Below are 110,013 nucleotides of genomic sequence, written 5' to 3' on the forward strand. Positions count from 1 at the left end.
TGACAGGACAGGGGGTGGTGCCTTTACAAAACCAAGATGCCACTCAGCTAGTGAAGGAGACCTTGTAAATAGTTTTGTGTAGCAGAGTTGCTAAGTTGTTTGAGAGAACCAACAAGTATTAAGAAGAAAAAAAAAAAGAAGTTCGACCAAGGCTGCCATGGAGACAGCCGGGCATGGGATGTATGGTTGGCTGGATGAGCCAGGAAGGCTGTAACCCCCAAGTACTTCAGCCACTTGGGAAAGAGGGGAGGTGTTATGCAGCCAGGTGTTTGGGAATAGAAGGGGTTGCATCTGCTAGAGTTTTAGAGTAGTTAGGCAGGAATTTATGTCCATTGGCCCTTCCTCTATTTAAATAAAGTTACTTTTTCAGAACTCCTCTGTTTTCTCCATGACCGTGAACCTCTGGCAAACAAGATTTTTCACACAGTGGCATTGGAATAGAAAGGCAAACTTGGAAAAGAATCTCTTAGATTGATTTCCTTGTGGGAGCAGCTGTATAGTGGGATTCCATACCTACCTTCTACTTAAGAACCTGGGAAGCCTTATAGGTCATCTTTATACCCACTTAAACAATTGTTTTTCACAGATGAGGGCAGGAAATGCAGTTAGTCTTGGGTTTGGGGTTTGTTTGATGGTTTTTTTTCCATTTCTTGGACCACTGATCTTACTGTGGCGTGTTGTTCTGTTGTTGTGAGTTCTGAGCTTCACCTTGTCTCATGACTAGACCATTTTGTCCATATATTCTCCCTCTCTAAATAAACAGATTTGGACTTAAAGTTTGGGCATAGGATGCACATGCAACTCTTGGGGTTACCAGTCTTTCAGAGTGACTTTTATTTGAAGCTAATAAGCAACTAAAAGGTACTAAAAGCATCAAAAAGAGAAACCCTTAAAGCTCCTTCAGGTTTGGAACAAGTGAACCCTCTGACCACCTGTAGTTAGGGAAAAAACAGCAGTGCCCTGCTTAACCCAGGGGAAAGTCCCCATACACACGTATCACCACCACCACCACCACCTCGGTGTATCTGAGTCCACACTCCTCACCCTTCCATCTCCAGGCTATGTGCCTCAGCTCAATGGTCATGATCCCCTGCAGTTTCCCAGCCCTGTGCTGGAGTTTCCTGATGGAGGAAGACTAGGTAGCTCTCTGTTCTGAGTCTTAAAATGTGCCTACATGCAATGTCAGAGAAAACCACAAGTGCTGGCTGTTAGTAAAGTCTGGAGAAACATGAATAGATAGTGTTTTATTCTTGTGATGGTGATCAGTTTGTCTGGCTTCCTCATTCCTGCAGAGAGCCCCATACCGTACAGCTGAGCAAGAGGATGCCATCAACCATTTTCCACATCAACAGTCTGCAGGTGGAGAAGAGGGCACCAGAAGAGTTATTCCTATATCAGAGCCTTGCTGTAAATAAACATGTATCTCATTTCCAGACAGATTTTGCTTTTAATTTTGAACCTCTGGTTGTCTTTACTCTCATCTATCAGAATAAAGAGCCTGCCTGTTTTTCACATGTTCTCCTCATGGGGGAGAAATAAGAAAGATAGATTGCAGATTTAAGAGCATGAGAATGGTTGTATCTGATCGGCCTAGTGCTCTGCTACACCCACGAGCAATATACAGTCCTGAAGGAGAGGCAAAGAGAGAAAAGGCATATATAGGGATCTCCTATAGGCTAGGGCTAAGGACATCCTGAGCTGGCAGTCATACTCAGGCCACCATATTCAAAAGCCAGTGAGAAATTGATCCCTCACAATTTACTTAAGTCCCTGTTTGAACTCATTCATACTCCTGGCCTCCACATTATTCTCTGATACAAATTTTATCATCTTTACAATATGTAAGATAAGTTTCTTTTGTTTGCACTTAACTTGCCTGAGCTCACTGGAACTTCTTTTGGACTGGGTAAAGTAGATCAAACTCCTCAAGTCCTCTACATCTGAAAGCAAGATCTCTAGTCCTCAAGACAGGTTTTATATTGTAACAAGACTCTTGGTCCTCAAGTCAGGTTTTATTTTGTATTAATTTTCTAAATCCCTCTCCATTTTCATCGTGAACGTATTCCAGTAACTCACGCTGTAGAAAGGTAAACCAATCTGTTTGCTCTTTGAGATCCCCTATCATGTGCTTCCCTTCCTGGAGCTTTGCTTCCCAGAGTTCTTCTTCCCAGTATCTTCATCTGTAAATGTGATCCACATACTTTGTTCCAGACATACAATTTTTGTTTTAATGATAAGTCTGATTTTACCAAGAGTCCAAGGATGTAGTTGCTTCTCATTAACCTCACCAAATATGCTTCTCATTAACCATGCCAGGAGAGACAGTCACACCTGCAGAGCTGTGAAGCTCTCCTACCACATTTTGGCACCACAAGACAGTCGTGGACATCAGAAAACAGATGGATTTGAACAAATAACATAGCAGCCTGGAAGGTTAGTCTAGATTCTTAACACTTTCATTTCATCAACAAAGGATATGAAGAATTTACAGACAACACAAAAGCATTAGCTGCTTTCTCTTATGCTCTCACACAGGCTGTACAGCTAGATTAGCTTCTTCGGTCTTTTGTGTCCTTCTGAGAAAAAACAGGCAGAGAATGTGTGAGTGATGCTCAGCTTGGACCATTCACGTCCTAGAGAACTGGAGCTGACATCTACAAAGAAAAACTTCCTAGAACGTGTAAAAATGGTAACAACACAATCCCCCACAAACTAAGCTTAAATCCATGTGTTCCTTGTGGACCTTCTTTGCATGTCAGTGACTGACTCCTGGCAGAACTTCCTAACAGTTACTTTGTGAAACTACATCTTGAGAACCTGGATTTCTCCCAGACCTCATTGTAACATGAGAAATTTTTGTGGATTTTAAAGCTTATTTACATAGATACTTAGCTTCAGTCTCTCTGGTCCCAGACTCCTTTGAGAACAAAAGAGAGCAAGCTCTAACATCAACAGAAGCTGTTGTACAAGCCATAATGATTGCCAGTCATCTTCCTGCACTATGAGACTGGTACCTCTGTGTCTTTGCAGTAAAGAAGGCTAGCCATGTACTAGAGCTTATCAGCAAGAATACAGTGAGCACCGATGAATCTCATCTTCATGACATATGAAAAGCCACAAACACAGCTCTGTGAGATGCTGACACCCTGGAGAAAGTTCAGCAAAGGGCCCTAAGGTTGTGGTGGGATAGAAGATATAACAGGGGGTGTTTGTTTAGCCTGGGGAAGAGAAGGCCATTTTTGTTAACTGTTGCCTGCTACTACCCAAAGGGGGTTAGTGAGAAGACACTGCCTGAGCCTTCTCACATGGGCACAGAGGAATGCACAGGAGACAGCAAGCACAGTTTGCAACAGACACACTTCTCTCACATTTCAGCAGTGGAACAGGCTCTCAGAGATGCTGGAGAATCCTTGTGCTTGGAAATGTTCAGGTTTTTCCTGGCAAGGCCGTGTGCAACCTGATTTAATTTTGGAATTACCTTCTGGGAGCAGAGGGATGGAGTGGAGACACCCAGAGAGGTCCCTTCCCATGTGAATCCTTCGATGATTTTGTGACTAACAAATGGATTTGCTTGATTTTGCCTTTTTATTTTTTTTCTGACTGAGCTAGTAGAAGTAATCTTACAAGACAATGCAGGTGGTTAATTGTCATCAGATGCCAAATAGAGAATAAATGGAAAAACCAGCTCAGCTGCCACCACACTCTTAATTTCAGTGAATCACACTATCATGTTAATCCAGCATGTATGTGGTGTTACAGAAACAGGTGATGCTATCTTTCCTTTCATCTTTCAGTTTAAAAATGCACCATCTCTCTCCCTAGCACTGTTCAAAGCAAAATGATTGGAGGCCACCAAACCAAAGACTTTATTCTTTTTATCAGTATTCTGAGGCACTGCTCTCCTCCTGTTTGATGTACTATCATCCACATGAAACTTTCCAGGAATTGCATTCCGCCCCAAATTATTTTTCATAAATTCACATGTTCTTTTAGTTCCCCATCTTCTTTTATTTCATAGCTAGCTTTCCTCCTAAGAAAACAAACAAACAAAAGTATGTTCTTTATGAATAAGTGGAATTTGCTTGTAGCTTCCAGAGTTCCATTGTACCATAAGCTTCAGGATCATGTTCTCCTCCTATAATGTTCTGTGGAAGCAAAGCACAAGGACTAAATCTACTTTTTCACAGTTGCTCAGCACACATGTGACTAATCCTAGAGCCAGACATCCCCTCTGCCCTGTGCAGTGCTCATCACAAAGGATGTGAGATATGTTCAAGCTGCCTCTTCCGTGTCAGAGACTCGTACTGCTGCCAAGAGTGAGATAGAAAGAGGATTTGAGCCCCATAAGCAGCAGGCACATCCTTCTGTAGATGATCTTCTTTGAGGGTGGATACTTACTGTATTGCCAGTTGAAAGAAATAGCAACAATGAGGATCTGTGCCTGGCATGTCTGGACCAACCTCTTTCCTTGGCACCCGAGGGACCATCACCACTCTTCTATCACCCAGCTCTTGCTGTCAACACTGGGCTTTTCAGCCCAAGGACCACACAGGTGGCTGCAGGAAGCTTTGTCCTCATATTTCCCATTCCTTGCACTCACTGGGATACATTTTTGTACTAAGAAAACTCACTGCAGCCTTGGGATGTTTGGGAGGCTAGCATTTTCTTCTGCTGGACTAAAAGCAAAGTATGAACTTCACAATAAAAAATGAGTCAAAATGTAACCTAGATTGCTGGAGGGAGTTTTGTAGATGACCCCATCACCCCCTGTTTTGCAAAACCACATCCTGTGGCATCAAAAAATATCCCTTAACTAGACATTGGCCAAGATACTGGTACTCATTATCATCTCTACATGTAGCTGTGGATCTCCAAAAATGATACAGCAGCATCCCATCTTTCCTCCAGAAGGGATCTGGAGGTCTTTAGAAAGAGAACAGGTTTATATACTTCACAGTTAATGCTGGCCAGATACTACTACTGGAGAAAGGAAGCTATGTTTAGTATCCAACATTGCACACAGGGAAGCTAAGCAGTTTCGTGTCCAGGATGGAGCTGAGGGTTGGCACCTTGGTAGAAATCATCATAGCCTTTTAAGGAAAGGTATGCTGCTTTGCATGCCTCTACCTTAGGGCCAGAAGTCTCCCAGTCTTAATCCCAGCCTGTCCAGGTGACTGCCTGGCTGTTTAGGTTGTTCACCAACCTACCTGACAGTCTTCGCTCACATCATGAGCTCTGCCTGATCTGCCCTTCTTCACACAAAGGTGTTGGTTATCTCTTATTATTGAGGGTCCTCATCCTGATCAATGTGTTTGCTTCAGCTGTGGGCAGACAGTAATCAGGATGAGCTCCTTTGATGAACACTCAGACTGTCTGATCTCCAGTCGTGCTACTGATGACCCAGTCATCAAGTCACAACACGATGTCTTAGGTCAATTAAATATTGTAGATAAACTACAGTTCACCTCAGAAAGCCAGCACAAAGCAGAAAATTGTGACTAGCATCAGACTTGGTGCTATGGGGACCAAAATGTGAAAGTGGAATCGCTCAGAGAAAAACATGCTGTCACAGAAATCTGGAAATGCAACGGAAAATTCCTTCAGCAAGACTAAGTCAATGATACTGCAGAATAGTGTTTTCTATTCTTATTTTACTTGGTACAGGCAGTTTGCATCCATGCAATATAGCAAGTGAGACAAAGAAAAGCAATGTATTAAGGCTGTGTGTAAGGTGTCTGTGGGTAAGCCCAGAAGCCAGTTAATGCCTAAGGCAGACAAAGGACTATTTAGTGAGTTGTACTTCTGTGCCCCATATTTTGGGCTGCCCCAGTCACAACTCTCATTCCTGCGGGCTTCCCACACCCTCCTCCATCGGCTCCTTTGCTGGTCAGGTCGTAGGGCATCAATGCAGGCAGTCCTCAGAAGGTGCTCCTGTGCTGACCTGGCTCCAGTCATTGTCATTTCTGCTGTGAGGTCTTGTTCTGGGAGATGACGAAAATGCCACTCAAGGGAGTCAAGTCAGCATTTAAAATGTGTTGCTAGGGAGAAACGTCACCCATGTCTTTGTTGAAGATAGTCTGATGATGAGTAAAACAGTGCCTCCAAAACCTTCATTTCACAACATGCCTGCTCAGCATAATAATGCCCCCCTCCAGTGCCAGACAGTTGCTGCCATTTCCAGGGCTTTCCATCAGCTCTCGTGGCTGCCCATAGGGAAGCAGCAGCAGCACCAGCATGCTTTGCTGGTTCCTGCCAGAAAGAAGCACTTATTGGAGCACAGGCATGGCTTCAGCTGAGGGTATTTTGTGGGATTGGTGGGAACAGTATCAGGAAGCAGCATTTAGGAGTGAAAAGTAGGGTGGTCAAAGGGTGAGCAGGGAGCTCAACACTCCCAGGGGCATTCAGGCAAGGGCATCAGGAGGCACTGGGCTGCGGAGCTGCACGTGTGGCCCCATCATAGTTCTATCTCCCCACATGCTCTCATCCTCACCCACACATTCACACCATCCTCACACTGCTGACTTGGGGGAAAGAGATGTTGTTGCTTTCTGCTTGGACACCACAAACTGTTTTTCTCAAGCAGGAGGAAAACACACTTCCCCCCAACCTTCACAGATTATCTCCCAGCTTCTCTCCTCCCCTCCTCTCCCATGCAATCCCGTGTGCTGTGTAACATGGAGGGCATGAAGGACTGCAAATTCTTCCCCAAGGATCACAAGGTTGCGCTTAGTTCCCATACTCTGATTGCATTCCTCAGAGGACAGAAGAGCTGTGTGAGATAGCAGAGTTGGGAGCTGTCACCACAACACATCACTGCTTCAGTGATCCACACTGCTTGGTCTCTTCTATCCTTCACCTGCACCACCTGGCTGAGAAAATCTAGAGAGGAAGCAAGGATCCCTTGGCAGTGAGGCAGCCACCCCACATCACCTCCCTTTCTCTAGCTCCAGGAAAAGCCCCAGCCCACCCAGCTGAGGGACTCAGGTGTCTGTCACCTCACACAGAAGGGTGATTAAGCCTGAAAGAGTCAGAGCCAGTGGGCTGCTGGAAAGTGTGAGCCATGACAGTGGGGATTCTCTGAGGTAAAAGGGGGCCAGGGGTGAGGTACTTGAGTGGAAATATGCTCACCCAGCATGGGAGCTAGAAGGGAGCCAGACCAGGTCCCCTCAGTGCATCAACTCAGGTGGATTTTCCCCAGCTGTTCTGGAAAAGGATGTCTTCTCCACACAGTGCCACAGTGCGCAGCCCCCTTCTTCTCAGTGCTGGTCACTTCTCCAGGCACCTCCACTACTGTCACTTCCACATGCATGACCTTGTCTTATCTCGGACCACCTCAGCTTGCTCACAGACTGCCCCTGAGGACATGTAACTCACCACAGACCCTTTTCTCATGCTGCCTTCAAACTGACCAATGGAAAAAAAAAAAAAAGCCTGGAAATCAATACACTGAGGGATAAAAGAGGATAGGGAAGGGGGAAACCAGCAGAAAAAAAAAAAAGGAAAAAAAATTACACATTCTGAAAAGTCCTGAAACAATTAGAAATAAGCTGTGAGAGGTGGAAAGAACAAACCAAAAAAGGCAAGAGATGAAAGAAAAACACAAAGAGCACTTGCTGGGAAGTGTCTTCTATACTTTTTCCACTGTCTGTGTAGAAGCAAAACTTGTAAGAAAAACAACAGCTACCCAAAGAATTTCCACTAAAAGATGCTTAGAGCAGTGCATCTGGTCCCTCCCTCCTCTCTCTCATTGGCTTCTGCTCTGCCCTCACGTGCCTCAGCCCTACACTGGTTTCTTGGTCATGACGCATCTTCTTAGTGATATTAGGGGAAATTAGCTGTCCACCTACAATATAAGGGTGTAGAGAGAGATGCTTTGATCAAAAAGAGAGAGTGAGCACGAATGCAAGCCAGTACAGCTGGCCTTCACTTGGCTCACCCACCTACTCCAACACCTGCTTGCCTGTGCCTTATTTTTGCTGATCTCTGAAAGCTTTGGACCCCAGTGAGTGCAGACCCAGTCTCACCTCTCCTGAAGGCCGCCATGAAACTGGCGTCCCCGATGCTATTCTTCACTCTGCTGGCTTTCAACGGTAAGAGGGACTGAGCACAGGGAGGGCAGAGAAGAGATGGGTGAGCTGGGTGAGCTGGGTCTGGCTGTCTGTCCCCTCCGCATTATTTAAGCTCTTCATCCTCAATGTAGGTGGCTAGATTTCACCCTCTACTTTGTGATCTCCACCCTTGGCTCAGCCCTCCATTTTATTATGGCAGGCAACATCCTACAGGGAGCAGCAGAGGTGGAAAACAGAGGGCAGAAGGTGTGGGCCAGAGAGGGGAGTTCAGCTCTGCTGCCCTGCTATTTGAGCCCCAGGAAGTATGGGAAGAGTGGGAAACAGCTGTTGGACAGGACATCTGTGCTCTGGAAGCGGCACGGGGCAAGGTAGGCCAAGGAAAAACCACTTCTGTCTTCTAGTGGAGAGTGGGAGGAGTGGGAGGAGAGTGGGCTTTCTGAGCCCCTTTCTGCTTCCCCACATCCTCTCTCCTGCTTCAGCCCTTGACCTGACCTTTGCTCCCGGCAAACTAATGCTCCTTGTCCCTGTCCCAGTGCCCCCCACGAGCTGCATGTGGTGCTGGAGGTGGAGTACACAGGCCTACGGAAGATGGCTCTGCCCATGAGGCCACGGGTGTCGGTCCTGGACTCTGCCTTACGCAATGGCAATTTCTCCCTGCGTATCAACCCCGTCAGGAGCGATGATGCGGGTCTGTACAAGGCACAGGTGACCTACAACACAGAGATCCGGAGCTGCCAGGTGGAGCTCAGGGTAGTTACAGGTAGGAGAAGATGGAAATCCTGGTGAACCTTTATTTTAGGAAGCTGTTCGGCACAGAGTGTTGAGTACCAGCAGCAGCCCCCTGAAAGCCCTCAGCTTCCTGACTTCTGCTCTCAGCTCTGGAGAGAGGGCTGCCTGTGACAGAAGGGGAACAAAGGGATGGCTTTGTGGTCCTCTTCTGATTAGCCTTCACCTTTCTCCTTTCTTTTTGGTTACAGTAACCCTCAGTCCGCCCAGACCTGTGATAGAAAATGAGCCGCTTCTGCTGAGCTGTAACTCTAGCCACCAGGCCAGTCTGGTGGAGACATGCTGGTTCCACAATGCACACCCAGTCCTCACCTCTGGGGACTTCTGCTCCTTGCATGGGACTCTCTGCATCCTCCGGCCCACTGTGAGTGACTCAGGATCCTGGCGCTGCCAGCTCAGATATGCTGATAATGAGGTTGTTTCTGTCAAGCACAACCTGCAAATTCTAGGTGAGCTCAGTTGCTACTCCAGCATCCCTAAGTTGACCAACCCCAGCAACTAAAGTTTTGCAGCTCTCATCCTGTCCTCGTTTCCCAGATGGTGCTCTGTCCAGCCACCACTCCAAACTGCTCTCTCTCTCACTCAGGTTTTGACGGCCCAACCAACCCTGTGACCTACGCTGCAGCTGGCTCTGCAGCTGACCTGCCATGCACCCTGAACCACCTGCCCAGCACCTTTGGGATCCACGTGGTGAAAACCCACTGGAGTCACTTTGCAGGGGGACGCTTGCAGAACTGGAGCGTCCTGCAGAACCAGAGCAGCAGACACTTTCCCCTTCATCTCGCTACAGTGGGGCTGGGTGATGCAGGGCGGTACTCCTGTGCTATTACTGTTGGCAACAAGATGCTCAGCAGGGACATGACCTTGGCAGTGATAACAGGTGAGAAGAAAGACATGGAGGTTCATCATCCCTGGGGGGTCCTACTCTGATAAAGATCCCTTTGCAACAATGCAGTGAGTGGAGGTTGCTCTTGCTTGTAGGTTTCACATTAGGGTGAAAAATAAGGTTTCTATTTGAGGCATTGCTCTGCACTGGATTCTTCTTAAAGCAAAGATTTTCCTGGGCAACTTAGTTATGTTTTTTTGAATGACCAAGAAACAAAAGAAAATATATCAGAGGAGGTAATGGAGAAGAGGTGTAATAGAAAAAGGAAGGTTTAGGAGAAGATGTGGATTTGCCTGTGGACTCTCCTGAGAGTAGCTTTTTCCTTTGCTGTAGTCACCCCAAGCATCCAAGGACCAGTTTCAGAGGGATCTCATTTGCTGCTCATCTGCAGTCTTACACATTCCCAGGGACATGAATATTTCCAGTGGAAGCACCTCAGTTCTGCCTCTGCTGACAAAAAGTTGACTGTGGCCACCTCCCACAAGCTGAAAGACCACAGAGTTCAGACTGGCCCTAACTTGGAAATACCCCAAGTGTCACAAAAGGATGTGGGCATCTGGGAATGCAGTGTATATGGCCCAGAAGGCAGACTAGGAGCAGTGGAATATGGACTGCAGATCACAGGTACTTTCTCCTGTATGCCTGAAATCTGCCCCTTCTTACCATCAGTTCTCTTGGTCACTTCTCTAGGTCTCACCCCATCTTTGACTGGATCCCATCTTGCTGTCATCTTGTCTTAGCTCTCATCAGTTCTCCCTGTTGCTCCTTCCAGTTACCTTCATACTTTTCCACTTTGCCTCTCTTTGTGCAGTTCAGCCTTGCTCCAGTGCAAAATAAACCTTCCTCTCCTTCCTAACTGTGCTTTTCCTCATAGGTGCCCAGGTCTCCAGTTCTCCCACCATCTTCAGTGGCCAGGTTACATTTGGACTCATGCTTACCCTCTTCATCCTGCTTATGGTCTGCATTCTGGCTCTGGGGCTGCAGAAAAGGGTAAGTGTCCATCATGCCATTTCTATTAGTTTTCCTGTACATCACCCCTTATTTGACCTTCCCCTGAGTACCCTAGAGCCATCAATGAAGTGTCTCCAGGACAGAGAAGCTGAAGGATGAAAGTCATACCCTGTATATCAGAAGGTCTGACCAGCCCCAGGGTTTGTTTGGTGACTGGGTACAGGTCAGGAACCTTCAAGGAGGAGTAGGAACTCCCGGGGGACAACTGCAGCCCAGGACTGAAAAGCTCCTTGTTTACTCGAACAGAGATCAAGCCACACTGCAATAGAGGCAGGTGAACCTCCAGGCTTCTGCAGGTCTCCTCTCGTTTTCCTGGATGCTTTGATATAACAGTCTCTCATTCCATACAAATGCCTATTGGTTCCCAGATGCTGATCTTAACTCAGTCTGTTGCTGCTGGCTCAGCCCTCCCACCTCTGCTGTTCTCTTCCGGCAAGTTACTGCCCTTGGTTTGCTCAGCTTCTTCCAGTATCTCAGCTTGCCACTGAAAACAAACTGTGCAGACAAATCACACTGTTTCTCTGCACCATTCTTACAGTTTCTTTTCAAAATAATTCCATGGCAAATTCTTCCACTAGTATTTCTCTTTGATGACAAGGGGCAACCCTCATGGATATACAACACTGTGTGAGATGTAACTGCTTACTGGAGAGGACCCATAGTAAAAATATCGTTCCAGTGCTGAGGTGGGCCAGGGCTCAGAGTGATCTCAGGAGGGGTCACTTAGCCCAGTGAGGGGGCTAGGGGGCTTGAGCCTGCCCTGAGCTGGAGAAGGAATGTGACAGTAGTGACACAAATTCACAGCAAACCCCAGTGACTGGAAGCTGACGACAGGCAGCATCAGAACAGAAGCAAGATGGGCTTTAAAAAAATACTGTGAGCACTGCCAGAGTCACTTGCGACTTGTTCTTTATCCTCTGTTCTTAATTAGCACTAATAGAAATTCAAGGGAGTAATCTGCAGTTTCTGTAGATTTCTGGGTTACTTTACAGACTGTGCAAGCCCAGGTGTAGGATGACGTGATCAAACCCACACCCACATCAGATATAGAAATCCAGTTTTGTTAGCTTAAACAGCTCTAATCCAGCCGGAACATTAGCACCTCACAGCATTTGTATATGCTCTCATGGCTTTGCTTTGTGAATTAAACAAATGACTTCTGATGCAGCAGAGATCCACTGATGGTCCTCAGGCCTTACTCTGCACAGACTCCCTGTTGGGCTCATCTCTTGTGAAAATGCAGACAAGGAGGAACAAATAAACCTTCTCTTTTTCTTCCTCTCCTTTCTGGCATCCTCTAGTACTACATTTGTTCTTCTTGCACTGGTCAAACACTGTAGGCTCACAGATATTGCTTCCTTAGCTTTTGCCAACACAGTAGGCATCCCTGTTCTGATCTGAACCTGCCAATGTACAGTTGGTACTGTTTTGTTTTACTCACCATCTTTCATCTCCTTATTCCATTCTACCAAAATATCTGGGTCTTAGGTGACGTTTTCTTCTTCCAAACATGGCTCATCAGCTTTGCATTATCTACTGCACTCATCTGCACTTCACACACTCTGTGCCATTAATGACTGGTGCCACAGCTGATCTTTGAAGACTAATGCTTACTATTTCTAGACAGCCTGGTAGAAACCTGATGGCAAAATTCCCTTTAGATGAGATCACACAATGTCATTCTACTGACCTCATTTCCCAGTTGTATTTATGGTCCAGTGGCACAATACACTTCATAACCTCCAGGAATCATGACATCTGCCTCTTTTCTAATGTCTAGAAAGTCACTTGTTAAAGCAAGACATGGAAGGGGTTCTGTCTTTAATTGGATCTAATTTCATATCGCACAAACCTTCATGCCTTTAATTACTTTCTCTGAAAAGTTATTGTAAAATCTGGCATATAATTGAGCCTGACAGTGACCTGACAATTGCCCAGGTCATTCTTTGCTTTCACTCTTAATTACGTCCTGTCTTTGCTATCCCTTCTGTCCATGGCATCACACAGAGGGCAGCATTGAGCATGTGTCAGACGGGCATGTCTATCCCGGTCCTAGGAGGGAATGGGAACCTTGTAGTGGAAAGCAGTAGGTAGGACTTGTCTTCCACGGCAGGGGGAAGCAACAGATTGTGCCAATCTGCTATCCTCCAACACCTAATGCTTCCCTTTCAGGTGCGCCTTCCAGCTTCCTTCCCAGCACTGGAACAGATGGTTGCAGTCACTGTGCCAAAGGAGATGGAAAAGAACCAGAAAGAGACAACCCAGCAGACCAAGTGCTGACAAGAGCAGGGGCACCAGGCCTGGTCTGCGTGGGAGGATTAACCTCTGTGTGCTGTGCTGAAGAGAAATGGGCACATGCAGACCTCTGAGGAGGGTCTGAGCATTTCAGAAGGCCGTGGGAGCTCTGCATCTGCAAAAGGGCTGGGAATTACATACCAAGACAAGATGAAAGCCACCACTGCAATAAGGGACAGGTAGCACAGATGCTTTGGAGCTGCTGAAAGTATTTGAGCCAGCAGCCATTGCCCGCTTCAGTTTCACTTCTCCCTCCCGGTCCTTGCCCCTCCTTTGTGCCCTCTCCACCAGCCTTTCTCTGCTGGGCACTCAAATGCAGGAGGCAGCCAGAGCCCAGCTCCCTGGCAGCCAGTTGGTGTTCCCTCTCCCTGCGCAGTTTCTCCTTCCACTCCCTGTACTGCCCTGCTCCTGTGCTTATTTAGTGGCACAGGGGCTCCTACAGAGTACTGCACATATTATACATTTTGAGCATTTTATTTTATTAGAAAATCATTCGAGAATGTTAAATAAAAGTCCATCAAAAAACCTCTGGTCCCTTTGTGTGTTTGTAGAGGGTGTCTCCTGATGATGCTGGGTGTATCTCAGTCTGCTTGAAGCAGCTTCTAAGGATTTTGCAGCCCGTTCTTTCTCTTTCCGTTTGGCTTTGCTGAAGTTGACTGTTGATTTCTGACATTTTATTGGTGGGAAAGGGAAAATTAAATGACACTAGAGAAGAAAGAATTGCAGATTCAGCTTCTCATTTTTGCTGCAATTCAGTGTCTTTTGGTATTGGTTTTGTGTTTTTTGTTTGTTTGTTTTTCCCTGTCTGGCTCTTCTTATTTGTTGATTTATTTATTCCTTCGGATTTTCCTGATTGATCTCTCATTGATGCTAGGACTTTCTGACACTCTCCTCAGGCTCAGGATGTACTTATTGAATGTAGAAATGAGTCCACCATGTCCCATTTCCCACAGTCCTTAATACATCCAGTGTTCACCTAACTAGAGATTTTTTCTCACCTCCTCTCCAAATGGCCATGGAAGAGAACTGTGGTACTGCTTGAGTAATCATTGTATGCCACTCCAGAGGAAAGGTTTGCTATTAAAGAGTTTCACATAAGGCTTCTCCCATATATGGGATATGGCTGCTCCAGCAAGGAGGCACTGGCACAAAACTGAAGCTCTGAGCATCTATGAAGGAAGATTTTCTTGGTTTAGAGGACTTCATTACCAGGCCAGTTTTTCATTATTTCTGCAGGCATCTGAGGAAGGCTTCTCACTGTGTGGCCCTCAGCTGCCCCCAGGAGCTTCACACACACAGGCTGTGATAGGCCCAGTTAACTCACACTGAGGAGCACATACAGGCTCCAGAGCTCTTTAACTAAACTAGCCACATATTTTACTGAAAATGATACCCATTCATCTACAAGTATGAGAGAAAAAAGCAGAGATGTTAGTTAGACTTGCATGTTTCAAGTACTCCACACAATTTGTTCTCTCTTATACGTAGCAGGATGCTTTCTCCTCCCATAGCTGACACTGCCTCTTGCTAGCCTGGATGTTCTCATCACTCAGATGTGTGCCTGAACCCTCTTTAAATTTCACTGTTTTCCTGAACTCTCAGAGTTCCTCTGGCAGTGAGTGGCAATAAGCCCTAGCTCACAAGCAGTGAAAATTTAAGTTCCTCGTTATCAGTTTTGAATTCAAAGTTTTGCACTTGCATCATCTGTTTTCTCCTTCCACAAAGACTGGAAGTAGAGGGACTCTCAGTCTACTGTCTCTTGGCTAGTCATTCATTATTGTATCACCTTTTTTGTCTATTTTCCCATTCCCTGCTGTCAAGGAGTCATCAAAGGATACATATGTGGAACTTGCATGGTCTTGTCTCAGAAACACTTAAGCAACTCTGGCTCTGCAGTAAGGAAGGGGCTGTGGTTAGCAAGCCTTGTTGGAGGCTGGAGCTAGCTTACATAACTCCGAGCCTCCAAAAGAGCATGCATAAGGACAAGGTCAAAAATAGGTCCTGCACCTTACTGGGATTCTCCACCCAGTCAACCTCCTGAGAACCCCCTGGGAATGCTCCCTATTCGTTTTGGGAGAGCTCTTGGAGCTAAGTAGCACGTGTGTAAACAATGGCACCATGCCCTAAGAATCCAGAGCTACTGGCTCTATAAAAGCACCCGCTGAGAGAGGACCTGGTCAACCTTCCATCCTCAGACAAAAGGACTGAATACTCCATCACTGGATCCTCCAGTGGTGAATATACATATATATCTACCTACCTTCTTCTCGTTTTCCTTTTGTTTTCCTATCTATCTTCTTTCTCTCCTTTATATGAGGATAGTTAGTCCCATTTGGATGCACCAAGCCTTGTCATTATGTGTTGCTTTTGCTGCTACTGAATTTGTCTGGTTTTGGTATTTCACTTGGTTTTATTGCTGTTCACATGGTTTTATTGTTTTCAGATTTGCATAACTAGTGGTTTTGCATAGCTCTCGTTGCAGAATATTGAGGATAGAATACTGAATAAATCGGTTGATTGTTTAATCTTATATGTTCCCTGGATTGTTACAGTGGCTGAGCCACATAATTTGATCACCACACAGATGTACCCACTGGGGAAATCCTTTGCTCAGGGCAAATAAGAAGACTCACCTCCCTTACATACCAGTCTCTGCACCATTTCCACCCTGTTCTTTGTAACATTTTATGTGTCCCTCTGAGTGTACACTGAACAGACCCAAGATTTTACTGAGCTATTCACTGTGTCCTCAGAGAAACCTCTGCCATGATGCCCAGGCTCTTCCCTGACCTGGTATGGTTACAGGAAGCCAAAGCCAAGATGTGTTTGTGCACAGTTTGTATTTTCCCTTAAGTTACATGACTTTGTCAACAGTGGTGCTGAATTTCATTGGCCTTCCTGTTACTGATGAGAAGTTTTCTTAGATGTCTCCAAAGCCCTTGTCATTCTCAAGTTTCCTGATACATTTAAATAGTTTGGTGTTATGTGTACACTGGGCCTTTTTCTGCTTACATCCTTGAACACTAGTAACTCATGCTTTAATTTTGATAGTGAGCTCCCTGTCCTTTAACCTCTAGCAGATTGGTTCTACTTGTTTATCACCCCTGAGCTGGCTCTGGTTACACAGCAAGGCTTTTTGTTCGCTTCTCTGTAGGGTAAGCTCATTGTCCTGGGTAACTGCAGCTCCATGGAGGAAAGGAGAAGTTGAGAACTCTTGGAAGATGCAAAACTTAAGCCAAGCAGTGGATTTTCTACAGTAACCCAGTTACTTTTGCTTCACGAATCCTCACCAAGAACTGATTGCATAAGCCAGTGGTGACCAGATGTACAATTATGTACAGTTATCTGTACATACATACAATCATATGCAGTTACACTCTGAGTATGAGATACCCCCACAGTCAATGTATTACTTGTAGCATGTCTTGCAAATATACTCTTTGTAGAGATGGCAAATGCTAGCTGAGGTGTTTGATTAGCACTTATTAAAGTTACACCATTTACAAAGGCTACAAGGCCACAGACATGGTTGTATTTATGCCAAATAAAATTCTCCCAGCACTAGGGTGCAAAGAATGGTATCAGGAACTTAACAGATGTTGTTGTCTTGCATTTGCAACAAGCCGAGCAGATGAGCACAAAATACAAGGCACAAGCAAAGGTGACAGATGTGGACACTGAACTGTTTTGGTTGACCTTAAGGAAAAATGCCCAAAGGCCAAATGCCCAAAAGCCAAATAACTGTCCATGGCAGAGGGTAACTTTACAACTCAAGAATGGATTGGTGCAACATTAGGAAGTAGAAAAATATGTGTGAGAACTGAGGGAATCATGCTGGTACATGGAAAATCAGTACAGTTGAAGTAGAAGTATGAAGTCTATAAAAGAAAGCAAACACATCTAGAAATCTGTCTCAAGTGAACTTGATGCAGTAGCAGAATGTTAAGCGAACATCATGCTAAGGAAGAGACATGATGGTTTTCTAAGAGGATACAGCTACTGGTGTTGGAAAAATATTTTTGATGTACCAGAAGTAGAAAGCTTCAGAAAAACACAGGAAGTCTAGTGGATTCCCTTATGGCAGAAGGGTGCAGCAAAAGAACACAAAGAAAGTACTATGCATGCAAATGCTTTATTTGCATCTGAGTCCTCCAAAAGGAATGATATTTTCAGAAAGAACAGTGCTATCAGAGTAGCAAAAAGTAATCAGTAGTAGCAAAAAGGAAACACTGACAACAAAAATCCCAGGCCCAGTTGTTCTATATCCAATATTTCTAAGAGATTTCAAGTGAGAGACTAAACAATTGCTAGCAAATAGTATATTATGGCCAAAAAAAAAAAACAAAAAAAACAGAAAACCATGAATCTGTACCAAGTTACGTGGATATATTTTGCCCAGCTTTTCATAATACGAAGTTAGTGTCCATGACACTGAAGTACAGTGAGTTTTGTATCTGCTTGGCAAATGGATAGGAACAATATCAGCAACAATACTGCAAAAGAAATCCATGTCTTACTACTCTGCTTGGATTCCTCCAACAGTTCTGCGCAGCAATGGAAAAAGTCAGAACATCTGGGGTCATTCATTTTGTCTTTCAAGGTTCCCTCAAACCAAGCTGCCAACAGAAACACCATCGTTGTAAGCGCTATAGCTTGTGCCATGCACTGAGACCCAAGGCATTCGGGACAACCATTATGTTTGCTGTTAACAAAATCACATTCTAGAGCTTCCATTCATAGATTTGTCTTACTGAGATGCTGATTTGATATAAACCACTCTTTATCTCTCAATATCTGTCATATGATGCAGACTGAAATGGCCATCCCTACCACCTGAAGGGATGGGTTCCCAAGGATCTTACAGTAAGAGGAGCTAGCACACTGTGCCTATAAAAAATGATGTGATACACAAGAGTAGCTCTTAGAAGGACTTGTTATTTGTCATTATTGAGATTTTTCATGTTCCTCTTCTTTTATGAACCTTACCCTTGCATCTTACCTTCTTACCACCAGAGCAGCAACTCTTTTTTCTTTTTTTTCTGTGGAAGGCAGTCTGGGTTTCCTGACCAATGCGGAGGTCCCTAGCAGAACCCCCCTCTTGCTCTGCTGACCACCAACCAGCTCACCAGGATTCTCCAGCCTGGCACTCTGAAGCTCTTGCAAAGTTCACACCGAAGTGAGAGGAAGCTTGCTGCTTCCCCGAGAAATCTCCAAGGGAAGGCGGCCCCAGAGCCCCACCACTCCGCCCCATGCTGCCTTCAAATGCGTGTGTGTGGCCATCTAGCTCCAAAGACGCAGAGCCAGTCGGCCCCGACAGCCTGTATCTCCATCATTTGCGCTCCAGCACCGACCGGGACCGTGGGATGGGGGCAGCTGCTCCCCTGGCCCGGGTTTATGCTGCCATCTAGTGCCCAAGCACGGTGGAGATCCACCCTCCATGCACCGGGCTTCTCCTGCTTTAAGCTTCCTCAGTGATACTCCAAGTGCCCGCTGACAGAGATCTCTCTCCAGCAACCATCCAGGAGCCTTGCTTCTTCCTGAGGCACAGAGCTTTACTGGGGCAAAACACCAGGCCTCCTCTCCAGGGGGCTGCTTGTTGTTCTTATCTCTCCGTGTCTGGAGGCAGAAAAGCCCCTCAAGGAGCTCAACAGGTGGAAGCTACTCTATTGCAAAGAGGAAGCTCTCTGTCTTTGAAGCCACTGACATCCAATACAGTTTTCACACTGTGTTCAACTCTTGCCCTTCCCTTGCTCCAGTGACTGAGCACTCATCAATTCTGCAGTACATCTGAGTATCCCTTACCCACCAGAGTTCACAGGCACACTCTCAGCCCTCACTAATGTGCAGGGAACTTGGCTTGTATGGAGACTCTCTGGAGGTCTCTCAACTTTCCACTGGCATCAGTAAATGGTCCTTCTCAACATCTGATATCTGAAATCCCTTTTCCCCATTTTCACTCATTCTTGGAGAGATTTTAATATGCCTGCAGACTGGGACCTCCATTCTGTAATTTGGAAGATGCCACTCTCCAATGAAGTTGGCAAGAATCTGCTACACACCAACCCTAACTTGGAAAAATATTGCTGGTGATGGGATTAGAGCACAGAGTGCATGGGGATTGTTTCTGAAAATGAGAAAATAGGAAAAATGAGAGCGACAGATCTGGTTAGGGGGTAAGCAGTGTGTAGTACTAAGGCTTTATTTCCCACTCTGCCACCACATCAATGTGTGTGATACTGTTTCCCACAGATGCAGTGCGGCAACTGTCCCAGCAAGGTGAGAATCAGGCTTGCATAGAATTTAAAAACTAGTTAAATATTTATGAGAAATATTACGGTTAGAAGAAAGACTGCCTGACTAATACTATTCATCCCTCCTGGATTCTGATGTTTAATTAATGCTTGCAAAGTGCTTTGAGATGCTTGGATGAAAGTGATACAAACGCACCACTGCATGCTGTGACCCCTAATCCCAGAGGTACCTGCAATATAGACAAGGCTGTTCACTGTGCCACTGTAGCAGCTCTGAGCAATCCCTGCACTGAGAACGGGTCCATGAGGGTCCAGCTTTGTCACTTCAGGCCCAACAGCCCTGTTTCTCCTTGCAAATTTGGAGCAAATCCTAATGTGCTTTGGAAGCCGTGCTCCTTCAGGGAATGTTATTGCTGGTTGCATTTTCAGTGACAGAAACCAACTGTTTAAAAACAAGCCAGGGTTTCTGCATTGCAGCATGCTGGGGAAACAAAATGCAAGCCAGAGTCCGTGTGAACTGCAGCATCAACTCAGTGCCTCAGAGCACCTCTTCCTAACCCCTCATGCCAGAGCCTTACAGTCACAGCCTGACTTTTCTCAGTTGTTTTCTCCAGGACAGCCCTTCTCTGACAGATAGGCCAGAAGAGGCATATGTGCTCTCAGGCATGCAAGAGCTTTTGGGATGCAAAGCAGCAGGGTCTTGAAGGAAAGCCCTGTCTCAGAATGGGTCTCCCAGAGGTTCTGGGCACTGTGATTTCTCCAGAGACATCAAAAGGACCAGTTGTTGCACTTGAGGCCTGATCAGTACTGTTCCTTTCACATCTAGTGTCACTTTATGAACCCCAGAGTTGTGTTTTTCTGAACCTACTCCTTGAAAGCCTGGTTCTGTGTCTCTCAGCCTATCCTGCAGACAAAGGGGCAAACGACTGCTTGTAGGAGAAGAGTGGGTGGCACAGAGATGAAATCTCAGCTGTGTCTGGGGCTCAGTGGGTTTCCGTCACCTTGGCTGAGGCTGGGATTCAGAGAGAAAGATGCCGAATGTGGGTGAAAAACCACAAAAGCCCCCTCCTCCACTCTAGAGAGAAGGGAAACAGCTGAGATGTGGTAGTGGTAGAGGTTACCTGAGAGAATAAAGATGAAGGAAATATTCTCATCTCACCCCAAATCTCAGCCGTACTCTGCACAGATGACCCTCACTGCTTCAGGGGTTCCCCCTTAACTGTGCCCTAATTGTGGTCATTCCTAAACTGCCAAGCCTGGTGGTCAAGGCCCATCTCGACTGGAGGCACAGCCTTGTTGCCACCCCAAGCAGCTCTGGGGGCAGGGCTACAGTCCCTTCCTCAGAGGTGGCTCCAATTATTAGCAAGACAGGATGGAAAATGGAGGTCGGCTTTTTCTTAGAGCTCATTAGAGGCTTAGGAGTGGTCTGGATCTGATCAGCTAACGTTAATTTGCAAGCTTTCTTTGACAGAAGATCGTAACAGGTTTCCAATCACTTGTTTTTAAGTTTCAATCCTCTTGCAGCCTCCCAGCAGCTGCTGAATGGCCAATAGGCTCGCTCTCACACTCATTCTTCCCAGGTGTCGCAATATATAGCCTTCTGATATGGTCATCATTTCTGTTCGCTTCCAGCATTGAAATCACATGCATTTGGAAGATCACCACCTACTGAGAGAAGCTCACAGATTGCAGCAGAGCCTGGACCAGCAGCAAGATCTTGCTGACGTTCCGGCTGGAGAGGAGGAGACACAAAGGCCGACTGACATCTGTTGAGCAGCTTTCTAACATCAGCTTCATTCTTCTCTTCCTTCAGTTATAGCTGCGTTAGATCGCTTACAGCAGGTGACAAGCACGAGGAGACAGAAGCACAGAGGGAGGAAAAGAGGTAAGGAAACTTTCTGTCTTTCTCTGAAAAAAGAGGTCAATCTGGTTTTGTTTTTCTTCTTTTAATGTTGTAACAAACTTCACGATTTCACATGAGTTGCCATTTTGGTCAGGATGAGGGACAGATTGGTTTTGACCCACTTAAGGTTCTGATGTAAATTTTTCTTGAAATGTTTTTCTTGAGTATACTTCTGGCTGTGCAATTTTTCAACGCTTTTTTTTTTTTTTTAAGCTCAGAAGTGTTCTTCTGTCTGGACTTTTTCCTTCGAATGGGGAAAAAGGGAGCTACTATAAGATCCCGGGGATCTCACAGATCTCTTAAACACATATATAGGTCAGGGAAATATCCTACAGGACTTGACACCAACAACTATATGTCCCCAGGGGTTGGAAATGTGGCAAGAGTAGCCGTCCACCACCAGCCACTGCTTGCTATCACCTTCTCCATATGCCCTCCAGGAAGGGGAACTTTATTCTAAAAAAAGCCTGAAAAATAAGAAGACACCAATTTCTAGCTATATATTATATAAGTGGAGCTTGTTTAAATATGTGCGTACCAAGACCAGTGAGTGTGCTCTAACTATGTCGGCTGACTGACTCACTGCGTAACACGGGTTGCAAATGCAGCCTAATCCACCAGCTCAGGGCTGGGTAAGCAGAATTTCACGCAGCAAGAGGAATCATTTCAGTTTAAGGACACCTGTAAAGCCTTAGCCTTTTCGCAGAGTGCTGCACTGTTAAAATCTGCCGTTTCATTTCTGGGTGAATTTTTCATTTTTCAGATGATGAAATTCTGTTCAACCTTTGTCTGTCACCCCACATGTTCCCCTACATGGTACATTAAGGTTGAGCTCAGGTTATTTCTTAATGTTCTTCACTAGAAAATAAGCACTCCTGTTAAGTTCCTTGTGTGCATTATTCTCAATTCAGTTCAAAAACGTTATCTTTATTCTCCCCAGTGTTTCACAAAGATGGCTGCCCAAGCTGCCTGTGATATAGAAGGATTTGACTCATCTAAACGAAGTGAAACCACTACCCCATTCCTACTCAGTGTTCTTGGACAATGCCCATCCTTTCTGCCACAGTCTTGCACAGGGACTGTGTATTCACGGAGGGGAAAAAAAAATATGGAGTGACTCCTACCATTCCAGCCATAAAGGGTACATTTTTGTTCTGAATGGACTGGAATGTACAGTTTTTCTGCACTATGTTATCAGTACTTATATAGTTCCTTTTTCAGCATGAACTGCAAATCAAGTGCATCTCACGTAAGATCTCAGTGTTCCTATTTCGGCAGATGCATTAATAATATCTGAAGCACACCCCATGTGCACACGGCTTGAGAGGGAAATGGAGGGCCTATCTTCAGAGGACATCTTGGTACTGTTTGCTAGTCACGGCCTTCTAGATAGGCACCCGTGGGCTTTAACTGTGAATTGCTGGATGAAAGATTGTTCACAGAGACAAAAATAGGAGACCTAGAAAGAAAGAAGAGGGGCTAGTTAGAAGGGAAAATCTCAGAAAGCGTATGCTGAAATGCCTGTCATGCACAGAAAGTCCTTGGCTTCCTCTTAAGTGGTTGAAATGGTTCAGAAGACATCAGGGAACTGAGTGGGCTACAGAGATAAGGTCATTTCTAGTTGTCTTCATGAGGGTTCAGACACACAGTCGGATCTCAAGGATTTCATGGCAGAAGGAAACTCAGATTTTACCTGCATAGCACTCTGCTCCATCCTGGAGGTCAGACCTCTATCTGAGAGTCTGGTGGCTGACTGTGCTCCATCATCTCCCTCTGGGAACAGCTGTGGAGGGTAACAACCTGTTTCAGAGACTGGTGAACAGCCAGAGTTCTCAAGGGGAAATCAAGGCATGCACTGTGCTGCATGCCAGCTGAGCTTGTTCATGTAGCAGGGTGACCATGAAGCCCATAAAATGACCCCCACTTCTATCACCTCTTTACTTTCAATGTCAGTTTTTGTTGTATTTGGTCTCTTACCCTGTCTACTGTTCACACACACTTGCTTGTTCATTTTCAAAGGAACCGCTGCATAGTACAGCAGATCAGCTTTGCTTTAGAAATTTCAACTGAAGAGTGATATGATCCCTAACAAACAGCTGCACTCTAGAGCCTAAAATACACACCAAACCAGTATGTGGCATGAGGCACAGCTGCATCCCTTGGCCCTTGCCCAGAAGCAACCTCAGGGGAAATGGGGGACAGCAGTCAAGGCTGAGGTGTGGGAGCCCTGATGGGAGCGGCCCAGGCCTCCCTGCCTAGATCTTCCTGCCTAGATCTCCTTGCCCACCGAGCACACTGCTGCTGCTGTGAGATCAAAAGCACAGCCACAAGCAAGAGCGAGAGGAGAAAACAAGGAAACCACACAGCATGAAAGCAGTGTGCGATCACACTGAGATGGGAGATAGCCTACTCTGCAGGAGGAGTGGTTTCTGGGCTTTTTTTTTTTTTAATTTCAGTTTCCTCCTGTGTCACACTGCTGTCAGGCTGGAGGAGAGCTGCCTGCAGCCAACCACCCTGTGAGGCCCTCAGGAGCAGGTGCTCTTTGGGCCAGGCATGGTCCTGCAGGTCTTGTCCTCCTTGTCCTTGGTCATTCCTCAGTAAGACCACTTATTGCCCCAGCTCTCTTGTGCCCACACTCCCAGGGAGAGAACAATCATTAGAAGTAGTTAAGAAGGAAATTAAAGCAGTTTAGTAAGAGGGGGAAGTTAAAATGAAATGGAAATCAATGTTCACTTGGATGGCAGCCCTGTTCCTCTTGTGAAGACTTGGAGTGCTAATAAATCAAGTGTGTCCAGATTGTTTCTGGCATGGAGGCTGACTGGCATGAGATAGTGTGGGCTATTAGACTCACTTAACCTCCAAAATGAACTGGCTACGTGCCAGCTGCCTAATGGGAGTGGTCCCTGCCCCATCCTAACACTTAAATGGATCCTGGGAGTTGCTTGGCAGAAGAGTTGTTCTGGGCCAAAGAAATGTCAGGAAATGTTCTATCGGTTTAACATGGCTGATGAGTGTGTTCCAGTGCCCAGGGACATTCCCTGACACCACTTAATTTATGAGTACCACCACAAGATACAGCTGTAGGCCTGTAAAGAGGCTGTGGGTCTGCTATAGGTGTCAGCTAACAAGAACCACTTACTAAGTTGACATAGCAGTCTTACGCAATGAGATCTGTAAACTCCCAAATACCACTGCCTGCATTCTGACCCAGAGGGTCACAGGAGGCTGACAGAGGAAAAATAAGAAGAGGTATGAATGAAAAGCAGAAAGGAGACGGAAAGTGTATGAAAAAAAACTGTAGCTGCAGGCAACCTGTTTTCCCCAATGACTCGTAACATGTAGGTGATCATCGTCATGCTACAGAGATCTGCCACAGACATATGAAGATCAGTATGAATGAAAAAGGAGTGGAGGTATATATGTGTGAAACCACAAGACGAAACAGCAGAACAGTGCATGAAAGGTGCATCAACCTGCAAACCTACCGAACTGTGCAAGGTCAGCAGTTCACTGCTACCATGGCATTTCAGTTGTGCGGTTTTGTTCTCCAGCCAGATAGCAAGAAGGTGGAGAACAAACTGAAGCCAACAGGAAACAGGAAAACAGAGATTAACAGACAGTAAAAAAATGATGGTGTGCGTGATGGCAATTTTGCTGTTTTTTATCTATTTTATCACCTCCAGGATTAGTATAAAGTTTAGTGATACAAACTATTTGAAGCCTGGAACTGAGCCTGCTAAGTTGTAGATATCACTGCAGAATGGTGGCTGACTTTTCCTGCTGGTCTCCCTTGGACAGGTGATGTGACTATTCAGGGCAGAGCCTACCATTATCTCAGGGTGATATTGATCTTTCCAAGGGCTCTGTGCCAGATCTCAGTTGTAGATGTTTCTTCTGAGTGAGATGCATGCAGATGCCTTGTTGTTGCCCCTTTCCTTATTCTGTAGCATAGCTCAACAAACTGCTTGATCACTGCCACTGCATCTAGTGGGAAATTATGTCCAATTGCAGGCTCTGGCTCCTTCATTTTGCTTCTATTTTTCCACACAAATTGTCTCATGCAAATATTTTCTGTGGCCAGCATGACTTTTTTTGTTTGTTTTGTACAAAGCAATCTGCAGATCATCTTTGACTATGCCTTTGCCATGTATTTCTCTTCTGATGATGCACATGTCTTGCTCTTGCACCTGCACTTTTCATATGTGTTCATCTGTTCGGCTGTCAGATTGTCAGCTGTGCTGACCTGATCTGCATGTATACATAACACTGATGTTTTAATCTGCAATCTGATTGTCTCACATGCTCTGTTCATTTACATTATTTTCAATATTAAAATATCCTAATTTGAATATATTATATATAATATTGCATATACTACATATAAATGTTATATTAAATTGTTATTGTACTGCTTTTGATTTCAGTCTTATTATGATTCCAGCCTTCACTCTACCATACTAACTGTGAGAGGATGTTTCTGCTATTACCTAGAGCTGAGTGACTGTCTCATCAGTTATTCTACTTACTTCTCTGAACTCTGCTGTGATTTATTTATTTTTTGGGGTTATGGGTCCAGATCTCTCCTGCACATCCTCCCCGTTAACATATCATCCCTGCTTCTGATATCTGATCTTCTCCTTTGGTAGCACCCAAAGTATTTTCCCATACTTCATTAAAACAGGATTTGGTTTGTTCAGATTGCTCTCCATTGTTTGTCCCTTGAGCTTTGTCAGCTTCTGTCTGACCCTTCACTTGAGGACACAGAGTTCTTATGTTTCAGATGCTGCAGCCCACATAACGTACTCATCTATATTGACTGGATTTTCCCCAGTCTTTGTTTAAGAACATTCTTTCTTTAAGTGTCAGCAGACAAGTTCTGTTTTAGTTTAACTGAAGCCACTCCCACTTTAAATGAAGCCTGTACTTTCTTTACAGCCCCTGGTACACCCAGAGATTCCCAGCTCCTGATGACCCCATGCTACCCTTCTTTACACCGCTTTCTCTGTCAGACTGTGCAACTCTAGCACTCTTCCTGGCTCTACACTCACATCTAGAAGCATTTTCAGCTTTGCCCTTCCCACATTACAAGCTAAGTTTGCCTGTCAATTTTTTTTCTGACCTATCTCCACACTGTCAGCTTTCACACAGTACGCTGCAGCTATCCTGTGTAGATTTGACATTCCTCCGGAAGTGCTTTGGAGGTCTCTGTGGATCCATGGATGCCATGGATAAGTTATCCTAGGACTTCCCATTTCAGGTTTTTTAATCATCAGTGCAACTCCTTTCTGACCTCAATCCTCCCTTCACCCCAGACTTTCTGTAGAACAGCCGTAAGAATTGAAGCAAGCCTTTCAAAAAACATCAGAGGCAGTGGTTATCAAGATTTTAAGATGAGAAATACGTAGACAGTAACAACAACAAAAACACTAAAGAAAAATGCTACTAAGAGCCTAAAGATAGTCTTCATCATGCAATCATAAAATCACGCAGAAAGACGTAGATGGGAGGGGACCTCTGGATTTCTCCATTCCAATCTCCTGGTTACAGTTTGTCATGATTCTAAAACTACATCAACCTTTACTAACAGAGCATTTGTGTCTTCTAGGTTAGCAGCCCTTGGTACTGACAGCATACCCAGCCCTTCAGTTTGCAACAGGGAAGAGTGTTCCCTTGGAGATGGAGATGTGTAGAGCAGTGGTGAGCAGTGTGTTTGCTGTCGTCTTGGTTCTGCAGCTGGGTGAGTCCTCAGCTGCTCTGGAAAAACAGCAGTGATTCCTACTAATGCTTACAACCTTCCCAAAACCCTCACAACATTTCAGGTGTTTCTAGGCTCTTAACAATTCATCATCTGAAATATTCTTTTTTATTATTACTATTATCTTTTAATAATGGTTGCCACTTCCTATTGCTAAGGGTGATTCTGTAGGCTGACGTGATGGAAGGGCACAGTTCACCTCCCCTTAGACCTCAGAGATGTCTCTGTGGAAGTCTGTCTGCTCAGAGAGCAGTCTCACATGGTTTTAGAGCAGTCTTGCTCGAATAGTTCTCCCCGGATCAATACAGATATAGTATTCACCTTCTTACCTCTTGTCTGGCCTACTCTACAGTTGTCCAGCAGCGGTGGCATGGCTGACAGCATTGCCATAATAGACCACCAGCTGAGGAAGATATTGTGCCATATAGCATCAAGGTTCAGAAAAGTTGGATGTAGGTGAATAAATGCCTCAGAAGGAACTTGTGCTTTGCACAGAGCCATTTCCTGAGCCCAGACTGCATATGCTGAGCACAGGGTGGAAAAAACTACCTCTCACACTGCCTGCTGCTCCCTGGGTTAAAACTCATGAAGTTCTGATCATAGGTTTGCCATAGCAAATTTGATGACAGCAGCTTGTTCAGTTTGACTGCTAATGTTACAACAATTGGGGAACTTTTTAGTGATCTTTTTACAAGAATGGAAGATGAATGAATAATGCCAAATCTGCATTTCTCAAACATTCAGCTTTGATTATTCCAGTTGCAGGGAAAAAGAAAAAAAAAAGTGAAAATCTTGTTTCCAAGCTATAAATAAAAGCGTTGCAAAAGATACCAAGATATTCTTATGAATGGCATTCATAATTTCCCCATTCTAGACAAATTCATCATTTTCAGTGATCACATTCAGTGTAGTTATTGGAAAACCTTTATTAGCAATTCTGCAGACTACCAATGCTCTTGAAGAAACACATAACAAGTGGAAACCTCTCCCATAAACCCATATAAGCTTTTCATTTTACACTTCTAGGATGCTCCTAAAGTAGGACAAATGAGGGCTTTTTCCCTTCCCTTCCCTTCCCTTCTTCCCTTCCCTTCCCTTCCCTTCCCTTCTTCCCTTCCCTTCCCTTCCCTTCCCTTCCCTTCCCTTCCCTTCCCTTCCCTTCCCTTCCCTTCCCTTCCCTTCCCTTCCCTTCCCTTCCCTTCCCTTCCCTTCCCTTCCCTTCCCTTCCCTTCCCTTCCCTTCCCTCCCCTCCCCTCCCCTCCCCTCCCCTCCCCTCCCCTCCCCTCCCCTCCCCTCCCCTCCCCTCCCCTCCCCTCCCCTCCCCTCCCCTCCCCTCCCCTCCCCTCCCCTCCCCTCCCCTCCCCTCCCCTCCCCTCCCCTCCCCTCCCCTCCCCTCCCCTCCCCTCCCCTCCCCTCCCCTCCCCTCCCCTCCCCTCCCCTCCCCTCCCCTCCTCTCCCCTCCCCTCCCCTCCCTTTTCATATCCATATTTTTTCATTCTCCTTTTCATATCCTTTATCCTTTTGTTTTCCTGGGCTTTCAGTCTTGCTTAGCATAAAATTTGAAGGAAGAGGTGACCAAATTTGACAGTGCTGTCTCAAGTCTTGACCAAGGAGTGAATGAGGAATGACACATGCAGTCCTGCCTTTGTTACCGACAGGACAACAGAGTCATGAGTATTTTCCCTGTGTCTAACATATGTAAAACATACTCGCAGTTACCCAGATAGAAACTTAAAGTGAAAAGGAGAGAAATTATGGAGCTGAAAAGGAGAGGGATAGCTTAATGAGATCAAGGAGGGGAAAATTCACAAACTGAGGATAATCTTCCCAAAATCTGAAAAAAAGAAGGAGAGAAATCTGCATCTTCCTAGAGCAATGGAAAGTATTCACTGAGCCACCCTTCAGAAATTTAATATATTCCTATCTGGGGGGTATATTGACTTCTAGGTCTGACCCCCATTATGGCTCAGCGAGAAGAACAGCAGACTGGGGTTGCAGGAAAGGAGGTGATCCTGAGCTGTAAAGGCATAAATCATCAAAAAGATGTGACCTGTACTTGGAAGTACAAATATAAAGAAGTTTCTTCTACTATTTTACGGTTTTCTAGAACACAGGTTCTTAAAGGTAAGGCTTCCAATTTGACACCCCTTCTCCTCAGTGTATAGCTGAGAAATTTCTTCCCTCCTAAACAAGCTTATTTTTTCAAAAGGCAAAGCTCCAATGATTCATCGATCTGAACTGAACTTGAGCAGCAAACAGCTGAAGGTGTCAGACCTGAACCTGGACGACGCTGGCATCTACATCTGTGAATGTCACCCTCATGCAGTCAGCATCTCACTGCAAGTCTTTAAATGTGAGTGCCTGCAGGGATGTAACTACAAGGAGGTGAAAGGAGAGGAGAAAAGGCCCAAGAAACATCTCTGATAGAGTTCCTTATCCAGATGCTTTTGCTTCCAGTCTGGTCTATCTCAGCTCATTTCCCTTCTATCACCAGGGTCAGGGTCTCCATACTATCTTTGCTGTGACACTTTTCTCTCACTTGCAGAAAGAGGAGTTGATTTACTGGCTAGGCTTTTTCTCTTTACAGTGTCGATCTCTTCAAATGGGCACTTTCTCTCAAATGAAGACCTCGAGCTTACTTTAATGCAAAATTCATCCTATCCACAACCCCACCTCAGCATCAGTTTGTTTAATGTTACCAATAACATAGTGAAACCAGAAATTTTGCAAAAGGATGCCCCTCAGAAATACATACTGAAGATAAAGCATCTGAACACTACAGACAGTGGAACCTGGATGTGTCACGTCCATTCAGACTCTCCATCAATTAATCAGAACATCTCCTTTGATGTGAAGGTACTAGGTATGTGACTACAGAAATGCAACTTGCACACAGACTCTGGAACCAGTGTGTCCTCCAGCTCATGAGCCATGCTTTCATTTTCTATTATTCCTGCAATGGTGTTCCAGGGCCAGTTTCCCTGGGCCTCCAACCATGAAGCTCTGTGACCTGAGTTCTGTCCCACACTTCTTCCCATTTTCTTCTCTGGGCTGGCCCTAAAAGATCACCCTCTTCTTGGGGTCTCTTCAGCTCTGGCGAGCTTGGGAGTGTTGGCTCTTTAAACCAACTCTCAGACTGTAATTGCTTATCCTCCCTGGGACATCTTACAGCTTTTCTCTGAGGGCTCTCAGCTGAACACAAGACTGAAGGTACACTCAGAGATGCTACATGTTTCCCTGCAAATGCATTCTTGTCTTTTCTGAATTCAGGTTTTGGGAAGGAACACATGGAAACAATGTACACAACTGCTGGCAACACTGTGATCTTGTCATGGCATCTGAACTTCAGGAAGATGGTGTGGAAAGAAGGTTTCACGGGAAAAGTGAACTGGGAACCAAATGGAAATACAGGCATTCATGAGCTGCTTGATTTTAATGTCACAACACATCGAGAGCTGCATGAAACTAAAAAAAGCAACCACATTTGGTTTGAGATACCTGAAAAGAAAACTAGCAGTACTATAGAAGTGAAAATCCCCAAAGTCCAGTTAAATCACTCTGGGCAGTACCACTGCCAGCTGGAGATCAACAGTAGAAGAATGAAGACCATGAGAGCACTAGTGGTAATGCAAGGTGAGAGAAAGGGATCAGCAGATGAGGAGCTGCGGATATCTGGAAGCCACGGGACTATGAATGGACCTATCATCCTGTCCTCTCACTCATGTGACATTTTCTTATCTTTCCAGTCTCTGCTAACCCTGCTGGGCCACTCTCCAGAGGGGGCAAGATGTCCTTGCTCTGCCAGGTGTCCGGTCCCCTGCCATCCAATGCTCACTTGCTCTGGGAACGTGTGAATGGGACTCAGATGGAAGCCAAGAAGTCAAAACAGCATGAAGCAAAAGTGGAGGTGAGCGTCAGTGCTCCAGGACTGTGGAACTGTCACCTCATGGAAGACAATAACATAAAGATCAGCCTTAATTATACCGTAGGTATGGAAATTAACATCACATCCCTACCTCCTCACAAAAGCCTTGAAATTCTGTACCTGCCTTTGAATACTTTTCTCTTTCCACAGAGGAAGCTCATGTTTGGAATAGCTATGCAGTAATTGGAGCAATTATTGGAGCCAGTGTGTTGCTGATTGGCCTTGTATGCCTGTGCATAATCATGGGTATGAGCTGGCAGCGGAGAAGGGTTAGTGTCCTGGTTGCTGTGGAAGGTGAAGAGGTGACAGTCTCCCCAGACCATATGTGGAGCCTGCTTTTCTCTCTGTGAATGGGGCAGAATAGATAGTACATCAGTCCTTACACTCAAAGCAAATGGTTAGACATGGACAGACTGCAGACAGCAGATACATCAGAAAGTACTTCGCTACCACATCATAGGAAAGCACTGTAAGTGTAAAAAAAATAATGGTTATTTATCCCTGATCTCTTCTCTTTCTCTTGGTAGAAACGAGCAAAAAGGATGGCACAAGCAAAACAGTACTTGCTGGAAAAGAAGACATGTCAGTGTCAACAGTAAGTGGTAATGAGGGCACCTGGAAAGGGCAAGTAGTTTGGTTTCAAGATAGGAAAACTGGATGGTTGGGTAGGAAGAAATGGAGCATGAGCCCACTTGGTGCCTATGCTAAAGCTGCATTTCAGCATTTTCAGCTCTTGTTATGTTTATGAGTTATGATCTGTATTTAATGAATTTCCTGTTATGCTCCAAACCCGTGGTAGTTCTGTGCTTCCGAATTTCTAAGCAGAGTTTTCACTTGAATTACCTTGATGTATAGACATGTTGGCCAAACTCAAGCAGGAACTCCAGAGTCACTTGATAGGATTCAGAGTCAATGTGAGACACGGATAGAGAGGTTGTGGATACTGAGCCAACTTCAAGAATAAAAAAAACACGTTTTAAAAATCCACTATTTTGTAGTGTGACTCCAGCTCTACTATCACAGTGCTGAACTGCAGTCTGTGAAAATCACCAACAACCTCTTGGGAGCCAGGAAAGGGAACAGTGAACCATCTTCTCTCCCAAATGCACAGGGCGATACACCATCATGTTCTGGCTCATTCTGGGGGAGCAAGGACTTCTCAGTAGAGAAGCTTTCCCTTTTTGAGGTCCTTAATCTTATATGACATCAGGCCACAGAAATAGTAGAATAGGAACACTGGCAGTTATACTGTCATAGGAAGTGGAAAGCCCACAACAGTATAAATAATTACATGAAGTAGTTCAACACAAATGCTGAGGCAGTTGTTTTTTTAACTCTTCTTCACAAGCAAGCATTTCAGTGTAACTAAAATGTAAACCACAGCCATGTGGATGCATGAGTAACCATTTGCCCTCAAACCACAGAAGGGAGTGCAGTCATCCTCTACACTGGGCGAAGTTCTTTGAGCTGCCTGGCTTCGAGGCATCATCTCTGTAACACTGGTGCTAACATAATGTTTTTCTCTTGCAGCCGGATGTATAAGTAGCTTTGCAGACTGAGGAAGTCTCTGCCTAAACACCTGCCAGCCTATAGTGCTCTGTGAATCCACCTCCCTTTCTCCTATTTTGATATCATTCTTTATGCCTTCATTGTGCTATGGAAGGATGTTGTCTGGAGAGGAGCCAATGGACAAGACAAGAAACCCTTACAGGTTATTATTGAGCCCCAGCTCTATAATGAGAGACTCTGAATAGAAGAGATATATATATATAATGCTTTTATTTTGCTCATGCACTTAATTTGACCTTCTTGTGGAACTAATTTTATATGCTTCTTTTATCCACCTGAGCTATAATAAATTTCTTCAGGATTTTTTTTGCAACCTGGACTGATTATTTTTTTTTCCTGAGGCACTGTTTTCTGACTCAAATCTGCAATTCTGCCTTTCCTCCTAGGATGAAGAATCTTTGTTCTCAGTCTCCTGCTTCCCTTAATCTTCCTTAATTCACCAGCCCCTTGATCCCCCTGAAACTCATTTGCCTTTCTTCAGCAACCCCACAGAACCCTCAGGCCCCATACCACAGCTTGTAGTCTTCATCTCACCTGCAATGTACCAATACACAAAGAAAACGTCACAAGAAATGGGATAATTCAGGACTAATTTTCTTGGTAAAGCAGATCAGGATACCCATAAATTCTGGAAAATAGAACTTTAAAAAGATGTGAATGTTGATGTAGGAGGTAGGTATGGGAAAGGGGAGAAAAGGAGTTTCCTAAGAGAACAAAGGAGCCTTGGGCTGTGTAAGCCAGAAAAGATCTTTTTGGGAAAGCTCTCCCTGAAATGTCTCTTTGTTAGCTCAAGGAAATGAGAAGAAGGAGTGGAAACTTCAGGAAATTTAGGATGAAGTAGAAGTGTGTTGCATATTTTTCCAAATGTCCTGAAGAAAAAATACTGTTAAAGTAAGTGCACAAAAATCTTGTGTTTATGTAAGTGTTTATGTAAGACATTCTCCTTTCTGCTAGAGATGGGACATAGAGGCCTTAAGGTCCCACAGCTGTCACTGACCATATTCCAGGATTGCTAATTGCTCCAGGCTTGCAGAGGAGAGGCAGAAACAGATGCAATGCTGTGGAAATGGCTTTTGGTGGCAGAGACTTGCTACAGGACAACCAGTCCTAGGGAAGAGGGTTTCTTTGTCACAGCCATGTCAGCGTGGTGCAGTTATTGGCAGTGAAAGAAACAGGTGGCGACAACGGCCAAGACACCACCTGTGAGCTGGGAGGAAGGCGATCCATCCCCCTTGCTCTTTGAAACACACCACAACCACTGGTTGCCCCTGGGCTGGGACACAGCTGTAGCAGCCACTGCTCTGCCCAGACAGTTCCTCCACCAGCGTCTTCACACAACCTAAAGCAACAAAGGCACACACTGCTGTCATTTTCCTTCCTATCATTTGTGTTTGTGAATACAAAACTACGTGAACTGTAGAAGAGAATAGTTTAGTTGGCAGGAACTTACAAAAATCATCAAGGCCAAGATCCTTGAAGGGCTAACTGAAAGTTAGTTATGGCCCTTCCCACCCCTACCTGAAATTCCCCTGCAAGGTGTCATGGTACACCATGGTAATACCAGTACCAAAAATCATAAAACCATGACACAAGGACAGGCCACTCTCAGCTCAGATCTCAGATATACCTTCTTTTGTCAGCTCTCCATTCTGTACCTTTTCACATGACAGCCTCTGTTGTTCTAGATGCACATACCGCCCTAAGAGAAAAGTCACTCACAGACCAAGTCCTGAAGGAGCTTTGCTTTCTGTCTGAGGGCAACATTGAAAGCTTCACAGTGGTCTTCAAGGCAGAGTGCAGGTGGAGTTTCAGAGCAGATTAGAATGAATCACAGAATTATAGAATCACAGAATGTCAGGGATTGGAAGGGCCCTCAAAAGATCATCTAGTACAATCTCCCTGCCAGAGCAGGAACACCTAGATCAGGTCACACAGGAATGCTTCCAGGTGGGTTTTGAATGTCTCCAGAGGAGAACCTACAGCCTCTCTGGGAAGCCTGTTCCAGTGCTCTGTTATCCTTACTGTGAAGTTTTTTTCTCACATTTATGGAAAACCTCCTATGTCCCAGCTTGTTCCCCCTTGTCCTATCATTGTATGTCACTGAGAAGAGCCTGGCTCCATCCTTCTGACACTCACCTTTTACATATTTACAAACATTAATGAGGTCACCTCTCAGTTTCCACTTCTCCAAGCTAAAAACCCCCAGCTCCCTCAGCCTTTCCTCGTAAGGGAGATGCTCCACTCCCTTCATCCTTTTTGTGGTTCTGCAATGGACTCTCACAAGCAGTTCCCTGTCCTTCTTGAACTGAGGGGCCCAGAACTGGGCACAACATTCCAGATGTGGTCTCACCAGGGCAGAGCAGAGGGCAAGGAGAACCTCTCTCTACCGACTAACCACACCCCTTCTAATACACCCAGGTTGTCATTGGCCTTCTTGGCCACAAGGACACAGTACTGGCTCAAGGTCATCCTACTGTCTACCAAGACTCCTAGATCCCTTTCCCATCTGCTGCTCTCCAGCACATCAGTTCCCAACCTATACTGGCACCCAGGGTTGTTCTTGTCCAGATGCAAAACGCTACACTTGCCCTTGTTATATTTCATTAAATTTTTCCCCGCCCAACTCTCCAACCTGTCTAGGTCTTGCTGGATGGCAGCACAGCCTTCTGGCATGTCAGTCGCTCCTCCCAGTCATCAGCAAACTTGCTGACAGTGTACTCTGTGCCCTCATCCAAGTTGTTGATGAATATACTGAGCAGTACAGGTCCCAGTACCCACCCTTGAGGGTCTCCACTAGATACAGGCCTCCAACTAGACTCTGTCCCTTTGACCACAACTCTCTGGCTGCCTTCCTTTGGCTAGTTTACAGTCTACCTCACTACCTGATCATCCAAACCACACTTCCATAGAATCATAGAATCATAGTGGTTGGAAGGGACCTCAAGAGATCATCGAGTCCAGCCCCCCTGCCAAAGCAGGTTCCCTACACCAGGTCGCACAGGTAGACGTCCAGAAAGTCTTGAATATCTCCAGAGAAGGAGACTCCACAACCCTCCTGGGCAGCCTGTGCCAGTGCTCCATCACCCTCATTGTAAAGAAGTTCTTGCACACACTTTCTCAGTTTAGCTGTGAGGATGCTGTGGGAGATGATGTCAAATGCTTTATTAAAATCAAGATAGGCCACATCCACTGCTTTACTATTATCTATCACCTGGTTATGTCATCATAAAAGGCTATCAGGTTGATTAAGTATGACTTCCCTTTGGCAAAGTCATGTTGACTGCCCCTAATGACCTTCTTATCCTTGATATGCCTGGAGACAGCACCAAGGAAAAGTTGTTCCATCACCTTTCCAGGGATGGAGGTGAAGCTGACAAGTCTGTAGTTACCTTAGGTCCTCCTTCTTTCCCTCTCTGGAGACTGGGGTGACATTTGCCTTCCTCCAGTCTTCTGGCACCCCTCCTATTCCCCATGACTTACAAAAGTTAATGGAGAGTGACCTAGGAATGATTTCCACCAGCTCCCACAGCACCTGTAGGTGCATCCCATCAGGACCCATGGATTTATGGATGTCTGGATTGCTTAATTGGTCCCTAACCCAGTCCTCATCAACCGAGGCATACTCCTCCTTGATCCTGACTTCCTTTGGGGCCTCAGGGGTATAGGGCTCCTCAGGACAGCCTCCAGCAGTAGAGAGAGACAAAGAAGGCATTTAGTAACTCTGTCTTCTCTGTATCATCTGTCACCAGGACATCCACCTCATTCATTAATGGCCCTACATTGCCTCTAGCGTTAGTTTTATGTGCAGTGCACTTGAAGAAGTGAAGTTTGAATGAAATTGCACAAAACACTGTTATCAGCGCAGATATATCTGACGCTCCCGTGTGGTATGGAAGCTAGGCTGTTTCAGAGATGAGAAGCCAAGAGGCCCTATCCCACCCTTCCTATGTGGCCCTCTTTTTTGTGCACTCAGCCTCCTTAGGGGGTGCAGAAGACTTCTCATTTCAATAGGTGTGACAAGGGAATATCTACCTTATGCAGTGGAGTAGTGCCTCTGCACAATACTAGCTATAGTGATTCACAACCCTTCAAAGTGACAAACACAAGGACATGTGGTGACAGCTCAGCAGAGGAGCCCTGAGATGATGAGAGGACTCAGAAAGTCACATAAGGCGACACAAAATGACAATGGGCCCCAGAGCTCTTTGCAGTGGTGTGGGAACATCACAGAAAACCAAAGCTTAGAAAAAATGGAGAAGTGTTGGCTTTCCCCAGTGCAGTGGTGTTTCCGGCACTGCTGCTTCCCATGTTTCCGGGGTGCAAAAGCGGTAAAAGTTCCAGTCCTTTGGACAACAGTTCCAACCTCAGATCCCGATCAGGATCCACAGATCTGTGCTAACAAAGAGACTTTGACACACCTGAGGATATCCCGCATTCCCACCTCAGCTGGACTAGAAACACACAAGCTGGAACAACACCAGCACAGGCCCCAACCTCCCCAAGTCCTCCCACACAACCTCTTGCCAGCTTGTTTCTGCCCTTGACCATGGTGTGAGGCTGCTGCTCGGAGGAGGCTGTCAGCCCCGATCTGCTGAGGCAGCCCCTGTGACTCATGCTTCCCACAGGCTCTGCAGCAAAGCACTCACATCGCTTCAGAATTCAGAGCCAAACGACCCTGCATGTTTCTGTCCATGTTCCCAAGCTCTAGAAGGGAGGAAGCTGTGCACTTGAGACTCTTCGCTTTGTTGCCAGCTTGGCTGAGCCTGAGAGATGTGGAAGTCTTCCAGGTCTGAAGAATCAGAGAACAGCAGACGAAGGGCCGGTAGCAGAGGCCAGCAGCTGGCAGGGTATCAGAAGGGATGAGGGGTCTTCCTGCCTGGCTCAGGATCCAGAAGTCAGGCATGCTTGGTCAAGCTGGGAAAATGGGTATTAAAATGCATGCTGCAATTCTGTGCTACAAATCCAAAGCAAAGAAATCATTTCAGCTCCCTACTGACATTGCACGTTCCCAGATTAGTGGTTCCAGAGCTCCTAGTTATCCTCTCTGTGTGGTGTTCAGTAATTCTAAAAAGTAGCACAATTACATTCTGAAATGACATCTTTACATCCCTTACTGAGAGGAAGTCACTGCCCCAGGGTTTCACTGGGGCCAGGAGGGATGAAAATAGGGCCAGTAAGAAAGAGAGAACAAGAACTAGAGGAAGCAGGGCAGGGGGAGGTGGGGGGAAGCAGGAGGGTGGATACACCTCTGTAAAACAGCATGCAGTTTCAGAACAACCGTGCATCTCAGCAGCCTGCCCTGGAACCTCCTTTCCTCAAGGACAATATCACATACAAATATTTACATCTGTGACAAAGGGAAACATCTTTCAGAACGCGCCCAGCTGCCTGAGGAAAAGCATCCATCTGTGAACAAGCATCCGCAAGTCTGAGACCTGGTTTCTATACCTGCAAGCCCTTAGTATTTCTGCACAGCTCATGACCAGTGTTAGACAAGGTCTTCTGTCTCCTGGGATGAGTTATTAGCACTTGCCCATTTTGCAGATGAATTAACTGAGAAATCTCACTACATCTTTTCATACAGTGCTAGAAATAGAACCTAAGGTTTGGCTATGATAAATTGACACTGCAGTTGCTGTCCTTTCAGGAGCAGTATGCTCATGGATCTACTTGGCTGAGTTGCCACTAGCCATTAACCACACCCTGCTAGCAGAGTCCAAAGGGGTGCCAGGAAAGCTGCCAGCATGCCACCAGCATCACTCTGCAAACCTTGGGCAGACCTAATGCCAAGGCTCTGAACATGGGCTTTGCTGAACCCATGGCCTGTGAGAAACATGAGAGACCACTGTGGTCACTAGCAGAACCCCAAGAGCTGCAGACCATCAAACTCTTGTTGTCAGAAGTGAATTTGGCTATTTTGTTAATGCTTTTGCTTTCACGATTTTGTTTTTTGTTACTGAGATCTTTTCCTTTGAGCATTTGGGGCACCTCTTCATAGAGTGTATCCCTGCAGAGCTACTGGACAGAAAGAATACTGATCCCTATGCTGTGAACTTCTCCAGAAAGGAGTTTCTACACAGGCATTGTAAAGGAAGTATTCCTTTGTGCCGTATGCCCTAGGACATGCAGGCAGGCTGCTGAGTCTTCCGACAGCAGATCACTGGCCAGAGTCCCACCCAGCTCTGTGAGGAGTAAAATTGCCACAGTGTGTGTGCTCATCTGTGTCTCCCAAAAGGAGATGGGTCCAGAGGGGTTCACTTCTGGTATCTGTACCTCTATTTCAGAGGTGATAAAATCTATTTTCATCACAACTTGTCTATTTGCCATAGAGATTGTATGATTTGACAGAGCTTTGAGATCTGCTTGGTTTCCTGCTTCTTTGCTGCTCAGTGCCTTGTCAGCTCACCTTGAGCCAGGATGCCACCAGACACTGTCAGATGCCCTGTGGCAGGTGACACCAGGCCTTCCAGAGACTCAAAGTCTGGGACATCCCCACCTAGACCTTTAAGAGCCCTGCTGGGCTGTGGGATGTTGTCACCAGAGGAGAGCAAGGCACAAAGGCAGGGCAGTGTGCCGGAAGATGGAGCTGCTGTTTCCCTGTAATACAGGAGAATCTGCTCACCCACACAGGTAGGCAAAAACTTGCTGGGGAGTCTCAACTTCTGAATCAGAAGTGGATGGAAATGTGGAAGTTAGCGCATTAAATAATTCATAGAAATGACATAATTGGAGCTGCATATGTATATGCGTTTATGGATACAGACCTTCTCAATTCGAGGCACAAACCTCCCGCAAATAATCGTGGCGGAGAAGAAATGATGGAGGAGGCCAGAACTGCCGCCTGAAGGTAGGTCCTGCGCGCCAAAGGCCAGCACTGGGGCCACACATCTTTCTCAGCAATCTCAACAATTCCTCTGCAAGCCAACCTGGCCGGCCCATTTCACCTGAATCGTTCACGTGCTCTTGATCCAAGAGGAGGCTCTAACGCAGCTGCCTCGAAGTGTCCAGAAACACGGGCTCCAACCGACCCAACGCTGATGGAGGTACGAGATTCTGGGAGCCCTGCAGGAGGAGGAGGTGCTGGCGCCGTCCCTTCAGCAGCAAGGCACTAAATGGAGAAGAACGGGTGCCCGTTGCGTTGCGAGGACTCCCGACCCAACTGCTTTTCCGAGAGGACGCGGCAGGAGCGAGCCGTGCCCCCTCGACACCACTGAACCACTCCTCCCAGCGCCGCTCCCCGCTCCCCCGCTCGCGGGACGCTCCGCAGCCTGGTGGCGTGGGGGCCGTCCCCGCAGCCGCAGCTCAGCCTAGGCGGCGGGTGCCCGCGGTTCCTCCCGGAGCCCTCTTCCTCCGGGGACCGCCGGCCCTGGCCCACCCGCCCGGCTCCCGCTCCTCGGGGCGACCGCACACCCCACGCGCGAGGGGTACAGCCGCCCGCGGCTCCCACGCCCTGCGGCCGCCGGGAGGGGCCGAGGCTCAGGCTGGGGCGGCGGCCGCCGCGCCGACCGTCCCGGCCCGCCCCCTGGCTGCTCGGCCCGGCGGAGCTCCCGCTGCCGGCTCCCCGCCCCTCGCCCCTCGCCGTCGCCCCGCCTGGCGGATGGCCGGAGAGCGGGGCCGCGCCGCCTGCCTGCGGCGTCCGCAGCGGCCGGGGCCGGGGGCGGCACAGGCGGGCAGCGGCGCGTACAGCCGCGCGGGGCGCCCGTCGCCATGGCAGCGTTTGCTCCGGCGAGAGGTAAGATGAGTCCCGGCGGTCCGCCGCCGCCCCCGCGTCGCCGCCGCCGCCTTCGGCCCCCGCGTGGGGCGGCGGCGGCGGGCACGGCTGCGCCCCGGGACGCCCCGCGCCTGGCACGGCACGGCACGGCTCGGCTCGGCTCGGCTCGGGGCCGCCCGACCTGGCCCTCCGCCCCTCCAGCCGCCGCAGTAGCCGAGCTGCCGGGCGGGAGCCGAACGGGAAGGCGTCGGGGGCACGCTTGCACCCGTCGCTCCCATTTTCGCCGCGCTTCCCATCGATTCTTCCGTCTCATCTGCCCTCCCCCCCCCCCGACCCCCTGCCTCGCCCTCCCCGAATCACAGTCCCACGAGTTTCCCTCTCCCCGCAGTCCGGGTCCCCCTACCCAGCTGCTTGGGTGAAGGGCGGTGGGGAGCGAGCGGCTCCGGCCGGGGCAGGGTGGGCTTACGGGGCCGGCCGTTCTGCAGCGGATCAGAGGCTCTCCGGATGCTGGAGGACCGCAGCTCGGAGCAGTGTTGGGCCCCGGAGCAGGCGCGGGAGGTCTTATGCCTCATCCAGGAACAGCGTGGGCCACCAGAGCAAGCCGGTTGGGAAGGGCAGCAGACAGAGAGACTGCAGAAAGATTCGTTCCCCGGGGATTAGTAGGGCTGGCCGGCCTCTGAACTGCCTGCAAAGGGCACAGGCCTCACTGCCACTCCAGTAGTTTTCAGGGGGAAAAGATGGGGTGCGGTAGAATAGGAGCATCTCTGAGCAAGCCACGACAACCTGCTCTGAGCAGGGAGAAAAGGAGTAAAAGCCTCAGTTAGTCCAAGGGGCTGATAAAATGCGGTGACCCAGAAGGCACTGATCCACCCACAGACAGACTGGGTTTGCACTGTCTAGGACAAGGTCCAGAGCAGGCCTTTGTCTTTCTGGAGCATACTGCAGGGGCATACCGTGTAGGTAAAGGCAGGAGAGAGACTGAGCTGGCAGCACTGGAGTCACAGGCATAGGTGAGCAGCCTCAGGGCCACTTACAGCTGGGCTATGTCTGGAGAGCTCCTTCAACAGAAACTTCAAGTGTGCTGGCCAAGAAACTCGTGCATCAGGGCCATGGGGCTGCAGGGAGTTGTTGGAGCCGTGGATTGCAACCCTGGGTGGATGGGGCAAGTGCTACCAGAAAAAGCAGAGGTCCAAAGACTGGCGTGGATGTGGGAGCTGTACATCAGGAGTGAGGGATGTGTGAGGAGAGCAGAAATGGAACGGCAGGGAGCGGTGCAGATGGGGCCGTCGGTTATAAGAATGGCATTATTAATGATTTGGGTGGGGAGCCTAGGACTGGAATAGCAGGGAGCACAGAGTGTCTGGCAGCCAGAATCTGAGCTGAGGGACTGGCACAAATCTGGGTCTTCTGTTCTCTGAAAGACAAGGGGAGAGCTCTGCAAAGCCTAAATTGTGACAATGTGTTTGTGTGAGCAAGGAGAGAGGGAGATCGGAGGAGATAGTATGATCTTAAATTACTTTTTTCTCTTTTCTCTCTTCTACAGTGAACCTCACGCCCTGAATCTCCAAGGGAGCTTTTGTAAGAGATTGCCCCCCTCCCCACCATCTCCTCATTGTTTGTCAGCTCTGCCCTGTGCTGCACAGGGAAACTTGAAAAAGCAGGCTGAGCCCTGGAGGGCAGCAAAATAGACAGTGCAGTGAAAGTGCAGCAGGGTCTTGCTTAGGGAGCTCTCTGAATCCTCCTCACCCTTCACTCCCTGTTGACTCTGACTGATTTAGCAGGCATCTGGCCACGGGAGTACCATTTGCTGAGTGGGAGATTACACACTGTACATGCAGTATTCTCACCATATCTGTGGGATCTTTGTCCTGCTTCCTGTCTTCTCTGAAGCTCTCTGCTAGCCCCTTGCTTGGTGGGACGCTGGGCAACAGGTGCCTGTTGCTGTCAGACTCTTCAGAGTCCCAGCAGCCCGTTTGTTTGGAGCCTTCACTAGTAGAAGGTGGTCCCTCAGACAGAAGGTGTCTGGGAAGCACACGAAGTAAGGAGAGCTTTTTCTTCGAGGGAAGAGTGGAGGAAAGGAATGAAATAGATGGGGAGGGACAAAAAGAGTGAGCATGAGAGACTGAGGGAAGAAGCACTGGCAAGATTTCATGAGAAAGAAAGAAGGTGGAAGAAAGAACGGGAAAGAGGACAACAGAAAAAAACAGGAGAAAGAGATCAAGTGAAAGTAATATAAACGAACAAAAGGAAAAGGGAGGACTGAGAGTGAGACAGAGATGCAGGCTGTCCTGCCTCGTGCCTGGTGACAATGCCTTGAGGAACGCCTGCATCTGCCTTGCCTCAGCGCAGCAGCAGATGAGGAGGGACGTGGTTCCCCCAGTGCGAAGTCTCGTTCACCCTCTTACGGTAACCCAGAGGCAGGGACAGGGTGCGCCCTAGCAGGAGGACAGCATGGGGGACTCTGAATCAGAGTCCACCTTGCACAACAATTCACTGTGGTGGCTGGCATGTGGGATGTTAGCCCTGCTGGCCAACTCTTGGATTATCCTCAGCATTACGGCCAAGCAACAGAAACACAAGCCCCTGGAGCTGCTGCTGTGCTTTCTCGCTGGGACTCACATCCTCATGGCAGCGGTGCCCCTCACTACCTACGCTGTGGTGCAGCTGCGGCGTGAGTCCTCCAACTACGACTGGAATGAGAGCATCTGTAAGGTCTTCGTGTCCACGTACTACACCCTGGCACTGGCCACCTGCTTCACGGTGGCCTCCCTTTCCTACCACCGAATGTGGATGGTGAGGTGGCCAGTCAACTACCGGCTGAGCAATGCCAAGAAGCAGGCTCTGCACGCGGTCATGGGGATCTGGATGGTATCATTCATCCTCTCCACCCTGCCCTCCATCGGCTGGCACAACAACGGTGAGCGGTACTACGCTCGTGGCTGCCAGTTCATTGTCAGCAAGATAGGTCTGGGCTTTGGTGTCTGCTTCAGCCTCCTGCTCCTTGGAGGAATCGTCATGGGCTTGGTGTGTGTGGGAATCACCTTCTACCAGACCCTGTGGGCACACAGAAAGCGACGGCAGTGCTGCCATCAGAGGCCAGAGGAAGCATCGTCCTGCTCATCAGCACACAACACTTTCAACGTGCCAGCCATCGTGGTGGAGGATGTACGAGGCAAAAGGAGGTCCTCACTGGATGGCTCCGAGTCAGCCAAGACCTCCTTGCAGATGACCAACCTCATCAGTGCTATTGTCTTCCTGTACGACACACTCACGGGGGTGCCCATCTTGGTGAGCAGTGGGTTCTTCCTTTCCCTTCACAATCTGTAGTTAGACTGGATTTCCATTTCTCTCAGATTTTAATGAAGAAACTCCATCTTCCATCCACCAGCCAGAGAGTTGCCACATCTGAATCTTATTCTGAGGGACAATTTTAAAAAGGTTGCAGTAGTTCCCTCACCCTTCCGCAGGAACATTTTTTTTTTAGACAAGTCTAAGCCTGGGGAATATGCACCACACCACAGCTAAAACCACTGTGAGAGTTTTAAGTGGCTAAGAGGAGACTGGAGAGGAAATTATTCTGCAAATGTACAGGGGAATCTACCTTGGTAAAAGGATGAGATTGCTTTTATTGCAATTTGTTTCTGGAAAGCTGATGCACCAGCTTTAGAAGCTGTTGCAAAGAGGTTTATTTTTCCTTCTGCTAGTATGTTTGTAGTCAGCACTCAGGTTTTTGCTGGCTGGTTGATTCTATGCAAAACTGGAGAGCGGAGGAAGTTCTCAAAAGGAACTATTAAGAGAACAGAGGCTTAGTCACAGTTTTTTTTTCCTGTGGCTGTGTCTTTTGTGCCTATTTAGTTCAAGCTCTTAATGAGCATAGGGAAGAAGGGATGCTAACACCAGGTCTCACATTAGAGAGGTCGCAGCTCAGAGTATGCTCCAGCAAACCTGGGGAAACATCCCAGGAACGCTTTTTTTCAAAGGCATTTGCATATTAACTTGAGAAACCCTTTAATGACAGATTATGTTCTACTACCGAGGTGGCTCCTGTTTTCCTTCTCCTTTTATCTGCATGTCTGTCTTCTTTCACAATCTTGATTCTCTCTCCTCTCTTGAAGGTTGTGAGCTTTTTTAGCCTGCGCTATGACACGGCACCCACTTGGATGGTCCTGGCTGTGCTCTGGTGCTCCATGGTACAGACTCTGCTGCTCCCCTCCTTCATCTGGTCCTGCGAGCGCTACCGAGCAGATCTCCGCACCATTTGGGAGCAGTGTGTGGCTATCATGTCTGAGGAAGACGGGGATGATGGTAAGCTCCTCACCACCTGTCAGTCACCTCTTCAGTAACCCCGTTCCCAAAAGACTATAGAGGAGAGTGTTGCCTTCCTTGGGAAAAGGACATAATGACACTGGGAGAGATGTGGGTGGCTGTATGGGATTCGTGTTAGAGCCTAAAGGCAGCAACCATGAGAAAATATATTCTGGAGAATGCTCTGCCTTTTACTTTCTGCCTTAGGATTCACTAGCATCCCAAAAAATTTGTGCAACATCCTTCACAGAAGATGCAAGAGACGCATAGCTGTCAAAATGTAGTGAAAGACACAGCAGCCCTCAGCCCAACCAGCTGATCCAAAGGTCCAAGTCCTGGCAGGGGAAGAGTCCAAAGGGAAACAAAAGAAATGAGATGGTCTCTGTGTACTTTCTGTTGGAAGCAGAAAGCAGAGGTCCTTGTTCAGACATCAGTCCTGATGGCTGCAAGCAGGGTGGCAGAGGTCAGACAGGTGTTAGTGTGACATCTCGGTGCTCTGATAATGCTCATCTTCTGATTGCCTTTCTTCTCTTTGCCAACAGATGGTGTGTGTGATGATTATGGGGATGGCAGGATCTGCAAAGTGAGATTTGATGCCAACGGTGCTGCAGCTGTGAAGCGGGACTCTCGGGACATCAAACTGCTACCAATGCACCACATGTTGTTGCCCCAGGACAAGGTGCACTACCTGCAGGTGAGCTGAAACCTAGTAGTGCAGACCCACAACCTATTTCATTCTCTGTCTGTCTTCCTCGTTTGTGTCCTTTAGACTTCTCTCAGAAGGCCTCAGATACTCCCCTTCCAGCCTGTCTTTTCTCTAAGTCTCTCATCACCTGCCTCCTTCTCCATCACCCAGGTCCCTATCTCACGGAGGATGTCACACGATGAGACTAACATCTTCTCCGCCCACCGCTCCGCTCCATCCTTCCTACACAAGTGGTCTTCATCTGACGACATCCGCATTTCCACCCTCCGCAAGCCTGGAGGCCCCAGTTTCTTGCCTCCTCAGCTGCATGACTATCAGCACCGCCGGCAGCCCCCAGAAGATGAGCTGACATCCCTACGGCAGTTTTTGGAGGGTGGACTGGTGCCCCGGGGGTCCAGCTCCAGTGCCTGCTTCTTCCGAGATGAGATCACCACCTTCATCGATGAGACACCGCAGCCCAGCCCGGCCTGCAGCCCACGGCACTCCCGTCTCCCACTTGCGGCATGCCGCGATCGCCGCCTCTCTCTCGGGAGCAGGGGGGAGGAGAGTACTGACTGGCCACGGTGTTGCTCGCTGGCTGGCAGCGAGGCCTGGCATCTGCAGGATGAGGAGCAGGCACCTCATGAAAGGACCCCTGAGGCCCGTGAAGCACAGGCCCTCCAGGATCCCAAATTATGAGAGACAGCATCAGAAACATTCAGTGCCATCATGATTTTTAAATAAAACTTCCAACCTTCCCCTTGTCCCGGGACGTGATTACTAATTGACATTCTCATCTTTCTTGCAAGCAGGCAGGAAACGTGGCACCCCATGGTAAGAGAAGTGTGGCAGATTTGCAGAATGGAGCTCATAGACATGGACAGCCTGTGCCTGCCCTCAGGTTACAAACACCCACCGCTGCAGCAGCCACTTGGCACCCTTGGCAGTCTTGTCCCTTTGTGAACTCCACCCTTGCGTTCGCTCTCCCCTAAGAGACGAGGCAAGCACGGAATGGTATTAAAATTCTATATTGGAGTGTCAACCGTGTGTCTGTTTTTAAAATAATATATTAGTAATAATTTTGTTTCCATAGAAACAAGATGATTGGCCCAGTGTTTAATGAAGATTCACTGGCTTCTAGAAGGGAAATGCCAAACGTGCGAGGCGCGCTTCCCCTCTTGTTAGTGTCTCTGGGAGGCAGCAGATGCCCTGCAGCTCATGGGAGGGATCAGTGCCCATATTGAAGAGTCACCATTTGGAGAGGGGGTGTAAAGATTTCCTCTCCATTTCAAGGGAGACCTAGGCTGCCTACAACTAAACAGGAGCGGCCTCTGTGATTTTTGAAGCAGCGTTGTTTTGAAAACTTAAATCCTTTCCAGAAGGACCCTGACTCATAAGGTAGCATTTCCACTGGTGCAATCTGTTGACACAGTGGAAACTTCATGACTTTGCACAAAACACTGTAGCCCAAACTTCTCATCCAGGCAGCAGCCAGCTCAGAAAAGCTGCCAAAGCCTCCACATGCAGGGCTCCAGGCTTCCACACCACCAAAGCTGGGAACAGTGAGGGCTACATCTAGCTCCTGCTCTGCACAAAACTACTGGAAGCATGGCACATGGGAGATGAACCTTCCTCTTCCTCATGCTGGTTGTAGCTGCAGCCACAAGCAAACAGGGTGGCTGCAGCAGGTGGACTGTGGCATGTACGTTGTCCTGCACCACCAGGCAAGGGCTCCGCCAGTTTGATGCGTGTCCTGCAGGGGTTCTGATAAACTTGCTGCGACCTCTTCAGTGCCTCTCTGTCAGAGGGCCAAGGTCCCACGGCTCGAAGGAAGCAGGTTAGCCGTGGCCTGGTGGATGCCCGGACACAGAACCGCAGCAGTGCCGCACGGGCCCAGCCCGGACTTGGTCCAAACGCCCGCGAAGCGCGGGCAGGGCTGCAGCACCGCTCCTGGGGCCCGGCACGAGCGGACGGCCGCAGCACATCGGCGCGCAGCCCCATCTGTGCCCCGCATCCCTCCCGCATCCTCGCAGCCCGCTCACGGCCCGGCCCCCTGGGTGTGTCCAGCCGGGGCCGCCGATGCCTCCACCCGCCCGTAGACCCCCGCCGCCTCCCGCTCCTCCTCCCGCTCGGCGGCTCGGCCATGGCCTCGCTCCTCTGCCTCCTCCTCCTCCTCCTCCTCCCCGCCGCCGCCGCCACGTCCCCGGCCGCGGGCCGCCTGGTGCCGTACGACCTGCTGTACGCCGACGGCGTGCGGGCGTACTTCGCCCGGGACTGGGGGCGGGCGGCCGAGCTGCTGCAGCGCGCCCTGCACAGCTACGCGGGGCTGCGGACGGCCCGCCGCTCCTGCCGGGCTGCCTGCCACCGAGAGGCCGCCTTCCTCGGCGGGCCGCCGGCCGCCGGGCCCTGGGAGGCCGCGCTCTTCGACCGAGTGCTGCAGCGCGCAGACTGCCTGCAGCACTGCCTGGGGAGCCGGCTGGGCACCGCGCCTTCCGCGCACCGCGCCAGCCTGCTCATCCAGCGGGACTTCGAGCGGAGAGAGCCCTACAACTACCTCCAGGTGGCCTTCTTCCAGGTGGGCCCGCTCTCGGGGCCGGGGGGAGGAATAGGTTGTGCCGCAGCCGGGCTCGGGGAGCGGGCTGCGGGTGCCCGGTGCCCCACGCGTGCTGCACCTCGCCGTGGGGCAGACTTGGGTGGCAGCCCGATGCCATGGTCACAGAGGTTAGCTGTGGCCAGGGGTGGGCCCGAAGAGAAGCGGGAGTGACGCGCGCGTCCTTTTTTTCTCTGCAGCTGAAGAAACTGGACCAAGCGGTGTCTGCTGCTCACACGTACTTTGTCGCCAATCCTCAACACCTGCAGATGCGCGAGGACATAGAGAAGTACCGGCGTATGTCAGGGGTGAAGTCGGACAACTTCCGAGACCTGGAGGCTGCACCACACTGGGTGAGGGTCTGATGCAGAACCAGGTTCTCGTACCACATTGTGGGGACCGGTGTGGGGCCCTCATCTGTTCTCACACGAGGTCCATGGCTTGAGATGAGATGTACATGCTTCAGTGCGGGCACAATTTTGTTGTGGTGACAATTTTTGTAAGCTGCAGGGCCGTGCAGAAGTGCGTTGGGTCTGAGACCAGTGGAATGGCTGTCACTGCAGGCGGGCCCCTAGATGTCAGCATCGTCTTGGGAGTGACTCAGTCTCAGGGAGTCCTTTGGTGTCACCCACACTAATGAGGAGCGTGGATTGGTCTTCCGCAGGAAGCGTACGAGGCCGGTGTCCGGCACTACAATGCAGATGAGTACCTGAAGGCTGTGGACAGACTGGAGGAGTCACTCAGGGAGGCGCTGTCAGCGCTTGAAGAGTGCCGTGATCTGTGTGAAGGACCACTGGAGGATGAAGAGGAGGAGGAGGATTTACAGCCTGGCCTGTATGAAGCTATTGCAGGTAGTGTTAGAGGCCCAGAGCAATGGGTAAGAAGGCAATTCTTCCCACAGTGAACATGCCTCATTTTCCAGTGCTCCTGTCTGGCTGTCGGAGCGGCTGGGTTTCATGCCTCTCTTTCTTGCAGCACATTATATTCAGGTGTTGAAATGCAGGCAGCAGTGTGTCCTTGAAATAGCCACAAAGCCAGGATGGATTTCTGCCACAGAAGATTTCATACCATCTCATCTTGATTTACTGCAGTTTGCCTATGATCAAGGTGAGTAGAGCTACAGACCAGTAGGTGATGCTGTGGCACCCCTAAACTTTCCACTTACCTCTGAACTTTATGGGCACCATGTCACAGGGAGAAGTGGCTCACTCAGTTGAGCTCTACCTCTGCTCTCCTGTCCCCATCTCCCCTGCACTGCCCAGAGCCTCTCTTTGCTTGTTCAAGCTACAGGCCTAAGCCTTATTTCCTTGAAAACTACAACAGATACAAAGAGTACAATAATACTATTTGACAGAGCACATTTGCAGCTACAATATGCTCTTTTTCATCATAGCCACCACTGTTAGCTGTACATTTTTGTCAGTAATGAAGAAGACTCTGCATGCTACACTCATAAAAATCCACACCAGTGGAAGTGATCCACTGTTTCATAGCTGCTATGAATGTGTTATTGCTGAAATGTACCACCCGCTGCTTTGCTGTGCTCACATCCATTGTTTATCTCCATGAATGTTCAGCAAGTGCCAATGATTGTCAATGGGTGCAATTGTTTCCACATGGTGGAGTTCAGTTACACACCTTTGCTTCATTCACATTTCCATGTCAGATGCCATCTGCTGCCATCTGTTGCACCAAAAATGTTATGGGTGTAAATTTCAACCTCTACTGCCATTGACCAAAATTCACTTCCAATATCATGGACCAACATAATAAAATAGGAGGCATTATTATCAGAGCAGCCTTCATATATAAAAATGCATTTATATATATATTTATATATATATATATATGTATTTCTCTGTCTCCTCTAAATGTGCTTCCACTAAATATAAGGAAGCACACCTGTTCTTTGCGTGGTGCATTCCCTATATTTTCTACCCACTGGTAGAGGCACAGCTAGGAGGGGATTGCCTAGCAAAGTCAGGTCTCCTACTGCCACATCCTGACCAGGACCAGCTGCTGCTGGCCTGTATGCATTTGCTGCTAATACCAAGTATTTCAGAGACATACGTGTTTGTTCTGTTTTGTCCTTGCCCAAGTTGGGAACCAGGCACTGGCTGCTGAATGTGCTGCTTCCTACTTGCTCTTCTATCCCACGGATGAGGCAGTATTGGAGAAAATGAAACAGTACCACAAGGAACTTGGAGAAGATGCAGCTGTCACAGCAAGAGAGGTAGTTACAACCCCAGGTCTGTACTTCCTTGTCCCTCCCCTGTCCCGTACAAAAGGATCACAGGTCCAGGAAACAGAGGGAAAAGTCTTTTACATCAGATGTGTTCCAAGCTCAGGACTGAAGAAACTGGAACCTGGGTTTGCTTATAGTCTATACCAGGCAGGGTTCTTTTGGGACAGAATGGGCCCTCATGGCATAGAGCAGTGTGCTGGGGGAGGTTTCTGCCCTGGGCCGGGATAGGTTTGCCTGTTGTGGAGTGGTTGTTTGACAGCCTCTTTGCTTCCGTAGAACATTCATCATTACGTGCAGAGATCTCTGATGGAGAAGAAAATGATATACTATGCCATGGAGCATCTAGGAGGAACTTTTAATGACCCTGTAAGTAATGGTATTGTCTTAATTTTCCTGCCTTGATTTCTCCAAGACAGCTCCTAGAACTTGCTTCACTAGCACCTGAATCAAAGAGGATCAGATGCTGATGAGCAGGACCCCCACATACTTGTGAGGTGGATCTTCTAAAGTCTTTCTGCTGCTTCTGAAATGAGGGGTAGCTGGAAACTGCTGTAGTTAGCATATACATTATCCCAGTCTTACTGTCCTCAGATTAAGAACAGAACCATTGGTCTGATCTGTGGAAAAGAGGGACAAGGAATGGAATGTTTGTTCTGATCTGCTATGGGAGAAGTTCGCTTCATTGTGTATCATCTGCATTTGATCCTACAGGATCTTTGGACTCCAGACGAGCTGATTCCTGAAAACCTAAAGCAAAAATACAGGTAAGGTTGGATATGTTCACAAGGACTGAAATGGAAGTGTTGAAAGCTGGGGATAATAATACTATTATACTGAGGAATGGGTAAAACAGGAATAAAAAGTGAAATGCTGATCACAGAAGAGGGTAGACATAGCTCTGTGTACTGACAGCCCTGGTCTGTGTTTTTTCCCTTGCTCCCGAGAGAGGATCAGGAGAAGCAAAAGCAGGAAACTCTGGATATAGAAGAGATAGAGAAGAGAGGTGAGTAAAAAAGCTTGAAGAAATGTTTGGTTGCAGTCTGCTAGGCTAAATGCTGTCTTTTCTTCCATCCTCAGACATTTGAATGCTAACATATATGCAGACTGACTCGAATGGCTCAGCAAGTCTTCTCACTGTTTCTTTTCTCCAACTGTGATGCATGTGTACTCTTGCAAAATCTCACTGCGTACCTCTCTGGGATGGGAACTTAAAGAGCACTGTGGCTGGAGAAGCTGAGGTCAGTGCTGCCTGGATGTATGACAAGCCTGTGGACATGTAGATCCCTGTTCAGTGCAGCTGGCATGGACAGACAGGAGTGTCTACACAAAACGTGGTTCAACTCCACCAGCCCAACTTCAAACAGCACTTTTTCTGAGAGGGACAAAAAGAGAGCAGAGGAGAATGGAAACTGGAAACAGACAATTCAGCTTGGGCAAGCCTTGCCCTGAAGAACACCAATCCAGATGGTTGGTGGCTGAATGCTGTAGACTGCAGAATGAAGTCCTATATTCTTTCTGGCCCTGTACTCTTGTAGGGCTCAGTCCTCACATCTTTGCTTGAACTGACCCCAAGTGGCTCTCTTGCTGTATCATGTGGGGGAGCAGGTCATTCTGAGGGTCTGAGTACATTGACAGTCCTTACTATCCAGAGGTGAGAGGAGGTGGAAGGGGGGAGAAGACCAGAGATCAGAAGATCAAATTGTTGACCAATACCCATTGCTTCTCTTTGGGACTGGAGATAGTTAGGAAGATGCATGGGAGATGCTTCTGGGATAAGGAGGCTGAGCCTGTTGCACTCTTGTAGTCCACAATGCGTTCAACTGTCCCCAGCTCCCTGCTGCTCTCCCAGCAAGCCCCAGGTCTGCTGGCTCCTGAAGCACTTGCTGTAGGCCAGCTCCCCAGATGATGCTCTGGTTCCTTCGAAGCATGTGGCATTCTGCAAAGAATGGGCGCTTGTGGGGAGCTGTCCTGTCTTCCTGGAGAATATCTAGTGTCTATTTACTTCCTTATCCAGGATGGGAGTTTGTGTCTCAGGGCTTCTTAGCCAAAGCTTGCTTACCTCTATTTGTACTTACTTCTACAGGTTCTTTGCCATTTGAGGGTATCACTGTCACCATGGATTCCCAACAGATGAATGGAACCCAGAGGGTTGTGTTTGACAGAGTCTTGACAGAGTCTGAGTGTAAGGACTTGCTCCGACTGACAAAGGTGATGCCTGGGTCTTACAGGAGCTCCCATATGTGTCACTTCATCCTCAGCAGGCAGTATTGTAGTGCTGCTGGGGAAGAGAGAAGGAAGGCAGTTTAATGTGTGCGCTCCGGATTGTTCTGTTCCAGGCAGCAAGAGGAACAGGAGAAGGCTACCGAGCGAGACGGTCCCCTCACACCCCACATGAGAGATTTGAAGGGTTAACTGTTCTGAAGGCCATGCAGGTGAGTGGCTCTGTGAGTCTATCTTCTTCTTGTCCATAAAGCATGTTTTTTTCTGTGAAGAGCACTCTGGACTGGGTCATGAGTGTGTTTCCTTTCTGATGAGAGCATGAGCAGCTTCTCCTGTAACTCCATGTTTATATTTTAGATTCATTGTATGTGGAGGGCTCCATAAGCATCTTACCTCTCTCCAGGCAGCAGTTCAAGATTGCTACTTGTCCCTCCACAACAGTATTACAGCTTGCATAGCTTAGAATAGTGGTATAACTTAAGGTGGAATGAGCTTCTGAAGATATCTGCTTTGCCCATCTGCTCACAGCATGGCTAACTTCAAGGCTGGATGAAATTTCTGAAGGTTTTGTGAATGCAAGTGGTGAATATATCCAAGGGTTGAGGTTGGCTGTCCTCTCTGGGTGCCTTTTTCTGTGCTGTACAGATCTCAAGGACAAGTTGTTTTTCCTTATACCTAGCCAAAATTCCTTTTGCTGCAGCTTACACCCATTGCCTCTTGTCTTTTCACTGTGTCCCTCTAAGAAGTGAGTGGCTTCATCTTCTCTATAACTGCCTTTCAGGTGATAGGAGACTGTAGTTAGATCCTGCTTTGGCCTTCTCTAGGTTAAAGAAACCTAGCCCTTCAACTTCCTCTTCCAAGTCACATGCTCCAGATTGGCAGCTGTCTTAGGACACTTCACTGAGGACTCACTCTAGTTTACCAGTATCCCTCCTATCCTGGGACACAAAATGATGCTGCATTCCAGATGTAGCTTCACATGCTGAGTAGAGGGAAGGAATCACTGCACTGCACACATGCACACCTGACATTTATATGAGAAAATGCTATTTTCTTACATGCGTGACCATAGGAGTTTTCACATATCTGTTCTGTACTCTGTATACGTGTCATTTCTTAGAGTGTCCCTGTGAGTACTCTAACAGGCTTGTTTTTCACTTGTAGCTAGCCCAGAATGGGGACGTGGACTGGAGAGATGCCAAATTGCTTCTGCAGGCCAGTGAGAAATCACGGAAAATCATAGAATCCTACTTCACTCCAGGAAAGAAACTGCATTTCTCATTCACACACCTTGTGTGCCGCACAGCAGTAGAGGGTAAAGAGTCCTTCACCCTGTTAGTCCCCTGGAGAGCCTTTTACTTAGTCTCTGCCACACGCCTTCAGGAGTCTCTCTTCCCTTTACTCGTATGTGTCCCTCACTCTCTGCCTTATTTTTTCTTGAAATTTAAAGTGCTCTTGTTTCTTTTTGCAACTTCCCTTTTCAGAAGAGCAGGAAGGTCGCATGGATCTCAGTCATCCTGTGCATGCTGATAACTGTCTGTTGGATCCTGAGGGGAATGAGTGCTGGAAAGAGCCACCTGCCTATGTCTACAGGGACTACAGGTAAGAGAAGGAGGTCTGCGTTAGAGCTTGTGGAGATCAAAATGTCTTCCCAGCCCCAAGAAAGGATGAGCTCAGCTGATAAAAACCAGCCAATGGGTCATTGGCTCAAAGCGAGGGCTGTATCTGCATCAGTGGATTCAGAATGAGGTGTGATACACCTCCCCTAGGCTGGGAAGATGATCTGCTTTCTCTTCCCTCCCCACATTCAGCATTGACAGGAAGCACAGTGAGACTGAGAGGTTGCTTGGGTCTAGAACCACGATATGAAGTTGTCTTTTGTCTCACAATGCTACAGTCTACTGCTAGCACTTAGAGCAAGAGATGTTTCTTTGAATCTTATGTCTTCCTCAATCTTACTCTTCCATTGTCCACAGGGCAGGGAGAACCAGGCTTCTTGAATTTCCTTTGTTTGAGCTGTTAGTGTACTTTGGTGACCATTCTCCTATTGATCTCTCCCAGGATTCACTACCAGTACTTTGTGTTGGGATTTTCCATTCCATGTGAATGGTTGTTCCAGACTGCAGATTTTGTTACTCTTCTGTGAAAGAACCAAATAGGTTTTCAAGATGGTGACAAGCCTTGCACGTTGCAGCCAAATGTGACCAGCTCACTGTTTTGTCAGTGGCTTTTTTTTCCCTATTCACTATCTCATCCCTGGGCACCAAAAAATCTTATAGGCCTTTTCTTTGAGTGGCAGCTGAACCCAGAGCATAAATTTGCTCTGAACAGGCTACAGTAGGGGTGTGGGACTTAGAGGAAATCTTCTAAGGATCTTTAGTTCTATTTCCCTTCTTGCATAGACATTAACTTGGTATGGTCAAATCGTAAAGTTAGAAGGCTCTGTCTTAGAACTGGTTAGTTCTCTATTTCCTCTGCAGGAAGGTTTATCCTATCACCTCACTGCTCTCTGAACAGTAGAATTCTCTGACTTGTACATCAGTATATATTAAAACATCCTTCCTAGATCTATGCTACTCAGCTGTTTCTAGTTTTCTGCCCTCTTGCAGAGTGAAGTGTGGTAGACCAACCAGCTCAATAAGGGTCATGCTCTTCTGCTGTCCTTCTGAAAGAGGCTCCTATGCTCCAGACCATCTAAGAAACATTATTCAAAAACTTCCTGGAATTCTTCTGTATATCTATGCTATACTCATTTATTAAATATTAAACAAAATTGAGCCAAGGGGTTCAAGAATTGCAGTAATCCTTGTCCAGGTGAATAGTAGTCTAATCAGAGCCACTTGGGCACTATTCAGTGTGTGCTGTTCACATGCTCTTTTTCACCTTCCCTGTGTTACTTAGTAATTTCTTTAGAGGCACTGTTCTGAAAACTTCTTAGGAGAGTCCAAACTGACCAAATGGAGCGCATTATCTTTCCCTGAGAAATGGTTTTATCAAAGATTATGTGACTTAACCCAGTGCTTTTAATATATCCGTGTAACAACTACTACATGTACAACATGTTACTAGGGGAGTTGTGGAGTCTCCTTCTCTGGAGATATTCAAGGCCCACCTGGACACCTACCTATATGACCTGGTGTAGGGGGCCTGCTTTAGCAGGGGTTTGGACTCGATCTCTTGAGGTCCCTTCCAACCTCTATGATTCTATGTAAACTGCTTTCCATGTACCTCTTGTCCTTCAGTTATCTGTCTCCTCAGAAATGGATTTGAAAGCCCTGCAGACTGCTGATGTCAAGTTGATTGGCCTGTTTATGCCTCAGCCAATATCACTATCCTCCTGCTCCTTGAAAGCAGTCATAGCTTTTGTCTAGTCCTGTGTTACGACCTTTATTTGAGTGTTTTTAAAACCCTGTGGGTTTTATGGACTTTATGGACTCCGGGGCTGGTAATTGTGTAATTGTAATTATGTCTTTAATCTTCAGCATCCATAGTGTTGATATTTATTTCATGCAACTAGTCCCAGTAATGAGCCCCTTTTGTTCCTGTGGCGTTCTCTCTTTGGTTTAACTGAGTATGAACATACCCAGTTCATGGTTCTTTTTTTCATTTAGTTGACTGTGGTCTCACCTGCACTTCACAGTCACCTCACTGCCTCTCTTTTTGTTGTGTACAAGTAAAGAAATTTCTTGGTTTGGTTTTCTTTTCCACGTGCACCATTCCTGTGTTACCCTCTATTCCTTGATTCTTAAGACACAACACTCTGTTGATCTATCTCCTCTTCCAGGCAATGGATTGTTCACAGTGTTAAAACACAAACAAGGTCATACCAGGTCAGGACTAAGGTCTGCTTAGCCCAGGGCTTTGTCACAATAGTACCACAAGTGCATGCTGCAGAGTTTTTAAGAAAAAAAACAAAAACCAGGATGAGTTTGTGGATCTAACTCCATGGAGTACTCTCCAGGCCTCCTGCAGCTTGCGCCTCAGGACTCCCCTGAGCTAAGCTCTGCTGTATTTAACACCCCCAGTGGATTCTCATGATAATTGATCGAGTCATTGTTTGAACCTCAGGCATTAATTAGGTGCTGCACTCTCCTGTGACTAGTAATGTGAGGAAGCACCATGGTTGAATGAGCTTCACCATCCATATGTCCTTTCTTTTTTTCCACAGTGGCATTCTCTACCTCAATGATGACTTTCAAGGTGGAAGCCTTTTCTTCACTGAAATGGACACTGTGACTGTTACGGTAGGTCTGGGACTGATCAAATGAAGGACCGAGGACAGATCATGAGATTTAGACTAGGTGGAAGGCAGCTGCTTGGTAATTGGATCCCACCAAACACTAGTGTGGCAAATTCAAATAGGGGCAGCTAAAGGCAAATCAAAGCAAATCTCAAACAGAAAAGAGGTTAACTCCTTTCTACCAGAGGCGTTTCAGGCTCTTCCAGTCTGTGGACAGCGTGATGCCTGTAGAAAGATGGTGTACCCCAGAGCAAGGGGCTGCTGGTTTCATTGTCCCTTCTATCTTCTGGCAGGCTAAAGTGCGTCCTAAGTGTGGGAGACTGGTAGCTTTCAGCTCTGGCAAGGAGAATCCCCACGGTGTGCGGGCAGTGAGCCGAGGCAGGCGCTGTGCCATTGCTCTCTGGTACACACACTCTGCGGAGCATGCTGAGCAGGTAAAGGTCCATGCTGGAGAGAGAAAAGTATTCAGACACCTTCAAAGTAGATCAACTCCTCTGAGGAATCGCTTTTGAGTTTCCCCATGGGGCAGGAGTTCATGGTTGTTCTCTGACAAGATACCCAGTGGAGGAAGTCAGCCTCTGATAAGTCCAGCAAGAGAGAATGGACTCTGGCAGGGTTGGATGGATGTGACAAAGACCATATGTGTCTTTCCAGCCGTGGTGAGCAGGTCTGAGGTCCTAGAAGGGAGATGCTTACATCATTTTTCTCTATGGCTGCAGGAGCGGGTGAAGGCAGAGGAAATGATGGAGCAGAGAGCTGCGGAAGAGAACCATCCTGATGGAGAAGAATATCAGGGGGCTGATCACAGCAGCAGATCCTCCCCAGAGCCTCTTATTCCCAATGGTGGAGCCAGGCCCACAAGCCAGAGGCACAAGGCTGGCTCAGAGAGCATGCAGCACCCCAAGGGACTGCGGGCCAGAGATGAGTTCTAAGTACATGGGGCACTGGGCAGGACTGGCACACACAGTGGATTCACAGGTGTTGGTAGTAGCGGGACCACAGATGCCTGGAGCAGTTTATTAGCATGCTAGAGCCATAGTGATGGGAAGGAAATGCAATTTTCTTCTCTGTGACTGCCCAGCAGCTGAAAAATGGCAGCAGGGACAGAGTACTGAAGATAGTGACACCAGGATCTTTCTTTGGTGCCCTGCCAATATATTTGTGTCTTTCAGAAGTAGAAAGGCAGGCCCTCCTTGCCAGGCTCCTCTCAGAAAAAGCTTCTTTGGTCCTCTGGGGCCAAAGCAGAGAGCGCTAGGAGGAGCCTGGAGACTTTGAGGAGCAAGGGCTGTCTCATATTCAGGAGTTCAAGGGAGAAGCCTCTGGATTTCCTTTGTTGCCTGCAAACCTTGAGAACCTCAATACTGGCATGTGCAAGGGAAGATGAGATGCTGTGAATGTATGGAATAAAAGGAAAGTTCTGGACACACATAGTGAGAGCTTGAGTCTGTACACGAGGAGGGACACATGCAGATGGGTTGCTGATGGAAATTTAATTAACAAATGATGGAAGGAGATTGAGCCCTTAATGAAAGAAAACAAACAAAGTATTTGTCCAGATGCCATCTACTTCCAACAGAGCAAGAAAGCTCTGCTATGTCTTACCCCTGGAAAAGGTTGGAGCTACCTTAAAAAAAAAAGCACTATACATGCACGTTTTCCTGGAGTGAGGTTTCTTTTCTTTTTTTTTCTTTGTGTAACAAACTGTCCCTGAAACAGATATTTTGTTTATCATTTTCCATGCTGATATAGAGACAATCTGCTGTTACTGCCCAGGGGATTAGTGTCCAGAGATGGGATTATATTGTAGCCAAACAGGAATTGAATGAGATGGATATGAAGTATGAAAAAGAGCAGTGACCATTTTGTTGGTAAGCATCAGAGCTATTGAAACAGGCCTTGATGAGAGCTGCATAGAGGCCACAAATGTGGTATGGAAGGGAAGAAGTTGGAACAGTTGGGGCCAGTTTTGTCAGAGGTGCATAAGCATTTCCCTCCTTGCTGTTGGCTCGAGGTTCCTGCCAAGTGGACAGTGTTGTGTTGCCTCAGTCCCACAGTGCTATAGAAGCTGTACTGAAGCAGGGAAGCCTTTCCCCCTTCTTAATCCTGACACTTCCTTAATATGCAAGCCTGGGAATCATGCATCAGCAACCCTTTTTGCCTCCTGATCTCCCCTGATGATAGGATCATGGGAAAAAGAAAGTTTGATGCCCACATTTGAAATTCCCCATCCATATAAGGAGGTCCACAAGGTCCGAGCATCCACAGGTTCTTCCTAGAGATTTACATGGGGTTGCTGGTTGTCTCTTGCTTGTCGAAACCCTTTTGGTGGGGTGTGGGGCCAGTGTCCATAGCTCTGGCTTGCTCTACCCAAAGGTGGCTTGGGTGATTAGACTGATGGCTTCCTGACGTCAGATGAGATCCGTTAAAAGGTATTTATCTCAGGCTTGGGCCAAAGCTCCGGGAGAGATTAAAAAAGATTGAGGCCAAGATAATCCCCTCGCAGCATCCCACTAAAGTGGCTGCCAAAAGGCACACCACCAAATCTTTTGCCACTCCTGGCCTCTATGTCCAGTTCTGTTTTCCCTATGCAGAGCTGAAGTTTGCTGCCCAGAGAGGCTGGGACCCTGACCCTGCACTGCTGTGGGTCTTGCCTTGGCAGGGCTGCTGTGAGTGGCACTGTCCCTTCCTCCCAACACACACAGGGCACAGGTGGTATTCTGTGTCTGCAAGAATGGGAATTCCTGTGGACAATGAGGTGCACAAGCCCTGCCCTGGTGGTTTATAATCCTAGCCTGTTCTGGCTAATCTTCACTTTATTAGTTCGTGGCTCACATAAACAGGGATTCAAATGTGTCTGCAATGGTTTCTTTCCCTTCAGGAGGAGTGTACTACTCTCTCTTTTCACCCCTCCCCATCCACCTGCTTTGCATTACGTCCCAATCCGATTTCCCCAAGTCTCTGGTGTCTGATTTAATTTGCCTGACGCTGCTCCTGGAATCAGCCCTCCCCTGGCCCCTCCCGTCCACAGCCTTCCAGCTCCCCATGGGGAGATCAGTCCTGGGAGAGATTGAGGAGCCGAGAGGGAGCTGGGGTGGACAACAGGACCGACTGGGCACCACGAGGGGACGAGGACCTTCTGGCTGCTGGGAAGCAATCCTCAGCTGGGAGGCAGGCTGTGAAGATCCCAAACAGGGAAGGCTTCGCTGCAGATCCCGGTAAGGATGCTGCCTTGCTGCCCCCATGTCACTGCGGTGAGGCTGGCACTTGGGATGCTGGGTTCCTTGTCTGTTTACTGTGGTGCGCACTGGGGCCTTTGCACAGGGATTGATCCCGTGCACAGGTGTCTGAGGGAGGGAAGAACTGGTAGAGAAGTTGGGGATGGTGCTGGGGTGCTTTTACAGCAATGAGGGGCTCTGCACTGGGATCAGGTCACTGTTTCTCACCCTCACAGATAAATCCCATCAGCTCCCAGAGTGGGGCAGGAGGGCAGTGCCTCCCTTGAGGGAGCTGGTGCCCACCACCCTGTGCAGCTCTCTGCGACTGGTGTGTCCCTGAACAACTTTTTGCAGCCAGACACTTTTTGGATGGGGAGCAGCCCACAGAAAGAGAGGAACAGAGTGGGGTAATTTTACCCTGGCTTTTGATCTTCATCAAAGGAGAGGGGGATCATCTCTGTATCCGGCTCTGTGAGGAGCCCAGGGTCACCAGGGTGAGCATGCAAGGCCAGCCAGGGGATTATGCGGAGACCCAGGGATGCTACCTATTAATATTCAGTCCTCCTTCCCCCACCTTTCCTCTTCCTATTTGCAGCCCTCCTTCAGCATCCCACAGAGAGACCACGGGAATCCACCCCGAGGCCAGAAAATTCGGGGGTCCAACTCCCTTTTCTCCCACCTGCTGCTCACCCCCTATCCCCACAAGCACATGGTGCAGGTGGCTCAGCAGGACCATGCCCTGGGGTATAGGATGGGATGCTGCCCTGACATAGTGGGAGGTACACGGCCACTGCCCTGACAAGTCCTGGTGTGGCAGCAAAAAGCAGGGAAGGAGCCCAAGGGCTCAGAATGGGTCTGGCAGTGCACTGACTGAGCACTGAAGCAGGGGACTACAGCCAGATCACCAGAAAAGGCAGAAAAGAGCTCAGTGGAAACACCATGCTGGAGAGCAGAGGAAAGGAAAGTTGCTTTCACAGTCTAGGAACTGCCAACTGGATGAGCACAACCAGTGCAGAGAGCAGAAGGGGGCCTGAGGTGGGCTGACTGAGCGCAGGCTGTTTGCAGTGCTGCGCTCCCCAGGTGGGCTTGGCTCTATGCAACAGTGCTGGTGCTTTCCTGCTCTGTTGCAGTGCCAGGGTGATGGTGGTGAAAATGATTTGTCAAAGGGGCCTAGCAATTTGGTTTCTTCTACTGCTTAGCATTGATCTGAAAGAGCCATTACTTCCAGAAAGCACTGTGAGTGGACCATTTAGAAGCCTTTCCATTTAACACCAATCTTGTCAGCTTCCGTGAACTTATCTGCAGATCCTTAAGAAATGTGCATCCCTAAGGTCTTGCTCAGGGCAATACTGTGCCTTGGCCAGGCTCCAAGCTTCATTCCATGTTCCCCTCCTCTTCCCAGATTCAGTTCCCTCACTTCCTACCCTAAATTTACATGACAGGATGCTTTTCCGTACACCTGCCATGGTCCTCCCAAGAGACAGCCGCTCTCCAGTGGGGACTTGGTAACTTGTTCTGAATTAATTTCAGTGGAATGTGATGGGTGGAGATCCCAGGTGAAACTAGGGCTATAATTATCATTCATCTGTGGCTCCTTGTCCTTCTGAGGCTGAGAACAATTCACAACATCATTTAGATCGTTCCCTCAGAGGGATTTAAAGATTCAGGTGGAGATCTGAACCTGAGCTGCACCTTCTCTATACTTAGCCCTTTTTATCCATCCTTGAGATCATGGCCCTGCCCTTTGATCTTCCTGTCAGCTCTGAAAGTCCCGCATCTTGTCATGCATCTTGTCATGCACCTTGGCAGAGAAGGCTCCTGGGAAATGGTTCTCTAGTACCTCTGAGAAAAAAAGTACATCCAGGGAAAGGAAGAGACTGGGTTAAAAAAAAAAAACAGGAGAGATATAGAAGAGTCTGTGGACCCAAGGAGCACTGGGGGACATGTGTGCAGCCAGTTTTATTTGGACAAGAATTAAAGGAGTGGAAGAGGAAAATGGCTCCCACTGCTGTGCAGGTCTGACCAGGTAAAAACAGAAATCCACAAGGATGACTTAGGAAAGGCAGATGGTGATTTCAGACAGGCAAAGGTCTGTGAAATGATGGCCTGCACAGCAGAGAAACAGTGCTGTTTCAGCCAGGAGGAGCTTGACAATGAATTCACTCTGGTGATAACAACAGGCCCTGAAGGAATGGCATGGAGCTGTATTGGGAGGGTCAGGTTGGGAACTAGGAAAAGGGTCTTCACCTGATGGGACCCTGGAACAAGCTGCCCAGGGCAATGGGCACAGCCCCACGCTGCCAGAGTTCAAGGAGCATCGGATGCCACTCTCAGACACAGGGTTTGAGTTTTGGCTGGTGCTGCTGGAGATAGAAGTTGGGCTCAATGGTCTTTGTGGATCCTTTTGAACTTGGGATATTCTACAGTTCTGTGATTCTAAGGACGAGATTACCACGGAGAGGCCAAGCCTTCATGCTCTGGGGACCAAGCAGGGGAGGATGGAAGGAGGGAGTGAATGGGAAGCAAAACAGGCATGCAGCAAAATCAGGCATCCAGAACTGAGGGCTGTGGAGATGTGGAGCAGAGGTAGGATTAGTTCTGGGGAAAACTGTGAGAGGGCAAGTTCTGGACCAGAATGAAGGAGCTGGTCTGTGTGAGGGTGCTGAAAGTTCAGGTTTGCCACTTACTGTGCTAAGAGGCAGTGACCAGAGCTGCACATGGCATCCAGAGCTTGTGTGTAAACCAAAGCTAAGGGACAGACACGATGAGATGAGGAGCCTGCAAGCTGCGCATGACTGAAAGCTGCAAGGCCTCCTCAGCATCCGCCCGGCCAGCCAGCGAGCTGAGTAACAGAGTGGGATGTCCAACCTTCTTCTGAACAGAAATGCCTTCAGGAGGGTTTTCAGGACCAACATTATTCAACCCTCTGGGAGAAATCTGGTCACCACTGCTCTGTCAAGAGAAGAAACAAATAGTGGCAAGGGGACAACTCAGGTACTAACCCTCCCCATGCAGCTGACATCCCTAAGCCACCACTAGGTCTACTCCCCAGGCTGTGACATGGTGTCCCTGGGCCTGCACCCTGCTCCCTCATGATGCATGGTACAGGCAGCAGGCAAGGGGCAGCCATGCTGTAACCCGGTTCAGGCTTGCAGGAAACTGGTACAAAATCTCCTCTGCAAAGTGTAGTCTGAAAAATCCTCTACCCGGGATAAGTGCCTGCCTCCTGGGAGCTGAGGGAAACCTACATCTCCCGCAGCAAACATTGACCAAGAAGATATTAATCTTGCCTGAAGCATCAAAGGATAGAGCTGCACAGGGGAAGGGATTCTAAAGAGAAACTCAAAGAGCTTAAAGGGGACGACTGCACAACAATTGTAAGCAAAACTGGGACTCGGGGGCTGTCAATGCCTGGGAAGTGTCTACAGCCAGAGAGAAGCCTGGCATGGAGGATGCAAGGCCTTTACACAACAGGCCAAAGCAGGACAGATGTGCTGTGGCTCACAGAGAGTAGAAGTAGTTCTGCAGGTGCTGCTGGAGTCTTACAGGCCTTGGGCTTTAAGGATGAACATCTGAAACATTTCTGGACACACATACCTACCAAGGAGAAAGACTGAAATAATCAAGACCATATTTGTCTACAAGAGTGGAAATGCCAGAATCACTGGTGGAGTTTTAAGTACACCAAATGGAAAAGAGAGAACAAAACTCAGACGTTGTACAATTATGTAGTGTAGCTGTAACTTGAACGTGATTTGCATTTCTGGTTCATTGCCCTCTCTCTACACAAGCGTATCATCTATGATATGTAAACAACTGAAAAGCACTTAGAGAACAACAGAGGTGATGGGATGCAACAGTTTACATGTATGGAGTGACTGAGTGTGCCCTGTATTTGCAAAAGAGGTGGATAAAGGTGGATATGACAAATATTGATAGAACACTGAGGTGAATAGAGACCATTTATTTGAAGATTCTTTCAACTCAAAAGCTGGGAACCTCCATGTGCAACTAGTGCCATTTGGCTGCATCAGAACCAGGAACTTCTTCATAAAGCACGATGCTGAGTTGTGGAATTCCTCACCACAGTGCACTCTGACAATGGCACAAAAAGCGACAGGACAACTGTGCGGAAGAAAAACCTGTGAAAGCCTTGCATATAGTAATGCTGCCGCTAGCTTCGGAAGCCAGTGAAAAATTTGAGCTAGAAAAGTAGGAGAAATACCACTATCTGCCTATTTTATTCTTAGATTCCTCCCTAGGTGTCCATCTGTTTTTTTTTTGTTTGTTTGTTTGTTTGTTTTCTAATGGGAAACTAGAAGGGAACTCTGATAGAGCACTTTAACAATCCCTTAGTTTCCTTGATGGAGGACTGGTGAGCACTGCCTGTTGATGCTTTGCCTATGACAAAGGATAGGAAATAAGTCCCACAGCCTCTGGGCTTCCCTCAAGTTTCATCCTCCTGGAGCTGAGACAGTTTGGCCATTGACAGGGAAAAGCATACCCAGGGCTTTATAGGCCCTGGCACAGAGAGGTTATAATAGAAGAAATATGTGGGCAAGTGCAGCAGAACCTCAGCAAGATGCTCTGAAGGTCTTCAGCTTCTCAGTGTCCATGTAAGCAGGACACAAGGTAAAAAGGACTTTTGATGAAGTCCAGTATGACCTTCCCAAATGCTAAAGGCATTGACCAGATACAACGAGACAATCATTCAACCAAAAGTGAGCCTTATCAGTGATTCCTGCATTTCCATAACTGAGCAGTCCTATTGATGCCCTTTCTACCTCACATCTCTCTCCCTTAATTTGTCTTTCCAGATTCAAGGTTGCCCACTTGGAGAAGCCACCTGTAGCTCAGAAAGATGGGGGAAATGGAACAGATGAAGCAGGAGGCTGAGCAGCTGAAGAAGCAGATTGCGGTAACACTGGCAATAGTCATCAAACTGCTGACAGAGTGTCTATCCCTTGCCTCCAATTCTCCAACTTGGAGCTGAGCTTTCTCCGCATACATTCTTGGAGCCTTCTGCAGCACCACACAACCCTTAAATGCTAATGGAGATGTTCCTAGTATGGAGGGAAGAATAGGAAGGAAAAGGAGAGAACATGGGGGAAAAGGATGTGGACATGGACATAATGTCTGCAGATGAGCAAAGACTCTAATTCATCCCCAGACCTCCTCTGTCTATGGGGGCAGCTGGTGTTCTGCCAGGCTGAATGATCCATGAAAAAGGTGTTGCATGAGGAACTGGATGCTGGGCAGCCTTAGGCTTGCCTCTCCGTTGCTAGTTTGACTGATACTGAGCAGTCCTGGTCACAGACCAGGAACCCCCTGTGCTGGGTACAATACAAACTCAGCAAAACTCCTTTCCATTTTAAATGGTCCTTTACAGAATGCCCCTGAATTTTACTTGCTGTTGCCTCCATCACACAGCTTTTTTTCTGTCTCATCCACTCTTGTCTCTCCTCCAGGATGCCCGGAAAGCCTGTGCAGACACAACACTTGCTCAGGTAAGGGCCAGGGCTGACTGGGCAGGTTAGTGTGCATGGGGTCAGCTAGCATCGCTCCCAAGGGGAGTCTCCAGTTTGGAAGCAATTAGGAAGCAGGGATAGCGGAGCAGTACAGCTCCTGTCGGTCCCGGATTAATTCTTTGTCTCCCCCTGCTCTTTTCCCAGATTGTGTCTGGAGTGGAGGTTGTTGGCCGCATCCAGATGCGGACCCGAAGGACTCTGCGTGGGCACTTGGCCAAGATCTACGCCATGCACTGGTCAACGGACTCCAAGTGAGAGAGATGCTGCCGATCTTCTGGGTGCCCGGCAGCACATAGGCATAGAGAGCAAGAAGGCTCTGGCAGAGAAAGAGCTACTAACACTATCTTGTTCCTTTCCCACAGACTCCTGGTCAGTGCCTCACAAGATGGGAAACTGATTGTGTGGGACACATACACAACTAACAAGGTAAGAGTCATGTGGTTACAGAAAACTGGGGTGGGATACGGGATTGGAACCCCTCAGATTCCCTTGCCCTACTTTCCCATCTTCTCTGCTGCCAGAGGCCAAGCATGGTTTTTATTCCTCCCAGGTTCATGCCATCCCTTTGCGTTCCTCCTGGGTCATGACCTGTGCCTATGCACCTTCAGGCAATTTTGTGGCCTGTGGGGGCCTTGACAACATGTGCTCCATCTACAACCTCAAGACACGTGAAGGCAACGTCAAAGTGAGCAGGGAACTCTCAGCTCATACAGGTGGGTGTGCTGGCTACCAGTAGCCTGGTTCCTCTACTTTCAAATCTCACTCTTCTGGCCCTGCTCTGTCTCTCATATTTGCTGGTTCCTGCTCCCCAGGTTACCTCTCCTGCTGCCGATTTCTTGATGACAACAGTATTGTGACTAGCTCTGGAGATACCACATGGTAAGTGTTATCCTCTGTATCTCATTGACACAAGCATCCACAGGCACTGAAATCTCACACTGGTCCCCCTCATATACTGCATTTTGGGAGAACTCTGCCTCAGAGCGGTGTGCGATCTCAGGAGCAGGTTGTGTGCAGCTCCTATGGCTCAGCAGGTGATGCTCTTTCACTCTGCAGCACCTTTCTTCCTGCTTTATATAAGGATTAATTGTTTTACCTGAAAGCCACAAAGAGCAACTCAGAGAGCCAGACCCCTTGTCCTCCCTTGGTGCAGCAGCGGCTGCTTTTCCCTGTTGAGGTCAGGTCAAGATACAGGCCTACTGATGTAACGGCAGGGACTATGCATCCACTTATCTAATGTGGTAGCCTGGCCCGTGACTTCCCTCCTTTACCCTGCAAGGACAACTCTAACCCAGCTAACAGCGCTGCTTGGCCTTGTCCGCCTCTGACAAATCCTCTCTCCCACAGTGCACTCTGGGACATTGAGACAGGACAGCAGAAGACCGTGTTCCTGGGACACACTGGAGACTGTATGAGCTTGGCAGTTTCCCCAGACTTCAAACTGTTCATCTCCGGGGCCTGTGATGCCACTGCCAAACTGTGGGATGTGCGGGAGGGTACCTGCCGTCAGACATTCTCAGGGCACGAGTCTGATATCAATGCCATCTGTGTACGTATGTCATCTGACTGGTAGAGGGCAGGAAGGATGCACCAGCAATGAAATGGACCAGCAATGAAATAGTCTCAGGTCAAGGCTGAGAGAAAGGAATAAGGGTCTCAGGATCCAGCCTGAAGCAAGGAGGGCCTAAGTTCAGGTTGGGGGCTGGTTCTTCCCAGGCACAGGAGCACCAAAGTGCTTGCCATTCTCCAAACCTGGCTCTGACCCAGACAGTGTACCGACATCTGTGGAACACAGAACATTAATGTGCTAATGCTGCTGTGCTCATACCAGCTGCTGGAAATCCCATTTCAGGCATGACTTAAGAGGACAGAAGACATAAGTGAGGCAGCTAATTCAGCTGAGGGTCTCATCTTCAGCTGGTAGGGATGGTAACTTGGGATCACGAGATCACCCAAGGAGGAAATATTAACATAAGGCAGCAGAGAAATCTAGGAGATGTATCCACCACAGAGGCAATGATTCAAAGCAGAGCCCTAGAGGTGACTGGACAGGAAGGGTATCAGTGTAATCTCTTTCTGCTAATTAAATGAGTCTGCTGGCTTCCTGAAAATGTACAGCTTTTCTCACCTGACACACGGCTATTCTACTGCTACACTTGCCTCTGAGGAGCTTGATTTTTAGTCTCTAGGGCCTGGGGGCAGGACACATCCAGGAAACACATATGAGAAGGTGCCTTTCTGGTGGTTAGCAGAGTGGTGAGAATTCCCAAGACACAGCCTCATTAAAATCTGGTGTGCCCTCCACAGTTCTTCCCTAATGGCGAAGCCATCTGCACTGGCTCAGATGATGCCACCTGCCGTCTCTTTGACCTCCGGGCAGACCAGGAGCTCATAGTGTACTCTCATGAAAGCATCATCTGTGGAATCACATCAGTCGCCTTCTCCCGCAGCGGGCGCCTCTTGCTTGCTGGATACGATGACTTCAACTGCAATATCTGGGACTCCCTGAAAGCAGAACGTGTGGGTGAGTGGCTCCTGGAGGTACATCTTTCTCTGCAAAGGTCTTCTGTCTCTACCAAAGCAAGGAAAAGTGCTGTATCTCTGATTTTTCTAAAAGGAACACATCCAATACTAACCAAAACTCAGCAATACTTCCTCATGCTTAAATAATAAATACAACTATCTTAAGAACTGTTGGCTTTAATATTAAGCAGGTCAAGCCTTTAAACAATTTTTTTCAGGAGGGAAAAATGTCAATATTCCTCTTAGCTGAACTGTTCTCAAACATCAGTATTATTTCATACCTTCCTACAGCTCTGCATGGTAGCCAGGCACCAAGCTCAGCATGGACCTGGGCTTCTATCCAGCAGCTATGGACATTCTGTGATGTGAAGGATATGCCCAGTTACCATCTTTCTTCCAGATGTGGCTAGCCCCCCAAAATTTATATCACAGCCCACCTTTCGATCTCCAACAGCATTGCTCTTTTAGATTTGTCAAGGACACCATCCTTTCTTAGCCCTACAATGCCTCCCTGGTGAGAACAGTAGGCAGTAATCTCTCACGTTGAGAATGCATCTAGCTGGACCTTCCCAAGAGCACTGCTCCTCAGCCTCTAGTTGTACACCATGCACTAACATTCTTCTGAATGCTTGCTCTTATTAACCAGGTACAGATTGCTAATCACATTTTGCAGGAACAGTGTAATACACAAGAGACTGGATGGTGCACAGATCACAGGCACACTCAGCTCAGTCAGGCCCTTTGCCCTCTCCTAGCCCTATTTTTTTTTTATTGACATCTCATCTTCCTCTCCCATCAGGAATCCTTTCCGGCCATGACAACAGAGTGAGCTGCCTGGGGGTGACAGCAGATGGCATGGCTGTTGCCACTGGCTCCTGGGACAGCTTCCTCAAGATTTGGAACTAAGAATGGTGGAGGAGAGGGAATGAACAGCGAAAGCACGGCCCACAGCAACAGCATCATCAAGCAAGAACAACTGAAACATCCACTTGTCATTCTCACTCTACACACAGGTTGCTTACAGGGGTCTCCTAGAGCAAAAGGGGGGAGGAGGGGGAGCGCACACGCACTGGCTGTTCTCTCTACCTCTAAACAAGCCCAGCAACTTTCAGCCTCTTGCAGGCTTGAAGACCTGCAAAGCACAAGTTACATCTTTGGACTTTAACAGTACAGATCAAACACCCTGAATCTTCCTTCAGACACCTCTACTCACAGTTAGCATCCAGCCCTTGGAGGACCCCTCAATCAACACCTCTGTCCAAGACTTTTGTCTTCAATTTTAACTATACCTAGCTTCTGTGTGGCTGTCATATTCCTGCAGGCAGCCCCAGAGACACATTAGGCTTGAGATTTATAAACACAGAACCCCCACCAAGCAGGTAGTATAAATTGGGCTTATTTTCCACAGGGGAAAACTTAGCTCAAGTCTTATCTATGGATAAATGGGGGAAAAGATAGCCCTCAGACCTCCCAAAATACCAGAGAATGTTTTATTTATTCTTATTTATTGTTTGCTTCTTGCTGTTCCTTCTCTTTTTGCCTCATTACTGTACTGCAGTGACCCTGTCTAACCAGTAGCCATCAGCTACCGCTTTCATGTCTGTTCTAGATCTTCATAGTCCAGGCAAATAAAGAACGCTGATGTAAGCACCACAGACTGTATTATTTCCATGACTGCTCTCCTCCTGTGAATGCTATCTACTGACTCTCTGAATAGCATATTCTAAATCCACAAGGAAGGCGTTCTCCTGTTGTTTGATCAAGAATAGCCCCATTTGTCCTGAAATTCACTGTTCTGAGTTAGAATAGGGCACTGAAATTATTTCACTGCACGCCTTGGAGATCTGAGATGCTATAATATTCAGCTGATATTCCAGTTATTGGCTCATAGCCACATAATGGCATCCACCTACTCTGTGAGGAGCTGCTGAGAAGTCACTGCATCTCACTATCCTCAGAGAAACATGAATTTATGCAAATATGGCATTTCCTCACCCCATTTTGGATCCTGCAATAATGTACAATTCTTTGCACACAGTTTCAGATCAGATGCAGAACTCCTGAAGCAGCACTAGAGAGATCAGTCTCCTGCATAAGCCTGGACCACACTGGGGTCTGACCCCTCCCACATACCTCAGCTCTGCTGGAGAATGGTACAGAAAGGGGACAGCTGAACATCGGAGCTAAAGGAAAGCTGAACCATTAGATCCTTAAACTTGAATCAAAGAAGACATGCATACTGGACAAGCAGCATGCTCCTACTCTCACATCAGATAAAACTTAGCCAGTGTTTGATAGTCTGTAAGATAAATTTATTTACTCTAAGAACTATACAGTCAGTACAGCCTCCAGAGAACCAAAGCCTGTACTGTATATGAAAATACAGTTATGAGTATTGTCTTCCCAATAGAGAAAGGTGAAGAGCAATCATGAGTCTGCAGTCTTAAACTATTTCAGGATTTTCCATTCCTAGAGGACTCTTTCAGAAGAAGAGAATCACAGCAAGTTTCTTGGAAAGGAAATATCTAGTTCTCCACAAAAGGACACTGTTGGTTTTCTTTGTTCAAGCCACGCCATGCACAATTCCCTGCTTTGAGGCTCCTGCTCACATCCACCGCTACTTCCTTCTCCCCAGGGTTCTCACCCAGCATGTGCTTCTTAGCCTACAGAAGGAAAAAAAAATAATTGTAAAGTACAAGCTAATTGAGAGTAAGTCAACTCTCAGTGAAATACAAACTATTCAGGCCATTCATCTTGGCCTGATTATCTGACACTCCAGTATAAGAGTAATGGATTTTCCTAGAGACTAAAGAGAGGATGCACTAGAAGGGAGTAATGTTGTGGTAAAGCTGAAAATACAGATATGGAACCAGACTTGAAAGGTATCTAGGCATAAGATCATCCTGCAGAAGTTTGCTCAGGATGTCACCAGGCTCTACAGGTTTGGCTCCAACCTGAGGCTATACAAAAGTGGAAATTGAAAGATTTGTTATGTCAGCCCCCTCCCGCTCCCACAGTACGAGGCACTGAGATTCACCTGACGCTGGACAGGAGCACTGGGGGAATTATCATCTTGTAAGATACTGAAGGGAGAACGGACTGTTCCACCAGATGCTGCCAAGATTTTGTTGCTGGCCTTGCGTCTCACATGCTTGCTCCCTGAGAAGCAAAGGAAACAAGTCAATGTACCATAAAACTGAGGACCCATTAGTATTGTTAAGTGCCTTATGATACATGATCTCATCTACGGTGAATGTTACCCAAAAGATAGGTTACCCAAAAGATAGGAGGATCAGGAGATAAAGACTGAGGCTGGCAGGGACCTCTGGATCCATCTGATCCAATAGAGCGCTAAGGACCACATCTGGGTCAGTATTAGAGATCTCCAGGGAGAGCTCAGAGCCTGTGGACTACTTGTGCCAGTACTCCATCACCCACGCAGTTCAGAAGCACTGCCGTGTGTTCAAGAGGAAGCCTACTGCCCTCCAGTTGGTGCCCACCGCCTCTAGTCCCAGCACCAGGGCAATGCCGAACAGAGCCTGGCTCTCCTCCACACCCCCTCCCCTTCGTGTGGACCCCTCATTTGGAGGAGCAGCCCCCAACCCGGAGCCGGAAGGGCCGTTAGAGGCGCTGTTCGGAGTCCTCTCGCACACACATCACCCCCCGTAGCTTCTGAACCCCCCGAGGGGCTCACCCGAGGCCAGGCTGGGCCCGGCACAGCGGTGCGGACGTGCGGTGTCCCCGCAGCCGGGCTCGGGGCCCCTCTCGGGCTGCAGCTCCGCGGTGTCCCGCAGGGTCGGCTCCTCGAGCGCTCGCGCCGCTGCGGGTGACGGCGGCTCCGGGTGCGCGGCGTCGACGGCGAAGACCTCTCCGAGCTGCCTGACCAGGCAGTCCACGCTGTCTGCGGGGGGAAAAAGGCGGTGTTCAGCCCGTGCCAGGAAGAGGCCCGGAGGCGCGGCGCGGCACTCACCGCTCAGCGCGTCCTTCATGGGCGTGCGGGAGATGCCAGGCGTCGGCGAGCGAGGGTCAGCGTCCTGAGCGCCTTCCTGCGCGGGGCCGGGCTGAGGGCTGCCGGCGGGGGAGCTCACCACCTGCGGGAGGCAGCGGGCGCTAAGGGGCCGCGGAGCGTCGGGAGGAAAGAAGGAAGGGGAAAAAGCCATACCTCGATAGGGGTGCGCAGGATGCCGGCGCTCGGAGAGCGCGGGTCGCTAACGTGAGCCAGGTGGCGGTTGCGAAGAGAACCGGGCGCGGGAGTGGTAGGAGCGCTGCCCGACGCACCCATAGCGGCGGGCGTAGAGCCGCGCGGCTCCGGGCTGGCGGAGCAGCCGCGATTCAAATCTCCCGCTCGGCCGCGGCGGCGCCGCCCCATTGGTCCCCGCCCGGAAGAATGCCACGCCCCCACACCCGCCCCGCGCCCGCCCCCGCCCCGCCTCCCGCCTCCCGTCGATCTTCGTGAGGCTCCGCCCTGCGCCACGGCGCCATTGGCTGACGGACTCCGCGGGACCGCCCATGACGGCCGAAGGGCGGCTGCGATTGGCCGGGCCGGCCGAGCCGAGCCGCAGGTGGGCGGGGAGCCCGTCCCTCGGCCACGCTGCAGCCGTGCCCGCGCCGCACGGGATTGGCCAGAGCCCTTCCGAGCACGCGGGACCGCGATTGGTCAGGGTGGGGCCGCGGGCGGAGCTGCAGTGAGCCGCTGTCATGGCGGAGCTGAGCGAAGCGCTGCTCTCGGTGTTGCCGTCCATCCGGGTGCCTAAGGCCGGCGACCGGGTCCACAAGGACGAGTGCGCCTTCTCCTTCGACACACCGGTAAGCGCGCCCCGAGGCCGCCCTCCGCGGCCGGCCCGGCTGCTCCCCGCTCCCACCCTGTCTCAGCCCACCCGTGCGCCGTGGGTGCCTCCCGCGCGGGGCGCCGTGGGACTTGTGGTTCCCCCGGCGGCCAGAGCGGCGCGCGGCCCGGCGCGGCTCGGGGCCGTCCGGGACTACGGCCCCCGACGTGCCTCGCGGCGCGCCCCTCCCGGCAGCGGGCCGGAGCGGGCGTGGGCAGCTCGTCGGCCCCCTCGCCCGCCGCGGAGCATGCCGGGGGCTGTAGTCGGGCGGGGGGCGCTGCCTGTTGGCCTGGCGGCGTCACGCGGCCCCGCGGGCGGGGGCTTGCCGGTGCTGTGTCACTAAGATGGCAGTGGTCCCCTCCGCCACCGTCTCCACCCCTGCGCTCTCGCCCTGTCTGCCCCCTCTCTGCGTTTGGCTCCCTGCCCGCTTTGGTTTAAGCCCGGTGTCCCCGCCGAGGTGTCTGTGTGCTTTGCGGGGCGAGCGGGGCTCACCTGTGGCCAGTTCAGTGCTCCTCGCAGGCGTTTGCACGCAGCCGTGAAAACAAGCGGCGGTGCGCCAGCCTTCCCTGTGCCACGGCCACGGCAGCTGAGCCTGCACACAGGGTGACACAGCTCTTCTGGGAGTGGTTACACCACGTTCTGACCGTGTGAATGCATGCTGCAGGCCTCTGGCAGGGCACCCTCCTGGGGAGCTTGCTCAGACGTCACAGGTTGGGTAGCATCCTGCTGTGCATGAGGAGGCAACTGGGTTTACCTGTACATCGCCCTATAGAAGCAGCAATCTTGGGACAGCCGCAGCAGGGCTTGCCAGCTTGGTTCAGATCAGTTACTAAATCTCTGATACATAGCGATGAACTGTTGCCATTATTTAATCAATAACTGATAGCTTTCCAAGAGGTAAGCTCCTGTCCTAACAGTTGGAACGGCGTTCTTTGCCATCTCCCTTAAGTTTTTTTCTCCCTTTCCCTCCAGGAGTCCGATGGAGGCATATATATCTGCATGAACACGTTCCTGGGCTTTGGGAAACAGTATGTGGAAAAGCACTACCAGAAAACAGGCCAGCGGGTCTATCTGCACCTCAAAAGAACGCGCAAACCGGTAAAATAAAAATGAGGTGGCAGTACTGAAAAATAACTGGAGTTCTGAAACTGGGAGGTGGGATATGTGACGTTATTACATCAGGTATAGAGTTTTCCTTTCCCAGTTATAAATGATGTTTTTCTTGGTGAGTTGTGAATCCCTAGACTTTCCGCTCTGCTGATGTTGAGCTGTCGTACCCAGCTGTTGGCCCAGGCATTTGCTGCCTGCCTTCTTGCCATCTTCACAGTAGCTCAACTCCAACCCTTAAGGCTTGCCACAGCATGCCCGTCCCTCTAACTCTCTATTTCTTAATGAAACAGAAGGAAGAGGATGCTAATTCCAGTGCTGGGGACCCCCCAAGGAAGAAACCAACTCGCTTGGCTATTGGTAAGAAGGCACTTGTGTACGGTATATTTCTTGTCATTTTGGAGCTGCTTGGCTTTGTGGAACATTTCTGTTCTCTTTCCTCCTCTAAATTAGCTGTGGCTAGTGCCTCCAACTGAATTCAAATGTAATGTCTTCTAGTATGTCATAGGTTGGCAGTTACTGCAGAGCAGTTGTTGTGATGGTAGTTTTGCTCTGTATTTAAACTTGTAGCATGTTTTCTGAAGGTAGGTAGTCTTTGTCTTCTCTCTTAACTCATTATGCCTGGTAGAGTTTTATGTAGGTAGAACCCATGCAGGGCTGTTGCTTAATACAGCTGTATTTAGTGAGTGGCCAGAGTAAGTGTAAAAATAAGCATGAGATTTCTGACAGAAATATTTCTTGAACTTCTGAGAAATTTAACTAGCATTATTTGCATAGAACAGGAAGGAATTACTGGTAAAAGCTAGGAACACTGTTGGTTAGAATTTGCTCTATTAAATAATGTTATTGTGCTCATTGTATCTGTTTTCCATGGAAATAAATAGAAGGCATTACTTTCAGAGCAAAGTAATACATATTAAGAGCAAGTCCTTTTTCAGGAGAAGAGTGCTGATGTTCCATTATTCTTTTGCACCAACTGAAAACCTGTCATGGGAACCAGGGAAGAGGCTACTTTTTTCAGGCAGTATCAGCTAGCAATTTCTGAGACATTACAGAGCAGAGGAAGGAAATATTTTTATCAGTTGCAGGTTCTTAGCATGCTGGAGGCTGACACTACAGGGAAGTCCAGAACCTGTACTGAGCAGGTCTCGCTTCTTGCTCACCTTTTCCCTAGCTGTGCCATTGTGTAGCAGAAGCCTGGTGACCTCACTGCTGCCACTGCTGCTTTGGGAGATATTAGTCCCAATCTCTTGTGTGAATTTTTTTTGCATCTTCAGTTCTGCAAAGATCTTGAGACAAGTGCTTTCACTGGATCAGCAAATAGTTGCCAGTGATAACATATTAATGGCATGAATGGAGCAGGAGAAAATAAAAACAAGTATTAGCTTTGTGACTGAGGCAATGATCGCAGACCCTGGAGAGTTCGTTCTGTTTTGGGGGCAGATTTCAGCTTTCTTTTAGCTAAACTGTGGTGGTGGACTAATGCGGACATAGGGGGGAGGGTTTTGAAAGTACAGGAAAGATTTAGGAGGAAAATGTCATTAAATATACCCCTTGGTCTCTCTGTACCTCAGCCTTCCACTCCATGAAAAAAATGCCCATGGTAGTGGTTGCCCTCCATCCCAGTGTGTAGATAGAAAGATTCTTGTGGAGATTGTGATGCTGAGTTAGAGCTGTGCAGGCAGCAAGGCCTCCTGGGGCAAGTTCATGGGTATATATGGGGAGGAAAAGGGGTGGGAGACAGTCAGCTGAAGACCTTCTTCCTCATCTGGAGCCTCAGGAGGTTCACGTAATGCCCCAGGGGACTTGAACAGTCTGTTCTTCTTTGCTTAGAGTTCAGGGCTGCCATGTCTTCATACACATCTGTTTGTGATCTTAGGTACACCGTGATGGATAAGCAGCAGTGCTTCATCGTGGCTCTGTTATGGTCACTCTTTCCATAGAACACAGCTTGTTTTCCCCATTGTAGTCAGGATCTGGAGTTTCTTTATAAGCATTTATAAGAGTAGCTGCAAAAACAAGCCTATTGTCACTAGGCTTTTATTTCCTTCTGTGAAGTCCATGTCTGCAGCAGGAATGTTGGAATCTAGACGTGAAGACAGATTGTGGTGGTCTAGAACTTTCCCTTAGTCACAATGCTTTATTTCATGTAAGCTACAGGCAAAGGAGACTTGAAAACGATTTGGTTTTTACCTTTTGCCACGATGTTTGTTTTTTTCTGTAGGCGTAGAAGGTGGATTTGACATCACAGAGGAAAAGTTTGAATATGATGAAGATGTAAAAATAGTGATTTTCCCAGAACATTTGGATATTCCCCGTGATGGGCTGGAAGGACTGCCTGACATGGTCAGAGACAGGGTACGTTTGGGTGGAGGGTGGTATTTTCTGGTAGCAGGGAGGCAATGAAGCATTGCAGTGAGGGAACCGCTACCCTCTGAAAATGATTCTGCAGAACTGCTGCAAAGTCTCAGCTTGAAGCAAGCAGCATTATTCTACAGTCACGTAAATTACTTAAACAGTGGTTTTATAGTACTGAGTCTGGTTTACGACTTTCTCTGAGTGACTTGCAGTTCTGAACCTAAATGTGTTCTGAACCTAACCACAGAGTCCTGTGGCACTGGAAGTTTGTTCTGTTGCACTCTGCATTGCTTTTCCTGCTCTTCTAACTAGATTGCCAGTGCGGTTGAAGCCATCCTTACAGCAGACTCAGCTTCCCGAAAGCAGGAGGTGCAGGCTTGGGATGGGGAGGTTCGACGTGTTTCCAAACACGCTTTTTCCCTGCACCAACTTCAGAATGATGTGCGCATCCCACCATGGTGAGCATGCTACTGATATTTGCTATATTGCTCCGTGTCCCACATGTATCCTGATCACCTTTCTTGCCTGTCCCTAAAGATGAGATTTCTTTTCTGGGACGCTGTGCTGTGTGTGAGTGTGCCTTGTGTAAATGTGAGACAAGGGGCAAACTAAGGTATTTCAGGGTGCTGAGCATTCTGAATTAAAAGATAAATGAGATCACAGAAACTTCTGTTCATACCATGGTCATTGGGTAGTAATGGAGAGGGCTTGGGAGGTAGAACCCAAAGGTTTTCACCCTAACAGCGCTTTTCCTCTGTTCCTTCTCAACAGTGGATGGAAGTGCAGCAAGTGTGACATGAGGGAGAACCTGTGGCTGAACATGACCGATGGAGCCATCCTCTGTGGTCGGCGCTATTTTGATGGCAGTGGTGGCAACAATCATGCAGTCGAGCACTACCGGGAAACTGGCTACCCACTGGCTGTGAAACTGGGAACAATTACTCCTGATGGGGCTGGTGAGAAGGGGGATCCAGCAAGGGTTATAGATGCCAGGCACCACTCAGGATGACTTTGGTCTCTGACAAGGCGAAGGAGGGAGGATTTCATGGCTGATGATGCCCATGTTATGACCTGGAACATGCAGTGTCAATCTGTCATGATTTCTCTGACCTGCTTCTTGTGGCAGACAAAGAACCAGCTGATCACATCTTCCTCCTTCTCTCTCTTGTAATCTGAAAGCTTTTAGAACCAGCTTTCTCTCTTGTTTTAAGTAGAGGGACATTTATCAAGGATTTTTGTGTCCAAAACCTGAGGATATAGCACTGTAACCATTTCCTCATTCCAGGCAGACATATACCTGCACACCTTCAACAGTGAGAAAGTTGTTGGTCTTGTCATGTATTTTGGAGGAATTTCAGTATTCTATCTGTTGTGCTGCTGTCCTGAAAAGAGAAGAAAGTCCAAGTGCAAAAGTGCAAGTGGCAAAACTCCCAGTTCTGAGCACTCAGTTATCTTCATCCAGAGTGAATTTTAGACTGTGAGTCATGATTGTTTTCCTCTGTGTTTCTGCATAGATGTCTACTCGTATGATGAGGATGACATGGTGTTGGATCCCAACCTGGCAGAACACCTTGCTCACTTTGGGATTGACATGCTCAAGATGCAGAAGGTGAGGGGTTGTTCCTGTGTAGGTCCAGATGGGGTGGGAAGAAACTCTTTAAGTTTTCTTAGCTGGATCCCAACTTTCTGTGGCTGTGCAGAACCATTCATGATGAAGAAGAAGTGTTTTATTTATTGAATAGAGAGTTGCTTTGTCTGTCTTTCCCATTGCCTTTATCATTGCCTTTCTTTCTTGTCCCAGAGTTTCATTTCATTGTGGCTCTGTGTCAGTACACTCAGCAGGGAGGTGCCCACACTTTTAGCTGTGCTCCCTGTATTTAGCGTTAGTGTGTGATTTCCATGCCCCTTTTAAGAGAATGCCTTGGATTTCTCCTGTGTTTCATAGCATTCCTCCTTCTGTCCCAGACAATCAAATATTTGAAAAGAATTTTCTTATCTTCCTCTTCTGACTTAATCAGTTAATTTTACACTTTGTTTCTCTACTGCATTGCCATTTTCAGACATGATGTGTTCTCTTGAGTCTTCTTTGAATCTTTTCTCTGGTTCTTTCCCTCCACAGACAGACAAGACAATGACAGAACTGGAAATAGACATGAATCAACGTATTGGGGAGTGGGAGCTCATCCAGGAGTCTGGTGTGCAGCTCAAGCCCCTCTATGGGCCTGGGTACACTGGTATCCGTAACCTGGGCAACAGTTGCTACCTCAATTCTGTGATGCAGGTGCTGTTCAGTATCCCAGACTTCCAGAGAAAGTAAGTGAGTTTAATCACTCCTTTCCATTGGCCTGGGATCCCCTGGCATCAGTATAAAAGTCTCCTAAACTGGGAGCTTCTGTTGCAGGAATCAGGCTCAGAACTGTCTTTTGACAGACGAATCCATATGTCCCTTAGATTGCTCTGGTTTGTTCTGCAGGTATGTGGACAAGCTGGAGAAGATATTCCAAAGCGCACCTTCGGACCCCACACAGGATTTCAGCACACAAGTGTACGTAGACTTTTGGTGAGAGAGGGAAGGCTGAAGCTGCCTAGGTGTGTCCCTTCTGCATCGCTGCAGGATTCTCCTTCGAGCCTTGCCTCTCTGTTTCCATGTCCATCACCAGACACGCTGATCTTCTGTGATCAATAAGGATCTAGGCCAAGAAAGTTCTATTGAACGTCCTAGATGGAGAAAGCAGGGTTTATCTCAGTGCTGCTGGGGACTTAAACATATAACGTGGGGAATGCAGTACCGTGTGTTACCACGAGGGGATTTCTGGTAGGCATATTCTGTCTGCGTAACAGTTTCTTTGCAGAAAGGTTTGCTTTCTGCAGAAGAGGAAGATGGCTAGGAGCAAAGAAATACATAGATTTAGAAAAAAAATCACACAGTGAATAATTTATATATGCTTAAAGAGACTTCCTGCAAGACGTTTGGAAGAAGGAACGCAAGTTTTCAGAGGGTATTTCATTTAGATACATTGCTGTGTTGCTTCTGCTCTAAAACAACAAAGCAGTAGTATATGGAGGTTTGGGATAAAGGTAGCATTTGTGGAAGAGAATCCAGAGGTAAGCAAAGATTCTAAATTTGGATAGCCTGGGGTTAGATGTTCAGTTAGGGAACTGAGACAGCTAGAAGGATTTGTGCCTGGGCAAAAGGATGAATTGGTAGAGATTGGTTCCAGGCAAATGGCAGCAGTGATGGGGAGGAATGAAATGGAAGAACAGGAGGGTGTGGGTGTGGGGAGAAATCACTCAAGCGTTGCTATTGTCCATTAAATGCCTCATGGAGTTATTCTTAACCTTTCCCTTGGGAAAATGTGATCAGTCTGCTCATGGCATTGCTATTTCTAGCTCAGGCAATTTCACTGTGCCCTGTTGTCTCCTGTGCTGTCAGTTAGATACGCTGCTACTTTACCCACATCAGGCTGCAGTACAGCTTAGCTGCTGAGCAGCTGCTGTGTTGCTCAGCACCAGCAATCCTTCTGTGGGAAAAGGGAAGCTCTTCCTTTTTGCTCCCCCCCACTATGCAAACAATGGTTGAAAATGGTGACCAGAAGCCCTAGTAACTTTCCTGTGGATGATGTCTTATGGGACCAGAGGGATTAGAGCAAGATAAGGTGATAGAGCTGGCGCAGCTGAGAAAGCCAGTCTCTGTGAGAACTCCAGTTATGTCAGCATTAAAGCTGGATGGGTTGTTGTGGCTCCCAGAGTGTGTGGAGTTTGATGCTGACAGACTTTGTCATTCCAGAGCCAAACTGGGTCATGGACTGCTATCTGGGGAGTATTCAAAACCAGCTTCTGCAGAAGGAGAACAGCATCCTGATCAGAAGGTGAGGCCTGGGTATGATTCCCACATGGTATATGTTGGAGGAGGGAGAACCATTTCTGAAGATATGTCCTGGGGCTTGTACCATGGCTCTGTCACAAAAAGAAGAGCACGGCTTAGAGTGCTGCATACCAGGAGACATGTTTGGTGCATTATGACCACCTTCTTCTTCTACCTTGTTATTTGCAGGGTGTACAAAATGGCATTGCTCCACGCATGTTTAAGTCACTCATTGGAAAGGGACACCCAGAATTTTCCACTAACCGGCAGCAGGATGCCCAGGAATTCTTTCTGCACTTCATCAACATGGTAGAGGTAATGGCTGAGTTTGTTTCTCTAATTTTGGAAAAGCCTGGCTTCTTTATTTTTCTTGCTGTAACAGAGGATGAGATGTAAATGTGAAAAGCTGGCAAATGGAGCAGAAAGAAGGAGAGAATAAAGGGAAAAGGGGCAGCTAGCACCTGCGGGAGAAAGAGGGATATTTGCCATGTTTTTGGGGCTGATTCCCAAGAGATTTCTTCTAGCAAGGGTACAGATGGAGATGTAAAATTGTCAGTTTTAGGAGCCAGAATGGCATGCATTCCCAGGATCGCAGAAGTCGACTGTAGATTCCTTTTTGCTTTTCCAGTGGACTGGGTGCAGAAATGAATACTCTCTAGCCGTGTCCTGTGTGGAACTGCTGCTGCTGTAGATACTTATTTCTGCTGTTCTTATGCCATATCCATCCTTCTAATCTCTCCCTCTTTCAGAGGAACTGCCGCAGCTCAGAGAACCCTAACGAGGTCTTCCGTTTTCTGGTGGAAGAGAAGCTGAAGTGTCTGGCCACAGAAAAGGTGAAATATACCCAGCGTGTGGACTATATCATGCAGCTGCCAGTACCCATGGATGCTGCTCTCAACAAAGGTCAGCAGTATGTCATGGCCAGGATAGTAGCATACATTATGTTGGGTATCATGCTTTTCATACAGAACTCCTTTAATGGGAAAGGGACTTCCTCAAGCTATTGCTCTGCCACTTCTGAAGCCAGGTCCTTCACTTGCTCTTGTAGGATTGGGCTCATTTCTTCAGTGGTGTGACAGTGATGTACCTCTAGAGTCTCTCCCTCCTACACTTCAAGCTGGGCTGCGATTTAACTCCTGTACTTCACTCTCTAGATGAACTACTGGAATATGAGGAGAAGAAACGGCAGGCAGAGGAAGAGAAGCAGCCACTGCCTGAGCTGGTGCGAGCCAAGGTGCCTTTCAGCTCCTGCCTAGAGGCCTATGGAGCTCCAGAACAGGTGGATGATTTCTGGAGCACAGCCTTGCAGGCCAAGTCTGTGGCTCTCAAGTGAGTGTGTGGGGATTACTAACTTGCCAGGCTATGGTGAATGGGCTGCAGCTGCATTTTGAGGGGACTTGTTTTCATCACCTGGAAGTGCATTACCAAAGCTCCTGTATCCATATCCATACCAAAGCTCCTGTATCCATATCCAGATCCTGTATCCATAGAACATGCAAACAGAAGGGAACCAGTCCATCGGTGCTGGAGTGTAACCCCCTGAAGGATTACAGTGGGCAGAACAACAGTGCTAGCATGAAGTCCTTGCCATCAGTCTTCAGTTGCTGAGAGGCTACAAAAATACAGTGGTATCCCAGAAAATTGGCAGCTTTTATTCTAAATACTTCGTAAAGTACTAAGTGCTATTTTAAATAGCTTTAAAATTAGAACTGGCACAGTATGGCAACACCAGTCCTGCATGGTCTTCAGGCTGTCTTTAAGGGAAGTATTTTAGCTGGTAAGGTTTGAGCAAAATCCCGAATATAACAAAACACCTGAGTTAAAGTATGCTTACTTAAATGCTAATAGGAGTGCTTTAGAAAACAGCTGTAATTTGTCTCACTGCCAGTAGTACGTGTCACAGTGGTGCAGAGGTCCAGTGAGAAGAATACAAAGTCAAGTAGCTTCCTTCTGTGGTGCTACTGACTGTCCTTCTGCAATGAAAGAGTAGTCCTCAAAGAACCCAGTAAATGCACAGAACAGGATTTATTTTTTTCTAACAAATGTACTATTACCAAGCAATAGCTACTAAAAATGAACAGTAAAACAATCACTTTGAAAAATAGCATTTTGCTTTTAAATGGTGAGTTGTGTTCAAATGCTTTGCTAGAATTAGCATTGGATATATACTGTTGCTTAAATTAATTTTAGTGCATGATACTACTATTCTGATAATGAGTATCTGTCTCTCTTAATGTGGCTCCTCCCTTCACAAAGGTTCTCCTCTGTTTCAGAGGTGTCAAACACCCTTTCCCTCAAATTGTCTGACTAAATAATGGTCAATCAAATTCGCATGCATCTCAAAAAAAAATCAAATGCACTTCACAGCTGAAGATGTACTTTTGCACTGGAAAGCTTGTCACTTTCTGCAGCTTTATCTGTCTGTCTAATAAAAGATTTTTATTTCTTCTGTGTTCCTTAAGAATTAGAGTTTAATTAAATCCTAAAATCTGAGTCAGCTTGTAAAATGCAGGATTGGAAGATAGCGAATGTACTATTTTTCCTTATCCCCCAAGGTTTTGTAAATGCTGCATTCCATCTAATCTGGTCAGAGCATCTGCTTTAGAAATTGTTTAGTGTTTAAGGAGCTGTAAGCTCAGCCTAGGATAGCTGTACAGATTTGTGTATCTCTCTGCCTTAGTACATGCCTCCACCTTACTAATTTCTTGAATCTACTAGATGTCCTCAGTCATTGCTGACAAAGTATAAACTGGCTGTTATGTTAATGTCTTTCAGAACAACGCGGTTCGCCTCTTTCCCAGATTATCTGGTGATTCAGATCAAGAAATTCACTTTTGGTCTGGATTGGGTGCCCAAAAAGCTTGGTAAGAAGGACAAGAACAGAGCACATAGGTACAAGGTGTCATATATATGGGTATTGTGATCCTTACTCCATAGAGGAAAGTAACTATCCCAAGAGGAGCTGCAGGCTAGCATGTTGTATCCCCAGTGACTTACCCTTCTAGAACTCCCAATGGAGTCTTTTGTTTCTGCCTGTGTGTCAGGCTGAGCAAATACCGTGTCTTGTAGATGTCTCCATTGAAATGCCAGAGGAGCTGGATATCTCTGCACTGCAGGGAACGGGGCTGCAGGATGGAGAAGAAGAAATGCCAGACATTGCACCCCCACTGGTGACACCAGATGAGCCCAAAGGTAGCCTGGGGTTCTATGGCAACGAGGACGACGACTCCTTCTGCTCCCCTCACTTCTCCTCTCCGACATGTTAGTGATTCTCCTCCTCTCTTCCTGATGCCTGATTCATTTCCTTGCTCTCCTTGTCTTGACTCCTATCCTAGTGGTTTCCACTTGCTCAGACTTTTCCTGTCCCTATGTCTGTGAAGATCAGCTGCTTCCCTTGTATGCAAGGGTGTTATGCAATGGAGTTTGTTAATTACTGTGGGAGACAAGATTGTGGCATGTCTTGTGTGTTTAGAAGGAGGTATTGCTGAGATTTACACAAGATTTAACTGGCAGAGGTATTTAACTTTGACGAACCACAGCACAGGGCAAGGTTTGAAGGCTAGGAAATGGCCAGTGCTGCTGAGTTAGTGAAGTGAATGAATCCCTGTGTTCCCCAGAGTCCCTGTGTCTGAAACTGCATTTTTGGAAAAAGACTGTAGGGATGAGGAGAGCAGAGAGTGAGGAAATGGGAAGTTGTGTGGGACCTCACAAAATGGCGCGGGCAGAGCTTGGGTGGGAGTGGGTGGCTCTAATCTCTATCTTCTCACAGCCCCCATGTTGGATGAGTCAGTGATTATCCAGCTAGTGGAAATGGGCTTTCCCATGGATGCTTGCCGCAAAGCTGTGTATTACACAGGGAACAGTGGGGTTGAAGCTGCCATGAACTGGGTCATGTCACACATGGATGATCCAGGTACGAGATCACATGGTCATGGTGAAACTTATTGCATCTGGGTCATTGTCTCACTTCCCATCCCGTCGCAATAGTGGAAATCTAAAGTCATTTGAACTTCAGACTGTATCCCTTTTGGGGCTGTGTTTTGTTTTCTGCTGCAGATTTTGCTAACCCGCTAGTTCTCCCTGGATCCAGTGGACCAGGGTCGACTATTGCCTGTCCAGACCCTCCATCAGAAGACAGTGTGGCCACCATTGTCTCCATGGGCTTCTCCCGGGACCAGGCTATGAAAGCACTTAGAGCAACGGTGAGGAGCACGGGTGACATCGAAGTGAAATGATTTTCTCAGGAATAGGCATTTGTAAGTCTTTGCCTTTGCCTTCCAGAACAACAGCCTGGAGCGTGCAGTGGATTGGATTTTTAGTCACATTGATGACCTTGATGCAGAAGCTGCTATGGATATCTCAGAGGGACGCTCGGCAGCAGAGTCCATCTCTGAATCTGTCCCTGTTGGTCCTAAAGTGCGCAATGGGCCTGGAAGTGAGTTGCAAGCAGAATGAATGCAGGCTTTGGGGTGCAAGCTCAGCATGGCTGTAGCTTTATCTAACCTAATCAGTACAGTAAGTCCATAGGTTTTAACAGCAACAACTCCCACAGAGCTGAAGTGGTAGGAGCAGGGAGGAAAAGGAGGATAGCAACGAAGGGCTTAAACCCAGCATGGGGATTAGTTGCAAACTGGTAAGACTGAGGCCAAGGAGGTGCTGTCAAGTGAAAGTCAGGAAGGACTGTTGATCTTTTCCCCCATATTGTTATCTTTGGGCTCATTGAGAAACCAAGTTCCAATCCATTTGCAGAACTCTGATGCTAATGCAGTTTTGCCCCTAGACTCTGTGGGGAAGTGGAATTCATGCTATTTCCCAGCACACCTGAGCCAAATGAGCTCAGAAGAGAAAAGGCTCAGTGGAAGTTGTGATCTCATGTTTCCTTCCACATTTGGCCACAAGTCAGTCACTCTTGACAGAGACCCATTTTTAAGTTATTACCTGGGAGACCTTCCATCAGATCTCAGATCAGAAATTGTCTAGAGGGCGTTGCGCAGGTCTGATGCCTTTCCGCTTTATCTGATACCTCTTCTCTCTTCCTCTCAAGAATATCAGCTGTTTGCCTTCATCAGCCACATGGGCACTTCGACTATGTGTGGTCACTATGTTTGTCACATCAAGAAAGATGGCAGGTAAGAGGGATTTTCACGTAAGGGGAGTCTAAAGTACACCTTTTAGCCACTGTTCTGCCCTATTTCTTCAGAGCTGACAGTGGAGAGAGAAGCGAGCTGGCAAAGAGGCTCATGTAGCGTTCCTGAACCTTCCCCCTTCTGTCTGTTGCAGGTGGGTGATCTACAATGACCAGAAGGTCTGTGCTTCTGAGAAGCCCCCCAAGGACCTGGGCTACATCTACTTCTATCAGCGGATCCCCAGCTAGAACATCCCCTTGCTGCGTGCGCAGGAGGGGAAGCGGGCTGAAGGCACGGAAGGGGAGGGCTGGGGGCAGTCAGAGCAGGGTCCGGCTCCCCTGCTCCTCTTACCCCCTCTTCCCTTCTCGCCCTCACTGTGAGACACGCAGGGAGCCGAGTTCCAGGACAGGCTGTGGCTGGAGCCCTGGGGGACGGGAGCGAAGGGGAGTCGGAGGGTGGGAATGTGTGTTCGTGTAGAACGTACCTTCAGTGCCCGCACCCCGCTGTGGGAGGACGCCGGCTCCGTGCTTCCCGCAGGCGCAGGGCACTGCGTGCACGTGGCTCGGGCGGCGGTTTCCTCCTGTCCTCCCAGTGCGGGGGCAGCGCGGGCCGCGAGCGGGGTCCCCTACCTGCGTGCCCTTCACATGCCAAAATACACGAGGGACAAAATAAAAGTCGAAATACGTCCCGTTACTGCGTTCCGTGTGGAGAAGGGAGATCGCGCCTTTCTCGTGCGTGCCCCGCGCTCCCTGCGGCTGCTACTGCTGAGGCACGGCCCCGCCGTCGCCGCGCGCGGGCCCAGCCGGGGGCGTGGCCAGCTGGGGGCGTGGCCTAGCGCACGCCGGCCTATAAAAGCGGGCGCCGCGGGCTGCGTGCCGTCGCCGACCTTCGCCTGTGCAGTTGCTGTGTCCCGTTCGTCGCCTCCGCCATGGCGCCCAGGAAGTTCTTCGTGGGTGGCAACTGGAAGATGAACGGCGACAAGAAGAGCCTAGGCGAGCTCATCCACACGCTGAACGGCGCCAAGCTCTCGGCCGACACCGGTGAGGGAGGGCGCGGCCGCGGCCGCACGTAGCGCACGTCCCGCGCGGCGGGGCCCGGCCCGGCCCGGCCAGGCCACGGGAAATGTCAGGGGGCGGCGGGGCCGAAACTTAACCCCGCGGCGGGGCTAAAAATACCGCGACACCGGATCCCGGACACTGAAGGGCACCGCATCCCGCTGCCGGATGCGCGCGGCTGCCTTCCACCGGGGCGGCGGTGAGGTCCTCCGGGCCGTCGTTCCGCGCGGAGCTCCCGTCCCCGCGGCCTTGTCCTGCAGCCCCAGCTCGTGCCCGGCGCCGGGGCCGCGGAATTTGAGCTTAGGTCTCCGTGTTGCTGGAGCGTGCCCGGCCCGCCGAGGTGCGGTACCCGGCTGTTACCCGCGTGTAACCTGACGCTGCCCTTTTCTCCCCGGTTCAGTCTCGCGGCGGGCTGTGATCTTTCCAAGGGATTCGGCATGAACTTGCTGGAGGCTTGGCTGCCTGCCTGATTCCCCCCTTTCTGACCCCTGGGATGGGTTTCCCCTTTGCTGTTGAGTCATCAGATAGCAGGGAGGATGTTCCCGCTCCGTGGGTCCCCCAAATGTCAGCGAGGGCAGGCTGAGCCTTTCCACCGGGATGGGGGAGGGTTGACTTCTCAGGGCCGGGCTGTGGGGCCAAAGGTTGTGTGCGGTTTCTATCCTTCATCCTTCTTATGGGTGACCTTTCTGCCTTACAGAGGTGGTTTGTGGAGCCCCTGCAATCTACCTTGATTTTGCCCGCCAGAAGCTTGATGCAAAGATTGGAGTTGCAGCACAGAACTGTTACAAGGTACCAAAGGGTGCTTTCACAGGAGAGATCAGGTGAGCCCAAAGTGAAGAGTAAAGCTACCATTCCTTTGTGAATTTCCTCTGGAATGCAAGTCAGTACCTTTGTCTGCTTTCTCATCAGCCCGGCGATGATCAAAGATATTGGAGCTGCATGGGTGATCCTGGGCCACTCAGAGCGGAGGCATGTTTTTGGAGAGTCTGATGAGGTGAGGGACCCTAGGGTTGAGAGATGGTACCAAACAGATAATTCTGTGAAGGCCAGAGGTGGAAAAGTTTGTGGGAAAGGTGGGTACAGGAGCGGGTGTGACTGACACTTGCCTTATTTCTCTTCCATCTCCAGTTGATTGGGCAGAAGGTGGCTCATGCTCTTGCTGAGGGCCTTGGTGTCATTGCCTGCATTGGGGAGAAGCTCGATGAGAGAGAAGCTGGCATAACAGAGAAGGTGGTCTTTGAACAGACCAAAGCTATTGCTGGTAAGGGAAGAAAATTCGGCTTTTTTCTTGTGACATCTGAGAAACGGTCATTATGGCCATTATGTAATTATGGTAACTGTTCTTGGCCTTTCTTGAAAGCTTTCAGATACACTGCTACAAATAGTAACAAATAATGGTCATGTTATTAAAAGGCCTGCATGTTACAGGAAGCTTTTTTCCAGTTTTCCAGATCTTCCCTTCCCAGCTTGAAGTTCTGTACTCATGTATATTTTCTTCTTTCCCCTCAGATAATGTGAAGGACTGGAGTAAGGTGGTTCTTGCCTATGAGCCAGTTTGGGCTATTGGAACTGGTAAAACTGCAACTCCCCAACAGGTATTAACAAGGGAAAATTTCTGACCCCACTCAAGAAGTCCTCCTGAAGATGGAGCAAGGCGCAGTTCCTTCTTTGGAAGAGAGTTGCATGCAGGATGACTTAGACCTCAGATCATATTTCTATTTCATTGCAGGCTCAGGAAGTTCATGAGAAGCTGAGGGGCTGGCTCAAAAGCCATGTGTCTGATGCTGTTGCTCAGTCAACTAGGATCATCTATGGAGGTAAATGAGTGTACAGTCCCTTTGAGGCTGCACTTAGTTCAGCATGCTCTGCTATGCTGCTGAGGAAATGTGAGATTAGCAAAGCATGAAGAGCCACTTATTAGCTTGTTTAGGTAAATGGGAGGCAGTCTCACCATTTACAGAATACGAGGTGGCTAGTACCTTCCAGGTTTTACATTTGTGCTACTGCCATTTGGGTTTGCCACATCTGAACTCTTAATCCTGTCACCTCTTTAGGTTCAGTCACTGGTGCCAACTGTAAGGAACTGGCCTCTCAGCACGATGTGGATGGCTTCCTTGTTGGTGGGGCTTCTCTCAAGCCGGAGTTTGTGGATATTATCAATGCAAAACATTAAAACAGCCTATGAGGAACAGTCCCTTACGGTTAACAGCAAGAAACTGAAGCAAGAAGGGACCTTTTGTTGCACGTCTCTTGGTACAGAGGCTTCTTCTGAGGCTTTCCCCCACCACCACAATCATTGTTCTAGCTGTGCTGCTAACCCCCACCACAACTTGTTGGAGTCCCATTAGTGTGAGCCCATCTCAGCAGAGTCTTCTTTCTGAATTGGCAAAATGCTTGGTTATCTGTTGAGTTGTTAGAGCCCACAGTCAACCTGGCCATTGCTTCTCTCTCTTTGCAGCCCTGCAGGGAGGGAGGGCCACTAGTACTGGGGGGAGGAAAAAGGAACCACCATCTTCTGCATCCTTCAGCTCCATCTGCAAGGAGCCTGGCAGCTTAGACCCTTGTGAGACACCTTACTTCACCAATGTCCCATACTGAACAATGAACAATAAATGAAAAGGAAACAATGAAGTGTCCTGGTTCTTATTTGAAAACAAATAAGGGCAAGCTGTATACAGGTGAACAGGAGTACTTTGGTAGTAGAGAGTGGTGTGTTTGGGAGTTTTCTCTTTGTGAGGGTTTTGGTGGTGGTGAATGGTTTTTTTGGTTATGTTTTTTCTTCTTACACCTGTCCACCTCCTTGTTGCTTCAGTAGGTATTGCACAGATGCAACATGTATCTTCCACTATAGTTCTCACCTAGAACGTAGCCTAGAGAACCTTTATTTACTGTTGTGGTTCATCTTCTGTTGAATGCTGATTAACACAAGGTGGTACCTCCTAGTAGCTGCAGAAGCACCTGGCTGTCCCAGTTTTGAGTGGCTCTTCCTGCAGCTATCACTGTGGTGGTGGCTGCTGGCTAGGTGAGCCTGCACAAGTGTGAGCAATGGCTGCAGGCTGGTGTGAGGTGGTGATAATCCCAAGTTAGTTGGTGAGGCTGCCTGGCCAGTGAGTCCATCGGGTAGGACAGTTGGTCTGAGGAGGACAGGAGGGAGTGCTAGTGGAGATAGAGCATGCAGTATTTGAAAGGCTTCTGGGGCGTGGCCTTAGTCTGGTCATGCACCGCAGTGTCGGAGTGGCAGTGACTTGCAGAGATGGGATTATGCCTTGGCCTGCCTGCAGCCAGACTGGGTTGCTTATGGGATCGTCCCAGGCTGTAGCTCTGCTGTACAGCGCTGCCTGGAGAGCAGCAGCTCGGCAAGAGACCAGGAGAGTGACCTACATAGGAAAAATAGCTGTGAGACGTGCATCACGCTCGCTGCACTCAGGAGATCGCAAAAGCACAGAACCATTCATTTGATGAGGAATGAAGCGGGCAGCGTCAGCAGCAATCCTGCCTTCCCAGCGTCTGGCCTCGGCCGTGCGGAACCCGGCTTGCCCCGGTCCGACAGCGGTTCTGAGGCGACCCGGCGCGAAGCGCAACGCGAGCAGGAACATAGGAAACGCGTGGACGCGGCCCTTCGCTGCCCTCGGCACGGCTGCGTGAGAGCGATGGCCGGGCCCGCCCCCGTTGCCATGGCAGCGGCTCGGCCTGGCGTGCGCGAGGCCCCGTGAGGCCGGGCTGCCGGCGGGAGATGGAGGACGAGGGGCTGAGCGCGGAGGAGGAGGAGGCCGTCGGTCATGAGGGGGGGGAGGATGATGAGGAGGAGAAGTCACTGTCGGATGAGGGAGAGAAGGAGGAGGAGGAGGAGGTGAGGAGGCGGGCGGGGGCAGCTCTCCTTGTACCAACCCCCCTCCTCCCCGGCCGCCATTTCGCCTATGCTGGGCTCTCTCCCCCAGGTGCCTGTCCCGCGTCCCCTGACGAAGGAGATGCTGAAAGAGGGCCTCTCCCTCCTCTGCAAAATTGGCAACGGCCTGGCACACGCTTACGTGAAGTTTGAAGCCAAGTACAAGTGAGTGTGCAGTGCACAAGCTTCCTCCTCACTGTCTGTGTAGCCACCAGTGACTGGGTTGTGGGGCAGGAGTGTGACAGGGCACGTTCTCCACGTGCCTTGCTTCCAGGCTGTGCTCAGCATGTCTGTCGTCAGCCCTGAGCTGGGGACCACCTCCACCATAGCCAGACATACACATCTCTGGGGCACATTAGTGACCCTCAGGCTTGAGGGAGCTCTGGACTGTGATACCTTAAGGGCACCTGAGCAGGATACTGTCACTACAGACACTCCAAGAAACATCTGTTAAGCATCTCTGCGTATAGATGATTAATATAGATGCTTAAAAGTACAGTGCCACAGTTGCCATGGGACAGTTAGAAGCCTCAGCCCCATTGGTACACCAAAGGACTCAAGACCTAGCAGGCCTCATGAGATGAGGCCAGTCTGGGTGAATACTGGCTTTTCCCTACTAGGAAAGTCATTACACTCAATCTTGGATTGCCACTACTGTCTAACAGACTCACCCTCCCAGGCTTACCTTCTTTCTACTCTGACTCTGACAGTTCAATGGGAAGAAGTTCTGGCTGTGTCAGGAAGGAATGTCCTCTCCTTGGCGTTCAGCCTTGCTCACAGCATCTTTAGCTTGTCCCTGTTGCCTGCCTTTTTCCTCCTTCACACCAGGCTTTGTCACCAAGCAGGGAGATGGGAGGAGGCCCTCCCTTCCCCCCTTATGGTAGGAAGCAAACTGAAGGCTGGTAGCAGGGGAGGAAGTGAGTGGTGTTTTATTCACTTCCTCCCTTCCATAGAGACTTGACAGACATCAGCCCCCTTGAATGCTTCATTCACCTGCGGTATGTGGATTTGTCAGAGAACAAGCTGCAGGATTTGTCTCCATTGGGCAGCCTCACCCACCTGCTTTGTCTGAAGATGGATAGAAATCTGCTTACCAGTGCACAGATGCAGGAGCTTCCCTACCTCCAGATCATCAGCTTTGCTCACAACCGCATCAAGAATATGGAGGGCATTACTCACCCCCACTTAGCCAACCTCAGCCTTAAAGGTGGTACAGACTACTCTCTTTGTTATAATGCACATAGAAAAATCACTTTGGTATTAACTCTCATTATTTCTTCATCCTCTGGCACTCAGGAAATAAAATCCAGACAGCACTGGGCCTGAGTCAAGCGCTGTACAGCCTGCACATCCTGGAGCTCCGAGGAAACAAGCTAGAGAGCACAGCAGGGATCTACCTTCCCAAGCTCAAGAAACTCTATCTGGTAAGGGATCAGGCAGCTTGGGAAGTGAGACTGAGATGCTGCAGAGCCTGGCACCTTCAGTTGGTGGGAAGAGGGAAGGCACTGTCCCGTTCCAGGCATTGTAGTGTACATTCAGTTCAGTTCCATCTTCACATCCTGAAAGGAACAGTTTTCAGAGAGCTAAGGAGGCAAATGTCTCTCCTAGGTAGATCCTTTTATGATGTCTCTTCAAATAGTGCGAAGACAGTAACTACTGATGAGTAATTGTTCTGCAGAGAGCAGGAAGATTGGCAGTGTTTGGTGTGTTGCATTCTCCCTTCCCAGGCACCTAAGGGAGAGCAGTGTTTTCTCCCTGGCAGTATTAGGCAAGGTCGCACTCCATGTCTCCCAGGAATGCAGAGGTCAGTGGGGAAAGCAGTAGGTGTTCTCTGGATAACACAGAAGGTGGTCATAGAACATAGAATGATTTCAGTTGGAAGTGACTTTAGCATAATCTGTTTCCAACCCCCCTGCTATAGGCAGGGACACCTCTCACTAGCCCAGGTTGCTCAAAGCCCTGTCCAGCTTGGCCTTGAACACCTTCAGCGAGGGAGTATCCACAACCTTGCTGGCAACCTGTTCCAGTGTCTCACCAACCTCACAGTAAAGAATTTCTTCCTAGTATCTAGTCTAAATCTACCCTCTTCCAGTTTAAAGCCACTTCCCCTCATCCTGTTGCTACCCGCCCTTCTAAAAAGTCCAGCTTTCCTCCCCAGCTTTTCTTTAGGCCTCCTTCAGGTACTGGAAGGCTGCTATGAGGTCCCTCTGGAGCCTTCTCTTCTCCAGGCTGAAGAGTTCCAGCTCTCTCGGCCTGTCCTTGTACAGAAGGTGCTCCAGCCCTCTGATCATCTTTGTGCCGCTCCTCTGAACCCACTTCTCAGTTAATAATAATATGAAATAACTTTCTGCTTATTCAGTCCACACCTCCATGTGCACAATTTCCTAACTGAGGTCTCTGTCTAACCCAGTACCTATAGCCAGCAGCTTTTCTCTCTGACGGGCCTAACTGAGCATGGGTATAGCTGCACAGAGATATGATTCACATCTTCAGCTGCCAAAAGAGAAACTGATTGAATATCACAGTGAATTTAAGAAGAAGCAATTTTCTTCTACTGTAAACAGGTGCTTTAGGGAACATTTACTTCTTGAGATACAAATAAAGAAAGTATGTTGGTTTACTCCAATATATCACACAGTACCATAGCTTGCAAAGACTTGGTAGTTGTCCTGAGTCATTACCTTTGAGAAAGCAATTAAAGATGATAAAAGGTTTTGAAAAGCTACAGGGTCTCTTTTCATCCGTACTCCCTGGCAGGAAGCACTGAGGAGATTGCTAGCTGAGGTTGTCTGCTGTTTTCTGATACAGTCTTTAGACTATGGGCACTGGAATAAGGAATGAAGTGGATAAGTCACTAGATAAAATATAGAGTTTCTAAGTAAAACCAGTCAAGTTAGTGTGTGATTGAGTTGAATGAAAACAACACCTGTATTTAAAGTGGGAGACATAATTGGGGAATTCCTGAGCCACACATCCGAAGCAGGCAAACTGCAGGACAAGATTATTAAAACTAGAACAACTAATGATTGTCTCAGGAATGTGGGCTTGAAGTTGTCTCCTGTGTTCACCTGCTTATCAAATCGTTTTGGAGGGGGATCTCTCCCAGTACTGCTTTGCTTTCTGTAGAAACACGGCAGCGTTACTTGAGCCATAGGCAGATAAAGCTGATGTTGCAAGGACAGGGTTCAGTGCACCATCAAATAGGAATTCAAAGGTCAGCTTAAAGTAACTGAATCAAATTTGGTTAATATATGACATAGTTTCAGCATTCACAAAGTTCTGCCCACCATCAGGAAAACCAGAAGCTGATTGGGAACCGTGTGGTGCTTCAATCAGCATCCATTTTAGGTTTGCTGCTGACCGAAGTGTAGGTCTGTGTTACTTCCTGTTCACTGCGCAGTACTGCTGACAATGGACAGCGTATTGTACTGGCTTTCAGTAAGAAATGATGGCTTCGTGTGTATGTGAGGAACTGTTATAGAAGGTGAGGTGATGACATGATCACTCGAATAAAGGTGTCACTTTGAGTGCTCTTTGACTTCAGAAAAGCAAAGGAAAAACAAAAGCCTGTTCTGCATCGTCCTGTTAGAACTTGCTTGGCTGGAGCTTTTAAAACTGTTCATGCTGATGTAATGGAGCAAGTGAGAGTGAGAGCAGGTTGCTCCTCATTTCACAGGCTGGTGGTCTGTGAGCTCCCCACCCTGATTCTCACATCAGCTCTTGATTTCCTCTGAGGTGAGGTTTACAAATCCATCTTTACAGTTCAGCATGATGCCAAATGATATTGGATATCCCTCTTGCCAGTTTGGGACTGCCCTTGTTCTGTCTCCTCACAGCTCCTTGTGCCCCCCAGTCTCCTTGCTGGTAGCTGAGACATCTCTGCGCAGCACTGCTCAGCAACAATTAAAACACTGGAGTGTTATCAATATTATTCTCATCCTCAGTTTAAAACATAGTGCTGTGGCAGCTACTGTGGAGAAAATTGGCTCTGTCTCAGTTGAAAGCAGGATAGGAGCCTCTCTCCCCGTGTGCAGGAAACTGATATATCTGCATCTTTAGAGACTACAACCCTAAGCCACAGTCGCAAGGGAAGTCCTGCTTATCTCTGGGTTGAAAGATGTGGTATGGGCAATGTGACTGCCAGGGATTTTGCAAACTTGGCTGCACAAGGCCATGAGCAATCAGATCCAGCTTTGGTGCTGGCACTGCTGTTAGTGCAGGGATTGACAGGAGGCTTTGAGTGGTCTTTTCTAGTCAAAATTGTGCTGTGAGGCTATTACTGAATTTAAGAACTTTGTGTTTCCCCATCTCACAACAGTTCACAGCAAAGTGAATGAATTCGATGGGGAATTTTGAACTGGTAAGACATTCTTCCTGCACTAAGATTGACAGATTTTCTTTTTTTGCAAGGAAGTGTCTTTATGGATAGCTAATAAATATTGTATTACGAAGCACTTAAACCAACTGACAACCCCCACCTCTCTGCAACCTCTGTCAGGATCATGCAGCCTGCTTCTGGTCCTAGAGGAGTAGAAGAGTAGACTTCTTGGTAGTAGATTTCTCCCATCAAAGAACCAGCTAGACTGGAAGTTTGCTGGACTTTATGACTGAGAGGAGCCCTTTAAATACACTTGATTTAGTCTTTTCTTTCCCTTCCACACTACTGCTCCCTGAGGCCTTAGGGGCTCAGACTAGGCACTGCTGTGGACAGGGTGTTTTGCTGGCAGTACAGCAGGTGGCTCAGTAGAGCATGCTTTGGTAAATTTGAATCGTGGCATGTCTGCATCCCAGCATAACTGGGGGCTGTGTTGGAATTACTCATCTGGGGTGGTCATGTCCCAGTCACCAAGTGACGCTGCAGGGAATTCTTTTTCAGCAGGCTTTTGGTTCTTGAACCTGAATACTTCGAACTCTTTGAGTAAGGCCCTGAGCAACCTGAGCACTGAAGTTAACCTGGCTGTGAGCAGGGTGCTGGATGGAGTCTTCCAAAGGTCCTTTCCCATCTAACTCTTTGCGAGTCTAACCAGCATCAGGGATCCTGAGCAGAGGTACAAGGGAGAGCTGCAGACTTTTTCTCAAGGTATTCCATCCTCTATCTCTAAAATTCCAGTGCAGTTTCTGTTTCAGACTGGCTTGGCTTCTGGCCATACTGTCTGTCACTGCCAGGTAGCCTCCCTACATTGTTATGTGTGTATGATGCCCTGCTTCATAGAAGGCTGCTTAGCAGTAGTAGGAAGTCTGAAGAGTAGAAAGAGCTTGACAGACCAGAAATAATTGCTTTCCCCTTTGCCATGTGCCCCTCCTTTTCATTCTCACTTCCTACATCTCTGCTTAGGCCCAGAATGCCATTAGGAGCCTCGAAGGCCTTGAGGCACTAGAGCAGTTGTCAACTCTGCACCTGCGTGACAACGAGCTTGAGACCCTGGATGGATTCTCTAGCAACATGAAGTGCCTGCAGTACCTCAATCTACGGTGGGTCCTCCCCGCTTCGTGTCAGAATTAGACACTGGTTCATCAGGCTGTACTCCCATTTACATCTTCAGGGTTTTCTGTTTTCTTTAGAGGCTGAAGACCTGATGGGAATGGGTTGGATTGATCTTTACAACTTTTAACTGGTGTTCAGGACTCGGTTTTCTACCAACTTTCCACCCAGAACTTTTCCAGGCTTCTTGGAAAAGATCTGCCTCTCCAGTTGCTCGCAGACTCCACACCATATTTTTTATATTTTGCTGTAATGTAACTTTTCCACCCCTCTCCGCCTGTTCTCCGTGTCCTGGCCGTGACCACCAGCATCCTTTCCTTCCAAGCACTTGCTGTACAGGGGGGTGGCATTGTCAGCCAGTTCAACACACTGTTTGAGCACAAAGAAATCCTTTCTGTTAGGACTTACACGGATCTCTTTCTCCTGCACGCTGTGCTGGCTTTTCTTTAGGAACAATGGGATCAGTAGCTTTGAGGAAGTGGCAAAACTGCAAGTACTCCCAGTGCTGCAGACCCTAGTGCTGATGGACAATCCATGCTCTGATGACATGAGCTACCGGCAGGAGGTCCTGATCCAGCTGCCACATGTGAAGCGCCTCGACAAGGAACCAGTTGAGCAAAATTAGCATGCAGAGGCAAATGAAACCTGTTAGAAAAGGCAGTAAGAAAAGGTATGAACAAGAATGTGAAAGATGTAAGATCAGATGTGCTAGTAAGCCCCTCCTCCTGTGGATTGCATGATGAAACTGTTGAGGGAGGTCAGTCCCAAGGGCAGAGCAGCCTGCAATAGAAAACAGGCTTCACAGCCTGGTCACCATCCCAGGCCCCAGCAGAGCAAGTGAGAGGTGAGAGAGGAAAAGAAGTCGGGCATGGAGTCATTTAACTTCCCCCTCTTTCCTTCTTCAGGGAATGGAGGGATCTCTCCAGGGTGATGTGACTGAGTGACCCATTCATTTCCTGTGAAGATCTGGTGAGGCATCTTTCTGTGTGCAAAGCGAGAGCTATAGGTATGAGGTTCACCTCATTTTGCTCCTGGAGAAGAGGGGAGTGTCCTAAATGCTGCCTTCAGTTACCGCAGTGTGTTTACAGTCTGTGCACGTACATACTCAGAGTAGTCCCAGGAGGGAAAAGGGGGGTTACAAGTTGTGTGGTTTGATTTATGCCTCACAGAAATTCTACGTGATTTTCGTATTTGAATAAAAATATTTAATGAGCCTGGAGTGTCTGGAATTGTTTATCCTGCCCACCCACTCCTATTCCCTATCTCTCTCGCCCTCATCTGTCTGTGTCTATCCCCTGCCTGTCTCTCCCTCTTTCTCTCTCCATCCTCTACGTGCTGTTTGCAAAGCTTTGCTAAATCCTGACTCATCGCAGCTTTGGGTCACATGCTGCTGTCCCGGCCCTATCAGGGGCGTCTCCATCCTGCTGCCGCCGCCGCCGCCGTTGGCTTAGAGGACACATCATCTCCCCTTGAGGTCCTGCATCCCTCCTCAGCTCCGTGCTCTCTCCTCTCTACCAGCACTTTCTCAGTCTCTCGTTCACCCCTGCTCTAGGAAGGTAAGTGTCTCCCCGTGGCCAGCCCCTCCTCACTGCATGCGTGCCTCTGCTCCCCACTCCGTGCCCTCCAAACCCCACACGCACTTGAGTCCCTGAAGAAAAGGACCGTTGTGAGCGGCATTAGCAATTAAACTCCCCTCACTTCCTCCACCCGCTCCTCCCACCGCTTTCTCCTCACCCTCACCCTTCTCACTTTTCTTTCGTATTTTAATTTCAGGTTCTCCCTCCTTCCCAATCCCCGGCAAGGATCATTTCAGATATGAATCTGGGGAATTTCAAAAAGGGGGGGCAACCGACAAGCACAGGTGCTGCTGCCAAGGGCACTGCGGGGAGACGCTGAGATGGAGATTTACCTGGGGGAGGGGGCTGGCAGCAGTGTGGGGTAAAGCTCGCTGGATATTGCTGGGGAAAGGACCCAACCTCAGAGCAGACCTCACCCAAACTATCGAGGTGTCGACGCAAACACGAGAGTGAAGCCCGGTCCCGGGGAGAAGGAGGGAGGAGAAGGAGGAGGAGGAATGTTTTCTTATCACCGCCTCACGCTGAACAGGGTGAGGGGGGGCAGCAGGGAGAGGAGGTGACTGTCAAGCAAACGAGAGCTGCATCAGCCACGACACTGCAGCAGTGCGGGCTTCCTGGGAGCAGTGCCCAGCCGGGGGAATGGCACGCAGGACTGGTGGCTGTGCCTTGGGGAAAGGTCTCTGCAGTGCTGTCCTGCTAGGAAGGGAGGGTGGATTGCTGCAGCAGGGTCAGGCAGTGCGCTGCCGGTTTGCGCTGCACGAAACAGTGCCTGTGGGAGGCATTGCAGCAGCGCCATACTAGGGTGCCCTGCTCAGCCCCTGCTTGAGAGGCAGCCCAGCCTCCAGCCTGTCTGCTCTTCTGCTCACTGTGTCAATGGGTTCTCAACTATGGCTCTGTCCCAATCCCTTATCCCAGCTTATCCGCCTCTGACCTGCTTTCAGGACAGTGCAGCTGATGCTAGGGATTTCAGAGTTGTTCAACAGAGGCCAAGCAGAAAGGGACATGAGGAAGCCATAGAAGTGGATAAAAGGGCGTAGAGAACTAGAGAGGAAAGAAGAGATCCAGTAAACAATGGGATGGGGCCAGCTAGGTTGGATTTGGGCTTGTCATTTGGCATCCTTGGACCTGGCTCAAATGGGTAGGTGGATGTAAGCAGTAGGATGTTACCAGGGCCAACGTGACCATGTAAGCGCTGCATTTGGCTCAGGTCTTATTGTCAGGCCCCAGCCGTGCCATAGGTCATTTTATCAGGGGCACAGCCAGGGCACTGCTGTGAAGAAGGTCACAGTTGTGCAGGCATGGCTCTGGAGGAAGCTCCTGCAGTGCAGGCCAGATGGCATGAGGAGTGCTGCCAGCATGGCTGAGGGGGATCCCAGCCCAGATGGATACTGTGGAGGGCCCTGCGTAGGTTCCAGAGAGCCCTGGTTTCCCCTCATTGAACATCCCCAGCATCACAAGCTTCTGTTGAAACTTCAGAGCAGTGTGATTTCCCCACACCCCACGATTTCCATGTACTAGACTCTGGCTCCCCTAGCATATTTCTTAGCCCAGCTCTTTGCTGTGATGCCCTATTTGCAGCACTCCCCAACAAACACATCTGTGCTGAGTGCTCATGTTGGCTGTATCCTTGCCCACAGACCAAGGGATGATTCTGCCTGGAAAAAACATCGATGTCCAATGCTTGCCCCTGGGCCTGGACTCTACACTGCATTTTGTGTGGTTCCAGCTCTGCTCAGTTTTGAATGAATAAGCCGGGGAGCCAGGGGCAGAAATCCCAGCAAGGCAGGGGTGGGAGTGACTGGCAATTGGCTGGTGCTGCCCGCTCCTGACAAGGCTGCTCCCTACACTGCACAGCCCCACTGCCTACTGGTGGAAGCAGGGAGACTTGCAAGGCCAGCTAGGAGAAGCAGGAAGGTGGGGTGGACAGCAGACTTCTTCTGGAGTACCTTAGGAATGAATTTCAGCAAAAAAAAAAAAAAAAAGCCTTTCCCAAACTGCTCTCCTTAACCACAAGCCTGTTTCCCACCTCAGGTTTCACTGGGTGCATCCAAAATGCCAGATCTCCTCACACACACCCCTGTCAGAGATGCCTCAAGATCTTTTGTGCCTACATTCCTCTGGCATGTTGGGGCCATGAACTGGGGTCAGCCTCAGCATCCCAGACTGCCTGGTTTCCCTCTCCTTGTCCTCAGAGCAGTTCCTCCTCTTCCTCAGGGGCCACAGCCTCAGGGCGCTCAGTCTCAGCTTGGCTGGCCCAGTCCCTGGCAGGAGCAGCAGCTGTGCCCTGCAGTGTGCCAGCTGCGGAGGAGTGAGGCAAGGCCAAGGCAGGTGCTAACTGTGCCCAGCAGGGATCTCTCATCCCTGTGAGAGGATGAGAGGTTCTGGGAGCCCTGGTGCTGGGGCTGTGTCCTCTCCAGTGCCCCTGGTGCTGTGGCACCTTGTATGTTGGCTGTGCTGGGAGGGGATTACATTGCTGCCACACAGGACAGGAGGGAGAACCTCCAGTTTGTTATTTGTAGTGAGGGGATGAGGTTTGGCGACAGTTTCTGAAGAAAATGTAGATAGGTTCCCACTTTCTGGGCTTTGGATTGCATTTTTCACATCTCCCCTCTAGTCTAAATTTCCTCAAGCCTAAATTTCCTTGGAGTTTGAGCTTCAGCCCCTAACACAGACTTTTGCTGGACATACTCTCTGCCTAGATGTTAGAAGGGTGATCATCAGGGCCACCGAAGAAAAGTCTGAGATCTTGCAGAGCTGCTCAGAACTGGATATGTCTTTTCCTCTCCTCTTCTCAGAGTCATCATGGCAGTTGAGAGGATCCATGCCCGAGAGATCCTGGATTCCCGTGGGAACCCCACTGTGGAAGTGGACCTGTATACCCACAAAGGTATGGGGTGAAGATAAGAGACGAAGGGGAAGTCCTGCCTTGCCATAAGGGCTGGATTTGCACAGCAGCCAAGAGCAGGAAGGATCTCCCACTGAAAGTGCTCCAGTGAGCAACCAGAGGCATCAAGCCTGGGAGATAGATCTGGTGTCTACTTGTGGTCCTGCATGACATGTACAGTGACTGCTGACTGCTGTGAATGTGGCTTGGTCCATGTCTGATGGTAGCAGGGACAGTTAGTTTTGTTAAAACAGACATATTTACCTTCTTGTCCTATCCACACAATGCTCTCCTGCAGCTATGCTTTCACTTCTGGGATACATTTGGAAGTGCTTCCATGGCCATGCTCTTGAGGCTGTGGGAAGATTTGTTCCTGAGAAATGTGTGCCATTATGTGTTTCATCTGAAAGAACTGCAGCTATGTTGTGCTAAAAGCTCTAGGTGGGATGAGACATTTGGGGAGTATGAGTGGCCAGAGCAGGCCTCCAACTCCAACTCCTCCTCTTCCTCTTTCACTGAGGCAAAAATCTAGCCCTGGACAGGAGAGAAAGCCTCTGACAGCTGTGAGTAGGGCTTCCTTTGGAAGGGTGCAGGCAGAGGCACGGGACAAGGGAGTTCTGCATGTTCTGGGACTGGCATAGACCTCTGCATGGTTGAGATCCAGGTTTCCCAGTCTGGAAACACTGGGTGGACTTCTTTCTGCCAGTAACACTCCTCTATTCTGTCTTTGAGAGGTGTTCACCTCTGAGAAGACCAGACACGAGCAGCCAGCCAGTAGGGCCATCTGATGGCAGAGGCGGGTGGCTCTATCTTCTCCTTAAAGTAGAATAAAGGCAGATGCACGAGGTCCTTCCTTCCTTTTAATCCTCTGCTCTACTCACACTCCTGTTTTTCTGTCCCTCAGGCATGTTTCGAGCAGCGGTCCCCAGCGGAGCATCCACTGGTATCTATGAAGCATTGGAGCTACGAGATAATGACAAGTCACGTTTCCTTGGAAAAGGTGGGGAGGTGTCTGTTCCACACCCTGTACGGGGGGCTGCCACACATGGGACTTCACCAGAGGGTACCATTCATCTCCTAATGAAACGTGCCCTCCATGGGATCGTGCAGGCACAGATCCAGTGTCAAGTGAAAGATCAGGCCTCGATCTTCCCTCTCTGTTTCCCCCTTTCAGCCTTTCTATTGGTCTTCTCCCTCCCTCTATTCATTCTCTTCTTTGCCTCAACCCTTGTCTCTTCCTTCTTTCTCTGTCTGTTCCCTTCTTTAGGGGTCCTGCAGGCCGTGGATCATATCAACAGCACTGTCGCCCCAGCTATCGTGGGCTCTGTAAGGATTTCTCTTTGTTCTTCCTTATTGAACGCTTACTCTGTTCCGTCTCTTTCCACCTGATCTCTGTTTCTGCCTTTCTTCATCTCACTGGGTTGACAGATGTAGTGCTGCTCTCTGTGAACCCAGGCACACCCCTCCTGCCTCCATGGCTACATGCAACCACAGGGATCTGTTCTCTGGGTGGAAAGGATTTAACCCTACCTGGCCCACTGCTGCATCCGTACCACCTAGCCAGTCTCTGTGTTTCTTTTGGTAGAGCTCTCTCCCTTTTTCAGATGTGTTCCTCCTCAACCTCATCCACACGTCTGCATCCTCATACCCATTCGTCCTCCCCTCTCCTTCAGCATTCATGGTATGGTGAGCAATGACTGTACCCACACAAGATCTGGCAGCCCCCCCAGCAAGTCTGTGGACTTACAGAGCTGTGGTGTCACACTTGTAAGCTCTACAGGGAACCTGCTCTGAAGGGAGTTGAGCTGATGTCATGCATTGAAACCCACTCAGCTTATGAGGAGTCTGACTGAGAGACCAGCTCTCCTCATCGCAGAGAACTTTCTGTCCTGGTGGAAGGCTCCCTGCATTGGCCCTAACGCTGCTCTCCACCTCATTCCCAGTAACGGCTCCATCTAATTCACATGTGCTTTCTTGGGGTTGAGCATGCACTGTTATGCCTAGCTTATATGTAGCCGTAGCACCACAAAGCTCCCTGGAAGCTGCCAAAAAGCTGGGTAAATCCTCAAGTGAGTGCTATGTGCTGAACTCTGTGTGGCCAGCCTGGGCTGCTGCTGATCTCTAATCCAATGCAGGTGCACCTACAACGCGCTGCAGTAACATCATCACGATTACCTTACTTAACTATATACCAAGGCACTAATTTCCAGAGCTTTGTGTGTATATATTCCCCCACAAGCTGAAAAAGGTCCATGTACCCCCAGCTTCTCCATCAGCACCTCCTTCCTTGTGTTCCAGAGCCAACACCCCTCCTCAACATCCCCTTCTCAGGAACTCTTTCTTTCCTCCAGGGCCTCTCTGTTGTAGATCAAGAGAAGATAGACAATCTGATGCTTGAGATGGACGGCACAGAGAACAAATGTAATTTGCTATTTATTTTGGTCTGGGAAGTAAAGAGCACAGTGGGTGGAGGGAGGGCTGAAGGCTGGTCTGGCAAGGGCACTTGCTGGGCAGGAGGGCAGTGCCTGAGAACCTCAATGACTTCTTTATTTTGCCCACAGCCAAGTTTGGTGCCAATGCCATCCTGGGAGTTTCACTGGCTGTGTGCAAGGCAGGAGCTGCAGAGAAGGATGTCCCCCTGTACCGGCACATTGCTGACCTGGCAGGCAACTCCGATCTCATCCTTCCCGTGCCTGTAAGAATCCTCCATCCTTGACATACTTATTCATAAACTTCTAAAGATACTTCAAAGAGTGCAGTTAGATAGAGGAGGTACAGAAGGAAGGGATATAAAAACAAAGCGGGAGCTGAACATGCTGCAGGATGCAAATCAATGCCCAAGCTTTCTCAGAGAAGGACTTACAAATTGCCTAGTCTTGGAACGGTGTGTAAGGCTCTGCCCTCCCCCATCTCCACAGGGATAGAGGAGAACTGGAAAAGACTCAGGAAAGGATAAGAGACAAATCAAAGTTGTGGATCAGATTTTGTAAACAAGAGGGCTGTGTAAACTAGGAGTTTTAGGAGGATACAGCAGATATTGTGGTGGGGGGGTGATTGAGGATCAGCCACTCACTCTAAATGCAAGAATCAGAGGGCATCATGTGAACTCTGTGAGGCACAGTTCATAACAAGGCTAGCTATCCTGTATAGCTCCCTCAGAAAACATACTGTGGATGCTAAAATTTTCTTGGGGTCAAGGAAAAAGGTCCTAGAAGAGAGATTGATTGATGTAGCATTGCTGAATGTACAGATAAACACATACAGTTTGGGAGAACAGAGATTGATGTAGCATTACTGAATGTACAGATAAACACGTACAGTTTGGGCGAACTCTTAGAGGGGAAACAGGTGGGGAAGTCTTCTCCAGGTGTTTGCCACTATTGGAAGGGTGATCCCAGACTGTACGTGGCTTTGGTCTGACACACGGCAGCTGGTGTGTTGTGTTACCCTATGGGATGTGGTATATCATGAACAGACACGGTGGCCCATCTGAGAGCCTTGTCAAAATGGGTTCCTTCAGCTCTAATTCACTTATGAACTCTTCCAGGCTTTCAATGTGATCAATGGAGGTTCCCATGCAGGCAACAAATTGGCAATGCAGGAGTTCATGATCCTACCTGTAGGAGCTGAAAGCTTCCGTGATGCCATGCGCATTGGGGCTGAAGTGTATCACAATCTCAAGAGTGTCATCAAGGAGAAGTATGGCAAGGATGCTACTAACGTGGGTGATGAGGGAGGATTTGCCCCTAACATCCTGGAAAACAGTGAAGGTGAGAGTTACACATTGAATGGATATCCCTCCCTGTAATGCTGTAGCAAAGGCCTTTCTACAGCCAATCTTTTTGTCCTTTTGGATGTAGCCTCCACAGCCCCTCAGCATGTTTCTTTTATGATCTGGGCTTCATCTTCTCTCCCTTATTGCACCGTCAGACTCTAAGAGGCTCCTGTTCACAGGGCCTTCCTGTGGAAAGTTTCCCCTGGAAGTCAGAGCTCTCTGCACAGGCTGACTTCAACTCTCTTCCTTCCAGCTCTGGAGCTCCTCAAGGAAGCTATCGACAAGGCTGGCTACACAGACAAGATTGTCATCGGTATGGATGTGGCAGCCTCTGAGTTCTATCGAGATGGCAAATATGACCTTGACTTCAAGTCCCCAGATGACCCAAGCCGCTACATTTCTGCAGATGAGCTGGGTGACCTCTACCAGAGTTTTGTACGTGATTACCCAGGTGAGCCACTGTGTTTGGCAGTGGGGAATCAGTGCTGCTGTTGCAGACATCACAGGTGCCTCTCTACCATTTCTGGGGGATGGGAAGGAAGGTTGCTTCAACTTGTCTCTTCTGTTGTCCATTTAGTGGTTTCCATTGAGGATCCCTTTGATCAAGATGACTGGGAGGCCTGGACCAAGTTCACGGCCAATGTTGGGATTCAGATTGTGGGAGATGACCTGACAGTGACAAACCCCAAGCGCATTGAGCGAGCTGTTGAAGAGAAGGCCTGCAACTGCCTACTGCTCAAAGTCAACCAGATTGGATCTGTCACAGAGGCCATCCAAGCGTGAGTTCACCCTGCTGCCACTGTTGTTCTGAGAAAGTTAGTGGTGAACCACGATAGGATGAATAGATTTGTGTCTCTACCAGAGCGTAGGATGCTGAAGAAGGGAGAAAAGGGGGGTAAAGATGTCACCCTATGTAGGCAGAGGGAATAGGAGTGGCAACTGCAGAATTCATTTCTTGCTCCTTGCAGCTGTAAGTTGGCCCAGGAGAATGGCTGGGGCGTGATGGTGAGTCACCGATCTGGGGAGACCGAAGATACTTTCATTGCTGATCTGGTCGTAGGATTGTGCACTGGGCAGGTACGTGAAACCCTGGGTGTGCACAGGTTGGAGGAAAATGAAGAGGTGAGAAGCAGCATCCCTCCTGCTTCTCCCTCTGGGGAAACTGGTGCATGACATAATGGTGTCTTACATTGATTGTTTTGGGAAATTCTTTACAGATAAAGACGGGTGCCCCCTGCAGGTCTGAACGCCTGGCTAAATACAATCAGCTCATGAGGTAAGGGGCTCCTAGAGTAGGAAACAGAAGTGAGAATGGAGAGTTACTAAATAGAGAAGCTAAAAGCCCGAGGGCAGAAGGAGCTTGTGGGAGAAATGCAAAGGCAAGGTGCAGAGGTGAAAGTAGGAACCTGGGGAGATCTCTGGATCCCTCATCTTTGGCATGGTGGGATAGCAACACAACCCCAGCAGCTAGCTCCTCTTTCCCACTTCAGCTTCCTGGCCATATGTTATCCCTCAGGTACCCTGATGCCTTTGATCTTCCCTCATAGCAAGAGCCTGACTTTTGCTCTCTCTCTCTCTCCTGTAGGATTGAGGAAGAGCTTGGTGATGAAGCACGCTTTGCTGGACACAACTTTCGCAACCCAAGTGTTCTTTGAACGTTGTCCCCCGGGCATAGCCACCCTTCAGCTCTTCCCTACATCACAGACTCTGAACCCTCCTTCTCTTCACTACTCCCTTTTTCACTCTTTCTCCCCTTTCTGGCACCTGTTTTCCTCTCACCTCAAAGCCCTGCAAGATCAGGTATTCCTGTCTAGATATACCCAGGTGAAGGATGAAAAAGAGGTCTGCACCCTGTCCCTTGCTTTGGGATCATAAGCATTTCTGGATCTAGGCATTTTGTGTCTTTTGTTCTTGTGCACATCTGAACAACTCTGCCCACATATTAGACTATGGGAGCATGCTGCCCAGTGTGTTTACGTTGTACGCCGAAGCATGTGCAGTGAACATATGTGCGTCGGCTGGTGTGTTTGGACAAGTGTCGCACTTGTATCTGTGTTTGAACGAGTGTCACCAGTGGCTCGCTCTCGTCGTGCGTGTGTGTAGGTGTATGTGTACTGGCCTACAGCATTAGTATGCCCCAGGTGTGTCTGTGCTGAGCCATGGTGGGACCTAAGTGTCTCTTCCTTCCGTTCTGAGCACTGTTCCATGCTGAGCTGTGCTTGTCAGGAGCTTAGTGTTGAGTGAACAATTGCTTGTCACTGGCTGTGTGTATGTGTGCTGTCAGTTTTGGGGTTAAGCGGCTCTGTGGGATCTTGTGGGTCAGCACGTAGTACTGTGGGGCAATGTATTAAAACACAGTCATAAGAAAACACATGCTCTCATTTGCTTATCTTGACCTTCTTCTCTGTTTCCATCCCTCTTGCACTCCTTCACTTTCTCTTCTGCCTGTTATGTCTGTTTCACCTTCTAGACAGTCAGTGCTCAGCAGAGCAACTACAGAACCCTAAACTTAATTAAAATGTATTTCACACCTGAGACACTTGTCTTGGCCTGATGTTTCTCTGTACTTGTCCACATTTGAGGAATGGGGACGTTCTGCCATCAGAGCAGAAGAGGATCGTGCAGAAAGATAACCAAAGCAAGCAGAGGAAATTGGCAAGAGAAAGGCCCAGATAATTCCCAGCCTCCTTTCACAGCTGTCCCACTGCAAGTCTTGTCTGTCCCACACCCAGCTGGGGAATACTGAGGGAACAGTATCTGGGAGAGTGCAACTTCAGACCATGCTGTATGAAGAACTTGTGCAAGGGATTTGAATCATGCTTGTCACTGATCTAACAGACCCCGGGGTGAGTCACAGGCCAGATACCCACTTGACATCCAGTGTCAATAAACCAAAACTGCAGGTTTTGGAAGAGAAAAAACTACCAGTAGCCCCTTTGTGTATTGGGCACACGAAGGTCCTGCAGAGCTCCTGCTCAGCCCCCACCTGACCATGCTGCCACACCTTTTGCAATGAGTAAGGAAAAGTCAGATTGTTCAACAAAGCCCTTGACCATGTCCCAGTACGGACTTCCAAATTGAAAGACAGCACTTAAAAATCAGCACTGGCAATTCACTGCTGACGCTTTACTAAATAACACAGGAAATGGAGTACGTTCATCAAGGAAAGACAAAGGCTGTGACATGAGAGAAAAGATGTGGGAGGGAGAATGGTGTAGAGAAGGGGATGGTTCTGGTGGGGTCGCTGGTAAATATGGAACAAATACTGGCAGCAATTAATAGCTTGTGTCCTAGCTGCAGCCACCTCCATGAGGACTGCACCTAAAGCCCACGAAGTCCCGTCCCACGCCTCACGCACACGGACGGTCAGTGCAGGGGTGCAGGGACCAGCACAGAGCAGCAGGACTGCCGCTGCCTTCTGGGAGCTGTAGTTCGGGTATGGCCGCGGGAAAAGCTCCATTTTCCAGTGCCGGAGCTTTTTCCTCGCCTCGCCTCAAAATGCGGGACCCCGGCAGGTAATGGGGAGCTGTTCCGCCGCCCGCGCTCCCCTAGGGGGCACCCTTGTCTCAGCGGCTCGGCTCGGCTCGGCTCGGCCGGGTGTCGGGAGAGGATGGGAAGGAGCTCGCCCCTCCGGTCGCGGTTGCATTTTACAGCCGTGCAGCGTTTTGCCACTCCCGCATCTGCAAAATTGTTTTTGCACAATGGCTCTGGTTTTGAAGGGAAGTACATTTTCGTGCTCGAGGTACATATTATTGTTACTCTTTTTTCTTTTTCAATTTGTACACCTAACCACTGTTTTCCTTTGTTTTAGACGCTTTTGCAAACAGTATGGCTGAGCAATCGTTTATTTTATTTATTTTTTTTTATTTTTTGGAAATAAAGTTTCTCAGCTTTTATACTCCGAAAGCAATCTTCCCTTTTCCTCCCCCTCCCCCTCCCACTCATTCTCATCTGTCTTTTGTTGTTGTTCAAGGAAGGAAATGAAGTGCGGGAGGCGGCACATTACCCATTTAAACGCAACAGTACCGCAGCAGCAGGGAACAGGTGTGTGTGTGCACCTCGGTACATTGTGAGAATTCGTTAGCAGAGTTACTGCCAGTGAGATATTGCCACGTCCCTACGGTTGGACGTGCAGAAGCACCGAGGTGATGAGGATGCATTGCCTCAGAGCAGTGCCTCACCTCGGTGGCTTTCCTAAATTGGGGAAGTTTGGCTTTGACTGCGCGACTGGTATGTTCACTTGAGTCAGCACAAGCACGCCCATAGATGCCGCTACCCCTCTGCCCCCGCCGCAGACATTTGGTTACAGTTTCTTTGTGCTGGAAATGCCCAAATACTTTGTTATCCCTTACACGGGAGGAATGCTGAAGGAGCTGCTGTCTTCTCAGCTGCAGAGCTACAAAGTGCATTCCCATGAGAAGCAGTGGAGATTGGGATGGGGAGGCAACAATGTCTGTTCAGGGAAACATTTGTTGGATTGGTTTTCTTTTAGCTCACAAACCAAATTCTGTTCAGATGACATTCACAAAGTCACATCTGGCTGTAAAAGGGATAATTCAGCTCCAGCTACTCCAAAGCCTGTAGAATTGTTCTTTAATAAATAGGTGCCAATAGAGGACCCAGAAAGGAGATGTCAGTGAATAAGGCTTGTTGTAGGGGACACATGCAAGCCTTAATGATGCAGAACCAAGGAATTTCTCCAGTCTCTAGAATGACTAGGGGGAGAGGGGGGGATTAAAAATTGGGAATACAAAATCCCTAACATAGGAGACTCTTTCTACTGAAAAACAATCTTGATATGATAAGAGTTCAAAAAAATTGGGTGCTGCATGAGTTATGAGCTGCATTTGAGTTATGGGATGGCCACTGCAGGGAGACTGGTGAGGCCAGGCAGATAAGTTGTGTTACAACCTCAGCATTTCTGTGACCAACAAACACCAGTGTTGTTTGAATGAGTTAATGACATCAAGCCAGGAGGTGCTGTCTTCTGTGGCCCTGCTGGATCCTGCGTCACAGGAAGCCTTTACTCGGGCCTACCACAAACCAGAGGGCTTCTAGTTTCTTCTTGTCAAGGACATTGCTATGTGCTGTATGCCTCTGCTGCCAAAAAGAGATACAGGGCTCTGTATATTTTTGCAGCCACAGCTTCATAGGATTGAGATGTGAAGGGGTGTCTAGCGGTCTCCACACCAGGCTCCCCCCAGAAGCAGGGCTGATCCCCTAGGGGTAGATTAACTGCTCACAGTGGTTCCTGAGCATCTCCAAGGAGAGACTGCCCATATCTCTGGGCGCCTGTGTTGGTGCTGAACCATGCTCAGGGAGGAGCTTTGTCCTTTGTCTAGACAGAATTCCTCTTTTTGCAAATTTTGTAACCATTTCACTGTCCATCTGTTAGGAAATCTTGCCTCTGACTTCGCTGTAACCTCCCCACTCTCATTCCTTTATTCCCCTTTGGAAAAATAAAAGAAAAAAAAATAGCTGGAGAGAGCAATTAGTCCTCCCTAACCTTTTTTTTTCTTCCTCTTGACTGAGATAATTATCTCCCTTAGCCACCCCTTGCATGCCATGATCTGCAGCACCCTTCACCATTCTCTGTTGCTCCATAGAAATTTCCAGCACCTCCTTTGTTCTGTATTTCTGCAAGAAGGTTGCACCACAGCCAACCCTTAGCACTCCTCAGTTTGTCCCCCAGAATCGGGAAATAGTGGAAGGATGCAGCCAAGGAGACTCTGGAAGGCTGCATGCTCTGTCTGCCTGCTCCAAGGCAGGACCACTGATGTGTCACTCATCTATCTTCTGTTTGCACTGACCCCACTGAGTCAGAGTACAGCATGGTGTTAGCCAGCGTCAGTTTGGGTATGAAAATGATGACATGAAAACCTTTTTAGAATTGACTTTGTGGTTAAATAAGCTCAGGGTCACCAGATAGCCTGACATGTTCCCAATATGAGAAGAAGAACCTGAGATTATTAAGATGGAATGTAGAGAGGCCAAAGCAACACCAGGCACCGTGGCTTTCAAAGCAGCTTCCCCCCAAGTCAGAGAAGGCTATCTTAGTGATTTGAGTATTTTTGTTTAGCATCTAGTAAGCAAGGATTTTGACAAGATCTTCCTCCTTTCTTGAATTATCCCTGTGGCCTCTAAGGATCACACTCATTATGAGCTTGGGGTGCAGGGCTGTCAAGCTCCTAAGGTGACAATTTGAAATGGCAGTGACAACTGCAGCCACGACTACCTCAACAGCAATAACAATATTCTTTCTCATCTTCCAGAGCTCTGCTGGGTGAGACACTTCTTATGGCAGCTGATGCTTAAATTTGGGATTGAGTGTGCTCTCTGCAATGTAACACCTCTGTGAAA

The 110,013-nt window shown here is 48.5% G+C and overlaps 10 protein-coding genes across 12 annotated transcripts; 9 read left to right on the forward strand and 1 right to left on the reverse strand.

The window, feature by feature from the left end:
- The first annotated feature begins 7,794 nt into the window (after positions 1 to 7,794).
- Positions 7,795 to 13,565, forward strand: LAG3 (lymphocyte activating 3). Its single transcript, XM_065742214.1, has 8 exons — positions 7,795 to 8,090; positions 8,269 to 8,437; positions 8,603 to 8,829; positions 9,047 to 9,304; positions 9,442 to 9,735; positions 10,075 to 10,365; positions 10,616 to 10,731; positions 12,925 to 13,565. Exons 1-8 carry the CDS (start codon positions 8,042 to 8,044, stop codon positions 13,030 to 13,032), a joined length of 1,512 nt encoding a protein of 503 aa, XP_065598286.1. The 5' UTR covers positions 7,795 to 8,041; the 3' UTR covers positions 13,033 to 13,565.
- Positions 13,566 to 20,909: 7,344 nt separating this feature from the next.
- CD4 (CD4 molecule) lies at positions 20,910 to 32,525 on the forward strand. 2 transcript variants are annotated; one of them, XM_065742216.1, is made up of 10 exons: positions 20,910 to 21,183; positions 26,807 to 26,938; positions 28,904 to 29,080; positions 29,166 to 29,309; positions 29,544 to 29,819; positions 30,227 to 30,589; positions 30,703 to 30,945; positions 31,032 to 31,150; positions 31,409 to 31,476; positions 32,412 to 32,525. In XM_065742216.1, the coding sequence occupies exons 2-10, from the start codon at positions 26,878 to 26,880 to the stop codon at positions 32,425 to 32,427; spliced, it is 1,467 nt and encodes a 488-aa protein (XP_065598288.1). In that variant the 5' UTR covers positions 20,910 to 21,183; positions 26,807 to 26,877; the 3' UTR covers positions 32,428 to 32,525. The 2 variants fall into 2 exon arrangements, with proteins under 2 accessions (XP_065598288.1, XP_065598289.1); XM_065742217.1 differs by lacking the exon at positions 20,910 to 21,183 and having other exon boundaries at positions 26,813 to 26,898.
- Positions 32,526 to 40,101: 7,576 nt separating this feature from the next.
- On the forward strand, positions 40,102 to 46,180 carry GPR162 (G protein-coupled receptor 162). The gene is made up of 5 exons (XM_065742202.1): positions 40,102 to 40,182; positions 41,705 to 43,449; positions 44,277 to 44,466; positions 45,009 to 45,160; positions 45,323 to 46,180. The coding sequence occupies exons 2-5, from the start codon at positions 42,613 to 42,615 to the stop codon at positions 45,848 to 45,850; spliced, it is 1,707 nt and encodes a 568-aa protein (XP_065598274.1). The 5' UTR covers positions 40,102 to 40,182; positions 41,705 to 42,612; the 3' UTR covers positions 45,851 to 46,180.
- A 1,099-nt stretch (positions 46,181 to 47,279) lies between these two features.
- Positions 47,280 to 58,044, forward strand: P3H3 (prolyl 3-hydroxylase 3). Its single transcript, XM_065742213.1, has 15 exons — positions 47,280 to 47,726; positions 47,942 to 48,094; positions 48,406 to 48,592; positions 48,717 to 48,848; positions 49,841 to 49,974; positions 50,263 to 50,352; positions 50,698 to 50,750; positions 50,931 to 50,989; positions 52,070 to 52,194; positions 52,323 to 52,418; positions 53,371 to 53,521; positions 53,691 to 53,808; positions 56,375 to 56,450; positions 56,740 to 56,880; positions 57,166 to 58,044. The coding sequence occupies exons 1-15, from the start codon at positions 47,295 to 47,297 to the stop codon at positions 57,376 to 57,378; spliced, it is 2,160 nt and encodes a 719-aa protein (XP_065598285.1). The 5' UTR covers positions 47,280 to 47,294; the 3' UTR covers positions 57,379 to 58,044.
- A 1,507-nt stretch (positions 58,045 to 59,551) lies between these two features.
- GNB3 (G protein subunit beta 3) lies at positions 59,552 to 69,312 on the forward strand. Its single transcript, XM_065742225.1, has 10 exons — positions 59,552 to 59,661; positions 64,479 to 64,579; positions 65,130 to 65,168; positions 65,334 to 65,440; positions 65,552 to 65,615; positions 65,740 to 65,902; positions 66,002 to 66,068; positions 66,537 to 66,738; positions 67,497 to 67,713; positions 68,512 to 69,312. The coding sequence occupies exons 2-10, from the start codon at positions 64,523 to 64,525 to the stop codon at positions 68,616 to 68,618; spliced, it is 1,023 nt and encodes a 340-aa protein (XP_065598297.1). The 5' UTR covers positions 59,552 to 59,661; positions 64,479 to 64,522; the 3' UTR covers positions 68,619 to 69,312.
- A 690-nt stretch (positions 69,313 to 70,002) lies between these two features.
- On the reverse strand, positions 70,003 to 72,061 carry CDCA3 (cell division cycle associated 3). Its single transcript, XM_065742231.1, has 5 exons — positions 71,875 to 72,061; positions 71,683 to 71,803; positions 71,407 to 71,613; positions 70,750 to 70,871; positions 70,003 to 70,375 (listed from the first exon to the last, which is right to left on the reverse strand). The coding sequence occupies exons 1-5, from the start codon at positions 71,992 to 71,994 to the stop codon at positions 70,238 to 70,240; spliced, it is 708 nt and encodes a 235-aa protein (XP_065598303.1). The 5' UTR covers positions 71,995 to 72,061; the 3' UTR covers positions 70,003 to 70,237.
- Positions 72,062 to 72,390: 329 nt separating this feature from the next.
- Positions 72,391 to 85,684, forward strand: USP5 (ubiquitin specific peptidase 5). Of its 2 annotated transcripts, none has more exons than XM_065742190.1 (20): positions 72,391 to 72,518; positions 73,511 to 73,636; positions 73,939 to 74,005; positions 75,870 to 76,003; positions 76,316 to 76,461; positions 76,775 to 76,959; positions 77,518 to 77,612; positions 78,123 to 78,316; positions 78,477 to 78,548; positions 79,791 to 79,872; positions 80,058 to 80,183; positions 80,618 to 80,771; positions 81,023 to 81,197; positions 82,644 to 82,732; positions 82,938 to 83,129; positions 83,638 to 83,781; positions 83,925 to 84,070; positions 84,150 to 84,303; positions 84,913 to 84,997; positions 85,149 to 85,684. In XM_065742190.1, exons 1-20 carry the CDS (start codon positions 72,411 to 72,413, stop codon positions 85,240 to 85,242), a joined length of 2,568 nt encoding a protein of 855 aa, XP_065598262.1. In that variant the 5' UTR covers positions 72,391 to 72,410; the 3' UTR covers positions 85,243 to 85,684. The 2 variants fall into 2 exon arrangements, with proteins under 2 accessions (XP_065598262.1, XP_065598263.1); XM_065742191.1 differs by having other exon boundaries at positions 82,938 to 83,060.
- Positions 85,685 to 85,867: 183 nt separating this feature from the next.
- Positions 85,868 to 88,676, forward strand: TPI1 (triosephosphate isomerase 1). Its single transcript, XM_065742237.1, has 7 exons — positions 85,868 to 86,034; positions 86,747 to 86,870; positions 86,959 to 87,043; positions 87,178 to 87,310; positions 87,559 to 87,644; positions 87,779 to 87,866; positions 88,104 to 88,676. Exons 1-7 carry the CDS (start codon positions 85,923 to 85,925, stop codon positions 88,220 to 88,222), a joined length of 747 nt encoding a protein of 248 aa, XP_065598309.1. The 5' UTR covers positions 85,868 to 85,922; the 3' UTR covers positions 88,223 to 88,676.
- A 1,012-nt stretch (positions 88,677 to 89,688) lies between these two features.
- Positions 89,689 to 96,625, forward strand: LRRC23 (leucine rich repeat containing 23). The gene is given in 7 exon segments (XM_065742224.1): positions 89,689 to 89,899; positions 89,988 to 90,100; positions 90,889 to 91,187; positions 91,190 to 91,359; positions 95,271 to 95,407; positions 95,868 to 96,087; positions 96,323 to 96,625. Coding segments are annotated over 6 exon segments (1,011 nt in total). The 5' UTR covers positions 89,689 to 89,782; the 3' UTR covers positions 96,043 to 96,087; positions 96,323 to 96,625.
- Positions 96,626 to 96,864: 239 nt separating this feature from the next.
- On the forward strand, positions 96,865 to 106,181 carry ENO2 (enolase 2). Its single transcript, XM_065742218.1, has 12 exons — positions 96,865 to 96,973; positions 99,790 to 99,881; positions 100,783 to 100,878; positions 101,146 to 101,204; positions 102,230 to 102,299; positions 102,440 to 102,573; positions 103,426 to 103,648; positions 103,907 to 104,104; positions 104,231 to 104,432; positions 104,622 to 104,730; positions 104,871 to 104,929; positions 105,239 to 106,181. The coding sequence occupies exons 2-12, from the start codon at positions 99,797 to 99,799 to the stop codon at positions 105,306 to 105,308; spliced, it is 1,305 nt and encodes a 434-aa protein (XP_065598290.1). The 5' UTR covers positions 96,865 to 96,973; positions 99,790 to 99,796; the 3' UTR covers positions 105,309 to 106,181.
- The last annotated feature ends 3,832 nt before the right edge of the window (positions 106,182 to 110,013 follow it).

Source organism: Cyrtonyx montezumae, unplaced genomic scaffold (genome assembly GCF_038088225.1).
Source record: "Cyrtonyx montezumae isolate F1298 unplaced genomic scaffold, pur_monq_1.0 scaffold_3, whole genome shotgun sequence".
NCBI lineage: Eukaryota > Metazoa > Chordata > Aves > Galliformes > Odontophoridae > Cyrtonyx > Cyrtonyx montezumae.

Bases quoted from the DNA above. Each gene is read 5' to 3' on its own strand.
- LAG3 (XM_065742214.1), top strand. From the start codon at position 8,042: ATGAAACTGGCGTCCCCGATGCTATTCTTCACTCTGCTGGCTTTCAAC. The intron at 10,366-10,615 runs GTACTTTCTCCT...TTTTCCTCATAG, and splicing joins ATATGGACTGCAGATCACAG to GTGCCCAGGTCTCCAGTTCT. The intron at 10,732-12,924 runs GTAAGTGTCCAT...CTTCCCTTTCAG, and splicing joins CTCTGGGGCTGCAGAAAAGG to GTGCGCCTTCCAGCTTCCTT.
- CD4 (XM_065742216.1), top strand. From the start codon at position 26,878: ATGGAGATGTGTAGAGCAGTGGTGAGCAGTGTGTTTGCTGTCGTCTTG. The intron at 29,081-29,165 runs GTAAGGCTTCCA...TTTTTTCAAAAG, and splicing joins TAGAACACAGGTTCTTAAAG to GCAAAGCTCCAATGATTCAT. The intron at 30,590-30,702 runs GTGAGAGAAAGG...TTATCTTTCCAG, and splicing joins AGCACTAGTGGTAATGCAAG to TCTCTGCTAACCCTGCTGGG.
- GPR162 (XM_065742202.1), top strand. From the start codon at position 42,613: ATGGGGGACTCTGAATCAGAGTCCACCTTGCACAACAATTCACTGTGG. The intron at 43,450-44,276 runs GTGAGCAGTGGG...CCTCTCTTGAAG, and splicing joins TCACGGGGGTGCCCATCTTG to GTTGTGAGCTTTTTTAGCCT. The intron at 45,161-45,322 runs GTGAGCTGAAAC...TCCATCACCCAG, and splicing joins ACAAGGTGCACTACCTGCAG to GTCCCTATCTCACGGAGGAT.
- P3H3 (XM_065742213.1), top strand. From the start codon at position 47,295: ATGGCCTCGCTCCTCTGCCTCCTCCTCCTCCTCCTCCTCCCCGCCGCC. The intron at 48,593-48,716 runs GTAGTGTTAGAG...TCTTTCTTGCAG, and splicing joins CCTGTATGAAGCTATTGCAG to CACATTATATTCAGGTGTTG. The intron at 52,195-52,322 runs GTGATGCCTGGG...GTTCTGTTCCAG, and splicing joins ACTTGCTCCGACTGACAAAG to GCAGCAAGAGGAACAGGAGA.
- GNB3 (XM_065742225.1), top strand. From the start codon at position 64,523: ATGGGGGAAATGGAACAGATGAAGCAGGAGGCTGAGCAGCTGAAGAAG. The intron at 65,903-66,001 runs GTGGGTGTGCTG...CCTGCTCCCCAG, and splicing joins GGAACTCTCAGCTCATACAG to GTTACCTCTCCTGCTGCCGA. The intron at 66,069-66,536 runs GTAAGTGTTATC...TCTCTCCCACAG, and splicing joins AGCTCTGGAGATACCACATG to TGCACTCTGGGACATTGAGA.
- CDCA3 (XM_065742231.1), bottom strand. From the start codon at position 71,994: ATGGGTGCGTCGGGCAGCGCTCCTACCACTCCCGCGCCCGGTTCTCTT. The intron at 71,804-71,874 runs GTATGGCTTTTT...TGCCTCCCGCAG, and splicing joins TCCTGCGCACCCCTATCGAG to GTGGTGAGCTCCCCCGCCGG. The intron at 70,376-70,749 runs GTGAATCTCAGT...TTCCTTCTGTAG, and splicing joins GTGCTCCTGTCCAGCGTCAG to GCTAAGAAGCACATGCTGGG.
- USP5 (XM_065742190.1), top strand. From the start codon at position 72,411: ATGGCGGAGCTGAGCGAAGCGCTGCTCTCGGTGTTGCCGTCCATCCGG. The intron at 76,462-76,774 runs GTGAGCATGCTA...CCTTCTCAACAG, and splicing joins GATGTGCGCATCCCACCATG to TGGATGGAAGTGCAGCAAGT. The intron at 82,733-82,937 runs GTAAGAAGGACA...CGTGTCTTGTAG, and splicing joins TTGGGTGCCCAAAAAGCTTG to ATGTCTCCATTGAAATGCCA.
- TPI1 (XM_065742237.1), top strand. From the start codon at position 85,923: ATGGCGCCCAGGAAGTTCTTCGTGGGTGGCAACTGGAAGATGAACGGC. The intron at 87,645-87,778 runs GTATTAACAAGG...ATTTCATTGCAG, and splicing joins AAACTGCAACTCCCCAACAG to GCTCAGGAAGTTCATGAGAA. The intron at 87,867-88,103 runs GTAAATGAGTGT...TCACCTCTTTAG, and splicing joins AACTAGGATCATCTATGGAG to GTTCAGTCACTGGTGCCAAC.
- ENO2 (XM_065742218.1), top strand. From the start codon at position 99,797: ATGGCAGTTGAGAGGATCCATGCCCGAGAGATCCTGGATTCCCGTGGG. The intron at 102,574-103,425 runs GTAAGAATCCTC...GAACTCTTCCAG, and splicing joins ATCTCATCCTTCCCGTGCCT to GCTTTCAATGTGATCAATGG. The intron at 104,433-104,621 runs GTGAGTTCACCC...TGCTCCTTGCAG, and splicing joins GTCACAGAGGCCATCCAAGC to CTGTAAGTTGGCCCAGGAGA.